This window comes from Natator depressus, chromosome 1 (genome assembly GCF_965152275.1).
Source record: "Natator depressus isolate rNatDep1 chromosome 1, rNatDep2.hap1, whole genome shotgun sequence".
NCBI classification, from domain to species: Eukaryota; Metazoa; Chordata; order Testudines; family Cheloniidae; genus Natator; species Natator depressus.
The window spans coordinates 254116454-254245409 of record NC_134234.1 but is presented as its reverse complement, the minus strand read 5'-3'; the positions used below and the strand labels follow the sequence as shown (position 1 = coordinate 254245409).

The 128956-nt window shown below is 48.8% G+C and overlaps 4 protein-coding genes across 5 annotated transcripts in view; 2 read left to right on the top strand and 2 right to left on the bottom strand.

The window, feature by feature from the left end:
* Positions 1–2878, top strand: part of CIMIP4 (ciliary microtubule inner protein 4) — a 6471-nt gene extending 3593 nt beyond the window's left edge. The window contains exons 3-6 of one of the 2 annotated variants that reach the window (XM_074941519.1): positions 1–129; positions 932–1082; positions 2303–2413; positions 2644–2878. The exon at positions 1–129 is cut by the window's left edge and continues 524 nt beyond it. In XM_074941519.1, the coding sequence (XP_074797620.1) occupies positions 1–129; positions 932–1082; positions 2303–2413; positions 2644–2735 (483 nt within the window). In that variant the 3' untranslated portion in view covers positions 2736–2878. The remainder of the gene's footprint in view (positions 130–931; positions 1083–2302; positions 2414–2643) is intronic. The other variant, XM_074941520.1, reaches the window with a different exon arrangement.
* Positions 2879–7315: 4437 nt separating this feature from the next.
* On the bottom strand, positions 7316–37899 carry LOC141979310 (cytokine receptor common subunit beta-like). Its single transcript, XM_074941532.1, has 14 exons — positions 37802–37899; positions 36649–36818; positions 33369–33498; positions 30800–30984; positions 29980–30137; positions 29372–29543; positions 23770–23905; positions 23519–23679; positions 22974–23119; positions 22704–22875; positions 13259–13349; positions 12908–12977; positions 11315–11418; positions 7316–9865 (listed from the first exon to the last, which is right to left on the bottom strand). Exons 2-14 carry the CDS (start codon positions 36710–36712, stop codon positions 8608–8610), a joined length of 2847 nt encoding a protein of 948 aa, XP_074797633.1. The 5' UTR covers positions 36713–36818; positions 37802–37899; the 3' UTR covers positions 7316–8607.
* Positions 37900–60672: 22773 nt separating this feature from the next.
* On the top strand, positions 60673–87288 carry CSF2RB (colony stimulating factor 2 receptor subunit beta). The gene is made up of 14 exons (XM_074949978.1): positions 60673–60868; positions 61992–62161; positions 65316–65445; positions 67840–68030; positions 70339–70481; positions 70914–71085; positions 71745–71880; positions 71971–72131; positions 72531–72676; positions 72775–72946; positions 74387–74477; positions 75896–75965; positions 81201–81304; positions 84178–87288. Exons 2-14 carry the CDS (start codon positions 62098–62100, stop codon positions 84926–84928), a joined length of 2331 nt encoding a protein of 776 aa, XP_074806079.1. The 5' UTR covers positions 60673–60868; positions 61992–62097; the 3' UTR covers positions 84929–87288.
* Positions 87289–90159: 2871 nt separating this feature from the next.
* On the bottom strand, positions 90160–107159 carry NCF4 (neutrophil cytosolic factor 4). Its single transcript, XM_074949944.1, has 10 exons — positions 106947–107159; positions 103643–103727; positions 102133–102286; positions 101744–101814; positions 101030–101157; positions 99986–100043; positions 96395–96493; positions 94266–94396; positions 94090–94155; positions 90160–91314 (listed from the first exon to the last, which is right to left on the bottom strand). The coding sequence occupies exons 1-10, from the start codon at positions 106976–106978 to the stop codon at positions 91080–91082; spliced, it is 1059 nt and encodes a 352-aa protein (XP_074806045.1). The 5' UTR covers positions 106979–107159; the 3' UTR covers positions 90160–91079.
* Between the last annotated feature and the right edge of the window lie 21797 nt (positions 107160–128956).

Genomic DNA, 128956 nt, shown 5'->3' with positions numbered 1-128956 from the left:
GCATCAATAGGGCAAGACGTGAAAGCAGAGGGGAAGCTCTTTCAGGGGAAGAAAAGCAGCATAATCCCAATTAACATCAAACACAAGTTTGGGAGCAGCATCGTGGATGAGCTCGTCACTGAGGAGCAGGTTGTGGAAGAAGCAGTGACACATGAGGAGGGGGAGGTTACTTTGGGGGGGGAAGGGTTCAGAGGGCTGGGTGATTGGAAGTACAGCACCTGGAGAAGGGTGTTTTAGGGAGAGGCATTTGGGCTTTGTAACTGGGGTGCAGGTCCAGTGACAACTTCCATACCCAGAGGCACCAGATATTCAACCATGTCTTGTGTTCTCTCTCTCTCTCTGTCTGTCTCCCCATCCTGATTATTTCATCATTCTCTTTCCCTCTCCCTCCTTGCACTCATGATGAAGAAGCAGAGGGTGAAGGGCCATTAGAGACAATAGCACTAGAGGGTGAGAGGCTGGGGAGAGGGGGTGTGTCATAGCACCCACCCCTGGGCCAAATTCAGACCTGTTGTAAGAAGATGACACTCCACTGATTTCAGCTAAACAGCACCCATGTATACTAGGTCTGAATTAGCCCATGTATTTAGGGTACACCCAGAGACCAGGGGTACACATTGGTGAGAGGTTTTAGAGTAGCAGCCATGTTAGTCTGTATTCGCAAAAAGAAAAGGAGGACTTGTGGCACCTTAGAGACTATCTAATGCTCAAATTAGAGACTAACAAATTTATTTGAGCATTAGATAGTCTCTAAGGTGCCACAAGTCCTCCTTTTCTTATTGGTGAGAGGGGTACACTCAAGGACAGCGCTTGCCCCTGGGGATTAGGATACACCCAGGGCCTGTACTTAGGGCTGGAGGTGCCTCCGGGGAGTCGGGTGCACTTGGGGTTTGTGGGTCAAGACTGACTCCATGATGTTTGTGCTTGCCAGGCGCGTCGTGCTCTGTGTGAGGCTGGACTGATTGAGGGGCAGAAACGACTCAGCAACCGGACCCCTAAACCACCAGAGAATCCCATGGCCACCACACCCTTTGCTGATTATTATGAACTAGGTTACAACCTGAGGTCAAACATCTTCCAAGGTGAGGGGCCTTCCATTTCTACCCCTAGATGTCCCTATACTATTTGCATTGCCCCTGGGTTCCTGCATTGGTCTGTGTGTCTCTTTAACTATACCTCTCCCTCCCCCTCCTCTCTCCCCTCTTGTTCAGAGCACTCCTGTAGCAGGATACAGGGGGAAAGGAAGGATGACTATGGGTCCCCTTTTTACCCATTCCCCCTTTTCCTTATCTTCCCCCTCTTCCTTCTTTCCAACCAGCAACAGCGAGGCATGAGGGTCCAGCACAACCACCCATCTCCCCGCCCTTCGAGAGCTTCCTGGATGGTAGCTTTTGCAATCAAATGTCTCAAGTTAATAGCTCCAGTTCAAATTACATGCTTGTTCCTCTTTGAGGCCTTCTCAGACATGGTGTTCTGAAGCCTCTCCCCCAAGTCGCTGTGCCTCCAGAGTCCTCAGTGATCCCTCTATCTGATCAAATCTGACTGGGGAGCGATATACTGCTCTCATCAGTATGATATTGGAGTGCCTTTTGTGCATGCACCCAATGCCTCACGAGCCGGATGATGATTATTCTGTGTGTGTGCCCGGTGATAGCATGTAGGAATCTCAGTCAAGAATTGGGACCTTTGTGTAGCCAGGTAAAATGAAGACAGTCCCTCCCTCAGGAAGCTCACACTTGGCATCAACCAGTGGCTAACAGCCAAGAGCAGGTCTGGGTGGCTTGGGAGGAGGAGGTAATAATGAAACCAAGAAGAGCTGAGCAGGGCTAGAAGGGACCGAGAGAAGTCACAACTCACCATTGCCTAGCCAGGGCCAGAGGGGAGTGATCTGGAGGGCCCATGGCCGAGATAGGTTTGAAGGAGGGATTTAAGAGGGTCAGATGATGGCTTTGTGAGTTACATGCAGGTATTGGGAGCAGTAGGGGAGCGTGCACATAAGTGCTTGAGGGAAAAGTAGACCTTGGGACATGACTCAAAATGATGTTCCATCATGGGCCTGCTCTACCTAAGGGCAGGCAGTACTAGCAGACAAAGTGCAAGAATGCACTGGACAGAGGCCAAGTGGTCACAGAGCCATACCACAGACCCCATCAGAACACATGGCTGAGTCAAATCCAAATGAAAGTGCTAATGTCAGCTGTGTATCCCTTTTCTCTCCCCCTTTGGCTGCGGGTACACGTCACTGGTGCCAGCAGCAGAGTGGCTCGTGGTAACAAATTCCTGCACATTCGGTTTCTTGCAGGTGGCCCAATAGAGAGTAAGAGCCTGATGAAGGATTCCTATACCGCAGATGTGATTCAAAGGGCAGTCAGAGACCCCAAACACTGGCATGGAAGGAAAACCGATGACCTAGGTAAGGCTTCTGTCATGAGCAAGCAACTGATGCACTTCAGAACTGGGCACGGACTAAGAAAGGGAGCTGATGGGTTAGAGATGGGCATTGTCACAGGAGAAGAGCCATTGAGCTAGGGCAGAGCACTGCCACAGGCAGGTGGAAATTATTAAGCCTGGTTCTTACCCACAGGGAGAACGGTATCATTAGGAATGACGCAGCGATTGAACTGTGGTTTGTCTTCTTTATAGGGCGATGGCACCAGAAAAATGCCCTAAACCTTAACCTGCAAAAAGCTTTGGAGCAGAAATATGGGGAGAAGACCAAAGGTACCAAATCTTAGAAGGCAAAAGACAGAAGCGAGCCACTCTCCAAGAGGGACCCTGCTCTCCCTGGCGCTAGAATAAACCTCTGTGCAGCCTCGATCGGTGTGCTTGCTGAGCAGCGGCAATGCGAGTGGCAGGAAGAGAAGTGGGCGATCAGCTGGCAGAAACACAATGACAAAGCCTCTTATCACAGGGAAAGGGAGGGAGAGTCTTTGGGGGCAGCAGCGTGTGAGAGGACTGAATGGCCATGGAAACGGTTCTCATGGAATCCCTGCAGGTGAGACTGGGGGTGGGGGGGGACAAGGAGACTGACTATCCAGCAGACTGGGGACCGTGTTTAGGAAATAGCAGGGCTGGAATGTGTGCATGCATGCGTGCGGGCGGAGGCGGGATGCCCATGACTGAATGGCCACGGATGGCACTTTGATGGCTGCCAGCCTCTTTTCCGTCTCTCCCCTGGATTGTGTACGCAGTTCTCCTGCACAGCGGGAAGCACAGTGGGGGCTTGGTGAGCGGTACAAAGCCGGCAGAAAGCCGTCAGGCTGTGGGCACTTTCTGTGGGAACACTTTCTCGCAGGTGTTTCTGGGGTGCCAGTCACTCTCAGTACAGCATCAAGGTGCAACTCTTGTGCCCGTCGGGGGCGGAGACTGTGAGGCAGGAGGCAATTTCCTTCCCTCTCATAATCTGGTTGCTTTGAGGCGGCTAGACGGAGACTCACTTGGAGAGCTCCTGCATTGCCAGTGACCTACAGTGACTGTGCGAAAACCGCTGCCAGCACTCACTTCAGCACTGGAGGCAGCAGGGCACCCAGCCAAACCCAGGAGCTCCAAAACCCAAACCAGTGCCAAAAAGCCCATCCCACCAAAAGGGAGCCAGAAGGCTGCAGAGGGACCCCTGGAATTCGCATGCTGCTGGGTCATCCCACAGTGAGGAGGATCGTTTTGGGGGCTTTTCTGACAAGTTTTTCTTGTCTATGCCCCATCTCCCACCATCCCCCATAACAATATCTCTTTGTGGGCAGGAAGGTGCCAGCATTGCATGGTGCTCTGATGTCCAGGTCCACCCACAGATAGTAAATCCAAATAGGACTGAATCCCTCAGAAGGGAGGAGATGAACCGTGGCAGGCAAGGGGGTGTCATGCAGTAACACTGTCTGCTGGCTGGGGGTGCAAAGGTGGTTTAGGATCTGCTCATGACAGTCCTGTCTGACACGGGTCCTAAGAGAACCCAGGGGCTTCTAGTACTTGTTCCTTCCTGGTGACCCCCACAGAGCACCTACTTGCCACAAAGTTTGCAAGGGCAGAGGGGCCCTCTCTTTCCCCAGCTGCCCCAGCCATAGGTGCTGGAACTAGGGGTGCTGCCAAACCCCTGGGCTTGAAGTGGTTTCCATCAGCTAGAGGGTTTACAGTTTGGTTCAGTGGCTCTGAGCACCCCCCACTATGCAAATTGTTCCAGCACCCCTGGGCCCAGCCGCATCTCCAAGCTTGGAACTGCTGATTATTTTGCCTGCAGATATGAACTGGTTCTGGGCACAAATTAGGGCTGTTTCTCCATGCTCTGTCAGTGGGATTAGGTCAGAGCATGCTGACTGCAGAGGAATGCCAGAGGTTTGCAAATAGAAGAAGTTAAAATGTAACTAGTAGTAACTATGGGAGGAGTATCTCCCACCCTCAATAATTAACCATTACGGGTGCTGACGTTCCAAGGAACATGGTGTGGCGGAGAAATAATTGCTCACTGACTAAAAAGGGGGGACCAAGACGCAAGTCACAGAGATCTCCTACTGGGCTTCCTTCTGCTTCAGCATGGAGTGGCACAGGTCTCAGCCAAGTAGCAAAGCACCCTAGGACATCACCACTCTGCACACTGTACGCTGGGGCTGATGCAGAAGGAGGCTACATGTGCCAATTAAGTGCCGCCCTCAAGGCACCCAGCAAGTTAGTGGTGGAGCCCATGCTGCTGCTTCAGCACTCTGACTGTAAAACCTCAGCGCCTGATCCCGCCACTTGTGAGTTTTAGAATAGCACATTGGGCACAGCGCCACACAACGTGAGCAAGCGTGGCAAAAACAGAAACTCAGACAAGCATCCGCCCTGATCAGAACGGAGTCTGCTGCCAGCCGAGGACGCTGCCCTGTGCTTTATGCAAATAGAGGCAATGCATTTCTGTTTGCTCAAGGCCATGAGATTTGGATAATAAACCAATTTCTCCTGTGCAGCCTACAGGAAATTGCCCACGCCTGAGAGCCGAGTGAGTCAGTGAGAATTGCTGATAATTATTTATTCATATAAATAAGGAAAGGGTCCAAATGATTAGTTTTGCACACCACTGGCCTATGTAACTGCTTGCTTATATTACTACCTGTATTGGCCTTATCCTCCCTCTAGTTAGTCTCACACTTGTAGAGCCTTGCCTTAAATTACAGTGTAAGCACTTTAGAGCTGGGACTGTCACCCTATGCATGTGTACAGTGCCTAGGCCAACAGGGCTCCCACAGGCCTACAGAGATTATTTGGGATACAGAAAACAGGGCAGATGGGCGCAGCAAGTTCATACACATCCAGGCATCTGGGTGCAGGGGCAGAGTTAATACATGGGGTTTTTATGGTCTCATTCTAATGCCTACAGAGACACATAACACCACAGCACAGACTGGCACACGTGGCCTTCTCTATCCATGAAAGGCTCAGGGCTGGATTAACAAGGTGTGCAACAAGTCAGGAATGAGTTGGGCTGGGAACGCTTGGATGGCACCTATCTCTGCTCTGGTCAGCCTGAGGCAATCCTGCCGGCCCCTTGCTTTCAAAAGCAATGGATTCACTATTCACATATCTTAAAGTTTAAAAATAAATGAGTTTATCAGAATTTTAATTATCCAAAAGAAGAATTACACTGAACAATGCAGGCCTGGCAGCATCCAATTAACATAGCGGGGAAAACAGAAACACACTCCCGAACTGCCCTTTCTTCCCTGTAGTGGATCGAGACTCACCATAGCAGCGCCTCCTGCTGGTCATCTGGGAGTTAGCTCTTTTCCAGCATACGGAGCACCCTCTGCAGGCCAGTGTCTCACCTGCCGCTGGCCCCGTGTCCCTCCCACATACCAGTTCCCTTTACCTCAGGATTCTGCCCCAGTAGTACCCCCACTCTCTGGGTCTCCCCTCCACAGGGGAACCCCCAACTCTAAGCCCACCTTGCTTCAGTGGGTACTGCCAGCCATCATCTAGCCCCCGCTCACTGGGGCAAACTGCAGTCTGTAATGGACACTCCTCATTGGCAAGGTGTTAGGACCAGCTGCCTCTACTAGGGTGACCAGATCACAAGAGTGAAATATCAGGACACATTGGGCGAGGGGGGGGGCGGGAAGAGACAGACACAGGTGCACAGCCCCGACCGGAGCCAGAGGCACATTGGTCCGCCTGGCCCTGTGGTGCTACCAGCGTTCCCCTTCCTGTTGGGGATGCGCCCATGCTGCACCACACAGCTCTCCTGCCCAGCACCCCCTGGATCCACTATGCCCAGAGCCCCCCTACAACCCTTCCACCACAAATGCACAGTGCTGTGCACACACACACACCCCACCCAGCACCTCCCTGCCCACAGCCCCACTACAGCTGCCCAGCTCCCCACACAGAGCCCTCCCCCACTCGCTAGTTTCCCAATACACACAGATTTCCCCTCCCTCCCAGGGCCCTTCCCCACAGCCCCACCACCACAACTACACAATGCCCCACACAGACCCCCACTGCCCAGTGCCCTGACACACACACAGATCTCCCCCACTTCCCAGCACCCCCTCCCCCCCAACAGGCCCCCACTGTCTAGCACCCCAAAACACACAAACCTCCCCCACTGCCCAGTGCCCTCCACACACCTCCCAGACACTCACCATCACACCCTGCCCCCTTCCCTGGCCACACTCAGCAGCCCTGCTGGGAGGTCTCTGACTCCTAGGGTGAGAGCAGCAAGGGGAGACTCCAGACTCTTCACGTGCTGTGCCCGCCGCAAGCGCAAGCTCTGTGGCTCCCATTGGTCAGGAAAAGCGCCAATGGGAGCTGCTGCAGAGCGGGGCTTGCAGGCACCAGCAGCACGCAGAGCCCCCCCACCCTAAGAGCCAGAGGGCAAAGTGGGGAGTCCCAGTGGTGCTTACCTGGGGCGGCTCCCATCCCAGGAAGCATCCGGCAGGCAGGTCCCTCTGGCTCCTAAGGTCGCGGCCGGGGGGGGCACAGAGGGCTCTCTGCCCCCTCCCAGTGCCTGCAAGCCCTGCCCCTGCAGTGCACAGTGCTCCTGCCGGCACGTGGGCACCGGGAACTGCCCCAGGAAGCGGTGAGCGGCAGTGCAGCGGCTGCAGCCCGGATGGTCCCGATATCAGGACAAAGGGCATCCCGACCAATGTAAGGTCAGGCTGCAGGACAAGTCTCCTAAAATCGGGACTGTCCTGATAAAATTGGGACATCTGGTCATCCTAGCCTCTACCTATTCCCAGGCTGCACCTCTGTAGCCCCAGTACCTTTGTAGGCCTTCAGCAAGGCCTGCAGCCTGGGGGTTTACCAGGCTGGAGCTCGCCAGCTCCTCTTTGCCCTTCCCCAACACTGCTCCGCCTCAGGTTCCTTGCTCCCAGGCAGCCAACCCTTCCCACTCCAGGGCTAGGGTGAGACTTCTACAGCTCTGGCCTCCAGCCCTCATATCAGTGCCAGCTGTGGCCGGATTAAGCCATCCACACCTGGGGCCAACTATCTCGCCAGCCTCCCTCAGCTGCTCTTAATCCATTTTACTTTGGAGTGGGGCAGCCACCCCACTACACTCCCCTCATCAGCCATGTCACACAAATATACCAAAGTCAGACTCAGACATCCTACGTGGTAGGTGACACATCTAACTCAATCAGTAACAGAGCTGACCCATGGATTGAGAGATGATTTTGCTAGGTCTGATCACTGGGTGGCAGCTCTGAGTCAATGTTGTTCCCTTGCAGAAAGGAGCAGGAAAGAACTGAGTTCTCTTTCCCTGGCACTGTTACTCACCAAAGCAGCTAGCTAGTTGCTACCATCTCCTACAAACAGTCAGTGTACTGGGAATCCAGCATGTCATAGTATTTGAGCAATTAGAGATAGAAGAGATCCATTAGACCATAGTTTGTCCACTTGCACAACCTTTCCCCTGCCCCAACCCCAGTTTTCCCTGCAATAATATATGTCCTCTCTGGCTTTGTCTAGTCTGGTTTTATGTGTCCTGGTGATGGGGCTTCCACTACCTCCCTAGAGACATCATTCTGCAGGATAGAGTCACAGATAGGAAAGGTTTCTTCAGCTGCAGCCAAGTTTCCCCATTGCTGTTTCACCCCTTGACTCCTTGTCCCATCCTTAGCAATTCCAATCCCTCCTTGACAGGTTTGCTATCTACATCCTTCCAACACTAATTCTTCTGGATGAGTATTATCTCTCTAAATAAACTAGATCTGTTTTCAGAATGTGAGGCATTTCATTCCAGGTGCTTACACCAGAATCTTATCCGTGACATGACGTTTGATCGTTCATGCTGTGAAGTTTGCATTGAACTCAATATTACATTGCAGCAGAAGCGTGGCAAAGCTAACATGATAATGGCAGGGGGATTAGAGCTGTGTGTAACGAGCAGATCTCTCCAATGGGGAGAGATTTCCTGGTTTCTCTAGCCAAGTACGCTGATACAGCTGAGGAGGATGTGGTGCTGATTGACATCTGCCACCCACTTTGGAAGAAGGAGGGCTGGGAAGAAGAATTGCCCTTTGTTTTTCCTGCCTGGGTTCGGGAGGGGAAACAGTGATGACAAGAAGAGGTAACATGCTTCGAGTGGGGGACTCGAATCCATTCACCTGTTCTCTTGCCCTCACCAGTCCTCTTGTAGCACTAGCACAGTTCCTTGGCCCTGACAGCTGGTTCCTGTCCTGCCCACGGAGGCAACACAAAGTAATCGTCACACTTCAGGGTTTTGAAGAGCTGAATGGCCTGCATGTGAAGAGCAGGCTCTCGCTTGCTATTGACAGATTCTCCATCACAGGGCGGCTTTCCAAATGCCTGTCTGGCTTCTGATGTCTGATCAGCCAGGGGGCCTTTCTCACCCACGGGGGGCTTCTCACCAGGTTTGAGGCCGGGAAAGAAGCAGTATTCCCCCACCTGGCGTAGAAAAACTGGTCCGGTGCCATCGGGGTTGAACATGACCACATTATCCTCTTGCCCAGGCTCGGCTTTAGCAAAATCAACCCCCTCCGATAGGATGGGTGGGGAAAAACCAACGGGTTCTGGAGTGCCACAGGGAGCCTTGGGGAACATAACATAGCTCCCAAATCCAGAGAGAGTGGCTGATGCTGGAGATGGAACTGGGACTGCGACACCAGGTTTTTCAGGGCCCAACTTGGGGCTAGGGGTGCCCTCCGTGGCATGGGGCAGTTGTGGGTTGGATGACAACATGCCAGAAGCAGTGGGCATCCCCTCCAGCGGGGCCTGTGCAGGGGACAGATGGGCAGAGTCTCTTGCTGGCATCAGTGACAGACCTTCCGTGGTGACGTATCCCAGTGGCAATTTCTGACCGGAATTGTTTAAGATGGCAGCAATCGGTGACCTTTGACCTTTGGTGTCCCCTTGTGCCACTTCCCCACCTGCTGGCTGGCCTTGTGGCCCTTCTTGCCCTCCAGCAAGTGGCTGCTTCATCTCTTTCTCAGCAGGAAGTGAGACGGGGTGGAGCTGAGCTTCTCCTCTCTCCTCCTCCACCAGCAGGATCTGGGAAGAGGCCCCCTGGGGTAGGGACACGTACTCCAGGGACGCTGGCCTCCCCCTGGTTCCCAGTGGGGCAGCTTCCTGGTCCTGATGAATGTCAGGCAGGGAGCACCCATGGGGGAAGTGCAAGTATGGACCATTAAAGTCAAAGCAGGACATGGGTGCCTGAGAAGCAGTGACCTTAGCACTGCTCCTCCAGGGGAGCGTGGCTGGTGACAAGGACTGACTGGTGCTCTGACTCGAACGGCAGCTAGCTGGGGCTGCAGGATGTGGAGCTGGAGTTGTCATTTCAAGAGTCTGATACGGGTTCTCTGGGTCCAGTGCACCAAGGAAGCACATCATCCTCTCGGTCACGACTGCAGGGAGATCTGCTGAACTAACCTTCATCTGTCTGCAAGGGGGAAACAAGAGGAATCAGAGAAGTCACCCTGCAGAGAACGTCACATAGACAGGGAGTGGAGCTGAGGGCCTCCTGGGAGAAAGGTCTTCTGCGGGTTAGAAGGAATCTTTCCCTGGGGGCAGATTATCGCATAACTGCCTATGGCAGAATTTCTTGTGCTTTCCTCTGAAGCAGCTGGCACCGGCATCTATTCTTGGCAAGATACTGGACTAGATGGACCATTGGCTGGACCCAGTCTGGCAATTTCTGTGTTTCTTGAGTCTAAGGGGCCCAAGCAGCACATCACCCTTCAGAGACCGTGATCACCACCACCTACATTATATATAGCACCAGACCTTTGCCTGGCACTGGGCGGAGTTTATAAAAAGACATGGCCCCTGCCGCAAGGAACTTACAGCCACTGAGGTAGAAGGTAGAAAAAGGGAGGGGGCAAACAAGGAGTGATGGGGGTTCAAATAAATACAAATAATGGCCTGCGCTTTCCAAAAGTGACCAGTGATGGCTGGGCACCCACCCATGGGCAGTGGGTATCAAAGGCCAGGGGAGACTAAGCCTCCCGTAACTGAGGCCGTGGCCTTGCCCGTGATCCACCCCTAGGCCATGCCCTCACTCCCCCTCGCCCCTTAAGCCAGCAGGGGCTCAGCTCCTTCCAGTGGCCTGGAGCTCGGGGTTGGTGCTGGCAGCCCAGGGCTGGGGTGGCCAGTGGTGGCTCAAGGAGGGTGAAGAGCCTCTGTCCCCAACCTGGAAGGGGAGAGCCCTCTAAGCCCTGGGAGAAGGGGTACAGCTATAAGTGTCTCCAAGTTGGGACTCAGGCTATTCTAACTGAATACGGCCTTCCTCAGGCTACTCTTCTTAACCCAGAATCCCTCACAGCATAGAGCATGATGGGTACCCTGCCTCAGCACAACCTCCCTACACCAGGAGCTGTGAGGAGGGCAGTCTTGGGCTTCTTACATTGGCCCCACACTACTGCATTGGAGGATTTATCCTCTGTCCTATTGCAGCCCCAGCTGGCTCTTGTATGCTGCCAGAGCCAGAATCAGCCCCAAGAGTGGTGAGGGCCTCACATCCAGGTGGCAGGAAAATAGGGTGTGTAGGGGAGGGGGCGTGTATGCATCTGTATGCTGGGAGTGCTTAACCACCTCCATTTCCAGATTGGGAAATCAAAGGCAAGCCCATTACCAGAAGGAGAGATCAGGGAGGAAGGGCTCAGGGTTTGGGACTGGTGTTTCCAGGGAGCCAGGGAGAGCAGGGGCTGCAAGTCCATCCATTGACATTTCCAGATGGGCACATGGAGGATGTGCCAAGGTTTATCATTCACACCAGTTACATTTGCCATCCCTCCCTGATGGGATCAGCCACCCACAGGAACTGAGATGCCACCATCACCAAGCAACGCCTCAGAGAGTATCACCACTGAGCAGTGCACTGACCACTCACCCATCCAGCACTTGGATGCAGCTGGCCAGGTCCATCTTCTCGGAAGGGCTCTGCTTGCCAAAGTCCAGCTGGCTGCTCGGCAGCGGAATTCCAAGTGCTACTTTCTGAAAAGAGACAAGGGCAGATAGCACTCCTGGCAGACAGAGGGTGATTCCCTGAGGGCAGAGGGGAGCCAGAAGCCCCATAGTGGAGATACCACAGTGTGTGGTAGCACTTTAACCCCTCTTGGGGGCAACATTGCTCCTGGGGACTGGTGGTTTGATGGGGGGAATAGGTCTGGAGGCCCCTGCTGGAGGCCTTGTGGCCCTGCCTCACCACACCCCAGAAAAGAGCAGAGGAGAAGTCCTCCAGGCAGTCTAGAGTGGCTGCAGGGGAGCAGCTAATCAGAGAGGCTGCTGGAGTGACCAATCAGGGGGCAGAAGGGCCATATAAAAGGAAGCAGCAGGGACACAGCAGTCAGTTGCTGCCTGGAGCTTGAAGAATGGGTGCATGGCTGGCTGGAAGAGTAGCAGGACTATGGCCAGCTCAGTGTGGGCAGGCTGAGCCCAGGACCTAGCCAGACCAGGCAAGGGTACCATGATGGGCCCTGCTGGTCTGGTTGAAGACTAAACCCAGGGAGAGCTGCCAAAAAGACACTAACCGAGGGTCCCGAGATGGGCTCCTTTGGGGCTGTTAAAGAAGGCAGTACCTCCGGAGGAAGCCTTGGTGCTACAGCTCCATACCAGGGCCATGAGCAAGAACGAGAGACTGTACACCCCAGAAGGGGGGACAGTGTGTGTGACTCAGCCGGAGGGGGGTGTGTGCTCATGACAGGCAGGTGCCACCCCATTGTAAGAACTGAAAAGAAAGCAGGCTCACACCCAACCAGGAAGGGGGCACCTGCAAGAGGTGTGTACTGCCCTGTTCAAAACTGAGTAATTGCAGTCATGTATTGGCCAGAGAGGGGGCGCTCACAAGTGTAAGGTAAAACACAGTGGCAAAAATCCTGCTATCTCCTGGGCTTCTCCTATGCACCAATGGGCAGGGTCCTCAGACAATGAGTCCCCACATGTGCCGTGAAAGGATAAAGGCTTGAGAGGGCAATTAACCTGCCTGCTTGAACCTGGAGGATGGGCCAGGACTAATCAGAAGTAAAGCCCAGGTGGGGAAGAGAAGGGCTTGTGGCCATAAAGAGCTGAGTGAGCCTCGTGGGAGGAAGGAGACCCAGGGGAGAGGAGGTGGGAAGTAACCTGAGAGAAGGCTGAGAGAGAGGAGGCAGAGCAGACAGGCTACTCCAGGGGTGAGTGGGAAGCCTGACTGGAGACAGGGGCCCTGAAGGGCACTAACCTGCCTGAGCCCCTGAGAGAGGGGAGGTGCGTGCCAGCCGCTGGACAGTGGGGCTGTTGAAAGCACAGGACCTGTGAGGCCGAGGTGGCCAGCTGAGCCCAGCCAGGCTGAGGGTTTGGTTTTGTTTACAGTTCTATTGGACTTGGTCAAGAACTCGGCTGGCCAGAAGCGGCAGGACTCTGTCAAGTCGTCAGACCAGAGGGCCGGGATACTCTTACAGCTGGAGTAGGCCAAAGGGTAGTAGGGGAAAGCTCAGTTCTCTCTTACCTGGAGGTAGCTCTGGAGCAGCTGACTCCTGCCGGGATTTGGAATCTTTTCCTCCCATTTTTTCTTCTTGCTGTAACAAGACAGAGTTTGCAGGGTCACTTCTCTTGGGAGGAGGCTACACCAGATACACAGCCTTACCCTGGGCCCCCTTGTCAACCCAGAGGTCCTGAAACTCCATGGCCCTACACTCAAGCTGCTGTCTGACATGGAGAGAGCTCTGCGCTGCACCCCAGGCATATCTCCAGCTTAACTAAGCCCTAGATCAAGGATAGGGATGTGCCCATGCAGCACCTCCCTGCACTCACTCTATCAGTGTGTCTGGTGAATCTCCAACTCCCAGTGCAGACTTACCTGAGTAGGCGTCTATAACCACACCAGCCAAATGCTATCAGCACGATGGTGAAGACTGGGACCAGCAGTGGGAGAATCAGTGGTGACCCGGCTGAGGCAGATAAATGAGAGAGAGAGAGAGAGATATAGACAGCAACAGAAAATGGCTTCATTCTATATCGAAACTTACATTCTGGATGCTCTTTTGGGATGATACTGAGGTCAGGAAAATGTAGGTTGCCTGTCAAGTCACGAGTCCTAACTGATAGGTGTGTTAGACCATGGAATACTCACCCACTTGGGATAGACTAGATGTGACCTAATCAGGAGAGCTGGGCAAAGTACCAGGAGAATGAATTGGTCAACACATTTGCTAAATCCAACTCTTGATTTGGTCTGAGCCCCTTCTTTGGGTTTTTCATGAACATCTGGACAACCAGTTTGTTTGTGCAAACATCTGGGGACGAGCTTGTATTTGTGTGAGTCTTCATATGCTCACAGACCTCATACGTTCCCAAGAAAGAATTCCCTCTCCTGCATAACTCCAAGGGACAGGGTCTCCCAGGAGGTGCTGTGGAAATGGGGTTCTCTTCTACAGATCTCATTAGGTCAACCCCAAATGGGATATAGTCCTCAAGCCCCTGTTCTCCCCAGTCCCATGTTAGGACTATTTTAAAAAAACTAAAGAAATTCCCAGAGCAAATAACTTTGTTAAAGTGAAGTTCAGACTGAGGGATTATCTATACTTATGGCTAAATCGGCCTTGTTGCAATCAGTGCAGCAGTGTCAATTTAGTGGGACTGGTGAGGATACACGAAGTCGATGGGAAAGCACTCTCCCATCGACATGTGTACTCCGCCTCCCTAGGAGGCAGAAGGTAAGTTGGCCAGAGAGCGTCTCCCGTCAACACAGCATGGGGATCTGAGGGTCATAGTGGACCACAAGCTAAATATGAGTAAACAGTGTAACATTGTTGTGAAAAAAAGCGAACGTCATTCTGGGATGTATAAGCAGGAGTGTTGTAAGCAAGACACGAGAAGTAATTCTTCTGCTCTACTCCGCGCTGATCAGGCCTCAACTGGAGTATTGTGTCCAGTTCTAGGTGCCACATTTCAGGAAAGATGTGGACAAATTGGAGAAAGTCCAGAGAAGAGCAACAAAAATTATGAATGGTCTAGAAAACATGACCTATGACAGAATATTGAAAAAACTGGGTGTGTTTAGTCTGGAAAAGAGAAGACTGAGAGGGGACATGAAAACAGTTTTCAAGTACATAAAAGGTTGTTACAAGGAGGCGGGATACGAATTGTTCTTCTTAACTTCTGAGGATAGGACAAGAAGCAATGGGCTTAAATTGCAGGAAGGGCAGTTTAAGTTGGACATAAGGAAAAACTTTCTAACTGTCAGGTTAGGAAGCACAGGTTAAGCACTGGAATAAATTGCCTAGGGAGATTGTGGAATCTCTATCACTGGAGATTTTTAAGAGCAGGTTAGACAAACACCTATCAGGAATGGCCTAGATAATACTTAGTCCTGCCATGAGTGCAGGGGACTGGAAGAGATGACCTCTCGAGGTCCCTTCCAATCCTATAATTCTATGGTGTAGACACTGCTGTAAGTTGACCTAAGTTTCATCAACTTTAGTTACGTAATTTACATAATTTATGTAACTGAAGTAACGTAACTGAGGTCGACTTACAGCTTTAGTGTAGACCAACCCTCCGATAACAGATCAGTAACTTCAGGGTGAAGATCCTTACAAGAACATTGCAGATAGCAACAAAAAAAGACTTGCAGTTAAGTGTAAATGTACAAGAAACACAAACATTTGAGAGTCTAGAAATTCACAATTAAGGCTTATTCAGTCACCTCTCCTGTTTGTACAGGTTCAGGAAGCCAATCAGAGACCAGGAATTCCATCATGAGACCTAGTGACCAATCACACAGACTGAATTCCAAATACTGAACAACACACCCATGAAGCAATGGTTCTCTGAATGACCAGAGAAACCCATGTAAGCTCCGATGGATTTGCTTAAAATCAGTTGCAAAGAGCCCATCTTTTCATTATTTCACAAACATGAAAATGTTGTTCAGAATGAACAGTTCAACCAGCTCCACTGATTAATCCCTTTCTACCTTCTAGCATGGATCATTCCTTCCCTTCTTCAGACCTCCACTTAGATCCATGAACTTCTCACACTGGCCTCCAGCCCCATTTTCAGCCTGACCACGTCCAGTGGGATCCAGTCTGCCTGGTTCCTCTTAAAGGTAGTAACCTGGACACCTCAAAGACTGCAGTGCAGAGATACTATGTGTAGGGGAAGATTACAGTCATGTGACCCTCCCGTGAAATTCTATACATTGGGGAAGCGTGCTGTAACCCCCATATTCCTCATTTTTGTATAATTGTGATCTTACGTATAAAGCATGCCCTGTAATGTATCAGGGAAAGGTTATGATCTGCTGAAAGTCATTTCTCTAGCCATAGATGTGTATCATTAATGCATATGAAGTTATGAGAATTGTGTAGTATGGTTGTCACTAAAACATGCTGTAAGTTGGGGGAATCAGCCAGATATTAGCTCCCCAGAGGCAACAGCAAAGAAAGTAACCAATGCCTAGGCAGGGTGTCAAAAAACCCATCAACAGCCATTGTTCAGCAAGGGAGCTACAATGCAATGACTCACCTGCATGAGGCCACACCCAAGGGAATTGCTCAACCTTGCTTGGAGAGACTCAGTAATGCTCACCTGACTCTGAAGCGGGGGGCAGGGGGCAAAGCCAAGAGGGGAGAAAGGACATGATAAAAGGGAGAGATATTTGCCATGCTCTTCCTCTCTCTTCCACCTACATCCACAGATACCACACCAAGCAACTGAAGCACTGATCAAAGGGGAGAGCCTGGCTGAAGAGCAACCAGCCAGCCTGTAGTGAGAAGCATCTAAGTTTGTGTGAAAGTAGAATGAATTATATTGAAATTATAATTCATTAGAGAAATGCTGCTTGAAGGGTTTGTTGAAATATAGTTGTCAGGAAGAGAAACATTAAGGAGTGTGAGACAATGGGTCCTCAAACTAATTAACTTAGAGCTCCTATTGAGCTAGGAGATTGGTAAACGTTAGTATGCAAATAAGATATGTATGTATATTTGTCAGTTTCTGCTTCCTTTTGTCTCTTATGTTAAATTGGCTTTCCCTTATCTGTTTAAATAAGTTAGCTTGAGCTTTTGCAGGAGGCTCACATATCTGGGTGCACTGGCAAAGCGCTTTGCTAATAAACAGAGTGGTCTGACAAATTCAGTGAGTCTTGAATCTGACTTTGACAATTTGGAGGTTCCACCAAGATGGCAACCATCTTCACTGGGGCCATGTGACTCCTGACCGTTCTTAGGACGGCCGTGGCAAGCTGGCACCTGGGCATTTGGACCGAGCGGTCCTCCACCAGAACGGAAGGGTGCATGACCACAGTGAAGTCTACGCCATCGAACCTGTTGGTTCCCACTCTGTTCTGGTAGGGATCCCGGGATCTGACATCAGGAATCTGGTCAGGTAATTATTTCTATGTTTTGTCCGGACTGAGGACTGTATTGTCTCTGCGTCTATCCGTCCTCCCTGTGGTGTGTTTGAGTCTGGGCGCCGTCTCCGTCCGGGGATCGGCTGACCAAAGGGCTCCTGTCCCCACGGTCTGAGTGAGTGAAATCTGCACAATCGCAGCCGCACCGCGCCTTGGGTAAAACCCTTGGTGTGAAAGCAAGGGCGATTGAGGCAGTAGCCTGTGGGCTCCTTTTGTGTGTTGCACCAGGCATCGCTCTGACGAACCCGACTTTCCTTCTTGTGTGATTGGTGTGTAAAGTCCTCCTGTATGGGTAACCAGATGTCTAAGTCGGGACAGTTCCCTAAAGGAACACCGGCTCATTTTATGTATTTTAGGAAGGGTCCGGACTCCTGTAAATTTCTGGAAAAATGGTCTAGGCTAACTCAGGAGAATCCCAAAATTCAGTGGCCACTGTTAGGATCTTGGGACAAAGACCGAGTAGACATCTTAAAAGACAAACTCGGCCAACCTAAAACTAAATTGGCAAAAGGAGAGGTTGATTGTTTCATGCAATGGTGGGAAGAGGCAAATCATAGGTGGACAGAATCAAAACTTGCCTCTCTCAAAGATTCAAATGATAAGTTAAAAGCTTTATTAGAAGCCTCCTCTCCTGCTGCCAGACCGAGCGCTCACCTTTATCCCGTTCTCCGAGAAAACCAGGATCGATCCCATCCCCCTTCATACTCCCATCTCATTGTGGGAAAGGACGAAGAAAACCCCTTGTTAAATTCTGGGGATGACGATGAGGAAGATGCATTAATTGGCCTGGCATCCTTGCATCGGATCAATAGGCAGTCACAACAACTCCCAGGGGTCTCCAGTTCAGACCAGTCCGGATCGTCCAATACCGCCCAGGCCCATTCCTCCGGTACCACTCAGACCGTAAACAAAACCCCCCCGTTCCCCCAAAACCCTCCAGTCTGCCTGACTCCTCTGTTTTTCCCCATACATACGAAGATAGCCTGGACACTGATTGGGCCCAACGCTTATGCTCTGGCTCTAAACCTATCCAGGCTCCCCTCCGAATCCTGCATACTGGGGGCCAACAAGAGGGTCCCACTTGGAGCTATAAACCCTGGACTCGTACAGAGCTCCTTTCAATTGTAAAAGGCTTTCCAAAGCCCCTGGAAAATCCTACCACATTTGCAGAGGAGTTTTTGTTAGTGTGCGACACCTATGAACCCTCTGAGGCAGACCTCCTGCAGCTGTGCAAGCTACTGGTAACCCCTAGCGAGCATGAAAAATGGCTCACAGCAGCCAACTGGCCCATCAGCGAGCACCATTCCAGACACCGGTCCTGACGCTGAACACCGGAAAAAGTGTAAAGACCGAGCTAAAAACCTACACGAGGCCATCCCTCGAGTATGGACTCCAAAAACAAACTGGACAGCCACACATTGCTGTAAACAGCGACAGGGAGAAAGTCTGGGTGACGATCGCACCCGACTGACTGATGTTTTTCTGCAACATTCTGGTATACAGCAACCGGGTGAAAATGGGAAGGGCGCCCTGGCTCACGCGTTTGTTAATGGCCTCCTACCTGCTATCGGCACTATCCTAAAGCGAATAAGTGTTGGGTGGGAAACGGAAACCATGGATAAATTGCAATCAGTGGCAGAACACTGCCATCGCACTCTAAAGGGAAAGGAGGAACCATCTTCCCAAAAGTGAATGGCCCTGCAAATACAGCATTATTCAGGGCAAGGTAAACAGTACCGGGGAGGGGGACGTGGCCACAGGAGGGGCCGTGGAACTGGATTTTCAGGTTTTGGGGGTGTTTGTAATTTCTGTAAACAACCTGGACATTGGAAAAACGAGTGTCCGCGCTGGCCTAATAGCTCTGTAAACAACCAGCTAGACCCCCTGTCGGCACAGCCCGACAGTCCCCAGACTTACTTTGTCCCACAGCAATGACAGAACACCAGGGAACCTCAGGAAATTTTAGCTCCTTTACTACCTCTCACTCCCACAGGTGAATGTGTTTTGACTATTAATGAGCTTTCTCTCCCTTTCCTTGTTGATACGGGAGCTTCGCTCTCTGCAGTTCGTACTGCCGACCTGCCTGAGGTTCCCCGCTCTGAAAAAACCATATCCGCTGTGGGCATTACGGGACTCCCAACCCCTTATCCCCTTTCAAAACCTCTACCAGTCCAGGTTGGTCCCCTTTCCGCGGACCATGCATTCCTCCTCTCGGATTCCACTCCGGTGAACCTTTTGGGTCGGGACCTGTTATGTAAACTTGGCTGTACCATCTACTGTTCCCCGGATGGTGTCTACTTACAAATCCCCCAGTCCTCTCTGAGTGATTCTGTAACCTCCCTGCTGTCTGAAACTCCCCTTTCCACTCCGGTCCCCTGCTGCCCATTGGTCCTGTCCCTTGAACACCTAATTTCACAGGTCCCATCCTCTCTGTGGCCAACCCACACGTCTGAAGTGGGCTGTTTACATATTGACCCCGTCTGCATTATTGTTGATTCCTCCAAACCTCTGTCTCGCCTGTCTCAATACCCTTTAAACCCCGAAGCAGAGGCTGGAATTGCTCCAGTCATGACTGCCCTGCGGGAATAAGGCATTATTATCCCCTGCTCCAGCCCCTGTAACACCCCCTATCCTCCCAGTTCGAAAAGCTGATGGTAAATCGTGGCGGTTTGTTCAGGATCTTCGGGCCATTAACCGCATTGTCATACCTGCCTTTCCCGTTGTCCCTAACCCAGCGACGATTCTGGCTTCTATCCCACCAGATGCAACTCATTTTACTGTTTTTGATTTGTGCTCTGCTTTCTTTTCTGTCCTGGTTCACCCTGACTCCCAGTTCCTGTTTGCCTTTTCTTACAAGGGGTAACAGTACACATGGACCACACTGCCCCAGGGGTATACTGAAAGCCCGTCATATTTTTCCCAAGCATTAGCCCGAGACCTTGCTAACCTTGTTTTCCCATCCAGGTCCACACTAGTCCAATATGTAGATGATCTACTCCTCTGTTCCCCTTCATTGTCCACCTCTGAAACTGATCCTTTAGTGCTCCTTACTGCCCTAGCAAATAAGGGTCACAAAGCTTCTTGCTCTAAACTACAACTCTGTCAAGCTTCTGTCACATACCTTGGCTTTCTCCTCTCCCAGGGTTCCCGTGCACTTTCTCCCACCCGCGTCCAAGCTATCCTTAGCTTTCCCCGACCCCGCTCCCCATGCCAGGTCTGGAAGTTCTTAGGCATGGCTGGATTTTGCAGACAATGGATTCCCCAATATGCCTCCCTTGCAAAACCTCTCCAGGAACTCACTCGATTCTCTGTGCCTGACCCCATGTCGTGGCCCCCTGAGGCCAATTCTGCCTTTGTTTCCCTCAAACAGGGTTTGGCTTCTGCCCCTGCCTTAGGGCTGCCTGACTATTCTAAGCCTTTTACCCTTTTCTGCCACGAACAGTCTGGGTGTGCACTTGGAGTTCTCACTCAGATACACGGAGAAAAGAACCACCCAGTGGCTTATTTCTCTGCCACTTTAGACCCTGTTGCCCAAGGCTTACCCCCCTGCCTGCGTGCCGTGGCTGCTGCAGTGCGCCTAGTCGAAATGTCTGATGCCCTTGTTCTCCGCTCTCCTCTTACCCTCCTGGTCCCTCACTCTGTAGAAACTCTCTTGCTACAACGTAACACAGGCCACCTCTCCTCTGCCCGCCTTACCAGGTACGAACTTTTACTACTATCAGCTTCATATATCACCATAAAGCGTTGTTCTCAGTTAAACCCTGCCACTCTCCTTCCTTTGTCTAATGACGGTGATCCCCACGACTGCCTTGCAACTGTCTCTGCTGTCACTGTCCCGCGCTCTGACCTTTCTGATGTCCCTCTCCTTAACTCTGACCTTGTTTTATTTACTGATGGTTCCTGTTTTCGAGACAACCAAGGTCTCCTTGCAGGATACGCTGTAGTTTCACTCTCTGAAACCCTGGAATCTGCGCCTTTACCTTCTGTAACAGCACAAGTCGCTGAATTAGTTGCCCTCACCCGTGCCTGCTTTTTGGTGGAGGGATGCTCCGCCACCATTTACACTGACTCCCGCTACGCTTTTGGGGTTGTACATGACTTTGGTACCCTCTGGCAAACTCGGGGTTTCCTTACCTCTGCCGGTACCCCTATTAAAAATGGGCCCTACATCGCTGCCCTCCTGTATGCAATTTTACTTCCGTCTGCCCTAGCTATTGTTAAGTGCCCTGGCCACTCAATGGCGGATACTGATGTTGCTAAGGGTAACGCATTTGCTGATGCCTCTGCTAACCATGCTGCTGCCATAGAACCTTCCCCAGATGCATTTCTAGGTTCCCTTTCTGTTTCTATACCACCGCCGTCCCTCACTGACCTCACCCTGCTCCAAGACTCTGCCCCAGAAACCGAGAAAGAATCCTGGGTTGCCCAAGGTTGCTCTCTACATCCCGATCCTCTACTGGCACCTTTGTAGACCCCTTTTCACTCTACCCGTCTCTGGCTGCCTTGCTACACGATGTTTCGCATGTCGGAAAGGAGGGGATGGTCTTTGCTGTAACTAAGACAGGATGGTGGGCCCCCCATTTTAGCTCCAGAGCAACCAGCCAGCCTGTAGTGAGAAGCATCTAAGTTTGTAAGGGCATTGAAAGTGTTAAGATCAGCTTAGAATGCATTTTGCTTTTATTTCATTTGACCAAATCTGACTTGTTCTGCTTTGACTTATAATCAGTTAAAATTTATCTCCGTAATTAATAAATCTGTTTGTTTATTCTACCTGAAGCAGTGCGTTTGGTTTGAAGTGTGGCAGAGACTCCCCTTGGAATAACAAGTCTGGTACATATCAATTTCTTTGTTAAATTGACAATCTCATATAAGCTTGCAGCGTCCAGCGGGCATAACTGGACACTACAAGTCGGAGGTTCCTAGGGTTGTTTCTGGGACCGGAGATATTGGCTAGTGTCATTTGGTTGCAAGTAGCTGGGAGCAGCTTACATGCTATAGGCCATGCGTGAACAGCCCAGGAGTGGGGGTTCTCACAGCAGAGCAAGGTAAGGCTGGCTCCATGAGTCAAGGATTGGGGTGACCTAGCAGATCATCGGTCCAGATACCACCAGAGAGGAATGTCACACCTCCCCCCTAATTTTCCTGGGAATCATGGAACTAAAACCTCTGTAAAACACTCTGACAATGTAGGCAGTTCATCCTTCTAAGCCTCCTTGTGGAGGCCCCCTTCCCTCCTCACCTAGTGCATCCAGTTCCAACCCCTGATTTTCATACAGTTTTCTTGTTCCAATTGTCAAAGTCAGATTCAAGGCTCACAGAATTTGTCAGACCACCCTGTTTATTCGCAAAGCGCTTTGCCAATACACCCAGATATATGTGAGCCCCTCTCTGAGGCTCATGCTAACTTATTTAAACAGATAAGGGAAAGCCAATTTAACATAAGAGACAAAAGGAAGCAGAAACTGACAAATATACATACATATCTTATTTGCATACTAACGTTTACCAATCTCCTAGCTCAGTAGGAGCTCTAAGTTAATTAGTTTGAGGACCCATTGTCTAACACTCCTTAATGTTTCTCTTCCTGACAACTATATTTCAACAAACCCTTCAAGTAGCATTTCTTTAATGAATTATAATTTCAAAATAATTCATTCTACTTTCACACCATGGAGAATGGCAGCCCTGGGCTCCCATTCAGATAAGCCAATTATACTCCTTCTCTGTGAACTGAAGCATGCAGCCAGGTATCAAGGGGACCCTGGTCAGGCTCTTTGCTTAATTAACTGTATGAAACCCCAGTTCCCCTGAAACCCCAGCTAAAGGACCAGTTTCTCTAGGGAGGGAACTGACCCCCTCCCCCAAAGCCAGTAGCCCAGCTGGGATGTACCACTCTCAGTTTCCCAGGTGCACTCCTCACTCCACTCGCTCCAGGGCCCCTGGTAGGTACCCATGTGCACCCTTGCCCGCATTTTCCCCCTATAGTGTGTGGAGGGCTCCAGCATCTGCAAGGTGAAGATGAGGGGAGGCTCGTCATTGCTGATGTTTACACTCTGGGCATTCTGGGAAGAGAAGAGATGGAGGAGGGGTAAGGAACTCTCTGTCCCATCCACCCACATCCCCAGCAGAGTCCTGGGCTCCCAGCAGTACCATCACCTACCTCCAAGGAGTCACCAGTCTTCCAATACAAGAATTCATATCTCTGGCCTATATAGGCATAGCTTAGGATCTGTTTTGTCCATCTCAGCTCATACTCCTGCTCTTTCCTCTTTGTCATTGTCACGTTGACAGGCGCAAGCGGCTTGACTAGAACACAAACAACACATTAGGAATATGCATCCATCTCCCAGCTTATCTTCCTGCCCATTCCCTTTCCCACTCTGGGCTGTGGGCAGGACTAAGGATACGCTGGTGCGAAACTTGTTGCCTGAGCAGACTAGCACCAAGGACGGCTAATAGCAGTGTCCCCGTCTGACACATCTCATCTCCACACGCCCATTCTGTACCTCCACGCAGCATTGCTCTGTCGGTGCCAGTCAGGAGCGCCAGTGCTGGGAGCTTCCTTTACCAGCCATCTGTCCCACCCATGCACCACTGTCTAGCTCTCTTGTTAGCCATTCCACCTCTCTGCCAACCCAAGCATTTCCTAAGCTGGAGGAGAAACCTCCAGATAACCCTGGGCAGAGGATCCAAATGGGCTCTCACTGTTTTTGCTGGCTTCAATCAGTTTCTCCTCCTTCTTGGGCCGGACAGTTATGAGGTACTGGCTCAGCCTGCTGGGGTGGGTGACGTTGATCTCACAGCTGTGGAACAGGTAGTGGCTGCCAGGCAATTCCTCCTCATGGACTGGAGAGCATTCTGTCTCTCTGGGGAAGAGAGCAGCCAGGCCTGAGTGAGCAGGAGGGATGGTCAGATATAGGAGGACAGGAATACGCTGCCATGGGCAGGTCACTTACTCTGATGCTGGTGGGGTTCTGTAGAAGAGCATGAACAAGACAGAGCTGGTGACCTCTCTCCTCACTTCCCAGCTGCATGTTAGCCGATCAACCCCATTGAAGAGGCAGCGAAGGTTCTTGGGCTGAGCCTCATCCTCTAGCGAGGAGACAGTGGTTAGTGTACCTCTGGGAGGGGCAGGTTTGGGAGGGATGGGGAGGACAGTGGAGCTGGGACTGATTGTGACCATTGAGGGAAAAAGGGAAAACTTTTAGACGTAGTCTACACTACAGAGTTAGGTCGATGTAAGGCTGCTGACATTGACCTAAGTAAGTGTCTACACTAAAATTTCATTCCTGCTGATTTAAAGCACCTGCTATGCTGACTTAATATCTCCACCTCCACGAGCAGCATAGAATTTAGGTCGATGTAGTTCGGTCAAAGCAGTGTCAGTGTAGACACTGCGTTACTTACATCGGCTGTTAGTGGCCTCCAGGAGGTATCCCACAATGCCCCATTTTGACCACTCTGGTCACCATTTTGAACTCCATTGCTTAGCAGCCAGGTACACAGGCTTGGAGAGATCACCTAGCAACTCTCGAGCATGCCTAGCAACTACCCCGCTGACCATGCTGACCATGCTGGCTACATGCTGCAGACACGCTCCTGCCTGGAGTACACTGGGATGCGGGGGGGTGGGTCGGATCTCCTGGGTCTGTCAGGAAAAGAGGCTGTGCAGGCACAGCTCTGATCCAGCCGTAGAAATGTCAACATCTAGGAAAAGATCACTTGGGGCATGGAGGAGAAGGGCTACAGGAGGGACCAGCAGCAGCACCATGTGAAAGCCAAGGAGCTGTGGCAGGGAGGCTAAAATCACTCTGGTGTGTAGCCGCAGACCTGCCATTTTTACAAAGAGCTGCATGCTATCCTCAGTGGAGACCCCACAACCACCCCAAAGAGCCCCATGGATATTTCAGAGGAGCCCTAGTCACAGGCCCCTGCCATGAACAGTGAAGACGAGGTGGAGGAAGAAGAGAAGGAGGAGAATGGGGGACACACAGTGAGCCTCACAGTGAGCCAGGACCTGTTTTTGAGTCCTGGGCAGTCCAGCCAGTCCCTACAGTCCAGCACAGGCGAGTCTGATGCAGGGGAAGGAACCTCTGGTAAGGCTGCAGTTTGCTTTGAAATTAGAGGGATGGAACCCCCAAAGTAGCAGGACATATCTGTTGATTTACTCCTTTTTTACTTAGGTTAGAAGAGGTAGTGAAGTAACCAATAGAGGTAGTGTTGCTATCTGCTTTTCATTCCCCTGTAGAGTTAGGCAGAAGGGTCCCCACAGAACAGTTTGTTTATGTGCACCAGGATGTCCCAGGAATCCTTCATAGAGATCTTAAGGAAACTTTACTGGAGGTAGTCTGCAATCCCCTGCTGAAGGTTTCTGGGGAGGGCTGCCTTATTTCTTCCACCATGGTAGGACATTTTCCCATACCACTCAACAGACATCTATTCCATCTCCACCCTCCCCCAGTGGAAACTTTCCCTCCTTTGCTACACGGATATTATGCAGAACACAGCAGGCAGCTATAACCATTAGGATTTTTTTCACTGAAATGACTCACTTCTCCACTAGGGTGAGCAGATAGCAAGTGTGAAAAATTGGGATGGAGTGCAGGGTAATAGGTGCCTATATAAGACAAAGCCTTGAATATTGGAATTGTCCCTATAATTCGGGACATCTGGTCACCCTATTCTCCACTGTCAATGAAGATCTCATTTTGGTGTCTCTGAGTTGGAGGGCTGGGGCGAGCTCTGTACACAAATCCAGGCATATGGCCTTGCACATCCGAAAGTTCTGCAGCCACTGTGCATCATCCCAAACACGAATGACAATGTGATCCCACCAGCCAGTGCTTGTTTCTCAGGCCCAGAACCAGCTCTCCATCATCTGCAGCTGCTCCGTGAATGGCGCCAACAACTTTGATTTGTTTCTTTCTATGTCCCACAGTAATCTAGCCTCCAAGGAATCATCATAGAAACCACAACTACATTAAAAAGGTAAGAAGAAAAGCAACAGGGCAGTCTGCAAAATATCTTCAGTGTCTGTATACCAATGCAAGGAGTATGGGGAATAAGCAGGATGGACTGGAAGTCATGGTATATGAAGAAAATTATGACTTAATTGGCATTACAGAGACTTGGTAGGACACCTCTCGTGATTAGAGGGATATAGTTTGTTCCAGAAGGATAGGTAGGGGGAAAAAAGGAGGCAGCATTGCGCTGTACATCAAGAATGTACACACTTGCTCTGAGGTCCAAGAGGAAGTGAATGGCACACATACTGAGAGTTTCTGGGCGAGGATAAAAATGGAAAAGCATAGTAGCAATGTTATGGTGGGGGTCTATTATACAGCACCAGATCAAGAAGAGGAAGTGGATGAGGCATTCTACAAGCAGGTAACAAGATTAGCTAACACACATGAGCTAATATTAATGGGGGATTTTAACTCCCCTGATATCTGCTGGCAGACTATTACAGCAAAACATAATATGTCCTTCGAAATATTAGCATGTGTAGGGGACAACTTTCTGATTCAGAAAGTTGAAGTAACAACTAGGGGGTCATCCATTTTGGGCCTGGTATTGACCAAAAGGGATGAATTAGTTGTGAACATGAAGGTGGCCGGGAACTTGGGAGGAAGTGATCACGATCTGATAGAATTCAAGATCCTAAGGAAAGGAGGACATGAGAACAGCCTAACAAGAACACTGGACTTCAGAAAGATAGATTTCAACCAACTTGGAGAAACAGTAGGCAAGGTCCCATGGAAAGACCAATTAGGAAGAAAAGGAGCCAAAGCAGGCTGGCAGTTCCTAAAAGATGTAATATTAGAGGCTCAACATCAAGCTATTCTAATGCAGAAGAAAGATAAGACGAGTCACAGGAGGCCAATGTGGCTGCACAAGCAGTTTTTTACCTATCTAAGAACCAAATGGGACACATCCAGGCAATGGAAGGAGGGGCATGTCACCAAGGAGGGGCACACATGGGAATAGTGTGAGTGTGTAGGGACAAAATCAAGAAAGCCAAGGCAAGAATGGCATCTGGCAAGGAATGTTAGAGACAACAAGAAAGAGTTCTACAAATGTGTCAGATGAAAAAGAAAAATCAGGGATGATGTGGGCCCGCTGTTCAATGGAGAAGGTAAGCTGGTAACAGAAGATAGTAGGCACTGAGCAGCTATGCCTTCCTTTGTTTCAGTCTTTCACAAAAAATAACATGTGACTGGATGACTAGTGAAGTTACCATAGATAATAAAGAGGAAGGGATGCAGATCAGAATAAAGAACACATCAGAGATCTTTTGACTAATTTGAATGAATTCACGTCAGCAGGGCCGGATGCTATTCACCCCAAGGTGCTGTAGGAATTAGCTGAAGAAATCTAGAAGCCACTTGTGATAATATTTGCAAACTCATGGATGATAGGAGAGGTCCCGGAAGACTGGAGAAGGGCTAACATAGTGCCCACCTTTAAAAAGAGGAGCTGGGAACTATTGACCAGTCAGCCTGACCTCAATTCTTGGGAAGCTACTAGAGCAATATTTAAAACATTCAGTTTCTGAATACCTGGAGGATGAAGGGTGATCACTGGCAGCCAGCATGGATTTACTAAGAACAAATCATGCCAAACCAGCCTGATTTCCTTCTTTGACAGGGTAACTGGTTTGGTGAATGGGGGAATGCAGTGGACATAATATACCTGGACTTCAGCAAAGTTTTGGACACAGTCCCACATGACATTCTGATAAGTAAGCTGGAGAAATGTGGACTCGGCGGAACTACCATTAAGTGCATGCATAATTGGTTAAACAACCACAAAGAGTAACAATTAATGGAATGATGTCAGATTGGAAGGGGGTCTCAAGTAGGGTTCCACGAGGATCTGTTCTGGGTCTGGTGTTATTTAACATCTTTTTACATGACCTGGATGTAGGAATAGAAAGCATAGTGATCAAATTTGCAGATGACATAAAAGCTGGGGGAGCTGCAAGCACTTTGGAGGATAGAGTTAAGATGCAGAGGAATCCTGATAAATTGGAGAATTGGGCGATAGACAACAAAATGAAATTCAACAAAGACAATGTAAAGTGCTACACATAAGGAAGGGGGGAAAATGTACAAATACCGACTTGGGGATAACCGGCTTGGCAGCAGTACTGCTGAGAAGGATCTGGGAGTTGTGGTGGATCACAGCCTCAACATGAGTGAGCAATGCGAAGCTGCTGCAGAAAAAGGTTGCATTAACAGAGGCGTAGCATGTTAGTCAAGGGAGGTGATAGTTCTGCTCTACTTGGTGTTGGTTAGGCCTCAGCTAGAGTATTATGTCCAATTTTGGTCACCAATGTATAGAAAGGATGGAGAGAAACTGGAAAGGAGCCAGAGGCAGGCAACAAAGACCAAAGGGATAGAATGCAAGCTCTATGAGCAAAGGCTGAAGGAACTGGGTATGTTCAGATTTGAAAAGAGAATAAGGGGGGACATGATAGTGGTCTTCAATACTTGAAAGGCTGCCATAAAATATGAAGAAAGGTTGTCCTCTCTTGCCACAAAAAGCTGGACAAGAGGCAATGGGTTCAAACTATAGCATAGCAGATTTAGTTTAAATCTCAGGAAAAACTGTAAGAACAGTGGGACAATGGAACAGATACCTAGAGAGGTAATGGAAGCTCATTCTCTGAAGGTTTTCAAAAGCAGGCTGGATAGCCATCTGTCTTGGATGGTTTAGACACAAGAAATCCTGCATCTTGGCAGTAGGTTAAACTAGATGACCCTTGCGGTCCCTTCTAACCCTGTGATTCTATGTTTCCCCACGGCTCCTCTGGCAGCTCTGCAAACATTGCAAGATCAAGCGCCCTGTGCTCACAACGCTCATCACAATAGCTACCCACAGTGCACTGCTCTCTGCATCTGATGAGGATGCGCACCACCAACACAAAGAGCATAGTGTGGACACACACAAGTGATTTAATTACTGCGGAGGCTGTATGCCAATGTAACTTCGGTCAACATAATTTACTAGTATAGAGATGCCCTCTGTTTCAGGGTTTTCTATAGGAGCCCAGAGCATTAAGCTGGTCCATTCATCCAAAAGATACAATCCACGTATTGCGAGACACAGAGAGACTGGCCTCTCCTGAGCCCACATTCCAAAACCCACCATCTCCATCGGCACTCACTGGCACTGTTGCTGAGAGGCTGGATACTGAGCACACCTAGAAGGGTCCCATCAAAGTGAGGGGTTTGAGGTGCAATGGCAGGGGAAGTGTGTATAAGGAGCTTCTACTGCCCCTGCCAGTGCTGCACTGGGACTGGTACCTGTGCCGTGGGACTAACCAGAGCGCTGAAGTTTCCACGGCTCCTGCTCTGCTACCTGTCAGTGACATCAAATTCACTTCATATAAGAGAGCACCAGTGAAACGGGACCATTTTCATCAAATTCTGAAGATTCTCCAATGTCATCAGCTCAGCCCCCAAATCCTTTGGAAGCAAAACACAATATCCCTCTGCTGCCAGCATCTCATCACGTCCCTCCTTCCCCCCATGGCCCCTCAGCCTCCAGAATTACCTTCCTGGGACCTCCAGGACACAGCAGTGCTCCATTCGCTGGACTGCCCAGACCAACCAGCGCCCTGGCTCGGCTTGGATCGCACACGAGCAACATAGGTGCTGCCCGTCACAAGGGCATCACGCCGCAGCAGGCAGTGGGAGGCGCTTGCGACTGACACCGAGGAAGATTTCTGTCAGTGGGGATGAGATAGCGAGGAGTCAGGGGCGGTGAAGAGAGAAAGAGAGAGAGAGACATGTGAGAGAGGCATGGGAGGATCCCTTTCTTGGCAATTCTGCTCAGCCAAGCACAGCCAGCGCTGTGATCCCCGGGTAAGGTGGAGCCAGATGCTCCTTGTGCAGGGCTCATTGCTCTTAGAGCACACAGGCTGCTTTTTAATTGCTAGATCTCTGGTCTCAACCAGCCAAGGCCATGGCTGGACGGCACAGGACTTCTAAGATGCACACACAGCTAGCTGCAGCGTGCACGGACCCACGGTCTGGGCCATTCAGGTTTCAGAGGATCGGCTGGGTTCAGCGGCAGCCGAGCAGGTTTCAGAGGATTGCAAAGGGTTGTCTTCTGCAACCAAGAACAGCACATGCCAATGCCTAAGCATATCTCATGCCTACCTCCCAGGATTCCCACTCCCGCTTGTAGGTCACTTCAAACTCCAATGCATCGTACACCCAGTGGCTTCCCTTTCTCTCTCCAGCTGCTTCCCAGGCCAGCAAGAAGTCGCCTGCTTCTGTGACGTTGATCCAGAGCTTCTGAGGTGGGAGGGGCTGGACTGGAAATGAGAAGGGACAACATGGGTTGCAGTTATTAGTAGATGGGGATGGGGAGTGGGCAGAGGGCCTGTCTAGTTCTTATCTCCGTAAGGAAGGACCCAGATCTGCCTAACATCAGGCTTTTGTGGGATTTATCAGGACTGCTGCAACAAAAAAGAAAAAAAAAATCTAAGGCCTGTTGGCACTTGGCAGTGCAACAAGTAGAATTGCCAAGGCCATAGTGAAAATGGTGGTGAGCAGACCAGAAGGGTAATAGGGAATTGAGTGCTGTATTAATTTAAAGGTGAAGTCATATTACTGAATATTTTTCTGAGTAAAAAGGTTTGTTTGAGATCATTTTTTTTCCTAATGGCAGAGACACTCAGCCAGTGCAAGAGGGTGGGTCAACTGGGAGGAATACATCGGTCTTTTCCATTGTAGGCAGGCAAGGAAGGAATCCGTCCATCCATCATCCTCTAAGTGAGAAACGGGAACACAGGCCTCACAATGGAAATGAAACTATTCCTGGCAAGATAATAGGCTGACATGCAGAAGTAAGGTTCAAAGTTAGAGATCAGGATTCTTGACTAGGGTTAGGGGATCAGGCAGAGGAAGAAGTATTAATTTCAAAGGATCTCAAATATTCCTGGGGAGAAGAGAGCGGTGGGTGTCTCGCCCTTACCATTCTGGAAGAGGCTGATGTTCAGCTTGGCCTGCAGCAACCGATCAGGTTTGAAAGTGTAACGGTCGTGCACTGCAACTGCAAAAAGGGTGCTGTTCCTGTGGCAGCTCCAGCCGACACAAAAGTCCTGGCAGACAGGCAGCCTCTTGGCTCCCTGAGGTTCACATGGGATCTGTATGCTTTTCCTGCGTGTAGAAAGAGAAACCTAGGAGAAGCTGATTTAAGTACAGATAGAAAATCCAAAATTAGGCTCCTGAAACTTTCCCCACATTCTGTTCTAGTCTATATAGATTCTTATGCTGCACTCATCATCGTAGCATCTGAGCGCCTTCAAGTAGATCATTAAGCAATGTGACTTCACCTCTGTCATCTGTGGGTGGGTCTCTCATCCTCTCCCCAGGGGGAAAAGCATGTGAAGTGCAGTGTCTTGTGTTGGTAGGGATTTTTTTTTAAATATACACATGTTGCTGTGTATTTATATTAGAGAAGGCATGTCAAAGAGATAGTCTCGCACTTGGAGTGGAAGGTGAGGTTGTGACTGTTGTTAAGTTTCCACAGAAGTTGATTCCACAGTCTCAGACTGGCCCCTGAGAAAGCTCTGTCTCCAGCACAGATGAGCATTACTCTTAGTGACAAGAGTTCCATTGTGCCAGAGGAGCAGAGTTGTCAACCACAATTTTTGTTCGAGAACATTAGATGGCCCATTAGATGGCTTGCGCCCCAACCCTTGAGAGCCTTGAAGATAAGGACGAGACCTTTAACTTGATTTACACATTGTAAGGAGAGTGATCACTTTAGATAAGCTATTACCAGCAGGAGAGTGGGGTGGGGGGAGAGAAAACCTTTTGTAGTGATAAACATCCATTTTTTCATGGTCTGTGTATATAAAAACATCTTCTGTATTTTCCACAGTATGCATCCGATGAAGTGAGCTGTAGCTCACGAAAGCTTATGCTCAAATAAATTGGTTAGTCTCTAAGGTGCCACAAGTACTCCTTTTCTTTTAACTTGATTTGAAATTCTGTGGGAAGCCAGTGTAGAGAGCGGAGAACAGTGATGGTGAGTTCCCGGTGGCCTGAGGAGACACACTGCAGTGTTCTATACTAGTTGGAGTTTCCTACACACTGAAGGTTTCATGCCCAGGTACTTTGCCTTGCTGTGGTCCAGCCGAGAAGTGACAGAGCGGTGAATAACTGAAGCCAGGTCCACTAGGATAGGACCGAGTCTCCCAGCCAACCAGAGATGATAAAAAGCGTTACTTGCTGGTGCTGCTATGTGGGAGCTTAGGGTCGGCAAGGAATCCAAGAGTGCTCCTCAACAATGGACTGAACTGACCGATTGTGGGTATGTGACTTCAGCCAAAAGAGACTGCACCATGGGCGCAAACTCTTCAAAATGCTTTCCTCTGCCCACCAGCATCACCTCTATCTTGCTCTGGTCCAGCTTCAGCCAGCTGTTCTTCACCCATGAGCTGGTCTCATCCAAGCACTGGGACGTCTTGGTGGTAGTGGCGTGCTTGTGTGCAGTGAAGGGTAAGTAGTGAGCTGTGTTTCATTGGCATATTGCTGGCACTAGTGTCCATGTTGTCTGACTAGTTCACACTCATCCCAGGATCCATCCTCACAGCTCATCTTCTGATTGGACTCCAGAGCATTCTCTCCAAGGTCAAGTCCTTGTGCGGGTTCTTTTTCCAGAGGTGATGGGCTCACTTAGGTCCCAATCCAAAGCCCAGTGAAGTCAGCGGGAGTCCCTCCACTGACTTCAATAGGAATGGGATCAAGCCACTAATGATTTCAGCATCTCTTCCCCAAAAGACAATAGAGATGATACCTTCCTATTCCCCACCACTTCCCCCCACTCCTAAACCCTGACCTCTAGTTTCCTTATCTCCCCATCTCTTGCTTTCCACACATCCTCTTTCTGTCCCTCTCCCTTTCTGCCGAACACATCCCTCAGTGCCTGATGGCTCAGTTCCCCTCTCAGAAGGAAACAGATGTGGTGGGCAGATGCTGAGGTACACAGCCCAGTCACTCTGGGAGGAAACCAGATTGCATAACTAGGCATAACCACTTCTCTTTTCACAGCCTCTCCACCCATCCTTATTTTGCAGACATGACCTCACCAGAGCTATGTTCCTTCTGACGCTGCAACAAAGAAGAGCCAGGGGAAAGTTTGGGAGTGGGGAACCATCCCTCTCTCTTCTGCTGATGAATGAACCTCAACCCAGCTGTATTCTAATGCCTCTTTCTCCACTCCAGGTGCAGTAAGCTAACAGGCCCTGCCATCACTCACACCTGGGATCCCCCAGAAAAATCAAGGGAGAGTGATAGAAAAGGTAATGAAAATAAACTGACCAGCGCACCTTCCCGTATCTCCCCATCCTCCCAATGCAGACCTAAAAGAGTCTCCAAATTCCACCCCCCAGCAGGGCCAGCACAGGTGTCCACATGCGCCTCAAAGCCTGGCAGTCAGCTCCGATCCCTTTCCCGCCTCCCATTCCCACCTCTGAGGTTCAGGAGCCACAGGCCTCCTGTGTCCTTCTGCAGCAGAGCAGGGCTCAGGCACTTACTTGTCTATATTGTCCTCATGGTGAAGAGTCACATTGAGGAAGCGACGTGCCTCTGTGCACTCCTGCCATGTGCAGGTCGTCTGGGAGGTGTAGTCATTGTAGCAGCGCAGGCTCTGCATCGGGAGGCTCTCTGCAGGGCGAAGGAAAGCACAACGCTGCCGGTGGGTCATAGAGATGGGCAGTGAGGAATAACGGGATGTGCACACCGGTGCCATGGCGGGAAGGGCAAAGATGGGGGAAGGAGGCGCGAAAGGGTAAACTCTCCCGGGAGTCCCTCGCATGTCAGTTAGCTCACGTGTCAGGGATGGATGGACAAAAACCTCCCCCTCTCCGATGCTCACAGTCCAGAGGCTGGAAAAGAGAGGTTTACTTACCAGGAGCTGTGGTAATGAGAGAATCGTCCCTGTGCATTCACAGTCTGGCTAACTTGTGTGAGTCTCTCATGATTTTGGTAATTAATTGATCTTTAAATATTCATGGTAAATAGGCCTAATGGCCTGTGATGGGATGTTAGATGGGGTGGGATCTAAGTTACCCAGGGAAGAATTTTCTGTAGTATCTGGCTGGTGAATCTTGCCCATTTGCTCAGGGTTTAGCTGATCGCCATATTTGGGGTTGGGAAGGAATTTTCCTCCAGGGCAGATTGGAAGAGGCCCTGGAGGTTTTTCGCCTTCCTCTGTAGCATGGGGCATGGGTCACTTGCTGGAGGATTCTCTGCTTCTTGAAGTCTTTAAACCACGATTTGAGGACTTCAATAGCTCAGACATAGGTGAGATGTTTTTCACAGGAGTGGGTGGGTGAGATTCTGTGGCCTGCGTTGTGCAGGAGGTCAGACTAGATGATCATAATGGTCCCTTCTGACCTTAGTATCTATGTATCTATGAGTGTCGGGCTACTGAGTGTTTTTCTTAAAGCCCCAACATCTGCATTGAGGTTATTACCCGAGAATCTCACTTTTCATGTACAAAAAGTAAGTGTCTGACCTACACGGTTGGGAAGAGAAGCTTGAAGGATGAGCCCTAAATACACCAATGACAAACGACAAATCATCCCCACCTCTACCCCCGCAACTGTATTCTCATTCAAATCTCATGATATTTAAGTCACTCTCAGGATTTTTTAGGCTTGACCCTTGATTTCTGACCGCTGGGGGTTGGCAGTTCTGATTCGCATTGTGGGAGTCACCCTGGTGGTGAGCACACACAACCCCCACTGAAAGCCATGTCTGTGGAGGATGCATGAGCATCCTCACAGTGTCATGGGTCAGACGACCTCCTCTGCATACTGGAGTGCGTCCACCAACCGCCTCCATTCCTTCTCCTGAACTGCTTTATTATTGTTGAATTATTTCAGAAGGTGTCGCTAGCATTAATGCACTATATGACATGTCACATGATGTCAAGTCATGCCATAAAATGCCCAAGTGAAGGACTCGGCAATGAAGCGGGCTGTCCTGGTGTGAGCATGGGATTTGGACCTGAGAATAGATCACATAGCTTAATGGCCTCGGAGGTCAGATAGGCCTGGAGACTTGGGTGTCTTTCCCTGAGTGTGTGAGAGATGAAAGCCCTGCCAATAGCACATTGGGCTGGGGAGTGTGATTGCCCCAGCACAGCAGACATCAGACATTCACATCCACCTCTGAAAAGAGAGATGTGCATGAGGCACCTCCTCTGAAACCCATTTTAGGGTCTGTACGGGGTCTGGGCTTGGTGCAGAGCTGGGGCAGCAGCGGCTCAGAGGGAACATTGAGGAATTTGTAGAAATTCCTCCCTCTCTAAGGTACACTGACCTAGAACAAAGCAACAAACAACTAGCTCTAACAGTGGTGGGCAAACTACGGCCCGGGGGCCACATCCGGCCCTTCAGATGTATTAATCCAGTTCTCTGTGCCTCCTGGAAGCAGTGGCATGTACCCCCTCTGGCTCCTATGTGTAGGGGCAGCCAGGGGGCTCCGTACGCTGCCCCTGCCCCAAGCGCCACACCCACAGCTCCCATTGGCCAGGAACCACGGCCAATGGGAGCTGTAGGGTCGGCACCTGCGGACGGGGCAGCGCACAGAGCAGCCTGGCTGCGCCTCCGCATATGAGCCGGAGGGTGGACATGCCGCTGCTTCCAGGAGCTGCTTCAGATAAGCGCCACCTGGAGACTGCACCCCTGACACCCTCCATGCCCTAACCCCCCGCCCCAGCCCTGATCCCCCTCCCACCCTCCGAACCCTTCGGTCCCAGCCCAGAGCACCCTCCTGCACGCACAACTCCTCATGCTCAGCCCCACCCCAGAGCCCCCAACCCCCTCCCCCAGCCCGGAACTCCCTCCTGCACCCTGAACTCCTCATTTCTGTCCCCACCCCAGAGCCCGCACGCCCAGCCAGAGCCCTCACCCCCTCCCACACCCCAACCCCCAATTTTGTGAGCATTCATGGCCCGCCATACAATTTCCATACCCAGATGTGGCCCTTGGGCCAAAAAGTTTGCCCACCCCTGAACTAGCTCTAACTGTGCACAGATGGGAGATTAAACCTAGAAACAGGAGCAGTCAATGGACATGACAGAGGGTCTTGTTTGTTCTCTGCAGTGGTAAAGAAGGAACTAAGGCAGTTCAGAGGGATGGACACCCCTAGACGTGGGCCTTTGACACTGACACTGGTGACTTACTCTGTCTCCCTGCCCCTCACATATTCCCCCCTCCTCTCTGTCTCTCTCTCACACACACCTCACACAGAGTCATCCTCCCATTTGTCCACACCTCCAAATGGATATTCGTTCACTTACACTCCCACCCAAATCTACATGTCATTCTATCCCTCCACGCTCCTTCAGGGGTCTGTCTATCCCTGCACTGCACCTCCAGTTCATCCACCTACTCACCAGCCAGCTTGTTCACACATTTGTACAATAGCCCACCTGTCCATCCATCCATCTACTCACTCTCCTGCTCTTCCATCCATCCATCCATCCATCCATGCATCCATCCACTTCTCCATTCACCTACTTCTCCATTCGGCCATTTCTCCATTCAGCCATGCACCCTCCCACCTGTAAGTCCATCCACATTTCCATCCACTTACCATACCATCCATTCATATAAACAATCGACCTCTTGCCTGTCAGTCTTGTCACCAACATACTCATCTGGAATGGCAGAGGGAGCAGTCGAGCAGAGGAAAGGGGGAAAGAAGGAAAGGGAATGGAGGAGAGGAAAGGGACTGGAAGGAGGGGAGGGAAGATGATAAAAAGGGCAGGGAAGAAAAAGAAGCGGAAAAGAAACTGAAACTCACCACGAGATTCTCCGACCCTGAAAGCCCAGCACAGAGCCAGCAGAGCATTCCAGAACGCCTTCATGATCACACCAGCCTGGGCCCACCAGCTCAGTCCCGCTCCCTGTGCTCTGGGCTGGTCGCCGGCCTGGGGTTCTTGCACTCACACTTGTTCACTGCTTCTTTGTCACCTGTTAAATGTGGAAGCCAAGCTGTGATGGTCAGGTGGGGGAGGTTGGGACCTTCTGTGAGACACAAAACTTCCCCTCCCTGCACTGAGGGGACCTTTCACTAATCCATCAAGGCCACAAGGGACCATTAGGTCACCTAGTCAGACCACCTGTAGGACACAGGCTGGAGAATAGAATTTACTTCCAGGACCGATTCATTGCAGGATAGAGGGGAATTCAGTCTCCATGTTCATTCACCACTGGGCTTTCCCCACACATATACACACCTCCCTCATTTGTTCTCAAGCCTGCTCTGGAGACTCACCATCCTACCCTACCCCGCCCCATCTCCCCCACTCATATACATCTCCCCTCTCTTGGGATGAGATGGGGATTCAGTGTTCATGTTCCTTCAGTTCTGGGCTTCTACCCCATACGCTTCTCCTCCAGCGATACCCCTTGAGAGAATTGCTTTGAAGTGATTCCAACTGGCAGTTTGCAGCCAGCTCCCCGGGAATTGCTGTGGGACCCTGACCCACAGGCATCATCCCAAAGGAGCTTTATTGTCTCTTTTTGTGGGATCTAGCATTGAATTCCGTGGTGCAAAGAGCATGGCCAAATTCTCCACTGCGGTAACTCAATGGAAGTTCAAGTTGCACCTCTGGAGAATATGCCCCCATATTACTGCTTTCTAAAGAGCATGACAGACGCACCCCGCCTTGGGCACAGCCACAGAGCCAAGCCTCTGTGCTCTGGGGATGTCTGATCAGTTGCTTTTTCCCACTTTGCGGGAGTATGGAGATGGGGAGCCATCCAGAACAACCCCTAGCTTCCTAAATGCCATTTCCTTTGATAGAATCTGGTGTGCTAGACAAGTGAACATTCACCACGGAGAAGAGATCCCACTGTGACTGATGGCTCCAGAGCTCGTGAGCCCTTGTCTGTCTGGGGACAGGCTCTCTTTGCCACATACCCTTCCCCGAGTAAAGGCGGAGTTTCCTCACCTGAGCCAAGAGCTGCCGGTGGGACAGCCGCCTCACAGCAGGTGGATCACTGGCCCGCTCAGTTCTCAGTTCCTGGCAGCTGGAGCGTCTTTATGCATACAGGAATCAGCAATGACCACGGCTGTCCAAAACTGGAATGGATCCGCCTGGGAAATAATGAACCTCGGGTATTCCCCACGCCTTTTGCCCTCTGAGGGCTTCCATACCCCTATCTGCCTCCTTTCAGGGAGTAGACACAGTCCTGAGCACTCTGGAGTTGGAGGGTGAGACTTGGACTCTGAACTTCCTATTTTTGCTGTTTGTTTCATACCCTCGGAGCGCCTACTGATGCAGTTCTTAAAATCTGGGCGGGAGAGGAAGTATTTCTCTTTTCATTGTTATATTGTATTGTTTCTGATTAAACAGTTTCCAGGAATCAGGGGACATGGTTTTCTTGAAATCAAGAGTAATATGCTGCTAACAGAGGCTGGCCCTTGCTTCCTACCTCCTTGCCCCCTCCCGCCACCCCCTCAGACCCTTGGGAAGAAGACAGAAGGAAAAGGGAAGTAGTTCTCTCCCTTCTTGTCCCCTGTTTGTTTCATCCACCTGCTGTATCTTCCCATAGCCTAGACTGTAGATCTTTGGGGGAAGGGATTACTCTTTACTACATTCACCTCTGGAGTCCCAGTGAATTCAGTGAGCTTTGGATCATACTTTAAATAATAAAGAGAGCACAAGAGGAGCTAGAAGAAAATTAGAGGGTGGAAATGTAGGATAACTCACCCAAGAATCCCACATGGTTTTAAATACAACTTCCTGTAACTCCCAATTAGCCTTCAACCTAGAGGCCCATGAAGTGGGCTATGGAGAGTTGTGAGTGTCAAAGATGGGGCCCTCTGAAGCCTAGCAGCCCTTTGGCATGGGTTATAAGGGTCAAGGTGGGGCATGAAGGCAGACTGGGGGCCACCATTCCTCTGAGGTTGGCTGTAAAGGCATTTATAGGCCACGGATGGGGCACTCTGCAGTGCAGTGCCCAGGGAGACTGTGTGTAAGGGGCACGGCATGGGGTGACTGGCGACAATGGCAGGCTATAAAAGGTTATATCAGACTGAGTGTTAGGACACACTGTAGTCCAGCAGCCCCATGAGAAAGACTGCAAGGGACCAGAATGAATCAGACCCAAGTGTAGAGCTCCACTTGCTACAGGGTATATCTGCACTTCAAGCTGGGGTGTGATTCCCAGTTCCAGGAGACATACTAATGCTAGTTTAAAAGACAATACCGACAGCAGTGTGAGCAACAGGAAGAGCTAGCAGCCCCAAGTATGTACCCATCCAAGGCCCTAGGCACAGTGAAAGTATATGGGAACAAGACCCTGGGAATCGTTCCCTGCATAGCTTATCAGAAGGGACTTTTGTGATCATCTAGTTTGACTGCCTAACTCAGGCCACAGGACTTCCCTGAATTAAATTCCGCATTGAACTAATGCAGCTCTTTTAGAAAAACAGCCAATGTTGATTTTAACATTTCCAGGAATGGCAAATCCGCCACAGCCCTTGCTAAATTGTTCACTGATAAAAATGTTAAATAGTGTAGGGCCAAGAACCAATCCCTGTGGACCCCAATAGCAGTACAGTGAGGATTTCCCATTTACAGTTACATTCTGAGACCTATCCATTAGTCAGCTTTTAATCCATTTAATGTGCCGTGTTGATTTTGAATCAGTCTAGTTTCTTAATCAAAATATCCGGCAGTACCAATTCAAATGCCTTACAGAAAGCAAAGTATATTACATCTACACTAGACCTTCATCAACCAAACTAGTAATCTCATAAAAAATATCGAATCTGACAAGATCGATTTGCCATAAACCCATGTTGATTGGTATTAATTATATTACTCACATTTAATTCTTTACTAATTGAGTTCCATCTCAGCTGCTCCATTAATTTACCTGGGATCAATGTCAGATTGACAGGCCTATAATATCCAGATCATCCTGTTTACCTTTTTAAAGTATTGACACAACATTAGATTACTTCCTGTCTTCCAGAACTTTTCCAGTGTTCTAAGACTTACTGAAATTCAACATTAACAGCCCAGACGTCCTCAACCACGTTGGCGTGGCGCCCAGCTCTGAAGGCAGCGCCCCATTAGCAGCAGTGCAGAAGTAAGGGTAGCAATACCATGCCATGCCACTGCTACTTCTGTGCTGCTGCCTTCAGAGCTGGGCAGCCAGAGAGTGGTGGCTGCTGACTGAGGGCCCGGCTCTTAAGGCAGCAGCGCAGAAGTAAGGGTGTCAATACCACACCGTGCCATCCTTCCTTCTGCGCTGCTGCTGGCGGTGGCGCTGCCTTCAGAGCTGGGCTCCCGGCCAGCAGCTGCCGCTCCCCAGCTGCCCGGCTCTGAAGGCAGCGCCGTCACCAGCAGCAGCGCAGAAGTAAGAGTAGCAGCATCGCAACCCCCCCTACAATAACCTTGCGACCCCCCACAATGCCTCTTTGGATCAGGACCCTTACAATTATAACATCATGAAATTTCAGATTTAAATAGCTGAAATCATGACATTTACTATTTTTTAAATCCTATGACTGTAAAATTGACCAAAATGGACCGTGAATTTGGTAGGGCCCTAGTCATAGAAAACATCTGCCATTTCTGTACTACTGACAATTCTACCATTGCTGTCTAGTAATAGACCCGTACCATTGTTGGGACGTCTGTCCGTGGAATTTCAGTACTGTAAAAAAGATTTCACAGGATTTCCTCACTGTAGTGAGACGGGGGAGGGAGAAGGGTCTGTGACCAGGCAGTGAGGGCGTGTGTATAGGAAAGCATGTGAGCAAGGAGCAGAGTGGAAGCGTATGCAGAAGAAGAAGGGTTTGCTTTGTATCACTCTGCAGAATCAAATGATTCTCCAGAGTCCAGGGTGATTTTTGCCAGATACAGGTTTCCTGTTTGCCAGAGGTCATTCTCCCTCCCTTTCCTTCCCCTGCAAAACAACCCCGCATTCACAGAATTGGCTTGCAAGATTGGTGGTGGGGGGATGTGTCTCTTCCAGTCAAAAAGAACCTTCAGGTTTCCTTTGCTCAAGTAAACTCCAGGGCTAAGTGACAGGTGATCCAGCACAAAGCTCCTAAGCCTCTAGGGGGCTTTGTAACCTGGGCCCGTCAATCAGCTTTCAGATGGCTGGCAGGTCCCTTGTCTCACCCAGAAGACAGACTGTGAGCCAATCAATTACCGCATCAAGTGTAATTTCAGTCCTCTTCTTTCCCCTCCCCGCTCCAACCCTGCAAGGCCTGGAAAGTGGAAGTTGGATTTAGTTTTGTAAAAGACACAATCTCCATCATGCTTTCTGTCCGTGAAAAATACAAGACATCACCTGTGTCCAGGCTGGGCGTACGCTAATTGGTTGTGGAATCAGATGTGCTTGGATCCTTCAGCTGAATGCCTTCACACCTGGCAAGTAGGAACAAAGAGGAGACTTCCAGCACAATCTGCCATGGCCCCTCCCCAGGCTGTTCTAATTAACAGAAGTTCTCTTCTGAAGCACAGGCAGGAACGTCTGTGAGGGGAGGGCTCCTGCCTCATACTGAGAATGAGGGGCGATCAGCAGGTTATCTCAAGTGCCTATACACAAATGCAAGAAGCCTGGGAAACAAGCAGGGAGAACTGGAGGTCCTGGTGATGTCAAGGAATTATGACGTGATTGGAATAACAGAGACTTGGTGGGATAACTCACATGACTGGAGTACTGTCATGGATGGTTATAAACTGTTCAGGAAGGACAGGCAGGGCAGAAAAGGTGGGGGAGTAGCACTATATGTAAGGGAGCAGTATGACTGCTCAGAGCTCCGGTACGAAACTGCAGAAAAACCTGAGTGTCTCTGGATTAAGTTTAGAAGTGTGAGCAACAAGAGTGATGTAGTGGTGGGAGTCTGCTATAGACCACCGGCCCAGGGGGATGAGGTGGATGAGGCTTTCTTCTAGCAACTCGCAGAAGCTACTAGATCGCACGCCCTGGTTCTCATGGGTGACTTTAATTTTCCTGATATCTGCTGGGAGAGCAATACAGCGGTGCATAGACAATCCAGGAAGTTTTTGGAAAACATAGGGGACAATTTCCTGGTGCAAGTGCTAGAGGAGCCAACTAGGGGGGGAGCTTTTCTTGACCTGCTGCTCACAAACAGGGAAGAATTAGTGGGGGAAGCAAAAGTGGATGGGAATTTGGGAGGCAGTGACCATGAGTTGGTTGAGTTCAGGATCCTGACACAGGGAAGAAAGGTAAGCAGCAGGATACGGACCCTGGACTTCAGGAAAGCAGACTTCGACTCCCTCAGGGAACGGATGGGTAGGATCCCCTGGGGGACTAACATGAAGGGGAAAGGAGTCCAGGAGAGCTGGCTGTATTTCAAGGAATCCCTGTTGAGGTTACAGGGAGAAACCATCCCGATGTGTCGAAAGAATAGTAAATATGGCAGGCAACCAGCTTGGCTTAACGGTGAAATCCTAGCGGATCTTAAACATAAAAAGAAGCTTTCAAGAAGTGGAAGGTTGGACATATGACCAAGGAAGAGTATAAAAATATTGCTCGGGCATGTAGGAATGAAATCAGGAGGGCCAAATCACACCTGGAGCTGCAGCTAGGAAGAGATGTCAAGAGTAACAAGAAGGGTTTCTTCAGGTATGTTGGCAACAAGAAGAAAGCCAAGGAAAGTGTGGGCCCCTTACTGAATGAGGGAGGCAACCTAGTGACAGAGGATGTGGAAAAAGCTAATGTACTCAATGCTTTTTTTGCCTCTGTCTTCACTGACAAGGTCAGCTCCCAGACTGCTGCGCTGAGCATCACAGCATGGGGAGTAGATGGCCAGCCCTCTGTGGAGAAAGAGGTGGTTAGGGACTATTTAGAAAAGCTGGATGTGCACAAGTCCATGGGGCTGGATGCGTTGCATCCGAGAGTGCTAAAGGAATTGGCGGCTGTGATTGCAGAGCCATTGGCCATTATCTTTGAAAACTCATGGCGATCGGGGGAAGTCCCGGATGACTGGAAAAAGGCTAATGTAGTGCCAATCTTTAAAAAAGGGAAGAAGGAGGATCCTGGGAACTACAGGCCAGTCAGCCTCACCTCAGTCCCCGGAAAAATCATGGAGCAGGTCCTCAAAGAATCAATCCTGAAGCACTTACATGAGAGGAAAGTGATCAGGAACAGTCAGCATGGATTCACCAAGGGAAGGTCATGCCTGACTAATCTAATCGCCTTCTATGATGAGATTACTGGTTCTGTGGATGAAGGGAAAGCAGTGGATGTATTGTTTCTTGACTTTAGCAAAGCTTTTGACACGGTCTCCCACAGTATTGTTGTCAGCAAGTTAAAGAAGTATGGGCTGGATGAATGCACTATAAGGTGAGTAGAAAGTTGGCTAGATTGTCAGGCTCAACGGGTAGTGATCAATGGCTCCATGTCTAGTTGGCAGCCGGTGTCAAGTGGAGTGCCCCAGGGGTCGGTCCTGGGGCCGGTTTTGTTCAATATCTTCATAAATGATCTGGAGGATGGTGTGGATTGCACTCTCAGCAAATTTGTGGATGATACTAAACTAGGAGGAGTGGTAGATACGCTGGAGGGCAGGGATAGGATACAGAGGGACCTAGACAAATTGGAGGATTGGGCCAAAAGAAATCTGATGAGGTTCAATAAGGATAAGTGCAGGGTCCTGCACTTAGGACGGAAGAACCCAATGCACCGCTACAGACTAGGGACCGAATGGCTCGGCAGCAGTTCTGCGGAAAAGGACCTAGGGGTGACAGTGGACGAGAAGCTGGATATGAGTCAGCAGTGTGCCCTTGTTGCCAAGAAGGACAATGGCATTTTGGGATGCATAAGTAGGGGCATAGCGAGCAGATCGAGGGACGTGATCGTCCCCCTCTATTCGACATTGGTGAGGCCTCATCTGGAGTACTGTGTCCAGTTTTGGGCCCCACACTACAAGAAGGATGTGGATAAATTGGAGAAAGTCCAGCGAAGGGCAACAAAAATGATTAGGGGTCTGGAACACATGACTTATGAGGAGAGGCTGAGAGAACTGGGATTGTTTAGTCTGCAGAAGAGAAGAATGAGGGGGGATTTGATAGCTGCTCTCAACTACCTGAGAGGTGGTTCCAGAGAGGATGGTTCTAGACTATTCTCAGTGGTAGAAGAGGACAGGACAAGGAGTAATGGTCTCAAGTTGCAGTGGGGGAGGTTTAGGTTGGATATTAGGAAAAACTTTTTCACTAGGAGGGTGGTGAAACACTGGAATGCGTTACCTAGGAAGGTGGTAGAATCTCCTTCCTTAGAAGTTTTTAAGGTCAGGCTTGACAAAACCTGGCTGGGATGATTTAATTGGGGATTGGTCCTGCTTTGAGCAGGGGGTTGGACTAGATGATCTCCTGAGGTCCCTTCCAACCCTGATATTCTATGATTCTATGATTCTTCACTTCCCCCACTGCACAATGGACCAACTTCAGAGAAGAGAAATAAGTGTTTATTATTCACAGCAAGAAGCCTTTGGAGCAGGGATGCTCAGCTTTATTAAGGCTTATGATACTGTCTCACATGACCTTCTCATAAACAAATTAGAGAAATATAACCTAGACAAACTTACTAGAAGGTGGGTGCACAACTGGTTGGAAAAGTATACCCGGTAAGTAGTTATCAATGGTTCACAGTTTAGCTGGAAAGGCATACCGAGTGGCGTCCTGCAAGAATAATAGATTCTTCAGGGGAGATGCTACAATCACACCTTTGGCTCACCAGGAGCTGCTGTGGTGACAGAGGAGAGGGCAGCTGGCTCACCACCAAAACAGCCAGCCAGAGAGGGAGGGGTACTTTGGCCTTGGCCCCCGACTTCTACATAGATTCCGGCACCATTGCCTGCAGGGATCTGTCCTGGGTCTGGTTCTATTCAATATCTTCATTAATGATTTGGCTAATGGCATAGAGAGTAGACTTATAAAATTAGTGGACAAGACCAAGGTGGGAGAGATTGCAAGCACTTTGGAGGACAGGATTGGAATTCAAAATGATCTTGGCATACTGGAGAAATGATCTGAAATAAATAGGATGAAAAATGCAAAGCACTACACTTTGGGAGGAATAATTAATTGTACAGATACAAAATGGGAAATGACCGCCTAGCAAGGAGTATTGCAGAAAAGGAGCTGGGACTTATAGTGGATCAACTAAATGAGTCAATAAGTAATACTGTTGGAAAGAAAGAAAGAAAGAAAGAAAGAAAGAAAGAAAGAAAGAAAGAAAGAAAGAAAGAAAGAAAGAAAGAAAGAAAGAACCAAACGTCATGCTGGGATGTATTAGCAGGAGTGTTGTAAGCAAGACACAAGTAGTAATTCTTCCACTCTACTCAGCATGGATGAGGCTTCCACTGCAGTGCTGTGTCCAGTTTCTGGCACCACACTTCAGGAAAGATGTGGAAAAATTGAGAAAGTCCAGAGGAGAGCAACAAAAATGAGTAAACATACATGACCCAGGAGAAAAGAATGAAAAAATTGGGTTTGTTTAGTCTGGAAAAGAGAAGACTAAAGGGGGACATGATAACAGTCTTCAAGTATGTAAAAGGCTGTTATAAAGATGAAGGTGATAAAGTGTGCTCCTTAACCACTGTGGACCGGACAAGTAGTAATGGGTTTAAATTGCTGCAAGGAATGTTTAGGTTGGACATTAGGAAAAGCTTCTTAACTGTCAGGGTGGTTAAACACTGGAACAAATTACCTAGGGAGGTTGTGGAGTCTCCCTCATCGGAGATTTTTAAGAACAGGCTAGACAAACACCTGTCAGGGAGGGGCTAGAGCAATGCTCTTCACAATTTTTGAAGTGGGGGCCACTCTGGCAAAAAACCTTCAATGTGAGAGCCACATCAACTACTAAATTAACACACTGCTTGCTACTCCTTAATGATGTAATGTTACAGAGCCACTCGTGTAACTAAAACAAAGTCTACTTGTACAATAAAACGATACTCCTTTTATAAAATAATAACCAGGAAAATATATGGAATTAAAAAGGCACCTATGCGAGTAAACTTTTTAAGAGCAGAATAATGCAAAACTTACTTTAAAAACTGGATGAGCGAAAGTGCGCTTGTTCTTCTTTGACTTCGTTCATGCGGTATTTGTAATCTGTCATCGCAATCCTAGTAAGACAGTCCAAATGTTCCGTGGTCAATTTGTTCCCCTGTTTTCTTTTCATAATATTCATTGTTGAAAATGTGGATTCGCAGGTATACATACAGACAAAAAATGACAGCATTTTTTGCACACGATGTTTCAGAGATGGATATTGTGTATCAGGAACCATGTTCCAGAAATGATAAACACCTGTCTTAAATTCAGACTTCATGATGTCATTTGTCTGAAGTTCCACAATTTCACTCCCCAGTTTAGCACAGTCAGAACAAATGTCTATGATAACTGGTGACAGAGATGTCACTGACACATGGAAGGGGTTCTCAATTAAATGAAAAAACTCCTTGTACTCCATTATGTCTTTGAATCGAGACTCTAATTCCACCCTCAATTCTCCCAATACTTGTACAAATAAATTGTAATTGAAATGTTTCAAAAGCTCAGAATTTTCTGAGGTAACTGCTCTGAGTTTTGGAAAGTGAACAAACTGTGTGTCAGGAGTGAATAATGTCGTAATCTTGTTTTGAAAAGCAGTTACGAAACGCAGAATGTTACTAGGAAGTTTCTGTTTCCCTTGCAACTGGAGATTTAGTGCATTCAAATGGCAAGTGATGTCAGTCAATAATGCCAGCTTAATTATCCACTCTGGATTTTCTAAGTCTTTCTCCTTCTTCCCCTTGCTTTCAAGAAATTCATGAATCTGAGGAAGGAGACATAAAAATCTTTCAAGGACCCTGCCACAAGATAACCATCTCACTTGATTGTGCATCAGTAGGTCACTATACTCTGTCTTATATTCTTCCAGTAATACTCGAAACTGCCAGTGATTCAGCTCTCTTGAAACAATAAAATTGACCACCTTTGCAACCAACTGCATGACACTTTGCATTTCACTATTTTTTAGTTTACCCACAATTGCTTCTTGGTGTATAATGCAATGAAACACGGCGATTTGGGTATTTCCTTTTGTTCCCTCATCAGGCCAATCAATCCATTCTCCTTCCCTTGCATATTTGGTGCACCGTCTGTACACACGGAAGTTAACTTTGTCCAGCCCAAGTTATTCTCAGCAAAAAAATCGAGTAGGGCAGTCAAAATGTTTTCCCCTTTTGTTAGACCTTTCAAAGGTATTAAACACAGCAGTTCTTCCCGGAATAATTCTTCTTTGGGGAAACAAACCCAGACACACAATTGTGTGACGTCACATATATCTGTATTTTCATCCACTGCTATGCTAAAACACGGTGCTGACAAAATATCGGCAGTTAACTGTTGTCAGATTTCTTTTCTGACTTCCTCCATCCTACTCATTATGGTTGTGTCAGACAGTTTGCAGCCCTTTTATTTGCTTTAGGATTGCATTTTTTTTATTGAAATCAGCATACAGGATTTCTGCAGAAGCCAGAAAACACTCTTTAATGACCTCTGTGTCAGTAAAGGCCTTTTTATGTCTTGCTAAAATCCATGCGATTTCACAAGATGCCTCTGTCAAACATCCTGCAATGGACCTCGATCTCTGTATTATTGTTTGCTGGCCTTTTAGTGAAACAGCAAGTTGTTCAATTTTACTTTTTCTTAGTGTAAGTGGGGGAGGGGGGAATGGTCCCCCTATTGTAGGGAACTCTCCTGGCTTATACACCACCCCGGTGAAATGGGCTAGCGAAAGGATCTGAGCCCTCGCTCCCACTTCCTTTACCCAGGGCTCCCCTTCCACTCTCCCGTATGACAGAGCCCTCATAACCCCAACAAGACTGGGCCCAGGATTCCTGGGGGGCTCGACCCCCAACCTTGTTGTGGTCACTTAGGTAGGGGCTAGGGTATCCCCACTCTGGGGTGCTCTCTCTGCACTGGATGTTTCCCTGACCCACTGATCATTACATACAGTTCAAAGCAAATACAATTTATTAAGTAGCAATCAATTAAAAAAAATACAGAAGAAATGGGAAAGGTTAAAGGAAAATGCGTCACCCCGCTCTGTGGCACGGGGACGTCACAACCAGCGTCTCTGGAATGTCAGGGCAGTTCACAGTCTGTTCCTCACAAGTCCCAGGCCTCCTTCTCAGGCCCCGGCTGTGCTGCAGGGATGCTGCGGGTCAGACACTTGCTCTGGCGGTGGCCACACACTCTAGGTGGCAGGACCCTTCTTCCCAGCATTGCCCCCGCCTTGTCGGGGTTATGATTCCCCTCCAAGCCTGGCCTGCAGGGCTTCTTGGCTGGGAGCACCTCCCTGCGCTGGGCCCGCTGCCCAGGGTCCCCCTTGTTCTCTCCAGCTGCTCACAGCACCCGGCTCCAGACTGCTCCAGCCCCAGCTCCAGCTCCAGCACTCTATCTCAGCACCACTGTTGCTGCTGCTGTGCCTCCAGCTCCCTGGGCTGCTTCTCTGGCCCCTCTGGCTCTGGTTGCTGCAGCTCTGCTCCCAGGACAGGTCTGCTCCACAGGCTGCTTCTATGACTCTGCTCCCAGCACTGACCTGCTTCCTGGGCTGCTTCTCTGGCCCCTCTGGATCTGGCACAGCTCTGCTCCCCAGCTTAGCTTGGGCCCCTGCTTTCTCCTTAGCTCGGCCCCATTCTGTCTGACCCAGGCAATTCCAGCTCACACAGAGGACGGGACCCCCCCTGGTCTCCTGACTCCCTGATTAGCCTGCCCGCCCTGTCAATCAGACTGATGTGGAGCACTGGCCTCTCCCCATTGTTCGTGGAGGCTGTCAGTCTCAGGGTCCTGATTCCCCATCAACCCTTCCCCTTTGAGTACTGGGAGCTAGCAATCAAAACACCCCCACTAAGTTCTAGTAAGGGGACAATAGTCCCCTTACATTAGGTTACTTCCAGGTGGGCAATTTTGTGCTGTTGTGTCATGGCATTCTAAGTTGCATGCATGTTTAATTAAGCACAAAGAAAAACTCATCAGTTGACTTGAAACTTTTGATTTTCATCTTCCAAAGCACGTACCTTTCTCTTTTCTTTGGCTGGCTCTGGGAGGGGGCTCAGGGCTGGGGCAGGGGTTTGGGGTGCAGGAGGCACTATGGGGGGCTTGCCCCGAGAGGCTGCAAGTTGCATAGGCGCCGACTTCCCCTCTGCCTGGTGGGTGCTCGACCCCCTCCTGCCCCGGCCCCACCCCTGCACTGCCCTCACCCCGCCCCCATTCCACCCCTTCCCCAAATTCCCTGCCCCTGTCCTGCCTCTTAGCGATCAACAGGGAGCCGGACTTAGGGTCGATGGGAGCTGCAACTGGCTTGCGGGCCTTGCAACGAAGAACACTGGTCTAGATAATATTTAGTACTGCCTCAAAGCAGGGCACTGGACTAGATGACCTGTCAAGGTCCCTTCCAGCCCTGCATTTCTATGTTTATATTGTCTGCCCAGCAGCACCTAGCACACTGATGGCGCTGTACAGTTAATATAGAAAAATCCCATACAAAAAGCTACATATAGGCCCGATTGAGCAAAGCACTTCAGCACCTGCTTAACTTTAAGCACATGAGTTAGCCCTTTGGTTTCCATGGGACTACTCACATGCTTGCAGTTAAGCACATGTTGAAGTGCGTTGTTGGACCAGGGTCTAATGGAACATTCAAGCTCCAGAGTTGTCTGCACAAGTCAGGAAATGCCCTAGTTGAAAGGGCATATCCCATTGTTACAAGTAACACCTAAGAACACAAAGAGACTAAAGAAAGCAATAGCTTGCCTACTTTTTTTCTCCAGTTTGCGTGTGGTCTGTTTTCCTGTTTCCCCTGTATAATCAGGAGAGCTGGGTGATTACGGGGTATTTTGATTCATTGGTAATGCTGAAAAAAAAATTGTTTTGGGGTCAAATGAAACATTTTGACAAGACTGAAATGTTTCATTTTGATCTATCCTCTTAAAAATAAACTTAGAGGGAATTTGGAAACAATCGTTTCAAACAAAACCCAAAGCAGTTAGTTTCAAAACTGTCAAAACATTTTATTTTGATTTGAGGGGATTTCTTTAAAAGTTCCCCCCCCCCCACTGCAATAATTCAGTGAAATTGACATAAATTTGTCAAAGATTTTGGTGTCACAGAATCTGCATTTTTTGCCCGGGAAAATGTGAAATTTTTCATCCAGCTATTAGTCAGTTAATCAGTTTCCCCTGTTAGTGTGGCTTTTACACCCAGCAACAAGAGAAAAAAGCCATTAAAAAAACCCCCAGGAAAATGTGATTGTAAAAAACACCAAAATTCGCAGGGGATTCAAGGGCTGGTGAAGTATCTGAACCCACTCTTACTTGTTTGGGGTTTTTACAAATGGAGTAGATTTCAAATTCATGGCATCCCTTTAAAATTACACACGTAAGCTGCATGCTGCCCACTGGTGCAAGCACATTACAGTACCATCTTCAATTACAGGTCTGCACAGTATTTTTCAAATATATCATATTTTTTGTACAATCTGACATAAGTAGCCCTCGTTAGGAGCAGTACATGACTTTCTTGGATGGTTGTTTGTTGTTGTTGTTGTTGTTTGAACAGCCCTGCAACTGAAAACAAATTATTGCAAGAAAATGTTTATGAAAGTGTTTTCTTCCATCCAAATTCCTCCTGCTAAAAATGGCTAAACTGATTTTGCTCAAGCTTTCCAAAAAAAATGTACACTTTCAGGCAAAGACCAAGCTTGGGAAATTTCAGCCCCTTAAGTAAAAGTTTCAGAAAGTTGCAAGTGACCGAGAAAAGGGAGTTAGAGGTTCATACTAGCTTCCACTCTTAACTATTGCAGGGTTTGATATAGTAGCAATTTGCTGGTAGCTCTGTCATGTGAGGCTGCGAAAGTTGCTTAAAAAAGGAGGAAGCCAGAGAAGGAGTGAAATTTGATCGAGCAACTACGTCATGGAAATTATCATCATGCGCCCCATTTCCTAAAAGTGGTGAGAGTTACAGAAAGCCATGGGATTTAACACATTCAAGGAGGAAACTTGACGATCTCTGGTTTTATGATAGGGAACTTAAAATATTTTGGCCTGGAGAGAAGAGGAAGGAAAATGCCTTTGCAGTCTCTGCACTGGCACAATACATTTTCCTCAATGCTTCCAGGAGCAGCTCTGAGTTCCCAGCCGTCCCCCGGTGGCACGAATAGTAACAACCTGCCGAGGGATTGCAACCAAGGCATATATAATAAGCAACATAGCAGCTGTCCCTTTAAGCCTAATGTGGAAGCACAGTGAATTAGCTTAGCTCCTCTGGGCGCTGGGTGTGCAGAGGGAGTAAATGCTGCTGCTACGAGAAGAGGCTAGCCTGCAGCTGGGCACTGAGGAGGTCTCTGTCTGCAAGAGGCTCCGAAATAAAGTGGTTTGGACCCCCAGGATAAACAAAGATTTCCTTCAAAAGCTGAGTCTTGTGCTTAAGAATTTAGGGGGACTGGAGCTTCCCAGTGGAGCACAGGGCAGAGAGACAGAGATCTATGTAAGAGCAGGATGCTGCTCTGTACAGGAGGGCCAATCATCGCTGCCCACACACAACCAAAGGAGGGGAGAGCAGGTAGGTCTCGGCTCCACCTGAAACTGTCACAGACCTCAGATTCCCAGCAGAGGCGAGCTCACACCAGGGGAAGAGGCGTCTCAGGACTTTTGTTTTCTGAGAGCTGTAATTCTTGAGTCCTTTAAGAGGAAAGTCTCTGTGGTTAAGAAATTCCTCTGCTAAGTCTGCGTTCCTCGCTTTCCTGCCACGTTGTCCCCTAAGGGGTTAAACTAGAATCCCTGAGTGACCCACAGCCTCGGAGGAGATCTGGGGAGCAGGAATAAATGACTGGGGTGTTCAGGAGGTCTCAGACACCAGTTTCAGGGTCTAGGGTGGCTGGACAGTGGTCCCCCACATCCCAAGGGTGTCAGACAAGAGGCCTGAGCCTGGGAGTGTGTCCTAGAGTCCAACAGCTAGAAGCAATGACTAGACTCTGCCCAGGCCCACTTGGCTTGGAAGCACATGGGACCCAGTCATTGGGTCCATTCACAACAGACTAGGGACCACACAGACTGGTCCTGGGCCAGGTTGTGACAACTGCCAACTCTCCAGGTTAATAGGGAGGAGTAGGTCAGGCCCAGAACACTGGGGTGGCTGGACAGACCCTAACACAGCCAGGAGCGGGAGGAACTCAGGAAATATGCCTGCGAGTGACTCTCTGCATCCAATAGTGCCTGCACCTCCATCTGCCGGTGCTGTACCTCATTAATGCCATGAGGTGCTTGAACAATGGGGTGCTGCTCAGGTCCTCTTCCACTGATATGTCCCTAGAAGAGGGAAAAGATATCGTCATCTCACATGATCAGAGCAGTTCCCTGACGGGGCTGCAGGAGCGCGGGCATCTCTCCAGCATCACCTGAAAGCATCGTCTCCTTACCTGATGCTGCTGACAGTGTCATCCTGGTAATAGCAGCGCAGCCAATTGATAGTGCCCTCCTCTGGGGGTAAGTCTTGAATGATCTTCACAAAAGCACATGGGAAGATTCCAGTGGCCTCGTGGACGGTTCCCTGGGACAAGTGGAAAGAAGAGAATGACAAAGAGGGCACTATTTTGGCTACATGTGGTCTGCTGTGGAAATGTGAGTCATTTCCATGGAGACGACTGCCAGAACTCCCCATATTTGACTGTGATGATTGAGGATCTTTCTGTATAATTTAATAAATTGTAGTTAATATTATGGAATTGCTCTTATGAAACCTCTGTATCATGAATGCCCTTCCATAGATGAATCTAGTATGTCCCACAAGCCTGAAAGCATGTCTTCCCCCGACTAAGGACAATGGGGAATACTTAAAGTGGACCATAGTCATTCAAAAGAGTAACCGCATCCTAGGAAACTGAGGGAAGGGTTTTCCGGGAGCAGTGGAAAGATACCGTAACAGAACAAAGAAAGCCAGGTGTTGGTAGGTGGACACAGAGCCACAGAGAGGTTAGGGGTGAAGCACGCAGGGAGTTGGGGCAAGAGGAAGGAAGGAAGGGAGTGGACAGACCAAGGTCACAGGACACAAGCTGGGTGGTGTGGCAGGGGATTGAAGAAGTCTCCGTGTTCCAGGAATCCAAGCCATGCTCTGCAGCAGCAGGACCTCAACAGCTTCAGACGGCTCTGACCCTAGCCCAAAGGATACTCTGCAGTGGTGAAGAATGTAAGGCAGTGAAATGCATGTAGGGCTGTTATTTTGTATGTATGTCTATATCTTGTGCTACTAAACAAAGAGTATTAAGGTGCTATACCTGTGCAAAGTGTGTGTGTTTCATGCTGCACCTACCACAGGGCCCCTGAGAATGCTTAACGGTAACCCAGAAGGCTCATATCTTTGGTGGGATTCTGGGAGAGGATGTGTTTAAGCTGCAGCAGAGTCTGAAGGGTCAGCATGAGCCCAGAAGGTAAGTAGCTAGCCATGGATGGGAAGGGGGAAATCTAAGCTCTCGGGAAGGGATAACACAGAGTCTGCACCCCAAAAGGAGCACCTATGGACCTGTGTCAGGGCGTGCAAACCCCACCCTAGGCAAGAAGGTGTTAAGAGCAGTTTGATGCTTGGGCAGCCCCACCCCACCCCATCTGTTAGGTATGTCATTCTTAGGGGAGGAGCCTTAAAAAGGAAGATGCCCAGTTCAGAAAACGCTGTCCTGGGAGGTACTGTTTTGGACTGGACTCAGTCCCACCCCTTCGGGGTAAGACAGAGTGTGATCTGGCTGGAGGAGGCTGAGTTGCAAGACAGAGGGGACCACCAGCAGCAAGCCTGAATGGCTGGCTGGCAGGGCAACAAAAGGAGGGAAAACCCTGTGCCCAGCCAGGTGGATGAGTCACTGTCACAAGGCCCCAAGACAGGGACAGGGCCTGGACTCCATTCGATCTCAGGGAGGCTTAATAGCCAGAGATTCAAAGGCTTGAATTCCCCTCACACCAATCTGGAGGGCAGCTAAGAGGAGGTTTTTGACTGGATCTGTGACGATGATCACATAAGGAGAAGAGTACAATGGAAGTGACTTCATGTCATCCCTGTAACAGGACTACTGGATGGGGTAGTCAGCTGCAGAAGGACTGGGGCAGTGTCTCATATACACAAGTACTCATACTCCCCTCAGAGGCTGTTTTCTTTCACATAACAGAGATACTATATCAGCAATCAGCTTGCATGCACCCTCAGCCCATTCTCACAATCTTCCGGAATTGCCCAAGTCCCCTTTTAGATAAGGTGGTGTGAGAGTGGATGAAGTACAGCACATACCAAGCCACATAAACAGAAGCAATCTAAAAAACATCTAAACAGGAGTTTCCTTCTGCTTTCTGTGGCCCTTGTGCATGTTACTCACTTCTACAGAATCCAGATGGTATTACAGGAAAGGAGTACAAGTGAAACCAAATGCCAGAGACGAGAAAACCTGAAATCCAAACAGCCCAGAAAGTAAGGGTATGTCTACACTACGAAATTAGGTCGAATTTATGGAAGTCGGTTTTTTAGAAATCGTTTTTATATATTCGAGTGTGTGTGTCCCCACAGAAAATGCTCTAAGTGCATTAAGTGCATTAACTCGGCGGAGCGCTTCCACAGTACCGAGGCTAGAGTCGACTTCCGGAGTGTTGCACTGTGGGTAGCTATCCCACAGTTCCCGCAGTCTCCTCTGCCCATCGGAATTCTGGGTTGAGATCCCAATGCCTGATGGGGCTAAAACATTGTCGTGGGTGGTTCTGGGTACATATCGTCAGGCCCCCGTTCCCTCCCTCCCTCCATGAAAGCAGCAGCAGACAATCGTTTCGCACCTTTTTTCTTGAGTTACCTGTGCAGATCCCATACCACGGCAAGCATGGAGCCCGCTCAGGTAACCGTCACCATATGTCTCCTGGGTGCTGGCAGACGTGGTACTGCATTGCTACACAGCAGCAGCAACCCCTTGCCTTGTGGCAGCAGACGGTACAGTAGGACTGGTAGCCGTCATCATCATGTCCGAGGTGCTCTTGGTCGCCTCTGTGAGGCATGGGCGCAGGGACTAAATTTGGAGTGACTTGACCAGGTCATTCTCTTTAGTCCTGCAGTCAGTCCTATTGAACCATCTTATGGTAAGCAGGCAGGTGATACAGATTGCTAGCAGTCCTATTGTACCATCTTCTGCCGGGCAGGCAAGAGATGAGGATGGCTAGCAGTCCTTCTGCACCGTCTGCTGCCAGCCAAAGATGTAAAAGCTAGATGGAGTGGATCAAAACAAGAAATAGACCAGATTTGTTTTGTACTCATTTGCTTCTCTCCCCTCCCCCCCGTCTAGGGGACTCATTCCTCTAGGTCACACTGCAGTCACTCACAGAGAAGGTGCAGCGAGGTAAATCTAGCCATGTATCAATCAGAGGCCAGACTAACATCCTTGTTCCAATAAGAACAATAACTTAGGTGCACCATTTCTTATTGGAACCCTCCGTGAAGTCCTGCCTGAAATACTCCTTGATGTAAAGCCACCCCCTTTGTTGATTTTAATTCCCTGTAAGCCAACCCTGTAAGTCCTGTCGTCAGTCGCCCCTCCCTCCGTCAGAGCAACAGCAGACAATCGTTCTGCGCCTTTTTTCTGTGCGGATGCCATACCAAGGCAAGCATGGAGGCCACTCAGCTCACTTTGGCAATTAGGAGCACATTAAACACCACGCGCATTATCCAGCAGTATATGCAGCACCAGAACCTGGCAGAGCGATACCGGGCGAGGAGGCGACGTCAGCGCGGTCACGTGAGTGATCAGGACATGGACACAGATTTCTCTGAAAGCATGGGCCCTGCCAATGCATGCATCATGGTGCTAATGGGGCAGGTTCATGCAGTGGAACGCTGATTCTGGGCTCGGGAAACAAGTACAGACTGGTGGGACCGCATAGTGTTGCAGGTCTGGGACGATTCCCAGTGGCTGCGAAACTTTCACATGCGTAAGGGCACTTTCATGGAACTTTGTGACTTGCTTTCCCCTGCCCTGAAGCGCATGAATACCAAGATGAGAGCAGCCCTCACAGTTGAGAAGCGAGTGGCGATAGCCCTGTGGAAGCTTGCAACGCCAGACAGCTACCGGTCAGTCGGGAATCAATTTGGAGTGGGCAAACCTACTGTGGGGGCTGCTGTGATGCAAGTAGCCCACGCAATCAAAGATCTGCTGATATCAAGGGTAGTGACCCTTGGAAATGTGCAGGTCATAGTGGATGGCTTTGCTGCAATGGGATTCCCTAACTGTGGTGGGGCCATAGATGGAACCCATATCCCTATTTTGGCACCGGAGCACCAAGCCGGCAAGTACATAAACCGCAAGGGGTACTTTTCAATAGTGCTGCAAGCTCTGGTGGATCACAAGGGACATTTCACCAACATCAACGTGGGATGGCTGGGAAAGGTACATGACGCTCGCATCTTCAGGAACTCTGGTCTGTTTCAAAAGCTGCAGGAAGGGACTTTATTCCCAGACCAGAAAATAACTGTTGGGGATGTTGAAATGCCTATAGTTATCCTTGGGGACCCAGCCTACCCCTTAATGCCATGGCTCATGAAGCCGTACACAGGCAGCCTGGACAGTAGTCAGGAGCTGTTCAACTACAGGCTGAGCAAGTGCAGAATGGTGGTAGAATGTGCATTTGGACGTTTAAAAGCGCACTGGCGCAGTTTACTGACTCGGTTAGACCTCAGCGAAACCAATATTCCCACTGTTATTACTGCTTGCTGCGTGCTCCACAATATCTGTGAGAGTAAGGGGGAGACATTTATGGAGGGGTGGGAGGTTGAGGCAAATAGCCTGGCTGCTGGTTACGCGCAGCCAGACACCAGGGTGGTTAGAAGAGCACAGGAGGGCGTGGTACGCATCAGAGAAGCTTTGAAAACCAGTTTCATGACTGACCAGGCTACGGTGTGAAAGTTCTGTTTGTTTCTCCTTGATGAAACCCCCCACCTCTTGGTTCACTCTACTTCCCTGTAAGCTAACCACCCTCTCCTCCTCCCTTCGATCACCGCTTGCAGAGGCAATAAAGTCATTGTTGCTTCACATTCATGCATTCTTTATTCATTCATCACACAAATAGGGGGATGACTACCAAGGTATCCCAGGAGGGGTGGTGAAGGAGGGAAGGAAAATGCCACACAGCACTTTAAAAGTTTACAACTTTAAAACTTATTGAATGCCAGCCTTCTGGTTTTGGGGCAATCCTCTGTGGTGGAGTGGCTGTTTGGCCGGAGGCCCCCCCACCGCGTTCTTGGGCGTCTGGGTGAGGAGGCTATGGAACTTGGGGAGGAGGGTGGTTGGTTACACAGGGGCTGTAGCGGCGGTCGGTGCTCCTGCTGCCTTTGCTGCAGCTCAACCATACGCTGGAGCATGTTGGTTTGATCCTCCAGCAGCCTCAGCATTGAATCCTGCCTCCTCTCATCACGCTGCCGCCACCTTTCAGCTTCAGCCCTCTCTTCAGCCCGCCACTTACTCTCTTTAGCCCGCCACCTCTCCTCCCGGTCATATTGTGCTTTCCTGCACTCTGACATTATTTGCCTCCACGCATTCGTCTGTGCTCTGTCAGTGTGGGAGGACAGCATGAGCTCAGAGAACATTTCATCACGAGTGCGTTTTTTTTCTTTCTAATCTTCACTAGCCTCTGGGAAGGAGAAGATCCTGTGATCATTGAAACACATGCAGCTGGTGGAGAAAAAAAAAGGGACAGTGGTATTTAAAAAGACACATTTTATAAAACAATGGCTACACTCTTTCAGGGTAAACCTTGCTGTTAACATTACATACATAGCACATGTGCTTTCGTTACAAGGTCGCATTTTGCCTCCCCCCACCGTGTGGCTACCCCCTCAACCCTCCCCCCTCCCTGTGGCTAACAGCAGGGAACATTTCTGTTCAGCCACAGGCAAACAGCCCAGCAGGAATGGGCACCTCTGAGTGTCCCCTGAAGAAAAGCACCCTATTTCAACCAGGTGACCATGAATGATATCTCACTCTCCTGAGGATAACACAGAGAGATAAAGAACGGATGTTGTTTGAATGCCAGCAAACATAAACTGCAATGTTTTGTTGTACAATGATTCCCAAGTACGTGCTACTGGCCTGGAGTGGTAAAGTGTCCTACTATGGAGGACGCAATAAGTCTGCCCTCCCCAGAAACCTTTTGCAAAGGCTTTGGGAGTACATCCAGGAGAGCTGTGAATGCCAGGGCAAATTAATCCTTTCACATGCTTGCTTTTAAACCCTGTATAGTATTTTAAAAGGTACACTCACCGGAGGTCCCTTCTCTGCCTGCCGGGTCCAGGAGGCAGCCTTGGGTGGGTTCGGGGGGTACTGGCTCCAGGTCCAGGGTGAGAAACAGTTCCTGGCTGTTGGGAAAACGGGTTTCTCCGCTTGCTTGCTGTGAGCTATCTACAACCTCCTCCTCATCATCATCTTCTTCGTCCCCAAAACCTGCTTCCGTATTGCCTCCATCTCCATTGAAGGAGTCAAACAACACGGCTGGGGTAGTGGTGGCTGAACCCCCTAAAATGGCATGCAGCTCATCATAGAAGCGGCATGTTTGGGGCTCGGAGCCGGAGCGGCCGTTCGTCTCTCTGGTTTTCTGGTTGGCTTGCCTCAACTCCTTAAGTTTCATGCAGCACTGCTTCGGGTCCCTGTTATGGCCTCTGTCCTTCATGCCCTGGGAGATTTTGACAAAAGTTTTGGCATTTTGAAAACTAGAACGGAGTTCTGATAGCACAGATTCCTCTCCCCATACAGCGATCAGATCCCGTTCCTCCCATTCAGTCCATGCTGGAGCTCTTTTGCGATTCTGGGACTCCATCATGGTCACCTCTGCTGATGAGCTCTGCATGGTCACCTGCAGCTTGCCACGCTGGCCAAACAGGAAATGAGATTCAAAAGTTTGCGGTTCTTTTCCTGTCTACCTGGCCAGTGCATCTGAGTTGAGAGTACTGTCCAGAGTGGTCACAATGGAGCACTCTGGGATAGCTCCCGGAGGCCAATACCATCGAATTGTGTCCACAGTACCCCAAATTCGACCCGGCAAGGCCGATTTAAGCGCTAATCCACTTGTCAGGGGTGGAGTAAGGAAATCGATTTTAAGAGCCCTTTAAGTCGAAAAAAAGGGCTTCATCGTGTGGACGGGTGCAGGTTTACATCGATTTAAAGCTGCTAAATTCGACCTAAAGTCCTCGTGTAGACCAGGGCTAAGAACCCTGGAATTTGAAGATGGAGGCTTAGTCCCTAGTAGGTTAATGTCTTATGTACCCCAACAGCTTTGTGATCCAAATGCAGTCTCACCTCTAGTCTTTGTTGATCCTGCTGCATAGGTAGATCAACTTTCCCTTCTTGAAGTCAGCTCCACTGTACTGATTCCAGGAAAGTCTAACAGTGCCCAGGGGAAACAACCAACATTTACACAATAAACTCAGGGTTTACAACTGCATCCTGTTTTCCTGTTCTGCTTCCAAACAGAAAAGAGGTTACTTCCCTGTAGCTCGCATTCTTGGAGTATACTGCCCATGCAGATCCCTGCTACTGAGCTGCACACTGAGATCTGGAACCATCAGGAAAGCATAGATATGTTTCTATTGGCAGGGGGGGAAAAACTATCCACTTGTCCTAGACTATTATTCTCACATCCCTGAGACAGCCTTACAAGAAGATACTACAGCTAAACAGGTGATGGTGCACGTCAACTCCATTTTTGCTCGACGTGGATATATCTGACAGTATTATACAACCATGTGCCAAGTTTAGTGGGCATGAGTTTAAGTAGTTTGCAATAAAGTAGGGGGATTTGGCAGGTGACTGCCTCCTTATTATCCCCAATCCAATGGGCTGGTGGCAAACTGAGTCAAAATAGTAAAGTGCCTTTAGAAAAAGGCTGCAGAGTCAGACTCTGATCCTCCTTAGAACTGTTTAATTACAGAATGAAACCACTGAAGCATAGGCTGTCACCTGCTGCTATTTTGTTAAACAGGAAACTAAAAACAAGAATTCCTGCATTGCTAGAAACTGATGTCAGAATAACTGGGGACTGGAGAAGCATAAAGACAAATAAGGCAAAATGAAAAAATCAATATAATTTGGGGGCCTGGGAGCTGCAACCACTTTGTGAAAATGGCACTGTGCATATCTGTGATAGAAGACAATGGTCGCAGACATCAGTGATGTTGTCATTCCAGATGGACACATACTAAAGAGGCGTAGGAGGCACTGTCTGCAAATTTTAGAAGGGAGTGAAATAAGTAGTAGTGAGTTCCTATTGGAGGCATGATCCAAAGCTGATTGAAATCACTGAGAGCCCAGGGGGCAAGGTGCTGCACACACATGTCGTGAAAAGCAGTCACTGCCCCCAAAATCTTACAGTTGAGGTTATAGTAAGATACGGGAGGGGGGGAGGGAGCGGGAGAGAAATACAGAACTCCTGTTGCAAGCGCTGCTTCCCTTTTCCTTCTCTCTTCTTCGCAAGTGTCTCACTGGGTATGGAGGCAAGGAGATGGGAAGCAAAGGCCAGCCTCTGTTAGCAGCATATTACTCTTGATTCCTAGAAAACAATGTGTCCTGATTCCTCCAAACCGGTTAATAGGAATCAGTGAAAAGTCACAATGAAATGAGATCTATTTCCTTCCCCTCCCAGGTTTTAAGAGCTGCCTCAGCGGCAGGGACCCAGTGGGTGTGAAACACACCAAAAATAGGAAGTTCAGAGTCTGAGTCTCACACTTCAGCTCCACGGTGTTCAGGGCTGTATCTGCTCCTTGAAAGGAGGCAGATGGGGGTGTGGAAGCCCTCAGAGGGCAAAATGTCCATCCCAGGTTCATTATTTCCCATGGGGATCCATTCCAGTTTTGGACAGCCGTGGTCATTGCTGATTCCTGTATGCGTAAAGACGCTCCAGCTGCCAGGAACTGAGGACTGAGCGGGCCAGCAATCCACCTGCTGTGAGGCGGCTGTCCCACCGGCAGCTCTTGGCTCAGGTGAGGAAACTCTGCCTTTACTGGGGGAAGGGTACGTGGCAAAGAGAGCCTGTCCCCAGACAGACAAGGGCTCACGAGCTCTGGAGCCATCAGTCACAGTGGGATCTCTTCTCTGTGGCGAATGTTCACTTGTCTAGCACACCAGATTCTATCAAAGGAAATGGCATTTAGGAAGCTGGGGGTTGTTCTGGATGGCTCCCCATCTCCATGCTCCCGCAAAGTGGGAAAAAGCCACTGATCAGACATCTCCAGAGCACAGAGGCTTGGCTCTGTGGCTGTGCCCAAGGCGGGGTGCGTCTGTCATGCTCTTTAGAAAGCAGTAATATGGGGGCATATTCTCCAGAGGTGCAACTTGAACTTCCGTTGAGTTACCCCAGTGGAGAATTTGGCCATGCTCTTTGCACCACGGAATTCAATGCTAGATCCCACAAAAAGAGACAATAAAGCTCCTTTGGGATGATGCCTGTGGGTCAGGGTCCCAAAGCAATTCCCGGGGAGCTGGCTGCAAACTGCCAGTTGGAATCACTTCAAAGCAATTCTCACCTGCGGGCTTGCTGGAGGAGAAGCAGATGGGGTAGAAGCCCAGAGCTGAAGGAACATGAACACTGAATCCCCATCTCACTCCAAGAGGAGAGAGGTATCTTTGAGTGGCAGAGATGGGGCAAGGTAGGGTAGGATGGTGTGTCTCCAGGCTAGGCTTGGGAACCAATGCGGGAAGTGTGGGTGTGTGTCTCTGTGTTTGGGGGAAGTCCGGGGAACGAATGAACATGGAGACTGAATTCCCCTCACTCCATAGCCTAGGACTGTTTCTTGCTGATGAGGTTAATAGGGACAATGCCTGTTAGTCAAACAGATCACAATTGCCTCTCAGTTCTCTGGGCATTCAGCAACGCCGCAGTAAGGAGATGGGGACCTTGCTCTGCAACTAATTGGTCCTGCAAAGGAAATTTTATTCTCCATCCTCCCTCCTACAGGAGGTCTGACTAGGTGACCTAATGGTCCCTTGTGGCCATGATGGATCAGTGAAAGGTCCCCTCAGTGCAGGGAGGGGAAGTTTTGTATCTCACAGAAGGTCCCAACCTCCCCCACCTGACCATCACAGCTTGGCTTCCACATTTAACAGGGGACAAAGAAGCAGTGAACAAGTGTGAGTGCAAGAACCCCAGGCCGGCGACCAGCCCAGAGCACAGGGAGCGGGACTGAGCTGGTGGGCCCAGGCTGGCGTGAACATGAAGGCGTTCTGGAATGCTCTGCTGGCTCTGTGCTGGGCTTTCAGGGTCGGAGAATCTCGAGGTGAGTTTCAGTTTCTTTTCCGCTTCTTTTTCTTCCCTGCCCTTTTTATCATCTTCCCTCCCCTCCTTCCAGTCCCTTTACTCTCCTCCATTCCCTTTCCTTCTTTCCCCCTTTCCTCTGCTCGACTGCTCCCTCTGCCATTCCAGATGAGTATGTTGGTGACAAGACTGACAGGCAAGAGGTCGATTGTTTATATGAATGGATGGTATGGTAAGTGGATGGAAATGTGGATGGACTTACAGGTGGGAGGGTGCATGGCTGAATGGAGAAATGGTCGAATGGAGAAGTAGGTGAATGGAGAAGTGGATGGATGGATGGATGGAAGAGCAGGAGAGTGAGTAGATGGATGGATGGACAGGTGGGCTATTGTACAAATGTGTGAACAAGCTGGCTGGTGAGTAGGTGGGTGAACTGGAGGTGCAGTGCAGGGATAGACAGACCCCTGAAGGAGCATGGAGGGATAGAATGACACATAGATTCAGGTGGGAGGGTAAGTGAACAAATATCCATTTGGAGGTGTGGACAAATGGGAGGATGACTCTGTGTGAGAGAGAGGAGGGGGGAATATGTGAGGGGCAGGGAGACAGAGTAAGTCACCAGTGTCAATGTCAAAGGCCCATGTCTAGGAGTGTCCATCCCTCTGAACCGCCTTAGTTCCTTCTTTACCACTGCAGAGAACAAACAGGACCCTCTGTCATGTCCATTGACTGCTCCTGTTTCTAGGTTTAATCTCCCATCTGTGCACTGTTAGAGCTAGCTGTTTGTTGCTTTCTTCTAGTTCAGTGTACCTTAGAGAGGGAGGAATTTCTCCAAATTCCTCAATGTTCCCTCTGAGCCCCTACTGCCCCAGCTCTGCACCAAGCCCAGACCCTGTACAGACCCTAAAACAGGTTTCAGAGGAGGTGCCTCATGCACATCTCTCTTTCCAGAGGTGGATGTGAATGTCTGATGTCTGCTCTGCTGGGGCAATCACACTCCCCAGCCCAATGTGCTATTGGCAGGGCTTTCACCTCTCACACGCCCAGGGAAAGACACCCAAGTCTCCAGGCCTATCTGACCTCTGAGGCTATTAAGCTATGTGATCTATTCTCAGGTCCAAATCCCATGCTCACACCAGGACAGCCCGCTTCATTGCTGAGTCCTTCACTTGGGCCTTAGAGGCATTTTGTGGAATGGCTTGATATCATGTGACATGTCCTACAGTGCATTACTGCCAGCGACACCTCCTGAAATAATGTAACGATAATAAAAACAATACAACAGTGACAAAGCAAAACACGTTTCTCAATGCAAAGTTTGTTTTAAAATAAAATTCTGAAATTTTTCTTATACTACATGTGCAAAACAAACTCTTCAGAATTTCCATTGCTGAGTAATTTAAAAGACTTTGGTTTCGTTTCAGTTTAGAAGGAAACCCAATTTTGTAATGTTGAACTGTCCCATGCAATGGGAATTCCATGTGTGGCCCAGCTTTAGCCCTGCTCACAGACAGCACAGACAATTCTACTCCAATCAAGGGTGGTGTCTACCTGGAAATTTTACACACCAGAAGGGACAAGATTTCCCTCCTGAGCCACTAATAAGGAACTGATTGCATCTCAAACTGGAATTCCAGCAATTGTAGATTATCTGCTGCCTGTGAGGTCCCTGGACCTCCGCACCTTCTCAGAAAATGAACCAAGTACCTATCTCTGTTCCCCATCAGCACCGGGAAGGGAGAACTATATTTTCCCATTCCATTTGCTAGATTTTTAACAGGCCTTATCAATGTTTCTCTCACCCCCCACATTCCCTTAAATCTCTTAAAACTGCCTTTCGATTTGCCATAGCCTCTGCTAGGAGGGCCAGTGAACTCCAAGCAATAATCTCCACTCTACCCTATCCAGCAATCCACAAAGACAAAATGATTGTGAGGCCCCAGTTGAATGTCATGCCTAAGGGAATTAGAGAGACAAGGTGGGAGAGGTAATATCTTTCATGGGACCAACTTCGGCTGGGGAGGGAGAGAGAGAGAGAGAAGCTCTTGAGCTACACAGCGCTCTTCTTCAGGGCTGGGAAAGGGACTCAGAGTGGCACAGCTAAATACAAGGCAGTGTCTGATTTCCATCACAAACAGTCTATCTCCTTCACTGTATTCTTCCCTAGATCCCATTCCCCTCCCAAGGAAACATGTGTGCACACCTTAGACGTTGTGTTAGAAAGCCAACAGACATTTGTAGTTCTCTGGGAAAGATGTCAAGAAAAACCTGTCGAAACGGACACATTCTCCGTGGGTGAAGAGGTGCACAGGGCTATGTTACACCTTCGGGAAAGTGCAGATTCCTGCATGGATAAGATCTCACTCCACTAGCGCACCTGCAGCGCCGTAGCTGGCCTTGGACATCAGGACTGTGTGGTTCAGGAGAAGGAATGGAGGTGGTTGGTGGGCGCACTCCTGTATGCAGCGGAGGTCGTCTGACCCGTGACACTGTGAGGATGCTCATGCACCACCCCACAGACATGGCTTTCAATGAGGGTTGTGTGTGCTCACCACCAGGGCAACTCCCACAATGCGAATCAGAACTGCCTACCCCCAGCGTTCAGAAATCAAGGGTCAGGCCCAAAAAATCCTGAGAGTGACTTCAACATCATGAGATTTGAATGAGAATACAGTTGCGGGGGTAGAGGTGGGGATGATTTGTCGTTTGTCGTTGGTGTATTTAGGGCTCATCCTTCAAGCTTCTCTTCCCAACCGTGTAGGTCAGACACTTACTTTTTGTACATGAAAAGTGAGATTCTCGGGTAATAACCTCAATGCAGACGTTGGGGCTTTAAGAAAAACACTCAGTAGCCCGACACGCATGAGAGACTCACACAAGTTAGCCAGACTGTGAATGCACAGGGACGATTCTCTCATTACCACAGCTCCTGGTAAGTAAACCTCTCTTTTCCAGCCTCTGGACTGTGAGCATCGGAGAGGGGGAGGTTTTTGTCCATCCATCCCTGACACGTGAGCTAACTGACATGCGAGGGACTCCCGGGAGAGTTTACCCTTTCGCGCCTCCTTCCCCCATCTTTGCCCTTCCCGCCATGGCACCGGTGTGCACATCCCGTTATTCCTCACTGCCCATCTCTATGACCCACCGGCAGCGTTGTGCTTTCCTTCGCCCTGCAGAGAGCCTCCCGATGCAGAGCCTGCGCTGCTACAATGACTACACCTCCCAGACGACCTGCACATGGCAGGAGTGCACAGAGGCACGTCGCTTCCTCAATGTGACTCTTCACCATGAGGACAATATAGACAAGTAAGTGCCTGAGCCCTGCTCTGCTGCAGAAGGACACAGGAGGCCTGTGGCTCCTGAACCTCAGAGGTGGGAATGGGAGGCGGGAAAGGGATCGGAGCTGACTGCCAGGCTTTGAGGCGCACGTAGACACCTGTGCTGGCCCTGCTGGGAGGTGGAAGTTGGAGACTCTTTTAGGTCTGCATTGGGAGGATGGGGAGATGCAGGAGGGTGCGTTACTCAGTTTATTTTCATTACATTCATTGCCACTGAATGCATCCGATGAAGTGAGCTGTAGCTCACGAAAGCTTATGCTCAGATCAATTTGTTACTCTCTAAGGTGCCACAAGTCCTCCTTTTCTTATTACCTTTTCTGTCACTCTCCCTTGATTTTTCTGGGAGATCCCAGGTGTGAGTGATGGCAGGGCCTGTTAGCTTACTGCACCTGGAGTGGAGAAAGAGGCATTAGAATACAGCTGGAGTAATGCTCATTCATCAGCAGAGGAGGGAGCGCTGGCTCTGCTCTCACAGACCTTCCACACCTCCCTTCTTTGCAGCAGGGTCAATGGGAGCATTCTGTTCTATGTGGGTTTTTGCACTGCCCTCATCACTGTCATATCTGAGTGCCTTCCAGGAGCGCGTTTAACCAACATGACTACACATCTGTAACATGTGGTTAGCTCTCTGATCCTTTCCCCCAGCGGGAGAAGCATGTGCAGTGCAGTTTGAGTCGTTTTTTGTTTGGGGGAGGAGGGGTGTTAATATACAAATGTTGCTCTGTATTTGTATTAGAGAAGGTAAGTCAAAGAAATTCACCTTGCACTTGGAGCGGAAGGCGATGAGGTTTGGGATGGTCCTTAGTTCTTGGGGGAGTTCATTCCACAGTCTCAGTAGTGCCAGAGAAAGGTCTTCTGCCCAGGTCAACTTTACCCTTCCTGTAGGAGTTCCTGTGTGCAGGCCCACCTCTAGGATTTTTGCCGCCCCAAGCAAAAAAAATTTTGGCCGCCCTCGCTTTTTTTCATTCCCCCCCCCCCCGCCCCGCTCCCGCCCCAACTCCACCCCTTCCCCAAATCCCCAGCCCCGCCTCTTCCCCCAGGCGTGCCACATTCCCCCACCCCCTTGCTTCCTGCAGCTCCCCCCCACCCCGCAACCCCCGCCCTGGCTCACCTCTGTTCCGCCCTCTCCCCTGAACACGCCGCCGCTCCACTTCTCCCCCCTCCCTCTCAGGCGAGGGAGAGGCAGTGCGTTCAGGGGAGCAGGTGGAGCGGAGGTGAGCGAGGGTGGGGGGGAGCGCAGGAAGTAACGGGGGGGGTAGAGGAACCGCTCTCCGCCCCAGCGCGCCTCCGCTCCACCACCGCTGCCTCCCCCGAGCGCGCCGCCACTCGGCTTCTCCTCCCTCCCAGGCTTGCCGCGCGAAACAGCTGTTTGGCATGCGGCAAGCCTGGGAGGGAGGGAGGGAGGGGGGAGAAGCGGAGCGGTGGCAGCGCGCTCAGGGGGCAGGCAGAGGCGAGCTGGGGTGGCGGGGGCACATTTCTAGGGGCGGCGTGGCCGACGCCAGAATGCCGCCCCTAGAAATGTGCCGCCCCAAGCACCTGCTTGTTTTGCTGGTGCCTAGAGCCGGCCCTGCCTGTGTGCCCGAGGAGTAGATTTGTTGACCGTGGTCTTCATCCTGGAGTTTTAGATGATCTGTTAGATACCCTGGGCTCAGGCCATGGAGTGCCATGAAGATAGGGTCCAAGACCTTGAACTTTATTTGACATTTTATGGGAAGCCAGTGTATAGAGCTGAGGAGAGGTCCGATATGTTTACCTCATCCAGTATTGCTGAGCTCACCCCAGAGACGGCCCATGCCTGCTGATAATGGGGTAGCACCACCCCAGAAAAACCTCAAGTCATCCTCTGCTCCCGGCAGCTCTTCCTCCTGGAAAGCAGTGGCCTCTCCCTGCAGCTCCCAGCTGTTCCTCCTGCCTCTGCTCTCCCTGACAGGTGCAGCTCACAGCTCCCCGGCTCAGCTGCCCTGCAGGGAGAGGGCCTGGCTGCACCATGTGACCCAGGAATGGTGGGGGACACATGACCCCACATGCCCCCCTGTGCATCACTTCTGGCTCACCACCTATTGTACCAACTACAAGGCTCATTTCTTTGACCGGCCTTCTCTAATATAAATATAATATAAATGCAAAGCAATATGTGTATATGCTCTCCCCCTGAGGCTAGGGTAAGATAATAACTGTAGCAGAGGCATATTCACATTTCTTAAGGCTTTATTGGAAGGTGCTCAGATACTACAGCAATGAGTGCAATAAAAGAACTTATATTGAGTAGAATAGAATAGATGTGGGGAAGATTTCAGGAACCTAATTTTGGATTAGCTATCTGTATCTACATCACCTCGTCACCCTCTCTCTCTGCACGTAGGAGAAGCACACAGATCCCATGTGAGCGTCAGGGAGCTGAAGGGTTGCCGTTCTGCCAGGACTCCTGTGTCTTCTGGAGCTGCCACAGGAACAGCACCATTTTTGCATCAGCGGTGCACGACCGTTACACTTTCAAACCTGATCGGTTGCTGCAGGCTGAGCTGAACGTCAGCCTCTTCCAGAATGGTAATGGTGAGACACCACCTCTCTCTTCTCTCCAGGAATATTTTTGATTCTCTGAAATGAATACTTTTCCCTCTGTGCAGGTCCCCCAACCCTAACCAAGACTCCTGATCCCCAATCAGAGTGGATTGGTTTAAATCAAAACAATTTCCATTTTAATCATGATTGAAATCAGCAAGCAGCAAGCCTTGATTTAAATCCTTGATTTTAATTTTGTTTTGTGTTTGTACTTTTTTAGTTATTTTTTAAAGAGATGTTGATTTTCATTGGTTGGTAACCATTAACACATGTTGTTTTGCAACTAAATATAGCCTTTCAAAAGGTGACAGAGACGTAGTAATCTATCAGCACTGAATGTCTTTCAGGGCTAATCCAAGGTTGACCCTAGGGAGCTCGGCTTTTGTTTCTTAGCTCCAGCCCTTGTCAGAGTCCAAACAGCAGAGATGAAAAATCTTCATGTCCACTATCTTGATTTCCCTCTTCCAGCATTCAAACCGATGGGACAAGGCCTTCTGCACATTCTTCTCTATGAGTGGATGGGGCAATCAACAAATTTTGTGCTACAACGGTCCACTTAATTTTGATAGTCCACCTGGATATGTGGGGGGAGCTACCCTTCCCATCTGAGTGCATTAGTTCAGAGTGAGCATTTTTATAATTATACCTTGTAGCATGGAATACAGACATTACAAGTAAGATTAATGTATGCAGCAACTTACAAGCATTTTATTGTCTAAACACATCCTTACAAGTCTAACACCTATCTTGAACACTACTAACATATAAAAGTGAGCTGGTCTGGTTTCCAGCTATGAATTTGTCAGTGCTCAGCTGATGCTTACAGACTTTACAGGAGCTGGCAGCTGGTTTACCAGCATCACAATACCTATACATGTTTTAAAAGCATTTATATAGCCTAACACATTTATTCAGATTCCTCCTTTTTACTTTTTTGTATTAGGTTACAAAAAGGTGAACGATACATTTCTTACTTACTAGGTTATGTTTCATTTTTACTTGTGATAGGTATCAAGCTCAATTTGGATAGAAATTCAGATTCAATTAAAAAGGCACAAAACCAGCATTTTAGTTTGTATTAGGATTACTATAATTAGTTAAATAAAACTACTTTATGTGTGCTGGATACATAAGAAAAAATGTTTGTCAAAACATGTTTTGCATTTAAAATTAACAGAATTGTTAAACAAAGGAAGTAGTAAGTGACTTTAATTCATTGTTTCGGATCCCCACATTCTTCAAGATTTTAAAACTAGTAGATCTCGTCCTCTCACACCTAGTTTTTATACAGAGATTGGAAGAGCAAAACAAGCTTTCCTGCTTTTTCAACTCCAGTTGGTTTCTTAATGTGGAATGAACTAGTTGAATAAACAGAAATGAAGAAAATATTCTCTAAGCACCAACAGAAGAGGTTACTGCTGTCAAAAGCTGCTTTTAGCACTGTAACAAATTCTGAATCCAGGTGCTTAGCCAATGACTTCCACCAGTTCAGTCTCACAGTCTTTAAAACTTGCAGCAAATATGTAATGCTTAATATTATTATTGATTTAAATGATTATAATAGATTATGGTAAATTTAGGCTTTAAGATAGTTGTCATAATTTCACATTTAATTTTAAATAGGCTTTTTTTTAAAAAAAAGGCTGTATTTGATTAAAACTAAAAAAACTATTTCAATAAAAAATAATTTTAATTTAAAAATTGATTTTTCACCCTATCCCTAACCCTTCACCTTGCTTCTGCATGTCAGCTATAATTCTGCTAGGAACTGAGTTTCATTTTCATTGTGACACCTGTTTAATAGCTTCTCACTTACAGGATTCTAGATAGATAGATAAATAGATTCCTTCCTTACCTGCCTACAATGGAAAAGGTGGATGTACTCCTCCCAACTGACCCACACCCTTGCTATACCTGGGTTTCTCTGCTATTAGGAAAAAACTGATGTCAAACAAACCTTTTCACTCAGAAAAATACACAGTAATATGTCTCCATCTTTAAATGAATGCTGGCTGCTATGGGTCTACCTGACAACACTCACCTCCCTATTCTCCTTCTGTTCTGTTCATCACTATTTTCTGTAAGGCCTTGGCAACTTCATTTCTTTCACTGCCAAGTGCCAACAGGCCTTAGATTTTTTTTTTTTTTGCAGCAGCAGCAGCAGCCCTGAGAAATCACACAAAAGCCTGATGTTAGGCAGATCTGGGTCCTTCCTTATGGAAATAAAACTTGGAAAAGCCCTCTGCCCTCTCCCCATCCACTAATAACCACAGCCCATGTTGTCCCTTCCCATTTCCAGTCCAGACCCTCCCACCTCAGAAGCATTGGATCAATGTCACAGAAGCAGCCTGGGAAGCAGCTGGAGAGAGAAAGGGAAGCCACTGGGTGTACGATGCATTGGAGTTTGAAGTGACCTACAAGTGGGAGTGCGAATCCTGGGAGGTAGGCATGAGATATGCTTAGGCATTGGCATGTGCTGTTCTTGGTTGCAGAAGACAACCCTTTGCAATCCTCTGAAACCTGCTTGGCTGCCGCTGAACCCAGCCAATCCTCTGAAACCTGAATGGCCCAGACCGTGGGTCCGTGCATGCTGCAGCTAGCTGTGTGTGCATCTTAGAAGTCCTGTGCTGTCCAGCCATGGCCTTAGCTGGTTGAGACCAGAGATCTAGCAATTAAAAAGCAGCCTGTGTGCTCTAAGAGCAATGAGCCCTGCACAAGGAGCATCTGGCTCCTCCTTACCCAGGGATCACAGCACTGGCTGTGCTTGGCTGAGCTGAATTAACCAAGAAAAGGGTCCTTCCCCCACCTCTCTGACAAGTCTCTCTCTCTCCCTCCATCTTCCCTCACCTCTCGCTATCTCATCCCCACTGACAGAAATCTTCCTCGGTGTCAGTCGCAAGCTCCTCCCCCTGCCTGCTGCGGCGTGATGCCCTTGTGTCAAGCAGCTCTTATGTTGCTCGTGTGCGATCCAAGCCGAGCCAGGGCGCTGGTTGGTCTGGGCAGTCCAGCGAATGGAGCACTGCTGTGTCCTGGAGGTCCCAGGAAGGTAATTATGAGGCCGAAGGGTTGTGAGGGGAAGTAGGGACATGCTGAGATGCTGGCAGCAGAAGGATATTGTGCTTCGCTTCCAGAGGATTCGGGGGCTGAGCTGATGACATTGGAGAATCTCCGGAATTTGATGAAAATGGTCCCGTTTCACTGGTGCTCTCTTATTTGAAGTGAATTTGCTGTCACTGACAGGTAGCAGAGCAGTAGCCAGAGAGACTGCAGCACGCTGCTTAGTTGCTCGGCCCAGGAGCACGGCACCAGTCCCAGTGCAGCACTGGTAGGGGCAGTACAGGCTCCTTACGCACTCTTCCCCTGCCACTGCATCTCAAACCCCTGGCCTTGATGGGGCCCTTCTAGAAGTCAGAGGTGTGCTCAGTATCCGGCCTCTCAGCTAAAGGGCCAGTGAGTGCCAGTAGAGATGGTGGGTTTTGGTATATGAGCTCAGGAGAGGCCAGTCTCTGTCTCTCACAATACGTGGATTGTATCGATTGGATGAGTGGACCAGCTTAATGCTCTGGACTGCCCTAGAGAACCCTGAAAGTAAAAGTTTTCCCTTCCTCCCTCCAACGGTCACAATCAGTCCCCACTCTACTGTCCTCCCCATCCCTCCCAACCCTGCCCCTCCCAGAGCTGCACTAACCACTGGCTCCTCACTAGGGGATGAGGCTCAGCCCAAGAACCTTTGCTGCCTCTTCAATGGGGTTGATCGGCTAACGTGCAGCTGGGAAGTGAGGAGAGAGATCACCAGCTCTGTCTTGTTCACGCTCTTCTACAGAACCCCACCGGCATCAGAGTAAGTGACCTGCCCTTGGCAGCGTATTCCTGTCCTCCTGTATCTGGCCATCCCTCCTGCTCACTCAGGCCTGGCTGCTCTCTTCCCCAGAGAGACAGAATGCTCTCCAGTCCATGAGGAGGAATTGCCTGGCAGCCACTACCTGTTCCACTGCTGTGAGATCAATGTCACCAACCCCAGCAGGCTGAGCCAGTACCTCATAACTGTCCGGCCCAAGAAGGAGGAGAAACTGATTGAAGCCAGCAAAAACAGTGAGAGCCCATTTGGATCCTCTGCCCAGGGTTATCTGGAGGTTTCTCCTCCAGCTTAGGAAATGCTTGGGTTGGCAGAGAGGTAGAATGGCTAACAAGAGAGCTAGACAGTGATGTCTGGGTTGGACAGATGGCTGGTAAAGGAAGCTCCCAGCACTGGAGCTCCTGACTGGCACCCACAGAGCACTGCTGTGTGGAGGTACAGAATGGGCGTGTGGAGATGAGATGTGTCAGACGGGGACACTGCTATTAGCCGTCCTTGGTGCTAGTCTGCTCAGGCAACAAGTTTCGCACCAGCGTATCCTTAGTCCTGCCCACAGCCCAGAGTGGGAAAGGGAATGGGCAGGAAGATAAGCTGGGAGATGGATGCATATTCCTAACGTGTTGTTTGTGTTCTAGTCAAGCCGCTTGCGCCTGTCAACGTGACAATGACAAAGAGGAAAGAGCAGGAGTATGAGCTGAGATGGACAAAACAGATCCTAGGCAATGACAATAAAGTCCAGAGATATGAATTCTTGTATTGGAAGACTGGTGACTCCTTGGAGGTAGGTGATGGTACTGCTGGGAGCCCAGGACTCTGCTGGGGATGTGGGTGGATGGGACAGAGAGTTCCTTACCCCTCCTCCATCTCTTCTCTTCCCAGAATGCCCAGAGTGTAAACATCAGCAATGACGAGCCTCCCCTCATCTTCACCCTGCAGATGCTGGAGCCCTCCACACACTATAGGGGGAAAATGCGGGCAAGGGTGCACATGGGTACCTACCAGGGGCCCTGGAGCGAGTGGAGTGAGGAGTGCACCTGGGAAACTGAGAGTGGTACATCCCAGCTGGGCTACTGGCTTTGGGGGAGGGGGTCAGTTCCCTCCCTAGAGAAACTGGTCCTTTAGCTGGGGTTTCAGGGGAACTGGGGTTTCATACAGTTAATTAAGCAAAGAGCCTGACCAGGGTCCCCTTGATACCTGGCTGCATGCTTCAGTTCACAGAGAAGGAGTATAATTGGCTTATCTGAATGGGAGCCCAGGGCTGCCATTTTCCATGGCAACAAGGAAACAGTATGAAAATCAGGAGTTGGAAGTGGATGCACTAGGTGAGAAGAGAACAGGGCCTCCATAAGGAGGCTTAAAAGCATGAACTGCCTACGTTGTCAGAGTGTCGTACAGAGGTTTTAGTTCCATGATTCCCAGGAAAATGACTGTAATCTTCCCCTACACGTAGTATCTCTGCACTGCCAGCTTTGAGGTGTCCAGGTTACTACCTTTAAGAGGAACCAGGCAGACTGGATCCCACTGGACATGTTCAGGATGAAAATGGGGCTGAAAGCCAGAAGAGAAGTGAGAAGTGAGAAGTTCATGGATCTACGTGGAGGGTTGGAGAAGGGAAGGAATGATCCATGCTAGAAGGTAGAAAGGGATCAATCAGTGGAGCTGGGTGAACTGTTCATTCTGAACAACATTTTCATGTTTGTGAAATAATAAAAAGATGGGCTCCTTGCAACTGATTTTAAGCAAATCTGTTGGAGTTTACATGGGTTTCTCTGGTCATTCAGAGAAGCATTGCTTCATGGGTGTGTTGTTCAGCATTTGGAATTCAGACTGTGCCGTTGGTCACGAGGTCTGATGGTGCAGTTCCTGGTCTCCGATTGGCTTCCTGAACCTGTACCAACAGGAGAGGTGACTGAATAGGCCTTAATTGTGAATTTTCAGACTCAAATGTTGGTGTTTCCTGTAAATTCACGCTCAACTGCAAGTCTCCTGGCATTTCTAATGACTGGGTGTTTTTCTTTTTTTGTTGATATCTGCCATGTTCTCATAAGGATCTTCACCCTGAAGTTGCTGATCTGTTCTCTCAGTCTGAACTTCACTTTAACAAAGTTCTTTGCTCTGGGAATTTCTTCATTTTTTTTTAAAAACACAAATACAAGCTCGTCCCCAGATGTTTGCAAAAAAGTAAACTGGTTGTCCAGATAGTCATGGAAAACCCAATAGAAAGGGCTCAGGCATGGCTAGATCAAATCATGAGTTGGATTTAGCAAACGTGTTCACAGATTCATTGTCCTGATTAGGTCACATTTAGTCTAGCCCACATGGGCAACTATTCCATGGTTGAACAGAACTGTCAGTTAGGACATGTGACTTGATAGGCAACCTACATTTTCCTGACCTCAATATCTTCCCTCAAGAGCATCCACAACATAAGGTTTGATATAGAATGAAGCCATTTTCTGTTGCTGTTCTCTCTCTCATTTATCTGTCTCAGTCTGGTCACCACTGATTCTCCCGCTGCTGGTCCCAGTCTTCACCATCGTGCTGATAGCATTTGGCTGGTGTGGTTATAGAGGCTTACTCAGGTAAGTCTGCACTGGGAGTGGGAGATTCTCCAAATGCATTGGTAGAGTGCAAAAAGAAAAGGAGTACTTGTGGCACCTTAGAGACTAACAAATTTATTTGAGCATAAGCTTTCGTGGGCTACAGCCCACTTCATCAGATGCATAGAATGGAACATATAGTAAGAAGATATATATACATACAGAGAACATGAAAAGGTGGAAGTTGCCATACCAACTCTAAGGCTAATTAATTAAGATGAGCTATTATCAGCAGGAGAAAAAAAAACTTTTGTAGTGATAATCAAGATGGCCCATTTCAAACAGTTGACAAGAAGGTGTGAGAATACTGAACATGGGGAAATAGATTCAATATGTGTAATGACCCAGCCACTCCCAGTCTCTATTCAAGCCCAAGTTAATGGTATCTAGTTTGCAAATTAATTCTAGTTCAGCAGTTTCTCGTTGGAGTCTGTTCTTGAAGCTTTTCTGTTGCAAAATTGCCACCTTTAAATCTATTACTGAGTGACTAGAGAGGTTGAAGTGTTCGCCTACTGGTTTTTGAATGTTATGATTCCTGATGTCAGATTTGTGTCCATTTATTCTTTTGCATAGAGACTGTCCGGTTTGGCCAATGTACATGGCAGAGGGGCATTGCTGGCACATGATGGCATATATCACATTGGTGGATGTGCGGGTGAACGAGCCCCTGATGGCGTGGCTAATGTGATTAGGTCCTATGATGGTGTCACTTGAATAAATCTGTGGACAGAATTGGCATCGGGCTTTGTTGCAAGGATAGGTTCCTGGGTTAGTGTTTTTGTTGTGTGGTGTGTGGTTGCTGGAGAGTATTTGCTTCAGGTTGGGGGGCTGTCTGTAAGCGAGGACTGGGTCTGTCTCCCAAGATCTGTGAGAGTGAGGGATCATTTTTCAGGATAGGTTGTAGATCTTTGATGATGCGTTGGAGGGGTTTTAGTTGGGGGATGAAGGTGACGGCTAGTGGTGTTCTGTTATTTTCTTTGTTGAGCCTGTCCTGTAGTAGGTGACTTCTGGGTACTCTTCTGGCTGTGTCAATCTGTTTTTTCACTTCAGCAGGTGGGTATTGTAGTTTTAAGAACGCCTGATAGATAGAGATCTTGTAGGTGTTTGTCTCTGTCTGAGGGGTTGGAGCAAATACGGTTGTATCTTAGAGCTTGGCTGTAGACAATGGATCATGTGAGCGCAGGGAGGGGCAGAGAAACAAGAGGGAGGTGCTGCATAGGCACACCCCTATCCTTGATCTAGGGCTTAGTCCAGCTGGGGATATGCCTGGGCTGCAGCTTGAGTGTAGGGCCATGGAGTTTCAGGACCTCTGGGTTGACAAGGGGGCCCAGGGTAAGGCTGTGTGTCTGGTGTAGCCTCCTCCCAAGAGAAGTGACCCTGCAAACTCTGTCTTGTTACAGCAAGAAGAAAAAATGGGAGGAAAAGATTCCAAATCCTGGCAAGAGTCAGCTGCTCCAGAGCTACCTCCAGGTAAGAGAGAACTGCTGACCCTGGAGAAGTGGAAGTGGAAGCTCTGCATGGGTCAGAGAAAGGGGAAATGCTGCCCTGGGGTTTATTGTTGAGTGTGTAGCTGCCCAGGTGGAACCTGTACATACTGATCAAACCACTGCCTCCGACTGGGGGATGATGGGAGCACTACGAGTAAAGTGGAAATGGCAGATTAGGCCATTCGTCTCTCCCATCTGTTATCCTGCTTCAGTGGCCAAAACCTGATGCTTCAGAAGTAAACCAGCTCCTGACCAGAATGCACGTGGTCAAGAGTGCAACATTCTGCATAGGGAAATTACTTCCTGGCCCTATGTGCTTGAGATTCGGTTACTACTTGTGTAACTTGCACCACTTCCCATGTTATGAGCCACGCCATTAATTGGTTCTTTATAAAGCCACAGCCCGCTGCCCTTCAGAGGCAGGGAGGTTTCCAATACAGTGTGGGAAGATCTATTTCTTTTCTCCCCTCCCCCTAATGTTATCAGCTGTTACTTGTATTGAGTGACCCTCTCTTGATATGGGAGAAGAGAAAAAAAGGAGTCACCACCCAGTCTGCCCAGTCCCCTTAGTGATGATCTTCCAGGGCAAGTCCCAACTACATGCATTTCCATGCGAGGGCCAGTCACAGTGTTTGATTTGCAGGAGCGCAGGGACTGCTCCCTCCTTGTGCCCCCAAAGGGCTGGGGAAGGGGAAGGCAGGAGGCTGAGTCATGGTCCTGTCCCACCTCTGTACCAACTGCACCCCGGTGAGCAGGTTTAATCACCGTACAGGGTGGTGGCGCCTGCCTAGGTCCCCCTCAAGGGGACACAGTCCCTCCCCAACCCAGCCTGAAGTGGTGGCGCTCCCCACCAACACAATTCCTAAAGACCTCAGCCAAATCTATGCCAGGTGCCTCCATGGCTCCCATCAGCACAGTATGGGGTGCCTCATAATCTTTAGTGTATTTCTCCTTATGATGCCCTTGTGAGGCAGGGCAGAACTATTATCCCATTTTACAGCTAGAAAACTGAGGCAAGGAGGTTAAATGACTTGCCCAAGGTCATGCACAAACTCTGTAGAGAAACAGAAACTTAAACCCAGATCTTCCACGCCTGACACTAGCCACCATCCCCCCGCCCCCCCTCCACTCTTGTCCTTAAATAGGACATTCAATAAACCTGTCACTCTTTTTCTGTCCTGTCGCTGCTGCCCAGACCTTGACCCACCTCCACTGGCCCTCTCTGAAGCTCTTCAATCTCAGCTACATCCTCCCTCCTGGGAGGTGATCAGAAATGTAGTGCTCCAAGGAGAGCATCTCCCCCCCTTCCCCCGGTCTGACAGAAGGGCATTATTTCCATTCCATTTTTAATGCTCCCATGCAACCTATCAGCTTTCAGAGCTTTGCCCACCACTGGGCAGACACCTCCATTGCTCTGTTCCTGAAGGCTTGGCTGTAGCAAGTAGCCACCCCAGCACACCTGCTCCTGGCTGGGTGGGGCAGTGCAGCAACTTTTGTCTTAGTTTTCCCCTACTAATCTTTGGCCTGCTCCAGCCGTTAAGAATACCCTGGCCCTCCGGTCAGACGACTTGACAGAGTCCTGCACCTTCTGGCCAACAGATTCCTTTACCAAGTCTAATAGAACTGTAAACAAAACAAAACCCTCAGCCTGGCTGGGCTCAGGTGGCCACAGGCCTGCCTCATCCACTGTAGCTTATCCCCACAGCTTGTCTCCAGGTCCTGTGCTTTCAACAGCCCTGCTGTCCAGGGGCTGGCACACTCCTCCCCTCTCTCAGGGGCTCAGGCAAGCTACTGCTCTTCAGGGCCCGTGTCTCCAGTCAGGCTTCCCACTCACCCCTGGAGTAGCCTGTCTGCTCTGCCTCCTCCCTCTCAGCCTTCTCTCAGGTCACTTCCCACCTCCTCTCCCCTGGGTCTCCTTCCTCCCACAAGGCTCACTCAGCTCTTTATGGCCACAAGCCCTTCTCTTCCCCACCTGGGCTTTATTTCTAATTAGTCCTGGCCCATCCTCCAGGTTCAAGCAGGCAGGTTAACTGGCCTCTCAAGCCTTTACCCTTTCACAGCACCTGTAGAGTAAATACCCCATTACATTGTGTAACTGTGCCTCAGGGGGTCACAACTGAGAATGCCAAACTGCTGAGAAACAGGGCAAACACAGCCCAAAACGGGTGGGTATTCTTCCATAAGATATACCAAACCAGAAACAAAAGTAAACTTCTGTTTCACCACCCTGGCTATCAAGAAGTCATAAAAGCAGTTTCCTTAGACATTCCAGTTCTTATACCACCACCGAAAACACTGGATTTAGAGAGGAGTGGTTCTTTACAACCAGCCTCAAAAAATATAAAAAGGTTCTTCTGATCCCAAAGGACCAGCCACACACCTAGGTCAATATGTACCTCAGATCTTACCCCAAAATCATGCTGATGCCAATCCTTGAGTATCTAGAATCTAAAGACTTATTTATAAAAAGAAAGGTGAGAGTTAAAATTGCTCAAAGGAATCAAATACATACAGTAATTGCAAAGTTCTTGGTTCAGGCTTGTAGCAGTGATGGAATAAACTACTGGCTTAAGTCAAGTCTCTGGCTGCTTCCAAATCACTGAAAGGTCCTCAATTCCTTCATTAGAATGCTTCCATTAATATAAGTTCATAGTCCAGAGCTTTGGGCAGGAAAGAGGCAAAATGGAGGGCTTTCCAGGGCCTTTTAGATCTTCTGCCATGTTGAGGGAACCTATCGTTTCACACAAAGCTCTCAGCACAGCTACTGGAAAATTACAGGTGACAAGACAGTGTTTGGAGTCACATGGGCAAGTCACATGTCCATGCATGAAGGTTTGGAACAGAAGAAGTGTAGCATGGCAGGCACTCACCGCTGCAGCATCTCCTGCTGGACATCCAGGAATTAGCTCAGTTCCAGCCTTGGAGCGCCTCCTGCTGGCCGGTGTCTGGCCCACTGGCCCACCGTGCCTCAGTGACCCATCAGGGTCAACTGGACCCTAATTGGGTGTGGCCACACCTGTGGCTGTTTACCCAACCAGCCTCCCTTGGCTGCCTTTAACCCTTTCTTAACCGGAGCGGGGTGACCACCCCGCTACAAGAAGCCATCACCTATACCTCAAAGAGCACCTTTGCAGGACAGTTCTTTCAGTGTAGATGAGCATCTCCCATGGTCTATTTTCCGGTAAGTGTTTTTTGATGAGCCACTTAATTTGAATAATCCCTCCAAGATTGCTGGCTAACTACCTTGTGGGAGTTACCTGGATTTCAAATGCTTGCTCCTGGGGTATAGAGCCAATACTTAGAACTTCAAATACAAAAATGATACATGCATACAGATAGCATAATCAGAACCAGCAAATCATAACCTTTTCATAGGTATCTTACATGCCACATTTTGTATGAGATTTGTTGCAAATATAGAACAGAGATTGCAACAATGATCCATATGGTCCTATCTTAATCAGATAACATCACACATTGTCCTCCGAGGACCCTGCCCATCAGTGCATAGGAGAAGCCCAGGTGATAGTATTTTTGACACTGTGTTTTAGCTTACGCTTGTGCAAGCTGAACTGCACCTACTATCGTGTTGCTCATTCCCTCGAAGGGGTCACATCCACCCGGAGATGCTGTCAAGTCTCTCTAATTCTAACTGAAACAATCTTGTGTCACTGACAAACGTCACCAGCCTCCTGCCCAGTGCTCTGTCCAAATCCATAATGCACACAGCTCCCAGGGCTGGCCCCAGAACAGCTCAGTAATGAGCTTTCTGCGCCCTGAGGAGCAGCCATTCCCAATAGCTCTTTGTTCCCAGTCGTACAGCTGGTTTTCAATCCACAGTTGGACCTGTTCCTTACCCCGTGGTTTTAAGTGTCTGTCACGTTTCATTAGGTGTCTGATCCAAAGGTGTCCGGAAATCCCAGGAAATGGTGTGCCCCAGCTCACCCTGAGATGGCAGAGCTCTCATGCTATAGACACAGGCTGATTTCCTGGGCCTTGTCCCTGCCTACAGCATCCCCATAGTCTCCCAGGGCAGGGCTGACATTATGCACAATGGCTGATTTGCTGCCCTCCTGCACCTGCCCACACAGTTGCCGTGCGCTCCTTGGGCAGAGCTGCCATGACACACCTGGCACTACCTGACGAAGGGCGGAGTTAAATGAGAGAAATCAGCACTGGGGAAATGAAAGGCCTAGGGAGAACAAAATAAACCTCACCTGTAATGTCAACATCCGTGTCTTGTGAGCCTCTCTGGCCGATACGTGCCTGCAATCACACTCAGTTTTGAACAGGGTAGCACCCACCTCTTGTGGGTGCCCCCTTCCTGGTCGGGTGTGAGTCTGGTTTTCTTTCAGTTCTTACAACAGGGTTGCACCTGCCTCTCATGAGCACGCCCTCAGCCAATGGTTCTTTTGGTGGTTCTTCAGTGGCTCAGCCCTCCAGCTGAATCATACACATTGTTCCCCCTTCCGGGGTGTACAGTCTCTAGGTCTTGCTCATGGCCCTGGTATGGGGCTGTAGCATCAAGGTTTCCCCCGGTGGTGCTGCCTTCTTTAACAGCCCAAAAGGGGCCCACCTCGGTACCCTCAGTCGGTGTCCTTTCGGCAGCCCTCCCTGGGCTCAGTCTTCAACCAGATCAGCAGAGCCCATCATGGTACCCTTTTCTAGTCTGGCTAGGTTCTGGGCTCAGCCTGCCCACACTGAGCTGGCCATGGTCCTGCTGCTCTTCCTGCCAGCCAGGCACCTGGTCTTCAGCAGCCTTCCCTGGGCTCAGTCCTGCCTGCAATGAGCTGTCAGTGGTCCTGCTGCTCTTCCAGCCAGCCATGCACCCACTTCTCCCTCTTCAAGCTCCAGGCAGCAACTGACTGCTCTGCCCCTGCTGCTTCCTTTTATATGGCCCTTCTGCCCCCTGATTGGTCACTCCAGCAGCCTCTCTGATTAGCTGCTCCCCTGCAGCCACTCTAGACTGCCTGGAGGACTTCTCCTCTGCTCTTTTCTGGGGTGTGGTGAGGCAGGGCCACAAGGCCTCCAGCAGGGGGCCTCCAGACCTATTCCCCCCATCAAACCACCAGTCCCCAGGAGCAATGTTGCCCCCAAGAGGGGTTAAAGTGCTACCACACACTGTGGTATCTCCACTATGGGGCTTCTGGCTCCCCTCTGCCCTCAGAGAATCACCCTCTGTCTGCCAGGAGTGCTATCTGCCCTTGTCTCTTTTCAGAAAGTAGCGCTTGGGATTCCGCTGCCGAGCAGCCAGCTGGACTTTGGCAAGCAAAGCTCTTCCGAGAAGACGGACCTGGCCAGCTGCATCCAAGTGCTGGATGGGTGAGTGGTCAGTGCACTGCTCAGTGGTGATACTCTCCGAGACGTTGCTTGGTGATGGTGGCATCTCAGTTCCTGTGGGTGGCTGATCCCATCAGGGAGGGATGGCAAATGTAACTGGTGTGAATGATAAACGTTGGCACATCCTCCACATGACCATCTGGAAATGTCAATGGATGGACTTTTCCCTGGAAACACCAGTCCCAAACCCTGAGCACTTTCTCCCTGATCTCTCCTTCTGGAAATGGGCTTGCCTCAATGCCCTTGATTTCCCAATCTGGAAATGGAGGTGTGTGACAGGTTGGGTCACAGAAACCCTCTTGGGACTGTCACCTGATGTGCTGAGATTACCTCTGAGCCCATTTGCCATGCCAGCGTGGGACTCCAGAAACCTGTCTTGTTGAGCCAGATACGCTAATCTGCTGCAACACAGACCCAGGGTCTGACCCACGCCCCCAAAGCTGCAGACTTAACTGAAAATGGCTTAGCAAATGCTCCTGTCTCTAGCGCCCAGACACCCAGCTCCCAATGAGATGCAAACCCCAAATAAATCTGTTTTACTCTGTATAAAGCTAAAACAGGGTAAATTGTCCACCCCCTATAAAACTGATAGAGAGATATGCACAGCTGTTTGCTGCCCCAGGTATTAATTGCTTACTCTGGGTTAATTAATAAGCAAAAGTGATTTTATTAAATATAAAAAGTAGGATTTAAGTGGTTCCACATAACAACAGACAGAGCAAAGTAAGTTACCAAGCAAAATAAAACAAAACACACAAGTCTAAGCCTAATACAATTAAGAAACTGAATACAGATAAATCTCACCCTCAGAGATGTTCCAATAAGCTTCTTTCACAGACTAGACTCCTTTCTAGTCTGGGCCCAATCCTTTCCCCTGGTACAGTCCTAGTTCCAGCTCAGGTGGTAGCTAGGGGCTTTCTCATGATTTGCAGCCCTTTCTTCTGTTCCATCCCCTTTTATAGCTTTGGCACAAGGCAGAAATCCTTTGTCTCTCTCTGGCTTCCCACCCCTCATTCTAAACGGAAAAGCACCAGGTGAAAGATGGATTCCAGTACCAGGTGACATGGTCACATGTCCTGTGAGACCCCAAGCCTTCATTCTTCCTGGCCTGACTCACAGGAAGGCTTGCAAGTAAACAGAGCCGTTTACAACCAATTGTCCTAGTTGATGGGAACCATCAAGATTCCAAACCACCATCAATGGCCCACACTTTGCATAATTACAATAGGACCTCAGAGTTATATTTCATATTTCTAGTTTCAGATACAAGAATGATACATTTATACAAATAGGATGACCACACTCAGTAGATTATAAATTTTGTAATGATACCTTACAAGAGACCTTTTGCATGAAGCATATTCCAGTTACATTATATTCACACTCATTAGCATATTTTCATAAAATCATATGGAGTGCAACATCACACCCTCGTCCTGAACTTACTGCCAGAGACTTGGACACTGTCCATGGTGAAGACAGTACATCTAAAATTCCCATTTTTTTGTGGACAGGGCATTTGCTACCCAGTTCTCTTTTCTTCTCCTCCTGAGCATCTTTCTGTGCTTCAATCTCTTTGTCTTTTAAGTCCAGTACTTGCTGGTGTGCAGCCCTTTGTTTGGCTGCTTCTGCCTTCATGGCAGCCTTTTCCGGGCAAATTGCGCATCAATTTCCATTTGTCTTCCCTTGAGACTGTCACTCGATGAGCTGGGATACCACAGGGAACCCCCTCCTGCCAGAACAGGCACCCCTCCACTCCTGTCTTGCTGAGTTAGACACTCCAGTCAGCTTCAGCACAGACCCTGAGGTTGGGCCACACCCCTCTGCAGTTGACTGAAACTGAGATCCACTCAGTTTAGGGGCTTCTGGAAATGGGCTTGCCTCAATGCCCTTGATTTTCCAATCTGGAAATGGAGGTGGATAAGCACCCCCTGCACAAAGATGCATACACGCCCCCTTCCCTACACGCCCTATTTTCCTGTCATCTGGAAGTGAGGCCCCCACCATTCTTGGGGATGATTCTGGCTCTGGCAGCATACAAGAGCCAGTAGGAGTTGCAATAGGCCAGAGGATAATTCCCCCAGTGCAAGAGAAGTGTGGGGCCAATGTAAGAAGCCCAAGACTGCCCTCCTCACAGCTCCTGGTGTAGGGAGGCTGTGCTGAGGCAGGGTACCCATCATGCTCTATGCTGTGAGGGATTCTGGGTTAAGAAGAGTAGCCTGAGGAAGGCCGTATTCAGTTAGAATAGCCTGAGTCCCAACTTGGAGACACTTACAGCTGTACCCCTTCTCTGGCTTAGTCTCCCCTGGCCTTTGATACCCACCACCCATGGGTGGGTGCCCAGCCATCACTGGTCACTTTTGGAAAGCGCAGGCCATTATTTGTATTTGTTTGAACCCCCATCACTCCTTGCCTGTCCCCTCCCTTTGGCTAGCGTCTACCTCAGTGGCTGTAAGCTCCTTGGGGCAGGGGCCATGTCTTTTTACAATCTCTGCCAAGTGCCGGGCAAAGGTCTGGTGCTATATAATGTGGGTGGTGGTGATCACGGTCTCTGAAGGGTGATGTGCTGCTTGGGCCCCTTAGACTCCAGAAACACAGAAACTGCCAGACTGGGTCCAGCCAATGGTCCATCTAATCCAGGATCCTGCCAGGAACAGATGCCAGTGCCAGCTGCTCCAGAGGAAGGAGCAAGAAACTCTGCTATAGGCAGTTATGGGATAATCTTCCACCAGGGAAAGATTCCTTCTAACCCACAAGAGACCTCTCTCCCAGGGGGCCCTCAGCTCCACTCCCTTTCCATATGTGATGTTCTCTTCAGGGTGCCATCTCTGATTCCTCTTGTTTCCCCCTTGCAGACCAATGAAAGTTAATTCAGCAGAGCTCCCTGCAGCCATGGCCGAGAGGATGATGTGCTTCCCTGGTGCACTGGACCCAGAGAACCCATGTCAGACTCTTGAAATGACAACTCCAGCTCCACATCCTGCAGCCCCGGCTAGCTGCCGTTCGAGTCAGAGCACCAGTCAGTCCTTGTCGCCAGCCACTCTCCCCTGGAGGAGCAGTGCTAAGGTCACTGCTTCTCAGGTACCCATGACCTGCTTTGACTTTAATGGTCCATACTTGCACTTCCCCCAGGGGTGCTCCCTGCCTGACATTCATCAGGACTGGGAAGCTGCCCCACTGGGAACGAAGGGGAGGCCAGCGTCCCTTGAGCACTTGTCCCTACCCCAGGGGGCCCCTTCCCAGACCTTGCTGGTGGGGGAGGAGAGAGGAGCAGCTCAGCTCCACCTCATCTCGCTTCCTGCTGAGAAAGAGATGAAGCAGCCACTTGCTGGAGGGCAAGAAGGGCCACAAGACCAGCCAGCAGGTGGGGAAGTGGCGCAAGGGGACACCGAAGGTCAGAGATCACCAACTGCTGCCATCTTAAACAACTCTGGTCAGAAATGGCCAGTGGGATACTTCACCTCGGAAGGTCTGTCACTGATGCCGGCAAGAGACTCTGCCCATCTGTCCCCTGCACTGGCCCCGCAAGAGGGGATGCTCACTGCTGCCACCGTCTTGACGTCCAACCCTGACGGCCCAGGCCACAGAGGGCACCCCCAGCCCTGAATTGGGCCCTGAGACAACTGATGTCGCAGTCCCAGTTCCATTTCCAGCATTAGCTACTCCCTCTGGAGCGCACCAGCATGCATTTGGAAGTCACGTAACGTTCCTCAAGGCCCCCCAAGGCACCTCAGAACCCATCAGTGTTTCCTGATCCTTTCTGTCAGAGGGGGTTGATACTTCTAAAGCAGAGCCTGTGCACGAGAGTAACATGGTCATGTTCAACCCCGATGACACTGGGCCAGTTTTTCGACACAAGATGGAGGAATTCTTTCCTAGCCTCAAATCCGCACGCAGGCCATTCAGCTCATCAGAACTCTAAAGTGTGACGCTTACTTTGCATTGCGGCTATGGGAACGACGGGAACCAGTTGTCAGGGCCAGGGAACTCTGCTAACTCTGCAAGAGGACTGGTGAAGACAAGAGAGCAAGTGATTGGATGAAAATTCCACCATTCAAAGCATGTCATCACTATTGTTTTCCCCACTGTTCCCCACCCCTCTTACACAGGGAAACAAAAATTGCAATTCTTCTTTCCAGCCTTCTCCACTCCCAAAGGGGGTGGAAGACATCAATCAGCACCATGTCCTCCTCAGCTGTATTAGTATATTTGGATACAGAAGCCAGAAAATATATCCCCATTGGAGAGACCTGCTCATTACACACACTCTAATCCCCCTGCCACTACCATGTTCGTCTTGCTATGGTTTTGGTGCAGAACATAATGTTGAGTTCAATGCAAACTTCACGGCATGAATGATCAAACGTCATGTCACTGATAAGATTCTGTCACAAGCACCTGGAATGAAATGCCTCACATTCTTTAAACAGTCTAGTTTATTTAGAGAGATAATACTCATCCAGAAGAATTGGTGTTGGAAGGGTGTAGATACCAAGGAGGGATTGGAATGGTTGAGTATGGGACAAAGTGCGTCAGAATAAGGGCTGAAACAGAAACAGGGAAATTTGGCTGGGATCAGGAAACCTTTCCTAATTGTGACATCTACTATCCTGTGGAATAATGTCCTTATTAGCAGTGTCCTTAAATGTCCTTAAAGCAGTGGAAAACCCATCATAGGAGACAAAAACTAGATCAGAGAAAACAATGGAAAATATACATTATTGCAGGGAAAGCTAGGGGAGAAGAGGCTTTTAAGATGGACAAGCTACGATTTCACTGGTCTCTTCTATCTCTAATTCAGAGCAATCTGGATTGCTTGTTAAACTGGGAGCAAGCAAACAATATGTGCTTTAATACAGTTAAATGTAAATGTATACATCTGGGACCAAAGAATGCAGGCCATACTTACAGGATGGGGGACTCTATCCTGGGAAGCAATGACTCTGAAAAAGATTTGTCATGGTGGTTAATCAGCTGAACATGAGCTCCCAGTGTGATGCAGGACCCAGAAGCGCTCATTCAAATCTTGGATGCAGAAACAGGGACAGGGGAATCTTGGGTAGAAGTAGAGAGGTTATTTTACCTCTGTATTTGGCACTGGTATGACCACTGCTGGAATACTGTATCCAGTTATGGTGACCACAATTCGAGGCTGTTGCTAAATTGGAGAGGGTTCAGACAAGAGCCATGAGAATGATTAAAAGACTGGAAAACACGCATGACAGTGACAGACTTAAGGAGCTCAAGCTTTTTTGCTTAACAAAGAGAACGTTAAGGGATGACTTGGTCACAATCTATAAGTACCTACATGGGGAACAGATATTTAATAATGGGCTTTTCAGTCTAGCAGAGAAAGGTGTAATGCAATCCAATGGCAGAAAGTTGAAGCTAGACAAATTCAAACTCGAAATAAGGCATACATTTTTGTCAACGAGGGTAATTAAGCACTGAAACAATTTACTGAGGGTTGTGGTAGATTCTCCATCATTGACAATTTTTCAGTCAGGATTGGATGTTTTCCCAAAAATCTATTCTAGGAACTATTTTGGGGGAGTTCTCTGGCCTGTGCTATATAGGAGGTCAGATTAGATGATCACAATGGTCCCTTCTGGCCTTGGAATCTATGAATGTATGATTGCTAAAATACTATGATTTGCTGGCTTTCCAGTGCATTGGCTGTTTGTGGAAGATGGTAACATCAAGCTGGTGCTTTGGTGAAGATCTGAGCAGTTTCTTGTAAGGTATGAACTGTGCCAAACAAAAAGAAGCCAGTTCTTTCCGGTTCCTCTATTGCAAGGAAAAAATATTGGCTCAGAGCTGTAACCAATGATCACACCTGGCAAAAATCAGCTCTTAATCCATTGGTCAGCTCCATTACTGATTGATTTAGATGTGTCACCTACCAGGTGGGATGTTTGAGTCTCACTTGTTTGGGGCATCATGTGACAAGGCTGATGAGGTGAGGAAAGGGCAGTTTGGGAGTATGTTTCTGTTTTTTCCACTATGTTAATCAGACACTGCCAGGCCTGCATTGTGCACTGCAATTCTTCTTTTGAATATTTTAAGTTCTGATAAACTCATTAGTTTTAAACATGTGAAAAGTGAATTCATTGCTCTTGAAAGGAAGGGACTGACAGCACTGCCTCAGGCCGACCAAAGTGGTGATAGGTGCCATCCAAGCATTCCCAGCCCAACTCATTCCCTCACTTTCTAATCCAGTCCCAGGCCTTGAATGAATAGAGAAGGCCAGATGTGCCAGTCTGTGCTGTGGTTTTGTTATGTGTCTATGTAGGCATTAGAATGAGACCACAAAAACACCATGTATTAACTCAGCCCATGTACCCAGCTGCCTGGATGTGTATCAACTTGTTGCGCCCCCGAGCTGCCCTGTTTTCTTTATCCCTGATAATCTCTGTGAGCCTGATCATAGTGCCCAATGAGGTCAATGGGAGTCTTTCCACTGAGTTCCATGTGTTTTGCATGAGGCCCAATTAGTGATGCAAATAGATCTCTTCAGGAGCACGGAAACATGTCATCTTGGCACAGCAACAAACCAGTGCCAGGCCAATGGGCCCAAATCGTCCATTCTTTGAAACCCCCAAGAGGCCTAGCACTAACTTTGGGTGGTTGCGCCTCCCCGCCTTGCTCCTCAGAGCTGTTCATATTGTCATTGTTACTTGTATTGTGGTAGCACCTAAAGGGCGCCCCACTGGCCTCGGTGCTGTCCATACACATACGGTGCCTTGCTACTTGGCTGGAGATGGCGCGCTGCATGCTGAGACCTGTGCACTCCGTGCTGAAGCAGGAGGAACCGCAATAGGAGATCTCTGTAAACTGCACTTTGGCCTCCCTTTTTAGTCAGTGAGTAATTATTTTTCCCCCACACCATGTACCCTGGAACCTCAGAACCTGTAATGGTTAATTATTGAGGGTGGGAGATAATCCTCCCATAGTTACCACTGATTACATTTTAACCTCTTCTACTTTCAAACCCCTGGCATTCCTCTGCAGTCAGCTCATTCTGACCTAATCCCAAGGACAGATAGTGGGGAAACAGCCCTAATTCATACCCAGAATCAGGTCACATCTGCGGGCAAAATAATCAATTGGGGGTGGAGCTGGGGCAGCTGGGGAAAGAGAGAGTCCCTCTCTTTTGTGATGTTGCCCTCTGGTGTTATCTGCTAGGTCACCCCAATCCTTGACTCTGGGAGCCAGCTTTACCCTGCTCTGCTGTGAGAACCCCCACTCCTGGGCTGTTCCCGCACAGCCTCTGGCATGTAAGGTGCTCCTTGGATTGTGCAACCGAATGACACTAGCCAATATCTCTGGTCCCAGACACAACCCTAGGAACCTCCGTCTTGTAGTGTCCAGTTATGCCCGCTGGACGCTGCAAGCTTATATGAGATTGTCAATTTAACAAAGAAATTGATACGTACCAGGCTTGTCATCCCAAGGGGAGTCTCTTATGCTTCAAACCAAACACACTGCTTCAGGTAGAATAAAGAAACAGATTTATTAACTACAAGGATAGATTTTAAGTGATTATAAGTCAAAACACAATAAATCGGATTTGGTCAAATGAAATAAAAGCAAAACGCATTCTAAGCTGATCTTAACACTTTCAATGCCCTTACAAACTTAGATGCTTCTCACCACAGGCTGGCTGGTTGACCTTCAGCCAGGCTCTCTCCTTTGAGCAGCACTTCAGTTGCTTGGTGGTCATGTTTGTAGATGGAGGTGGAAGAGAGAGGAAGAGCATGGCAAACGTCTCTCCTTTTTATCATGTTCTTTCTTCCCTCTTGGCTTTGCCCTCCTGCCCCCCCCACCCTTCAGAGTCAGGTGAGCATTACCTCATTGCAATCCCAAACTGACCAAAGGAAGGGGGGTGACTCACTCAAGAGTCCAACAGATCCTTTGTTGTTGCCTAGGCCAGTGTCCTTTGTTCCTGTGAGGCTGGGCTGGGTTTGTCCCATACATGCCCTGATAAGGTGTGAACTGCCCCTCTGCTCTTGGAGACCTTTTGCCTTGGCTTGCTTTAAGCCATGAGGACACAGTTACAGCCTCATAACTATATACATGAAATTACAACCTGTCACATTACTATAACATTACTATAACAACAATGCTCAGTACACCATGAGCCTTCCAAAGACACCCAACATGACAAACTTTGCATTAGATACCACACAATCATATTATAAGGATGAACATGGCGGTGTAAGGTGTTCCCATGAGGTACAGAACGTCACACTCTCCCCTTGCAAACTGTGGCAAGTAGATGATCTGTGTAGGGCCAGCAGGAAGGAACAAACACTAGAGGCCCCTGGGTTCCCTGAGGAGCCGTGTCAGACAGGACAGTCATGAGCAGATCCTAAACCACCAGTGCACCCCCAGCCAGTGGACAGTGTTACTGTGTGATGCCCCCTCGCCAGCCACGGTTCATCTCCTCCCTTCTGAGGGATTCATTCCCATTTGGAAAAAAGAAAAGCAGTACTTGTGGCACCTTAGAGACTAACCAATTTATTTGAGCGTAAGCTTTCGTGAGCTACAGCTCACTTCATCGGATGCATACCGTGGAAAATACAGAAGATGTTTTTATACACACAGACCATGAAAAAATGGGTGTTTATCACTACAAAAGGTTTTCTCTCTCCCCACCCCACTCTCCTGCTGGTAACAGAGAAAACCTTTTGTAGTGATAAACACCCATTTTTTCATGGTCTGTGTGTATAAAAACATCTTCTGTATTTTCCACGGTATGCATCCGATGAAGTGAGCTGTAGCTCACGAAAGCTTATGCTCAAATAAATTGTTTAGTCTCTAAGGTGCACAAGTACTCCTTTTCTTTTTGCGAACACAGACTAACACGGCTGTTACTCTGATTCCCATTTGGATTTACTATCTGTGGAGTGGACCTAGACATCAGAGAACAGGGGAAGGGATAGCTCAGTGGTTTGAGCATTGGCCTGCTAAACCCAGGGTTGTGAGTTCAATCCTTGAGGGGGCCATTTAGGGATATGGGGCAAAAATTGGGGATTGGTCCTGCTTTGAGCAGGGGGTTGGACTAGATGACCTCCTGAAGTCCCTTCCAACCCTGATATTCTATGATTCTATGAACACGGACCCCGAGATGCTGGCATCTTCATGCCCACAGAGGGACGTTGCTATGGGAGATGGGGCTTAGACAAGCAGGAACAGCTTGTCATAAAAGCCCCTGAAATTATCCTCCTCACTGTAGGGCGACCCAGCAGCATGGCAAATCCCAGGGGCCATTTGGGGTCCCCCAGCATCCTTCCCATTCCCTTTTGTGGTGTTCTGTCATCACTCAGTGCTAAAGGCGCTAGACAGAGCTCTGCTTTATTCCGTGACCAGTTCCAGTTGGCCCCAGATTTCAAGCTGGGGCGCTCAGCCCTTAAAGGCATAATCCACAATAGCACATCTTCTCTTCCCAGCCAAAACAACACTTCAAACCCAACACGGACACACAATTACAATGATTTACAGCCAGCTTACTAACTACATTTACTAACAATGTCCACTTAGTCTTTGAGGTGCCTGGGCTTGCAGGGCTCCCCTGACACCTCAGCACTTCTGCTCTCAGGCGCCAGTAGGTCCACTTGTTCTGATTGTTCCATGTCCCGGGGCACCAGTATCTAACCTGCTGTGATTGTTGCCTGTCTCAAGCCTAGTTAAAAGAAGCAGTCGGTACAGTGGATGGAGGGGCGCAGCCACCTGTTGAAACAGCTCCCTGTGGCAGTCACCGTCCTTTCATTTCTAGTGCCTGACTAGTGTCTCCTCCTGGGCTGGTGTTGTAGACACTGAGGTCATCTTGGTGGGTGATGTGCAACTTCCAAGGGAAAAAATGCTTCTCAGAGGGCCGTCTCCTGCTCTGAGACACCATGAGTTCGACATCCTGGTCAGAGACCAGACGGATCAGGTCACCCTCAGAGTCCCGGTAATTCAGAACAATGTCATCACGGTCAAACTCTCTCCTAGGAGAGGAAAAATGGATTAAACCCTAGGGTTCAAACAATGCCAGGAAGATACTGCATGTTAATGTACAAGAGACAGCAGCCCTCTAAGGAGAACTCTAAAGAATGGCAGCACACCCAGCTTTTTGAAGATATTTAACCCTTGCCAAGCCAATGAATGGGAGGTGTCAGATCAGCTGTCTCCATACCGTGCTGTGTATTAACACTATACAGATATGAAGCTGACGCCGAGGTCTCTTTGCCCTTCACTCGAACACTGGCCTCTGCGGGTACATCTGCACTAGGCCAGTACTTATTGAAAATGGTTGCCAGCAATACATCTCACTAAGGCAGGGGCGGGCAAACTTTTTGGCCCAAGGACCACATCTGGGTATGGAAATTGTATGGCGGGCCATGAATGCTCACAAAATTGGGGGCTGGGGTGTGGGAGAGGGTGAGGTCTCCGGCTGGGGGTGCGGGTTCTGGGGTGGGGGATGAGGGGTTGGGAGTGCAGTAGGGTGCTCTGGGCTGGGACCGAGAGGTTCAGAGGGCAGGAGGGGGATCAGGGCAGGGGCAGGGGGTTGGGGCACAGGAGGGGATTAGGGGTGCAGGGTCTGGGTGGCACTTACCTCAAGCAGCTCCCAGAAGCAGCGGCATGTCCTCCCTCCGGCTCCTATGCACAGGCGTGGCCAGGTGACTCTGCACTCTGCCCCGTCCGCAGGTGCTGCCCCTGCCCCTGGAGCTCCCATTGGCCGCAATTGCCAGCCAATGGGAGCTGAGGGGGCAGTGTGCAGTGCCCCCTGGTTGCCCCTACGCGTAGGAGGTGGAGGGGGTCATGCCACTGCTTCTGGAAGCCACACGGAGCCCTGGCATGCGCGGAGCGGGGCAAGCCCCCAACCCCACTCCCCGGCTGGTGCAGGGCAAGCCCTGGACCCTGCTCCCCGGCTGGAGCTCTGAAATGTCTGAAGGGCCGAACGAGGCCTATGGGCCGTAATTTACCCACCTCTGCACTAGAGACACACTATAGAGTTTGGCTGCTAATAGACAACCAGTGTTTCAAACACCATTACAGAAACCCAGCTAGACTGCCAGGGATAGGTGAATTTGCAATTGGAGCAGTTAGGCAGGAGTAGTATTGCCTAGTGAGTATATCTGTAATTCCACTGTCATTCAAAATGAAGTTATAATGCTTCTTCTACTATCCCTTTCAGAGGTTGGGCAAACATGGGGGATGCTACTCCAGCAACTCCCAGATGAGTGGCCCAACAAAAAACTGCTCTACAATAAGTAAAACAGTTTATTCGTTTAATATTTGTTTGCAGTGTTGCTGTAGCCACGTTCCTCCCAAGATATGAGAGAGACGAGGTGGGTGAGGTAATATCTTATTTTGGACCAACTTCTGGTGGTGAGAGAGACGAGCTTTCAAGCCATGCAGAGTTCTTTCTTGGGTCTCTTGGTCTACTGGTTTAATAGTGTATTAAAACTATATAAAATTGGTAAATTCATAAAAAACCCCTTTCCCCCTTGTTTGTTTCCTTTACAAGAGTGGAAGGAAACTGGCCCCCATGTTTGATTTTTAATACTCCAAGTTTTAAAACTATAGTGAAATTCTATTGCCTATTGCCGTGTGTCCAGCTTGTTATTTGTGGGATTGTCCATCACAACAAGCCAGGTGACAGATGGCTCAGTGGCTTGCAGGCCTGCTAAAACCAGGTTGGAGAGAACAAGGCGAGCCAAGACCAAAGGGAGGTGTTAACAGAGTGCAGAGAGGTCACTGATCAATAGTGTTGTCAAGTCTCTCAATTTTATTGCACGTTTTTCTTAAAGCCCCAGCTCCTGGAGTCATTTGATTACATGGGTATCTCAGACCTCATGCTTGAGAAAATAATTTGAAAATGTGACCCTTTTCAAATGCCAAAAAGGTAAATTAAAAAAAAACCCTCCAACATTTATAATTAAAGTCTCAGGAGTCTCAAGCCAATCTCATGAACTTGAGGGCCTGGACTCATTATTTCTATAAGCTTAGGGCTGGCAAGCTTAGGGCTGAGTGGGGAAAAGCATTGGTGGGCTGAGATGGGAGAACCAGCCATGTCTATGTGACTGCAATGCCTGTGAGTTCCAGCCACACTGGACTTGCAACAGTGGGCAGGGATGTTGGGGTAGACTGTGTTTGTTCAGTACTTAGCCCAATGGGGTCCTGGTCTATAACTAGGGTTCTAGGCACTACGACAATACCACTCATAAATAACAGGGTGGGCAGAGACATTATCAAGACTTGCTCAGAGGAGGTGCACACTCAATGATGCTGGCATCACTTGTAAAAATAAAGACCATTTTTGTGTGTGGACACAACATAGTATGTGCAGTGCAGATGTCTCCACGGGTGGTGGCAATACCTTTTCTCTCCTGTGTAGATGACTGTCTGGGGTGGCTGGACACTGGTCCCCCACATCCCAAGGGTGTCAGACAAGAGGCCTGAGCCTGGGAGTGTGTCCTAGAGTCCAACAGCTAGAAGCAATGACTAGACTCTGCCCAGGCCCACTTGGCTTGGAAGCACATGGGACCCAGTCATTGGGTCCATTCACAACAGACTAGGGACCACACAGACTGGTCCTGGGCCAGGTTGTGACAACTGCCAACTCTCCAGGTTAATAGGGAGGAGTAGGTCAGGCCCAGAACACTGGGGTGGCTGGACAGACCCTAACACAGCCAGGAGCGGGAGGAACTCAGGAAATATGCCTGCGAGTGACTCTCTGCATCCAATAGTGCCTGCACCTCCATCTGCCGGTGCTGTACCTCATTAATGCCATGAGGTGCTTGAACAATGGGGTGCTGCTCAGGTCCTCTTCCACTGATATGTCCCTAGAAGAGGGAAAAGATATCGTCATCTCACATGATCAGAGCAGTTCCCTGACGGGGCTGCAGGAGCGCGGGCATCTCTCCAGCATCACCTGAAAGCATCGTCTCCTTACCTGATGCTGCTGACAGTGTCATCCTGGTAATAGCAGCGCAGCCAATTGATAGTGCCCTCCTCTGGGGGTAAGTCTTGAATGATCTTCACAAAAGCACATGGGAAGATTCCAGTGGCCTCGTGGACGGTTCCCTGGGACAAGTGGAAAGAAGAGAATGACAAAGAGGGCACTATTTTGGCTACATGTGGTCTGCTGTGGAAATGTGAGTCATTTCCATGGAGATGACTGCCAGAACTCCCCAGATATGGTCATGTAAGAACAGCCATACTGGGTCATACTAATGGCCCATCTAGCCCAGTATCCTGTCTCTGACAGTGTCCAGTGACAGATGCTTCAGAGGGCATGAAGAGAACAGGGTAATTATTGAGAGAGCCATCCTCTGTCATCCACTGTCAGCTTATGGCAGTCAGAGGTTTAGGGACACTCAGAGCAGGGGATTCCATCCCTGACCATCTTGGCTAATAGCCCTTGACGGTTCCTATCCTCCATGAACTTATCTAGTTCTTTTCTGAACCTAGTTGTACTTTTGGCCTTCACCACATGCCCTCGCAGTGAGTTCCACAGGTTGACTGTGCAGTGTGTGAAGAAGTACTTCCTTTTGTTTGTTTTAAACCTGCTGCCTATTCATTTCATTGGGGGTCATCCAATTCTTTCATTCTGTGAAGGGGTAACTAACACTTTCCTCTGCACTTTCTCCATACCTTTCATGATTTTATAGGCCTCAGCCATACCACGCCTTAGACATCTCTTTAGTCTAATCTGTCTTCATTTCTGTTGCCCTTCTCTGTACCTTTTCCAATTCTGATACATCTTTTTTTGAGATGGGTTGACCAGAACTGCCTAGAATATTCCAGGTGTGGGCGTACCATGGATTTATATAGTGTCATTGTGATATTTTCTGTCTTATTATCTATCTCGTTCCTAACGGTTCCTAACATTCTGTAGCTTTTTTTGACTGCTGCTGCACACTGAGCAGATATTTTCAAAGAACTATACATAATGACTCTATTTCTTGAGTGGTAACAGCTAATTTAGATCTTATCATTTTTGCATGTATCGTTGGGATTATAGTTTCCAATGTGCCTTGCTTTGCATTTATCAACACTGAATTTCATCTACTAACTTGTCACCCAGTCACCAAGTTTTGTGAAATCCTTTTGTAACTTCACAGTCAGCTTTGGACTTCAGTATCTTGAGTAGTTTTGTATCATCTGCAAACTTTGCCACCTCACTGTTTTACCCATTTTTCCAAATCATTTATGAATATGTTGAACAGCACTGGTTCCAGTAGAGATCCTTGGGGGGCCCGGATATTTACCTCTCTCCACTGGGAAAGCTGACCATTTATTCCTATCCTTTGTTTCCTATCTTTTTACCAGTTATTGATCCATGAGAGGACTTTCCCTCATTATCCTATGGCTGTTTAATTTGCTCAAGAGCCTTTGATATAGTACCTTGTCCAAGGCTTTCTGAAAGTCCAAGTACACTATATCAACATAATGAGATGACTGCAGTGGAAGTGACCTGATGTCGTACCTGTAACAGGAATATTGGATTGGGTGGTTGGCTACAGAAGGACTGGGGCAGTGTATGATATACAGACACAGATACTTCCCCATGAAGGCTGTCCTCTTATAGAAAGCAGAGATACCATATCAGCAGACATCCAGCATGCTCCTGCAGCCCATTCTCATTACCTCCTCAGAGTGCCCAAGTCCCCCCAAAACAGGGCGGTGCGGGTGAGGCTGGAGGACAGTGTGTCACAAGTAACGCAAACACAAGCAATCACATCTGAACAGGAGTTTCCTTCTCTTTTCTGTGGCCTGTGTGTGTTCTACTCACTCTACATACTCTAGAGTGCACTACAGGCAAAGAGAGTACAAGTGAAACACAAGCACCAAAGGAGAGGAAACCTAAAATCCAAACAGAGCCTAGAAAGGAAGGACCCTGGAATATGGAGATAGAGGCTTAGTCCCAGATCCTCAAAATTATTTAGACTACTAATTCCATTGAAATCACTGGAAGTCAGGAGTCTAAAAACCTTTGAGGATCTGGGCCTTATGGACTAATGTCAGCTGTATACTGACAGCTCAGAAACTCTAGCATAGCCCCAGTAACCTCAGTCTTACCTCTAGCCAATCTTTGTTGATCCTGCTGAGTAGATAGATCAAGTCTCCCTTCTTGAAGTTCAACTCCAGTGTACTGGTTCCAAGAAAGTCAAACAGTGCCTGGGGGAAATAATCACCATTTCAATGATAAATTCAGAGTTATAGAACTCTGCTTTCCTGCTTTCCCTGTCTGGCATACTCACAGGAAAAGGTTATTTCCCTGTAACTCACATTCTTGGGAGTATATTGCCTAATAGATCCCTGCTATTGAGATGCACACTGCGAGCTGGAGCGATCAGGAAAGCAGGGAGAGTTGGAGCAACATGCACTTCCCATCACAGATCCAAATGTTTGTGCAAGGTCATATAGAGAACTGGAGCCCCAAGCCCCTCAGATCCTTTCTGCTATTCAGAATAACAAATAAAGACTGAGATCTCAGAAGATGGTGGTTCTCATAATGGAGGACAGACACCCGATCCCCTCTCGCTAGTGACTAATATAAATAGCTCTTTAAACAGGCTTTCATAAACCACATAAACTATAGTAACTATTAATTAAAAAAAGGGTACAGATGCAATGGAGAATGATTGATCCAAGAGCTGCTGTCTTCAGCTGTTGAAAAGGATCTCAAAGCAACTGAGCCCATAGTTTCTAATAGCCTTACACTGAACATTCAGATCTGCCAGAGGGCAAAACCATGGCCCAAACAATTTCTGCTTTTGAGACCATTCCAAGCTGCTAGTGCCCAGGGATGGAAATGTGCATCCCCAGAGCAGGGCAGTTCAAAGGCAAAGTCTCGCTGGAATCCCTCTGTTCCAGAATACATTCTGGGTAAACCTTTCCATGGCATTTCCCCTTGGCTGCAGCCCCCTTTCCTTTGTGTTGTCCCCTTACTAAAACTCAGTGGGGGTGTTTGGTTGGCTAGCTCCCAGTACCAAAAGAAAGGGTAAGGGTCCATGGGAAATCAGAACCCTGAGACTGACAGTCCCCAGGAACAATGGGAAGAGGTCAGCTCCAGGTCAGCCTGATTGACAGGGCGGGCAGGCTAATCAGGGAGTCAGGAAGCCAAGAGGCCCTGCAGGCCAGACTTGGAGGGGGATCGTAACCGCGACGGGTCGGGGCGAGGCTGGGAAGGGTCCTGCCACCTAGAGCCTGAGAGCTTGTGGCCACCGCCAGAGCAAGTGTCCAACCCACAGCATCCCTGCCGCACAGCCAGGGCCTGGGACGTGTGAGGAACAGACTGTGAACTGCCATGACATTCCAGAGACGCTGGTTGTGACGTCCCTGTGCCACAGAGCGGGGTGACGCGTTTTCCTTTAACCTTTCCCATTTCTTCTTTTTTTTTTTTAAATTGACTGCTGCTTAATAAATTGTATTTGCTTTGAACTGTATGTAATGATCAGTGGATCAGGGAAGCATACAGTGCAGAGAGAGCACCCCAGAGTTGGGACATCCTAGCCCCTGCCCTAAGTGACCATGACAAGGTTGGGGGTCGAGCCCCCCAGGAATCCTGGGCCCAGCCTTGTCGGGGTTACAAGGACTTTGCCACTCAGGAGAGTGGAAGGGGAGCCCTTCAGGTCAGGCAGGCCTCTGGGTAAAGGAAGTGGGAGTGAGGACTCAGATCCTTTCACTAGCCCATTTCACTAGAGTAGTATATAAGCCAGGAAAGTTCCACACAACAGCAGGACCATTCCCCCATTTACATAATATGCAGGGCCTCTTGACTGGGGGCATCTCCCTGTGCTGGGCCCGCTGCCCAGGGTCCCCCCTCACTCTCTCCAGCTGCTCAGTGTACTTGGCTCTGGACTGATCCAGCTCCAGCTGCAGCTCCAGCTCCACTCTGCCTCCAGCTCCCTGGGCTGCTTCTCTGGCCCCTCTGGCTCTGGTTGCTGCAGCTCTGCTCCCAGCACAGATCTGCTCTGTGGCCTCTTCTGTGACTCTGCTCCCAGCACTGACCTGCTTCCAGCGCTGCTTCTCTGGCCCCTCTGGATCTGGCACAGCTCTGCTCCCCAGCTCAGCTTGCACCCCTGCTTTCTCCTTAGCTCGGCCCCACTCTGTCTGACCCAGGCAATTCCAGCTCACATGGAGGATGGGACCCCCCTGGCCTCCTGACTCCCTGATTAGCCTGCCCGCCCTGTCAATCAGGCTGACATGCAGCATTGGCCTCTCCCCATTGTTCTTGGGGACTGTCAGTCTCAGGGTCCTGATTTCCCGTTGACCCTTCCCCTTTGTACTGGGAGCTAGCCAACCCAAACACCCCCACTGAGTTTTAGTTAGGGGACAAGAGTCCCCTTACGTTTGTCTTAGAGAAGCAAGAGCATACCAACATATTTCACCCTGGGGCCCCAAAAAAGGAGCTTAGTGTCTCTCTTAAGAAGGGCCTCCCACACCGGCTTCACAGTGCAAGTGTCTTGTGTCTTGACAGAGGGAAATAACCACTCCAACTCAGGAAAACTCTGAGCCAACTCTGCTTGCTCAAACAGGAAAGAGGCTTGCAGCCGCATGCCCTGAAAAGCCCCCACTTCCTGTTAGTGACAGAAAGGAATGCAGTCAGCCTTACAAATACCCAAGGGGAGCTGGGGCTGAGGAAGGCGTGTCAACTCGTCTTTCCCAAAGCCAGGAAAGATTATTTTTAAAGCAGCTGGAAACATCCAAATCGCCATCAAATGGCAGATTCAAAATCTTGTATCAAACAAGCTTTCTATCCACTTAAAGGGGAAGGGGGTGGGGTCAGGAACTTGCCCTCTCCTTTGTTCTTCTCCTTCTTTTCCCTTTGCTCCTCCTATTTTCCATGTATCTTCCTGGATTTTGAGTGTATCTTTCCCAATGCCCAACTTTTCCCTCGGACTATTAGTTCTGTAAGTGTTCCCCCTTTTACAAGGTTTCAGTTTATTGAAACGTTCTCTTTTCCCCCAAACCCCTTTCTCCCCATGAAATCTCTTGTCTGATTCAGCCTTGTCCCATCTACTTTTACCTTCCGTGTTTTATCTCTCTCTCTCTCCTTTCCCCCACTCTTTCACGTTCTCTCCCCACCCCTTTCCATTTGTAAGAGTTTCCCCTTCCCAGCTTAGGTCTTGAGGCTGGAACAGGAGTGTTGGTTTTCCTTGCTCTTCCAGTCCTGGTGACGAGAATGCTGCAGGCCCTGATTCAAAGCATTTAAGCACGTGCTTATCTTACAGCAAGCAATGGGACTTAAGTACATACTTCCAGCTAAGCATGTGCTTAAGTCCTTTGCTGAATCGGAGCCTGAGACTGAGTCTGTGGGTGACGCCCCCTAAATGCAGAAAAGTTGGCACTGAGTTCTCTGTGTTCTGTCATTTCTGAGATTCAGCTCATATTGATCCTCCAATAAGACCCTCCTGTTATTCAGCAGAGGGGGGGATTCAGTCTATATATATCTTCAGTCCTCTGCTTCACCGCACACTAGTCTCTCCTACCCTTCCCCTCTCCTGCACTGAAGTGAGAGGAATTTCCTATCTATGCTTATTCCATTTTCCCTCCTCCCCCAACACATGAAGCTCTCCCAAGAATGGCACAGATGTAATAAGAGAGATCCCTGAGTGGAAAAGCAGTTTTGTTTACAACCTGCTACATGCTGCACAGGGTACCCACCTCAGCCCGCGGAGCTGCCATGCGGTCAAAACCGGGCGCCTGGGGCACAATGCTTTTGCTGCAGAGGAAGGAGACAACGGGAAGGTAAACACCCCTTTCTAGCGGTAAGAAAAGCAGCTGAATAGCACAGTCTTTGCTTCCTCACCATCTAGGAGGCAGGTGATCCAAGTCACAAGTCACTTTACAAAGCGCCAGAGTATCTGGGCACGACATGCGAGTCGAGCAAATAGACACGGACACGACTACATTAACCCCAGTGTTCTCAGCTCTCGAGTGTCGCAGCAGCAAACCCTGCCTGGCAAAGCCCTCTGCTGAGCACAGAGGGGAATTCCTCTGTGTACTCAGAATCTTAGACCTCCCTTACCCACCCCGCTCTGGAGGAATCCCTCCCTCCCGCTGCGCTGAGCAGGGAAGTGAGACTTGCGCTGGGGGGCTAGTTAGTTCCCTTGGAAAAATCTCAGCCTTAAGGATTGTGTTAATTCAATCCAGGCCTTCACACACACATGCTGCTGGGTTGGGAGGGGAATTCATTCTCCTTTGCTCTACACAGCACAGCTCTCCTGTGGGATCCCAGTGCTGCTCTGGAGGATAGGCCCCTGCTCAGGTGAGGCATGGGGACCAGTTGAGTCTCCACATTCATTTAAGATCTGATCCAACTGCTGTTGAAATCAATGGCAAAACTCCCATTGACTTCAGCAGTGCAGGATCAAGTCCCCAATCCTGGCCTGCCCACACCACACACAGCTCCCTACAGAGATCACCGGAACAGAGTCACTAGCGCAATGAGTGGGGCACCATTTTAAAACAGTGCCAATGGCCTTTCAGCATTTCCCTGGCCTTAGACAGAATGCAGCCTGAATACTGGAGGGTTAGCTACTGAAGGTGGGAACAGTCCAGTTTACATGGCACAGACAAGCAGTAGAGTAGGATTTGACTGACTTATTTGGGGGACACATTGGGACTCCCCAATTTCCCTCTCCTCAAGGGGCGCTGGACACCCTCCCTTCGAGCAGGCACCCAGGAGGAAACACATCAGAGGCTTACACTCGGCGAGTGCGTGGGCGAAGCCGCCGCAGCCCCTGTGGCACCTGCTCACAGTCAAACTCCGACTGGTAGAAAAACAGTCGTAGGTGTTCATCCATCAGCACCCAGCTGGGCAGGCAGAGCAGCTTCTGTGTCAGGGGAGACAAGGGAGCAGAACAACACCCGTGAGAGAGATCCACTTTGTATGTTATCTGGGTAATGGAAACACCTCTCCAACCTACAGACACAAAAAGGAGGTGCATCACTGTCAGAAATCCCCCTGCTAAGTGGGACAGGGTTGAGCAGCTGCTGGTTTTGCCTCTATTCACTGCTGGCCTTGGCCAATGTGTTGCCGGTGTGCCTGATCTACTCCAGGGACGTTCACCCTCTTCCTGTCATCCTCCCACCCCAGAATCACAGCAATCCCTGTGGGGAGAAGGCAGAGCTGGGCAGTGGCAGGCTCCCATCACTGCCTATCAGCCCATCCGCTGCTGCAGGCCCCAGTCAGCCACTCATTTAATACAGGGCCCATAATCAACCTGCACACGAAGGAGTTCTCTCCCCAGTGTTATGGTGACTCGGGGAAGTAGGGTGTCTCAGGGTGAGCACCATAAAGAGAGCCAGGTACCCCCTGCTGGGATGGACATAGCTATCCAAGATGATTTCAAATGGGACCTATCCAAAGTATTGACTCTGTATACCCACAACAACCTCTACTCTAACTTGAAGCTTTACCTTCATGTAAATATTGAGGATAGGGATCCGGCTCTCTGCAATCTCCTTTTTCGCGCCAACATAAACCTTTCCTGGAAAGCACAAAACCAACAAACCATAAGAGTTACCAAAAAGAAAATGGGAAGGAAGCAATATGACAGTAGCATCTGGGACAAGAAATACAGGCAAAAGAATTTCCAGCTTTCCACATCAGTGACCCCTGCTGGAGGAAATCCCCCAGCCACTACACCTGCACTGATCTCTACAACCACCATTGCTGGGAACTGGTTCTCACAGCCAGGACTCCGGCACCCTTCCCTGCAATGAGCTCCACTAGGAGAAGCTAAGATTGGAATAACTACCAAGGATGTCTGCAAGCAGGCACAGGGCTGCATTCGACAACAGCCTACCTGGCAACACGGGGAGGGTGAAGGCAAAGGTGTTGCTTTTGTTCTCTGCCCCATATCTCTCCTCTAGCTTGTTATGCAGGGTGTAGAACTGGCGGTAGCGGCGGAAGATCAAGTATCTGCCACCTCCTTTTGTCTTCACCTCAATGACAAACACCTGAAGGGGAAGAGGGAGTGAGGGTCACATGCATACCTAATAAGATCTAAAGAGTGCAAGTGAGGCACAGAGCAGATGGATATAGCCAGCCGTCCACTGTCTGGGCTGTTTTTTCAGGAGGCTGCAGTAGAAGGTAAGCCTTCTCTTAAGAACCTGGCATTTTGGGTGCTATAAAATAATAACCACACCAGGCTGATTTTGCCTGTGTCCCCAAGTTTCCTATGGATCAAGTCACTGTGATTGTTTACTACCACACCATCAAGCGAACAGCAAACCTGGGAGGATCTGAGGCATTAGATAATGCTAACAATAATACTTTACTCTCATATAACACCTTCCATCAGAGGGCAGGACACCACTTTATGATTGCCATTTGACAGACGGGGAAGTTAATGCCCCCAAGAGATTAAAGATAATATTTTAAAGCTTGGGTGCCTTGGACATCTTAAATCCACATTTAGGCCCCTAATTTAAGGTCCTGGTTTTCAGAGGTGCTGAGCACTCATAACTCTCGCTGATTTCAAGCACACAAGTTTGAACATTCTGGCCTAGGAGTCTTGTCCATGGTCATGCAGCAAGTCAGTGGCAGAGTCAGAAACAGTGCCCAGATTTCCTGACTCTGGGTCCCCTGCTCTAACCACCAGACAGTACTCCCGTTGATTTCCCAAACAGATTGGTCTGCTGTGATTAATGGACGGCCTGATTCCCAAGCATTGAACCCTGTGCCACTTGGCACCCAGACACTCCAAGGAGACTTAAGCAGATAGTAGCCAAGACTTATTGCAGCCGAGTCTAAACCCTGCAGACCCTCAGTGGGAGATCAGTGGTCAATGCCTCTGGCAAGAGGAGTCTACCCAGCAGAGGGCACACTGAGCAGACCTCATCCAGAGCTCACTCTTTGCACATCTCACGCCCCTCTTTCCTCCTTCCCTCCCGTTCTCCTCCCTCGTGCTCCAGTGATTCACTGTCCTGATCTGACATCCTCTTCTGTGGAGGAGGGAGCTTCCTAATTTGCACGTGCCAAGATGGGCTATTCCTTGTCAGACTGTCTATCCCCCTATCCCCATTGAATCTCCTAAACAAGGCTATGGAAAGACTTAGGAAACAGGCAGTGCCAAAGAGCCCATCACTGTCAAGCCACACCCACAGCTACTTGGATTGTCAGGGTGCACCTGTGACAGACACCTCCCCATTCCAGGGGAAGGCAGGCCTCAGCCAACAACATGGAGACCGGAAGGCTGTATACACAGCAGGCCATGCCTATCGGCATCAGGCCAGGCACGTTGCATCCTATTTCCCTGACCCAATGCTGAGCCAGTCACGCCTGTGAGCACATGGAGAGAGTCTCTCTCTTACATAGTAACTGGTGAAGCCGCTCTTCTCTTGGGCATCTGCAATGTTAGCGGAGACAGGCACCTCATTTGGAAGCTGGTCAAAGTCACTGAAAGGCAAGAGAAGAAAGAGCTGGGTTACTACAGCTGGTGTTGGCCTTTGGCACAAGCAAACTAATGGCTCCATGTAAGCTCTGCAACTCCTGGGCTGGTCCTATCTCCTTCTGTCAAGGTTCCTTCCCCACTCTGAACTCTAGGGTACAGATGTGGGGACCTGCATGAAAGACCCCCCCCCAAGCTTATTTCTACCAGTTTAGGTTAAAACTTCCCCAAGGCACAAAGTCTTTGCCCTTGGATTAGGTAAAACGCTGCCACCACCAAGTATTTTAGATAAAGAACAGGGAAAGGACCACCTGGAGTCCTATTCCCCCAAAATATTCCCCCAAGCCCTACACTCCCTTTCCTGGGGAAGGCTTGATAATAATATCCTCACCAACTGGTACAAGTGAACACAGACCCAAACGCTTGGATATTAAGAACATTGAAAAATCAATCAGGCTCTTAAAAGAATAATTTTATTTAAAGAAAAGGTAAAAGAATCACCTCTGTAAAATCAGGATGGTAAATACTTTACAGGGTAATCAGATTCAAAACATAGAGAATCCCTCTAGGCAAAACCTTAAGTTACAAAAAGACACAAAAACAGGAATATACATTCCCTCCAGCACAGCGAATTTTACAAACCATTAAACAAAGAAAACCTAACGTATTTTCTAGCTAGATTACTTATTAACTTTACAGGAGTTGGAGAACTTTCATCCTTGATCTGTTCCTGGCAAAGGTATCACACAGACAGACAAAAACCCTTTGTCCCCCCTCCAGATTTGAAAGTATCTTGTCCCCTCATTGGTCATTTTGGGTCAGGTGCCAGCGAGGTTACCTTAGCTTCTTAACCCTTTACAGGTGAAAGGGTTTTGCCTCTGGCCAGAAGGGATTTTATAGCACTGTATACAGAAAGGTGGTTATCCGTCCCTTTATATTTATGACACCCTCGCAGGCAGTAGAGCCAGGGGGGGAAGGCAACATCTTGCTGCCAGGCACCAGACAGCAACAGAAGCAAGAAGAAGGCAATTCATGCCCCGATTTCTCTCTTTCTGGAAGCCTGGGGCCCCACAAACTGCAAGGATGACTGTATAGACCTCCGATGTCTGATTTTCAGGAGCATTGAATACATACAACTCCAACTGAAATCAGTGAGAGCTGTGGGTATGCAGTGAGTCTGAAAATCTGCCCCCATGCTCTAAGGTCCAGCCACACCAGCAGGGCTACCCACCGAAGGGTCTGGGTTAGCGCGCTTTTGCTGGCAGACAACGAGGCACATTCTTGACCATCCTACAGTGTATAGAAAACTTGGTGTAAGGGCACTGTTGGCCCCTTTCTGAAATGTAGTGGGGGTTTTGGTTGGCCCTCTCCCAGGACCAAAAGAAAGGGGAACGGCTGAAGAAGAATCAAGACCCTGAGACTGACAGCCCTCAGGGCCAATGGGGAGAGGACAATGCTCCAGGTCAGCCTGATTGATGAGGCAGGCAGGGCAATGAGGGAGTCAGGAGCATGGGGTCCCGTCCTTCCCAGTGTGAGCTGGAGCTGCCTGTCCAGAAGGGCAGAGCTAAGGAGGGAGCAGCAGCCAGAGCCAGAGAGGGGCTAGAGGAGCAGCCTGGGGAGCTGAGCTGGAGGCAGAGCAGCAGCAGTGCTGGAGCTGGAGTTGGAGCAGACCAGACCAGAGCCGGGTGCTGTGAGCAGCTGGGGAGAGCGAGGGGGGACCCTGGGCAGCGGACCCAGCACAGGGAGACGCCCCCAGCCAAGAGGCCCTGCAGGCTAGACTGGGAGGGGGATCATAACCCCAACGGGACAGAGGCAACACTGGGAAGGGTCCTGCTGCCTAGAGCCTGATGACGTGTGGCCACGGCCAGAGCAAGTGTCTGACCCGCAGCATCCCTGCAGCACAGCTGGGGCCTGAGAAGGAGGCCTGGGACGTGTGAGGAACAGACTGTGAACTGCCCTGACATTCCAGAGACGCTGGTTGTGGCGTCCCCGTGCCACAGAGCGGGGTGACGCGTTTTCCTTTAACCTTTCCCATTTCTTACTTATTTTTTAAAAATTGATTGTTTAATAAATTGTATTTGCTTTGAACTATATGCAATAGTCAGTGGGTCAGGGAAGCATCCAGAGTGGAAAGAGCACCCCAGAGTGGGGACACCTTAGCCCCTGCCCTAAGTGACCACAACAAGGTTGGGGGTCGAGCCCCCCAGGAATCCTGGGCCCAGCCTTGTCGGGGTTATGAGGACTCTGCCACACAGGAGAGTGGAAGGGGAGCCCTCGAGGTCAGGCAGGTCTCTGGGTAAAGGGAGTGGGGACTCAGATCCTTCTGCTACCTAAGTCCACTGGAGTACTGTATAAGCCAGGAAAGTTCCTCACAATAGCGGGACCATTCCCCCGCTTACATTAGGATAATAATTGTAGACCAGTCTGCCTTGGCCTAAGGTGAGCATGGGCACCTATCTCACTTTTGTCTGTATACACAATAAAGAGTAATGGGCTCACAGGTCTGACCAGACCATTTTCACCTTCTTTTCAGGCCCTTCTCTGCCCAACCCCCTTGATAAAAACAGAGAGGTGCACATTCATTTGCCTCAGTCACATGCCACCATGTGAGAGGTCTCTCTGTGTTAATCCTGAAGTAAAAGTGCTGGAGAAGAAAGTGGAGGAGCAGTGGGAATGGGGAAAAGATGGTTTCCAGTTCTAGCAATGGAATATTTTCCCACTCAGCAAAGAGTATGGAAGGGGGATCAATTCTCCCCTCCACCATCAGACCCCAGAACAAGGGGCCTCTGACGGTGGAGAGTCCACCCAGAAGGGCACTGTAGTGTCGGAAGTTGCCGACAATCTCTTGCTCTGCTGGAGTTAGTCAGCACAACTCCAAACTCGGGAGGCGCCACCACTTGCTGTTAGAGCGGCCACGGGATGTGCCCGTGCTGTCACAGCCAGCCTTTGCTGTGGAGCCCCAGCTGCAGTTTAAAGTTACCCTCCCCTGGTAGAACTACAGGAAGGACAAAGAGGCAAATACCTGCTGCCCTCCCTGGTTGGGGAGCCTTCCATGGGGCCCCTGATAGCACTAGGGGGGCTATTCCTATTTAAAAACTGAGGGCTCCCACACACACAAAGGAAGCCCAATGTTTTGGTGGCTGCAGCCACACCCAGGCAGTGTCTCTTCACAGACAAAGCAAAAGGGAAGGAGCAGACTGGTAACGCAGTGTTTCTGTGGAACTCACCTCTTGTCTCGCAGCTGACGGGGAAGAGACATCCTTTCAGCTCCTTGGTGTCCAGGTGAGCCCCAGAAAGGACCAGCCCTTTCTTTCTTCTAGTGGACTGGGAGCAAACAGGATCCCACCCCTCTAGCTCTGTTAGTCTGGATGTACTGGGAACGCTCTGCAAGGCCTCAGGGATCTTACTCTGAATACATCACTGTTAGCCTGTCGTTACCCGCTCCCACCAGATTGAGGAAGTGCTACCGAAAGAGAGCCCATAAGCCAGGCAGCTTTGTGATTGCAGCATGTGTGTCGAAACTGCCTCCCCCCATGTTAGGGAAGTGAAAGGCAGACTGTCAAATGGGACCGATGAGCCTGACTCATTACTGCCAGTCACCACACAGAAACTGCGGCTCCTGTGCAAAGGGACTGTCACAAGCTACCAGGCTGGTAGCATTTTACACTCTCTTTGCACTGGTGTCCCTGCCTGCAGAGTGCAGAGCAGTGGAGAATCAGGCCCAATAAAAACACCAGGGCAAGGCTGACTGGCATTGTGCAGAAATCTGAATCTCAGGGACTGGCAAAAAGTAGTCCATCTCCCCACCCCCCACTTGCCTCTCTGGATAATGACACGTGCCACCCAGAGAACAGAGTTGGGCCTCGGTTTTGTGAGGCTCTATGTGAAATAACCCATGAGAGGCCTGTCCAGCTCCCTTCCCTCTGATGTCCAAACTCCCACACATCCCTGTATCCACAGCCCCCCTCCTCCCTGCCAGTGACCCCCTCAGGCTGTAGCAAATCCTTCACCTCTGAATGAAGCCCTGTGGCTCCTTGGGGACTCTCCCTTATATGGCCAGGAGATGGAGCCAAAGTGCAGCTTTCCAAGCAGGGGTAGGAAGAGCTGTTATGAAATTCACCCGCTGCCACTGCCCTTGGGCGCCAGACTCAAAGGGGATCATGGACAGGGAACCAGCCGGGATGATGGGTTGGTGGGAGTGAGAAGTAGGACCCCTGAAAGGGCAGGGATTAATGCAGCTGCATAGGCCTAAAGCAGCAATTGCTGCTGAGATTCCTAGCCACAAGGACTCCTGTCACCCAAAGAGGACCCTGCCTGCCCTACCACTCTGTACACGAGGTAATGACACACCACCTGCAGCAGGTGGGTTGGCAAAGCCTTAATGAGGAAAAGAGAAGGAAGAAAGTGTCATTTGCTAATGCTCCAGCAGTGTTGCAGCATATCCTGGCCCTTCTCTGATCGAATAGCTTCCTCACACAGCCTCTCTGCCTCCCCATGCACCTTCCTTTGTTTCAGTCCTTGCCTCTCCTCTCCTTCCAAATTCAGTACAAATTTGGCTCGTTTTAATCCTCGTAGGGCCAACTGACAGAAAGTTTGTGGCTTGCACGGACCGAGCCAGCATGCTCCAGAGTGGAAACCTGCTTACAACTGTTACAGTCAAGCTTGAATCTGCCTTGCAAAGAGAACTCTGTCCCTCCCCTGGATGCAGTTCCCAGAGATGAATGGGAAGCATCATTACAAGGAGTCTGAGCTGGACTGTGTTGTATTTTAGCTAGAAGAACCTGATGGCTGCTGATCTCTGGGGATTGCAAAGAGAGACCCCCAGGTTCTTTGCTGGGTTGTCCCTGCAATCCCCTCCCCTGTGCAGCGTGCATGAGCAGAGAGTACAATAGCTACAGGGAAGAGATGTTGCACATAAGTATCCCTCTGGACCTTCATGCTCTGCCATTTGCTCTGTTTTCTCTGCAAGCCCTGCTGCATGTGCAGTGCTCATGTAACCTGAGGAGGCAGACACAGCATTCCCTTCCCTTTCCCTGGGGTGCCTGTTAATGGAGCTTCCTAACTGCCATTCTCTTGCTTCCTCCTGATGCCCAGAGGGAAATGAGGCCAGATCACCTTGAACAGAAGCCTTAGTAACAAGATCCAATCTGTGTTGGCTCAGGAAAAATTAAAGGGGAACCTAAGTTGGCAGTACATTGGGAAAGGAGACCCCAGGGCTGAGTGCAAAGGATTGGAAGTGGCACCAGTAGAGGGCATTCTCCATTGGATAGGGATGAGTGGGTTGGCGGGGTATTTTTGAGATCATTGGGCCTCATCTGGTGCATGAACCATGTTCGACAAAAAACACACAAGTTGCATCTCATCCTCTCAAATGGCATGTGAGATAGACCAGAGATGCTACCCCAGGGGAACAAAGGAGCCTAAAGAGGGCATGATGTGGTACACATGGCTTACTCAGTTTTCTGCTGTACAATAGGATGTTGCCTTCCAAGAAGAGGGATTACCGCATATAATCCCCTCCAGCCACAGTGAATAAAAAAGAAAAGCAAGTCAAGACTGCTCACGGCTAGGGTGACCAGATGTCCCGATATTTAATCCTTTGTCCCGCGTCCCGATCAATGTACGATGGGGACGCCATTTGTCCTGATATTCAGGTAAGGAGGCAAGCGGGAGGGATGCACTGACCCCATGGGTCTCCAGGGCTGAAGCATCCACGGGGAAAAATTGCAGCCAAGCTCCCCCACCCTCGCCTCCTTCTCCCCCCCAGCGTGCCGTGTCCCTGCTCCTCCCCCCCTCCAGCACTTCCCGCTGCCTAACAGCTGTTTGGAGGTGCTTAGCGCTTTCCAGGAGGGAGGGGGAAGGAGCGGGTACACGGCGCGCTCAGGGGAGGAGGCAGAGAAGAGGCAGGGCAGGGGCGGGGACTTGGGGGAAGGGGGTGGAATGGGGGCAGTGCGAGGGCGGTGCAGAGGCGGGAAGAGGTGGAGGTGGGCGAGCACCTACCCAGCAGAGGGGAAGTCGGCGCCATAGGGGTGAGTGGCGGGCGGGCGAAGAGGTGAGTGGCGGGTGTGCGGGCGGGGAGGCAAACGGTGGGTGGGGGACTGAGGAGGGACGCAGTAAGCCAGCAGCAGGCAGGGGGATGAGGAAGGGCACAATGGGAGGGCCGAGTGGGGAGGGGGCGGGACCTGGGGCAGAGTGGGGGCAGAGCCTGGGAGGAGCAGCGGTGGACTGTGGGCGGGGCTGATGGCACCCCAGTGTATCCCGATATTTTAGTGTGGTGATCTGGTCACCCTAGTCATGGCTACTGTAATCTGCACTTTTACTATGCTGTACGTGGCACTGCAGCCAATATCAGTGCTAGCCTGGGGTTGTTGGTAGACTCTGGGTACTTACAGGATGTACTGGTGGTTAATATAATCTAAGTTTCCCTTGTCATACTGACATCATACTGACCATATATATGACAAGGAACCAGTATTCATTGGGATATATGCCACTTTATTGTTCAGGTATATTCAGTGGTGAGCTGGAGCCGGTTCATACTGGTTCGCGCGAACCGGTTGTTAAATTTTGAAGCTGGTTTAGAACCGGTTGTTAAAGGGGTGGGCAAACTCCAGCCGTGGCCCGCGGGACCGTCCTGTCTGGCCCGCCTGAGCTCTCAGCTGGGTAGGCTCCCCTGAGAATCCCTTTTTAATTTTTACTCACCCGGCGGTGCTCCGGCTCTTCAGCAGCACTTCAGCGACAGGCCCTTCACTCGCTCCAGGTCTTCAGCGGTGGGTCCTTCAGTGCCACCGAAGACCTGGAGCGACTGAAGGACCCGCCGCTGAAGTGCGACCGAAGACCCGGAGCAAGTGAAGGAACCGGTTCTTCAGCTTTTGGCAGCTCATCACTGGGTATATTGAACTGAATGTGGGAGCACTGTTTTCTTTACAAATTGGTCTCTGAGTGGGTTGAATTTCTTTTCTGAATATGATCCCTGCTCATTTTACTCTGTTGCTGAATGTATTGACTCTTTATTTGATGACTGAATATAACCATACACTGCTTTTCCAACAACATGTGCAGAGAGAAGCCAGCATTCCAGCACTCCCCAGCATGCACGGCCAAAATAACATTGTACCTACGACACTATTAGACATAATACATTGTGCTGTCAGGATACATGCATAGATGAATCATTTCTTATCAGCCACGTCTGATTTGCCTCAGTTACTTTGTTTTTCGCCCTCTCTCCTGAGATTTGGAACTACATTCCCGTTAGCCATTCATCTACTGTCTAGCTCCTGATAGCCCCAGCTCCCCAAGCCACTGTGCTACGTAATATAAAGATCTTTCACATCCAGCTAGGTTTAGAAGATCTTTATAATTATTGTTTTATTGGATCACTGAATTATAACTCTGTGCATGTGCTGGACAAAAGCTGCATCAGCCCTGCTGGTAATGTCTACCTTACAATACTTAGTAGAAGAGTTGATGTATTACCAGATGGCTGCTTTGAAGCTGCACCACATTCTGCCCAGGACTGCTGGTCTGATGGGCTTTCACTGGTACAGAATCAGGCTATCCTTCTTGGAGATATGCTTCAAGGTTAGCTGAAGGAGTCCATCAAGAAATCATAGATTCATGAATCATAATGCCAGAAGGGACCACTGTGATCATCTAGTCTGACCTTCTGTATAACACCTTCCCTGAGTTAACTCTCATTTGAACTACAGCATATCTTTTAGTAAAACATCCAATCTGGATTTAAAGATTTTTCCAGTGATTCCATGCTTTTGAAGCTGCTTTGTCTTTGTATGCTGCTCCAAAAGAGACAAAGAGTTGATCAAGCAAGCTGAATGTTTTTGTCCTCCTCAAGTAATGTTTAATGGTTCTGTTTGCATCAAGCAGTGAGTGCATGATCCTTTCAATGTTACATTTCATGCTGGGAGAAGAGGAAACATGAGGGACTATTGAGTAATACTAAAGATGGAATTTTGCTTTGGGTTGACACAGGGCACAATTTTCAAGATTGCTTTGCCAGGGTGCAATGCAGCTAGTGGGAATTTGCAGAAAAACACTGCAGTTTCTCTCAGGCTTCTGCCTAAGGTAATCACAACCCAAAAACACGACCTTGAACAAAAGAAAGTTTCAGGGCCTGGTTCTGCCACCGTTCCTCACACTGAGTTCAATGGTGCTATTTCCAGAGTGAGACACTAGTTGACATGAGTAAGGATGGAAGAACCATGTCCTAAAGAAATATTGTAGTGACCTTCAGTTCAAAAGGAGGAGTGGCAATGTCTTTTGAACACCAAACTGAGCCACTACCATGGAATCTTGGCTTTAGATGCATGACTGCTCATAAAAAACTCTTGACTGAGGCAAAAGGTCCTACAGAGAAGCCCCCATCAGTAGAGCCTTTAATAATGCTAAATGCAGAAGCTTGGCTGTTTAAGGTCCTAAGAATTAGAATTTTCTTTAGGTAACATTAGGGAAATTTTAAAAATTCAGCTATCTGCCACATGAAGGAGGAAATACACCTATCAACATACCATGAGAAGGTTCTTCACACAAGGTAGTGCTCATCACTGGTCGGTTGTTTCTGATTGAATGAATTACTTGAATGCATATTGACTGAGGCAGATTACACTTGGGGCTTCACTCAGCCTCTCACAATCAGTGCCTACAGGGACAGGCTGCTGAGATACAGTAGAAGACCAGCCCATGAGACAACAGTTTGTCCACGTGAGGAAGAAACCAGAGCATAGCTAGGGTCAACAGAGCCAGATAGGCAAAACAGCTTCTTTGCAATCTGAGGCTAAGATAATCAGTTTATTTTCTCTCCCATTAGTCTTCTGAGCACCTTGGGAATGCAGATAAAAGAAGGAAAGGCCTAGAGAAGGCTGTGATTTGTAGCAACAGAGACCATTTTATCAATATAACCTCGTATCTATTGTAGAACAGAGGCACTTTGCAGTTGTGGCAAACCTGTCTATTATAGATTCTTGCTGTAGATTTGTCTCACCCTGGTTTCTCCATGACTCACCTTACTTCACCTGTAGTCACACAGAAATCAATGGCACTACTCATGGAATAAGACTCTACCGAGAATGAAGAAGAGTCAGAGAATCAGGCCCCAGTGAAATATTTATAAATTAAGATTGCACTTTCCAGGACCTATGCTAGAATAGCGGAGACAATGTGTTGTGAGGCTGAGTTGGTTCCCCAAATACCTGGGTTGCTTTGAGAAATAAGAGAACCATTTTTCCCCATTTCAAGAGGAGTAATCTTTCCCTTAGCAAAGCTACTCTGTCCCTCCTGAATTATTGAGGTTAGCCACCATCACAGCACTATCTGAACTGACTTGGACTGGATCCTGTAAAATCTGTAGCCTGAAATCTAATAGCACAGAGTGAATGGCTTTCATTTATAGCCGCCTGGTATAAAGGTGTTTAACTACTTGCCCTGTGCTGACATCTGGATCATATGGTCTCCTATCTGAGGATAACAGCTCCTTTTGTTCCTGTGAAACCTCAAGGGAGATATGGATTCCTCTTTGACCTTGTTAAGGTCTCTTTGGTGACGAAGGCCTGCAAGACTTCTTGCCATGACAGCAGGATGTTTTGCTTGAGGAATGAGTTTGTTGCTTTTATGGCACTCAGAGGGGGACGAAGTCCCAAGGTAAAGCTGAGTGGGAAAGGCAGGGGCTCGTGCAGCAGCTGCAGAACATTTAGCTTCTTTGTTGAGGTAGTTTACCAGTTCCAGAGCAAAGGATGCAAAGGGGAAGGCAAAGAGACAGGGCAGGTTGCTGAGTGGGCCCGGCAGTAGTAGTGAAACTATCTGAGTGTGCTGTGGAGGTACCCTTGGTGACAACACAGCAAGGAGCTGCTCACACGAAGGGTTCACTTTAGTTAGGCCTGTCAAAATTTAGCAGGGGACCTGTCTACTGTACTAGGCTCTGGAGATGGCTGGGTTGCGAGCGGGAGATCCGAGCCCATGCACTCCAGGCACATAGGAGCTTCGGGATCTGGCCACCGTGGGCAGAGCAGTAGGTAAACAGCTTCTTATTTTTCTCCAGGGATCTTCTTCTGAAACCCAGAGTGCGCTGTGCACCAGCAACTGCTCCTCACTAAGAAACAGCACAAACTGGTGTACACGAGCAACAGCGACCCCGTCAGCCAGAGTCTTTTCTTTCTTCTGATTCATTTATTTATCTGTAATCACCTGAGGACCGAGGGAAACCCCCTGGTATAAAGGGCTGTTGTTCAGTGCAGAAACAGCTACACTTCTGGCTTACAGCTGAAAGAAACCCAACAGAACAACAAAAGAGCAGCCTGAATTTTTCCACACTTCAAAAAGGTTTGGGATTGTCAAAGTCAGATTCAGGACTCACATAATTTGTCAGACCACTCTGTTTGTCAGACCACTCTGCCTTGCTAATGCACCCAGATGTGAGCCCCTCTCTGAGGCCCAAGATAACCTATTTATACAGCTAAGCCAAAGCCAATTTAACATAAGAGACAAAAGAAAGCAGAAACTGACAAATATACATACATATCTTATTTGCATACTAACGTTTACCAATCTCCTAGCTCAGTAGGAGCTCTAAGTTAATTAGTTTGAGGACCCATTGTCTCACACTCCTTAATGTTTCTCTTCCTGACAACTATATTTCAACAAACCCTTCAAGTAGCATTTCTTTAATGAATTATAATTTCAATATAATTCATTCTACTGTCACAATCCCTCCTTTTGGTCAAGCTACGCAATGACCAACAATTACTGGGTTCCACATATCAAGCGTTCTTTATCTCTTTGTTCATCAGTGATATTTAAAATCATCAAATTAGCATTCTGGTTTGGGGCAGCTATCTGTGTAGCATGCCTGACACAATTTTGGATACAACAGGAAAGTAACTGAAAACATACAAAAATTATTAGGATTCCAAACAGGAGAGTTAGGGCTCCCTGAAACAACCAGTTTCCTATGCCAGAGAAATTGAAAAGGTTACTTAGCCACTTCCATAAAGAACTTGGCTCTTCGTGGGGAAGATATGCGATTTGTTCTAAGTGGCTAGCACGATCTATTACCTCATTGGTGTTGTCTGGTATATACACACAGCAGTCTTTTCCAATGAGAGCACAAGTCCCTCCTTTTGCCGCCAGCACTACGTCCAATGCCTGACGGTTTTGGAGGGCCATCTGTCGGATTGCCCCTGTTTCTTTGGCCAGGGCTCTTAAACTTTCTCCGGTTTCATTTGCCATTATTTCAACTACTGCTTGTAACCTTAGGAGCCTTTTTGCATGGTGTATTACTCCCCCTAATGGTATTAAGGAACCGCCAGTGGCCTCTTCCCAGGTTAAGGGGCTTATGTTATTTACATACCATTGGGCATCTGTTAAGTCCCTTCTTTTTCGCCTGAAATTGCGGAGGCGTTCTCGAGGGAAGGTTCCTAGCACTCGGAATTGTGGGAAGAGTCGGGCGGGATAACAGATTCCTGACCAATTAGCTGGTAGTGCGGTATAAGCTCTGGTCCCACACACCCAGTGATGGCCTATTAAGGCCGGGAAGGGTCGGTTGCACCCATTTGTCGTATAGGTGTTTGCAAAGGAGGAGTAGTATCCCCTAAAGGGTACAGGATAATTCTCCTTACGAGGAGTGGTGTTATTTGCATGACATTGAAAGATTGTATTGTTTTCACTAATGTTACTGTAGGGGGAACAGATTGATTTCTCTGTTTGATCCCAGGTTGAGAAAAAATTCATATCTCCATACCCGGCCCGCCACTTTTTAGTTTTGTTTGAATAATCCCATACACCATTGGCCACAATATGCTGAAGGCAACGGCTTTTCCCCAGATCCAGCCCTGTCCCATTACACACCCAACACCAATGACCTTTTCCTTCCACCACACTTATCCATTTAGTTGCATTTATTCCCACCGCTTCCCAAGTCTCATTGCTGATCCATATTTTGTTAAACGGACGAGGCCCTCCAGTGAGGTCTGGGGACTTGAGTGGGATAGCCAGGACAGGAATACCAGTTTGAGAGTGGGCTGGGATGTGGCTGCAGACCCAGCAATTAGAAATATTAAGGGTCTGAGCTATCCACACCTGCTGCTGGATAAAATAATTGTCATCGTGGTCTCCCCAGACCGTAAGATACCAGCAGCCGAGGAACAGCGTCTGCTTCTGGCAACCCTTATGAGAGCGTAGATTGTAAGGTATTGCAGACTGTTCCTCTACATCTTCTTCTGGAGTCAAAATTGACTCCTGCTCTCCGGCTTTCAGCCCTCTCCAGCCCTGCCTCTCTGGCTTAGGGAGGTCAGCCAGCAAACCCCTCTTGCTGTTCCCCTGCCTTCAGCTTCCCCATAGGAACCCCCTCACAGCTTCCTTCAGGGACCTCCCACAGTCTCCTAGTTTCTAGCGGCTTCCACCTACCAATCTTCTGACTCTCCTAGGCTGTTGTCAGGCAGCTCTCACTCGCCCCTTTTCCTGATTTACTCTCACTAACCGTCCTCAGGCACTCCCCCATTTATACAGCCCAGGTACCCTCTCTTAAAACCCAATCAGAAGGCAGCGGACAAGTCACAGGTGTACTGGCCTTTTTCCTCTCATAGGGTTGATGTCACCCTGTGGCACCAGGCCTTATACAACTGGTTCCAGACCTTTACACACAGCAAGAGGAATTAGAGTACAGGGACCTGACTGAGACCAAACATACCCTCTCCTGACCACTCTCTAAGTAAGACCTAGAGCATCTTTGGGGGTCACAGGTAACAGAATGTAAAGATTTTTAATGTTCAAAGCACAGTCATTGTAATTCCCTTCTCCATTCATTGTGAACTTTGAACCTGGGGGGCAAGGGAGGAAAAGGTTAGGGTGAAGAACATGGTCACTCATTTCTCATCCTGAGTGTGGTATAAATAAATGTCTGAGATAGAGTAGACAGATAAATGCCCATGTTTGCTGGGAGACCTGCTACCCTGTCGACTAGAAAAAAAGAGGGGCACAGGGGAGGAGAGAAAGGGAGAAAGGACAAGGAAGAAAGAGGGGAGCAGGAAAGAAGAACATGAATGGAGAAGAAAGACAGGGATGTGGGGAAAGATAAAGTACAGAGAAGGAAGGGGAGAATCCATCCACTTCTCCAAAGGCAAGTGACTACACATGTCCTGTTTGCTAATTTATGAGAGGCACAAAATTGGACCAAGTAGCAGCTGGGCTGTAAATCACTCCTCTTGGCTAAGCCATGCTGAACTAGATGTGCAGAGGGGGAGAGGGCTGAGTGAGTCAGAACCCAGAGCCTCCCCTTCTTTGAGTCATTGCTTGGGATATGTCCTCTAGGCTTCCAAGATCTACAGGTATCGTGAGATGACACTCATCCTTCCCTAGTTCTTTCTGATACAGGAGTAATGAAGCCTTGCATCTTTCCACTGCCTGACCCCCCGCTGCACCCTCCCACCCTCCTCAACACGCTTTTATCTCCATGGTACTAACAATCCTGCTGTTCCAGACGCTCTCTCCAATGCCTGTTTTTCCATTTCTTTCACTCCTTTCAATTGTCTACCTTCCTCCTCCTCTCCCTCTCTCTCCTTTTTCCTCCCTTGTTCATTTCTCTCTTTCCACTTCTCTACCTCTCTCTTGTTATTATTTTTCATATATCTGACAGTAGGGCCCAGAGGACCCAGTCAGGGATCACGGCCTCACCATCCCATGCACTATACAAATGTATCATTGCAAGACAGGCCCTACCCCAAAGAGCTCACAGTCTAACAACAATCCTAAATGACCTGCTCCCTCTCCTTCCCTTTCTTCATCTTTGTCACCATCCTTCTTTCTTTTCTTCATCTCTCTTTTCTTCCTGTCTTTCTTTGCCTTCCTAGCTGGGGAGAGGGCATTTGGAAGAGAGAGGGAAAGCGTTTCTGGGGGGAGGAGGGTTATTTGGGGGGGCTCAGGGGGAGGAGGGTTATTGGGGGGGGCAGCCATAAGCAGTGCTAAATTTGTGCCAGGGCTTGCCAGAGCTGAGCAATGGCACCTCTAGGCTTGACAGTTCATAGCCCCTGGCACCTCTGGGCTTGCTGCATCAGTTACAAATATAAAAAAAATTGCTTGAGCCCCAGCACATAATTGCTTGAGCCCTGGCACCTCTTTCATTACAAATTAAGCACTGGCCAGAAGGGTGGGTAGAGAGGGACCTCTCAGCCAGCGACGAATGAGGCTCACCAGCTGAGGAAGCTGTCAGAGATGACTATGCTGCTTGTATCAGTGGGATGTGGCCATGCTGGCACTTAGTTGATTGAGCTGCAATTGATTGAGGCTTTACCACAACAAGTTAGCAGGGCAACTTCAATGGCTTGTTACCTCCCTAACCATCGATGAAGGTGCCTTTGTGCATGGTGTGATGGGTTGGATCACAGAAACCCCCTGGGGGCTGCCACCTGATGTGCCAAGACTACTTCTGCTCCTGCTTTCCTGCCCTGTCAGCTTAGGACTTCAGTACCCTGCCTGGTTTGAGCCAGACCCGCTAGCCTGCTGCAAACCCAGACCCAGGTCTGAACCACATCCCCTAACTGCTGTAGGCTTACCTGAAAGCAGCTTACAGAAGTGTTCCTGTCTTTAACACTCAGATGCCCAACTCCCAATGGGGTCCAAACCCTAAATAAATCTGTTTTACCCTGTATAAAGCTTATACAGGGTAAACTCATAAATTGTTTGCCCTCTAAAACACTGACAGAGAGATATGCACAGCTGTTTGCGCCCCCCCCCCAGGTATTAATACATATTCTGGGTTAATTAATAAGTAAAAAGTGATTTTATTAAATACAGAAAGTAGAATTTAAGTGGTTCCAAGTAGGAACAGACAGAACAAAGTGAATTACCAAGCAAAATAAAATAAAACACGCAAGTCTATGTCTAATCAAACTGAATATAGATAAAAACCTCACCAGTTCCAGTAAGCTTCCTTTTACAGACTAATCTCCTTCTAGTCTGGGTCCAGCAATCACTCACACCCCCTGTAGTTACTGACTTTTGTTCCAGTTTCTTTCAGGTATCTTTGGGGGTGGAGAGGCTCTCTTTTTAGCCAACTGAAGACAAAATGGAGGGGTCTCCCATGGGCTTAAATAGACTTTCTCTTGTGGGTGGAGACCCCCTCCTCTCTCCTATGCAAAGTCCGCTACAAAATGGAGTTTTGGAGTCACCTGGGCAAGTCATATGTTCATGCATGACTGAGTTCCTTACCAGCCAAGCCACATTCCTGGGAAAGCACAGATGTGGATTGGCGTCTCCAAGTTCATTGTTGGCTTAAGGGCTTCTTGATTGGGCACTTACTGAGACTAGCCTTTTCTCAGGAAGCTGACCAACTGCTTCACTAAAACTTACTCAGAATCAAACCAGTATGCAGCCAATATTCATAACTTTGAATACAAAAATGATACATGCATACACATAGGATTCATAGATTCAGTAGATCATAACCTTTACAGAGATATGTTACATGGCATATGTAGCATAAAACACATTCTAGTTATGTCATATATACATTCATAAGCATATTTCCATTAAGCCTTATGGGGGGCACCGTCACAATGGACTTGACAGTCGATTGATCTTTCTAGTCCAGACAAGACCTCTGACGGTATGTTCAGACACTGACTGGATGTCTTTCCTAACTGGTTGAAGTCCCCTTAGAGTATATGGCTAGTAGACACCATCCATCCTGAAATGTCCAGGATGGTCCACTGACCTATAATTAAAAAGTCCCACATTCCTTTGGAAAATGTAGAGGTCACGGCCAGGTACAGGGGTAGAGAATCTAGTCTCCTATATCTGGGGAGGGCTTCAAGGGAAGGGGAGGAGACATCGGGGGAATTCTCCTAAAAAAATGAAGCTTCCAGGAAAGTTACCTTTACTAACACCCAGCAGGAAGTAATGATGGAGATTCTACGAGTAGGATGCCAGTCAGAAAGTCAGAAACTGTCTCTCCATCCTTCTTCTCTCACTCCCCTCTCTTCCTCTGGAAAGTCTCTCCTTTTTCCTCCAACCTAATCTTCTCCCTCCTATCTTCCCTTTCCCCTCATCCTACTCCCCTCCCACATCATCTTCCCAACCTACTTTCCTCCCCACTCTCCTTCTTCCTTTCTATCCTCTCCTTTGCTCCCCATCCCACCCATCTCTCCGCCCCGTACCACATCTCTGACCTTGAAAGAGAGAATGGAATTCCTCAAGGCGCCTTCCCAAATAGCAGCTAATGACTTGGCTTTTGGCCAGGTCCTGCCCTGATGGCTCTCTCTTGTGAACTGGCATGCCGAGCATGGGAGGAAGTTTTTGGAATGAGAGCCAGGAAATCCACAGGCTAACCTGGTAGTCCTAGGGAAAGCCAGGTCTGCATTAATGATTCTTGTAAAATAAGCAGCAGAGTTTAGTGTCTGAAGCGTCTTGCCCCCCACCCCCGAAATAATGTCCAACATTGCACATGTTCAGTGCTGGTAAATGGGGGAGAGAGTAGTGGGAACAGACACCACCAACATGAAGACTTGGACCAAACTTCTGCTAGCGCAAGCAGAGAACTCAATAGAAGTGCTCCATTTTTACCAGCAGTGAATGTGGCTCTCTTTGTGTTCTCTTTTGTCTCAGGACCTTAGCCACCACCTCAGCCACTCAGACCCACCGTACCCCCCTCGCATCCAGACCTCAAAGGGTCTCGCTGAAAGAAACTGACACATTTGAAGACACTGCTCCCCAGTCGTTCCTATAGAGACTGGCTGTGTCAAATTATGTGCCTGTTCTGACAGTAAAGCAAAAAAGAGGTGGAGAAAATTCCATGTGATTTGAGACTTGAACTCTCATGCCCAGTGAGGCTCAGGAGAGCAGCAGAGGGTCACAAACATACTTTGATCTGACAACAAGAAGCATAAGGACATCAATACATGCATCAGCCAGCTGTCCAGTTGAGTAGGACTTCTACTTCAGAGATACTGTCTGAAAGTTTCTTGACATTTTGTGGTCACTTATGGAAAAGTCACTGTTGCACACAGTTAAAAAGCATTGCTAGGGCTGACCAGTACAGCTTTGTTACCCATGTAATCACCCAGCTAGTTTAATTACACAGGAATTCTTACATCAGAACAGGCTTTTGGTGCAAGCACTCCAGTATCCCTCTTCTTGACACATCAAAGCACACCGATTGTCTTTCTCTGGTACCCCATTTGCCACAGTGGTTTATGCCAGATGTTTCAGAGCATGGTTAAGAACAAAATGCATCTGCACATTTCTGCAATACAGCAATTTCTTACCCTTGCTGGTGATCAGCTTATGCCCTACAGGCTTGATACCTTTAGCTAGTGTCATGGCAGAATAGTATACTATATAATATTATATATACTATATAAATGTATAGTGCTTTTTCAGGTCTCACTATGTTATATGCTGCAACAGTATCATGCAGCAGTGAGTTCCGCAAGCTAATTAGGTATTGTGTGAAAAAGCATTTCCTTTTATGCACATTGAAATGTTTTTTATCAAGTGTCCCTCCTTTATTTTGGCTAAGGATAAATAGGAAGAGTTTGGCTGGTCTTCTCCCTCCCATTAAGTATTTCATAAATTTTTAGCATCTCTCCTGTCACCAAGCTCCTTTTTCCTTGCTCTTTTGGGTAGTACAGAAAGATAAAGTTTAACTGAGAGTTAACACAAGCAAACAAACAAACAAACAAAATCAAACCATGGAACAATCACTCATTTATAGTTTAGGCCCCAGCTCCTACTTCAATGGGACCATTCACAGTGTTTAAAGTTAAGCAGGGGTGTAAGTCTGTGCAGGATTGGGGCCTCCAATGATTAGTATAACAGGGCCCCGTTTTTGCTTGCAACCGCCAGGCACTACTGTAAAACAATAAAAATAGCAAACAACAGCAACACAGAGGCCTCCAAGAGACAACCTTCTGATCAGTTAAAGGTTTCAGAGTGGTAACCATGTTAGTCTGTATCAGCAAAAATAACAAGGAGTCCTTGTGGCACCTTAGAAACTAACATATTTATTCGGGCATAAGCTTTCATGGGTTAGAACCCACTTCAACAGATGCATGGAGTGAAAATATAGCCCCCCCACCTGAAGCAAATACTCACCAGCAACTACACACCACACAACAAAAAAACAACCCAGGAGCCAAACCCTGCTACAAACCCCGGTGCCAACTCTGTCCACATATCTATTCAAGGGACACCATCATAGGACCTAACCACATCAGCCACACCATCAGGAGCTCGTTCCCCTGCACATCTACCAATGTGAGATATGCCATCATATGCCAGCAATGCCCCTCTGCCATGTACATTGGCCAAACCGGACAGTCACTATGCAAAAGAATAAATGGACACAAATCTGACATCAGGAATCATAACATTCAAAAACCAGTAGGAGAACACTTCAACTTCTCTAGTCACTCAATAACAGACCTAAAAGTGGCAATTCTTCAACAAAAAAAAACATCAAAAACAGACTCCAACGTGAAGCTGCAGAACTGGAATTAATTTGCAAACTGGATACCATCAGATTAGGCCTGAATAGAGACTGGGCGTGGTTGGATCATTACAAAACCTAAACTTAATTTCCCCAATACTAATTTCTCCCTACTGTTACTCACTAGGGTGACCAGATGTCCTGATTTTATAGGGACAGTCCTGATTTTGGGGTCTTTTTCTTATGTAGGCTCCTATTACCCCCCACCCTCTGTCCCGATTTTTCACATTTGCTGTCTGGTCACCCTATTACTCACACCTTCTTGTCAACTGTCTGTAATAGGCCACTCTCTTACCACTTCAAAAGTTATTTTTCCTCCCTTGGTATCCTGCTGTTAATTGATTTATCTCGTTAAACTGACCTCACACTTGGTAAAGCAACCCCCATCCTTTCATGTATTTATACCTGCTTCTGTATTTTCACTCCATGCATCTGATGAAGTGGGTTCTAACCATGACAGCTTATGGCCAAATAAATTTGTTAATCTCTAAGGTGCCACAAGGACTCCTCGTTATTTTTGCTGATCAGTTAAAGTCCCTTTACCAATGAAATGTCTGGCTGAACCTCCCTAGCGCTGATGTAGTGAGTATCTTTACATCTGATTGCATACACACAGTACTAGTCACCGCCTCACCCCCGCCCTCTCTACACTGCTACACCCAGGCAGTGTTCAGAGAACACAGCTGCTCTGCTGAGAACAAACACACGTACACCTATCTGCATGCTGCCCCAGAAGGAGTGGGGAGAAAGACATTCCCCAGACAGGACAGACTGCTTAGGTGTTACAATAGGCAAGAAAGGTAAGATCATCCCTGACATAACACCGTCATGGTTAGTCTGACACTGAAGGAAAGAGCTGACTAGCACACTACTATCTGGAGCAACTTTGGGAGGAGAATGTTTATTATATCCAGCTTGTTCCACTCAGAATGTCCTTGGCCTAGATTTGCAAAGGAAACAATTGGCTTAAAGGTCCATACTGCTAAACCTCCCTTTCCCTGCCCTTCTGTTAGCATGCTGGTCTCCTGCAAAGTCCCACAAAATGATCCTTTTACTTTGCAAAGATAAGACTGCATTGTGCATCACTTTTCAAGGCAGGTTTTGAGAATATGTCTGTGTTTTGTTCTCCCATCTTTAGGCTCCTTGTAAGGAGCTATTAGTCTTTAAGGTTTCTTAATCCCCCAACTAAATTTATCTGCTGTTGATTGCAGCCAAGAGTTAAGCTAAATTAAACTCTGGAATCCCATGTACAGTGTATCAGATGCACTTAAGTTCGGTGGAGCTGCGAGCCACCGAATGTCCCAGTTACCAAATGCCAGGAGACCCGTCCTTCTAATGAGGTTTCTCAGGGCGCTTTCACCTATTCCAGACCGACACAGCATTCACCACTGAAAACTGATCCAAGGAAGCAATCTGCCACTTGAACCCATACTACACAGCAAGGGTGAGTATGCGTGCAGGCGTGTGCAGTTGTGTGCATGTATGGAGGGGATGCGTGCTATGGCTGTGTGCACGTTTGAGGTGTCTGTGCCAATACGTCCACGTGGTATACATCTTTGTGTGTGTGTGTCTGCTCTCCATTACTTACCTTCAGGTATTCTCTTTCTCTCACTCAGCATCTGTCACAGTTGTCACCTCTGCAACCCCCACGGCTGCTCTCAGCCCAGACAGTGAGACATAAAGAGTCTCACACAAACATTACATACACAATCCACATAAAGAATTGGTTGGGTTTTGTGACACTGTCATGTTCCCCCACCTTCCAGAACTGTGCAGTTCTGTGCTTTCCCAATGTCCGAAGAGGCACAGCCACTGACCCGCATAGGCCACAAAAACAGGCAAGGTACAACAGAGGACTTCTCCAGTTAAAAATACCTAGAAAAAAATACAGACATTTAAGAGGAAGAGGAATAGGATACAGGCCTTTCACCTCTAGGTCACCTGTTCAAATTCAAGCCAGGTCAAAAGTCATGGCTATCTAACAGTTGCTCAGTGGCCATGTAAAATGGCCAACTTCCTAGCAGCCAGGTCTTCTGATCACAAAATAAACACCTGTTGGTGCTAATCAGTCCCTTTGTTGGTAGTCTCAATAACTGAGGGCCTGATCCAACTCTTATTAAAGACTATGGATAGACTTCCATTGGCTTTAGTGGGAGATGGATTAGCCTCAGGGCAAGGGAGACTGAAATCCCATCTCATGACCTAGAAGTGGTCCCTGCAAGACAAGGGTAAGGTACATTGGTGAAGCAGTATGGGGAAGCTTGTGCTGCCAGAGGCCACACAGTTCCTGCTCTGCAGACAAGGGAAGATTTCTCTCTCTGAGGCTATCAGTCTTTTTTCCCAGCATAGTATTAACTTTTTCCTAGGAAAGGAAAAGGGAAGGCATGCAGAATTTGAAATTCTGCCATCCCATATCCCCACAGCTACCAGACACAGAACTGGGAAGGGAACTGGGACAAAACACGGTCTACACAGCATAGAAACAGGCAGGTGAACAGACCCAGATACAACAGCTCAGAGAAACAGATGCTAGTTCACTGCCCTCCTCCCCCCATCACCCACCAACCATGCTGAGGAGAAAAATCAACAGCAGGGGTCTAGCCAAAGCCATGTGATCGGGTCAAGTATCACTCTCAGGAATGTATGTCACTCAAGAAATAGGACAAACAGCGAGCAAGTCACCTGATTGTACCCATAGAAGTATAAAGGATGCCCACAATGTAAAGAATGCAGTCAGGCAATGACCTATCTCCCTATATCGTGTGTGTGTGTCTCTGTGTGTCTTGTGTCTGTGTAGCATTAACAGCATGTAACCTGAAAGAGAACCCTCTGCCCAGCCCGTCCCGAGACAGAAGCAAACCCTCTCCTTTTCAGGAGAAAAAAGACATCCTCCCATCCTGACTGTGGCTTTTGGGTACTGCCATGACATACAGGTTTATGACTGTCAGAGTTCCTTCCCCATTCTGAACTCTAGGGTACAGATGTGGGGACCCGCATGAAAGACCCCTAAGCTTATTCTTACCAGCTTAGGTTAAAAACTTCCCCAAGGTACAAACTTTGCCTTGTCTTTGAACAGTATGCTGCCACCACCAAGCATTTTAAACAAAGAACAGGGAAAGAGCCCACTTGGAGACATCTTTCCCCAAAATATCCCCCCAAGCCCTACACCCCCTTTCCTGGGGAAGGCTTGATAAGAATCCTCACCAATTTGTACAGGTGAACACAGACCTAAACCCTTGGATCTTAAGAACAATGAAAAATCAATCAGGTTCTTAAAAGAAGAATTTTAATTAAAGAAAAGGTAAAAGAATCACCTCTGTAAAATCAGGATGGAAAATACTTTACAGGGTATTCAGATTCAAAACACAGAGGATCCCCCTCTGGGCAAAACCTTAAAGTTACAGAAAACAGGAATAAACCTCCCTTTTAACACAGGGAAAAGTCACATAAAACAAAAGATAAACTAATCCACCTTGCCTGGCTTACCTATACTGGTTGCAATATTGGAGACTTGGATTAGGATGGGTTGGAGAAGATGGATTTCTGTCTGGCCTCTCTCAGTCCCAAGAGAGAACAACCATGTAAACAAAGAGCCCAAACAAAAGCCTTCCCTCCCCCACCCCAAGATTTGAAAGTATCTTGTTCCCTTATTGGTCCTTTGGGTCAGGTGCCAGCCAGGTTAGCTGAGCTTCTTAACCCTTTACAGGTAATAGGATGTTGCCTCTGGCCGGGAGGGATTTTATAGCATTGTATACAGAAAGGTGGTTACCCTTCCCTTTATATTTATGACAATGACTAATATGAATATTAGAGAGAATCAAATCCCCACTCCACCTGAGAAAGGCAAAAGAGGCCCACCTCAAGAGAGAGAAGGTGGACACTTCACATGTGATGTACCAGCTACTGAAGTGGTTAACCAATAAGACGAGGTCCTCCATCGCACTCAGAGTGAAAGCAGTGGGGGCGACCCCATAAGAGGTGCTATCTTTCTATGGTTCATGTATTGTGACCGCCATGACTCCGCTCACCAGAAGAGAGAAAGATGATCCATTGGGTAGGGGGTCTGGGACTCAGGAGGCTCCGTTCAATTCCTTGCTCTGCTAAAGGCTCCCTGAGTGATCTTACGCAAGTCACAGGCTTTCTCTGTAATGGGGGTAATAGTGGTGTTGGAAAGATAATACATTAAATATTGTAAGGTACTGAGGCCCTACTAACGGGGTGGCTGTACAAGGACCTTATCTAGACCAGGGAGGTTCACAAACGGTGGTTCTGGCAGGAGAACTAAAAGGGGGGATGTCTCTGGTGGGCATGGCAATGCGTTACCTTCTGTTGGGAGATACTCGACACTAAACTCCCTTAAAAAGGAGACAAGTATCAGAGGGGTAGACGTGTTAGTCTGGATCTATAAAAACGGCAAAGAGTCCTCTTTGCCACTTAAAAAGGAGAGATGATGCTACTGGGCAGAAGCAAATGTGGGTCTACAGGGCGAGGCAGTTTCAAGGTGCAGGCTCCAGGCAAGGCCGTGTAGAGCTCTATAGGGCAGCTGATAAAGCGGTGTCATCTTTTGAAAATAATATTGTGAGTCTTGGGGGGGGCGTAAAAATGTAGCTACTAAGTCGTAGGCTCCTGTGCCTGGGAAGAATGGATTTTCCCACAGTCGAGGTGTGAGTGGAGTAGGGAGGGATTATGGGGAGGGTTGCTTAACAAAGCTTTGTAAGGGGGAATTGTGGTATACTGGGTGACTAGGAGTGCATATACTGAGACAACAAGGAGTCGCTCTTGGACAAAACATCTCATCAGAAGAAAGGGCATCAGAGGGATGCTGCTGAAGATTTCAAATCTCCAGTCTGAGATTCACCTGGAGGCCTCCCAGATGAAGAAGGGAAGAATGGTGCTGGACAGGCAGCCTTGAATGGAGATTGAGGTCCTCTGGCATTACAGCCAGTCCAGCATGGGCAGCAGCAGTGTAAGCCTCCCTCACTCGTTGCCCCCTGCCATCTGAGCTGGTGAAACAAAAGCAAGGAGTGAAGGGAGTTCACAGTACATGGCCTTTTCAGTCCTTGAACTCTCCACTGAGATATCTAATTAGGGTCAAACCAGGTGGCTGTTTTTGTGATGTGGACATTTGTCCATAAGCAACTGGGCTGAGGCCCTCCAGCTCATTTCCCATAGCTCATTGAACTGAACAGAGTAATGACTTTTAGTTACTACTATAGTCTTGGGCTGGATTCAAACCACTGACCTAAAAGATAGCAGGGTCTGTATCCTGTAGCGTCGGGGGGCGGGGAACCATTAGATAATGAAATATTGCCACGTAAATTACCAGCTGACAGAATCTCACTCCCTGTCTGAGGCTAGTTATAGACTTTCTTAGCTAGCACTTTTCCCTGGTATGTTGGCAGGAAAAAACCCAGAATGAAGTTCTGGGATCATCACCATGTTGCCTCCCCCCGTTCCGCCCTGGCCCCAGGACAGCTGGAGCTACATGAGTCCTGTACAAACTTCTATTAAAAGACATTTCATTTTGCACTTTTAGTTAGCGGACAAAAACCATCTGATTAGCTGAAAATCTTTACAAAAACCAGATTCCTTCCACTTGGAAGCATGCTCATAATCCAAATTTGGGGGACATAGTCTGGGGATCCAGATAACCACGAGACCCCTGACTGCTAAAACTGAAGGTAAGTCTCATTGAAGGCCATTTACCCTGATCTAAATCCATTCAGTTCTCCCATCTCTCCAGCCTAGTGTAAGTGTGGATAAGTAATGTAGCCACCTTTCTGCTGAGCTAGTTTATACCGGTATATAAACCCCTGTGGAAATAATTATATGGGTTTGTCCACCCCAGTGTGAATAACACCACAGTGGCAATTACGACAACTGCCTGATAGATGCAACTACCTATTGTAGAAAAAAATGATTCTTTCCATTCCCCTAACCTGGGGCTCAGGGCTTCCCACTGGGGCTAACAGCCATTTTTGCTTTTGTAGATATCCATTTGAGAGTTGCTGGAAGGTTTTATGACACACAGATCTATTTCTTCGGCTCTATTTTTTTTTTTTCTTGATTAGTGAGCTGAACCCAGCTCTCACCAGGGGCTTATATAGAAATGGTTATCACTGGTTTTGGTTTGTATTCTCTCCTTCTACTGTTACCTCTCAAGACCTTTCCCTTGCTTTTCCACATCCTTTACAGTATGTTAAGAGCAGCAAAGGTCCCAGATCTCATCGCTGGAGTGGCCTGCTGGTGACCTACTTCCAGCATCAAGTATCCATTTACAGTTGCTAGATTCTGAGTCAATTTTCACAGAAGCGGGTTCAGAGACTAGAACTCACAAACTTTGATTCAAGGATTATAGAGTTCTAGCAGGTAAAATAAAGGAGCTGTTCCATGGACTGACAAGACATAACAGAAACTAATAAATATTTGAGCAGGTCTGACATCCACTACCGGGTAACAAGGCATACAAACAAATCATAGAGATAATTGGTATACACGAAAAGATTGACATATTTCAGTCAGAAAGTAGTGGTGCAAAAATATGCGTGTGCCCACACACAGGAGAAGATATATCATCACACATCAGCAAAGAACACTGGTATACAGAAACAAGTTTGAAAGTTTATTCCTGGTGAGAAAAAGAGCTTTGCACGCTATGTATTTTCAAACAGCAGGCTCTGAAAAATGGGTGATTTCTTTTAACTGGGGTACATTTCATGCACAGTCTGTTAAACGGATCCTTCC

Excerpts from the sequence above, each read along its gene's own strand:
- LOC141979310 (XM_074941532.1), bottom strand. The coding sequence starts at position 36,712 with ATGAAGGCGTTCTGGAATGCTCTGCTGGCTCTGTGCTGGGCTTTCAGG. Across the intron at positions 30,138-30,799 it reads CATCAGCCTCTTCCAGAATG|TCCAGCCCCTCCCACCTCAG; the intron begins GTAAGGGCGAGA and ends TCTCATTTCCAG. Across the intron at positions 23,680-23,769 it reads AGAACCCCACCAGCATCAGA|AGAGACAGAATGCTCTCCAG; the intron begins GTAAGTGACCTG and ends TCTCTTCCCCAG.
- NCF4 (XM_074949944.1), bottom strand. The coding sequence starts at position 106,978 with ATGTCTCTTCCCCGTCAGCTGCGAGACAAGAG. Across the intron at positions 103,728-106,946 it reads CGTCAGCTGCGAGACAAGAG|TGACTTTGACCAGCTTCCAA; the intron begins GTGAGTTCCACA and ends CTTGCCTTTCAG. Across the intron at positions 91,315-94,089 it reads CACCTCATGGCATTAATGAG|GAGAGAGTTTGACCGTGATG; the intron begins GTACAGCACCGG and ends TTCCTCTCCTAG.
- CSF2RB (XM_074949978.1), top strand. The coding sequence starts at position 62,098 with ATGAAGGCGTTCTGGAATGCTCTGCTGGCTCTGTGCTGGGCTTTCAGG. Across the intron at positions 65,446-67,839 it reads CATGAGGACAATATAGACAA|GAGAAGCACACAGATCCCAT; the intron begins GTAAGTGCCTGA and ends CTCTGCACGTAG. Across the intron at positions 71,086-71,744 it reads GTCCTGGAGGTCCCAGGAAG|GGGATGAGGCTCAGCCCAAG; the intron begins GTAATTATGAGG and ends GCTCCTCACTAG.